Source organism: Theropithecus gelada, chromosome 16 (assembly GCF_003255815.1).
Source record: "Theropithecus gelada isolate Dixy chromosome 16, Tgel_1.0, whole genome shotgun sequence".
NCBI classification, from domain to species: Eukaryota; Metazoa; Chordata; class Mammalia; order Primates; family Cercopithecidae; genus Theropithecus; species Theropithecus gelada.
This window is the reverse complement of record NC_037684.1, coordinates 26327901-26433055: the sequence shown is the minus strand read 5'-3', so window position 1 is coordinate 26433055 and position 105155 is coordinate 26327901. Positions and strand designations below refer to the sequence as shown.

At 54.1% G+C, this 105155-nt stretch overlaps 1 protein-coding gene across 1 annotated transcript; it reads right to left on the bottom strand.

Annotated features, from left to right (window-relative positions):
• Positions 1-9824: 9824 nt before the first annotated feature.
• On the bottom strand, positions 9825-95588 carry ARHGAP23 (Rho GTPase activating protein 23). Its single transcript, XM_025361813.1, has 24 exons — positions 95512-95588; positions 63539-63700; positions 60907-60934; positions 58901-58996; positions 58648-58726; positions 58462-58516; positions 54590-55754; positions 52628-52783; positions 52292-52403; positions 52023-52080; positions 49939-50082; positions 43746-44063; positions 42129-42190; positions 41743-41873; positions 40117-40238; positions 39582-39737; positions 36097-36175; positions 32124-32197; positions 31748-31837; positions 30781-30906; positions 24326-24367; positions 23658-23754; positions 21536-21567; positions 9825-12275 (listed from the first exon to the last, which is right to left on the bottom strand). The coding sequence occupies exons 1-24, from the start codon at positions 95572-95574 to the stop codon at positions 11247-11249; spliced, it is 4476 nt and encodes a 1491-aa protein (XP_025217598.1). The 5' UTR covers positions 95575-95588; the 3' UTR covers positions 9825-11246.
• Positions 95589-105155: the final 9567 nt, after the last annotated feature.

Below are 105155 nucleotides of genomic sequence, written 5' to 3'. Positions count from 1 at the left end.
TGTAGTCCCAGCTACTTGGGAGGCTGAGGCAAGAGAATGGCGTGAACCCAGGAGGTGGAGCTTGCAGTGAGCCAAGATCGCACCACTGCACTCCAGCCTGGGCGACAGAGTGAGATTCCATCTCAAAAAAAAAAAAAAAAAAAAGAAAAGAAAATCTTTTCATGTATTTAATAGCTATTGGCATATCTTCTTTGGATAAATGTCTTCAGATCCTTTGCTCATTTTTATTTAAATTGGGTTGTCTTTTTATTGCTGAATTTTTATTGTTCTTTATATATTCTAGATATGAGTCCCTTGTGAAATATATGATTTGTAAATGTTTCTTCCACTGCGTGTGGTGGTGCATGCCTATAATCCCAGCTTAGGAGGATCACTTGAGCCCAGGAGGTTGAGGTTGCAGTAAGCCATGATCATATCACTGCATTCCAACTGGAGCCATAAAAGTGAGTCCCTGTCTCAGGAAAAAACAAAACAAAACAAAAAACAAACAAAAAAAAAACCACTTTTTTTCTTCCATCCAATGGTTGATTGTCTTTTCACTTTTCTAATAGTATCCTTTGACACACACAGTTTTTAATTTTTATGAAGTCCAATCTACCAACTTTTTTTCTGTTATAGCTTGTGCTTTTGGTGTTGCAGCTAGAAGATCCTCCCACCTCAGCCTCCCAAGTAGCTGGGACTACAGGCATACACCACCATACCTCACTAATTAAAACAATTTTTTTTGGCTGGGCATGGTGGCTCACACCTATAATCCTAGCATTTTGGGAGGCTGAGGTGGGCAGATCGCTTGAGGTCAGGAGTTTGAGACCAGCCTGGCCAACATAGTGAAACCCCGTCTCTACTAAAAATACAAAAATTAGCCAGGCGTGGTGGTGGGCGCCTGTACTTAGAAGGCTGAGGCAGAAGAATCACTCTAGCCCAGGAGGTGAAGTTTGCAAGGAACCGAGATCATGTCACTTTCCAGCCTTGGCAACAGAGCAAGACTCCATCTCAAAAAAGAAAAAAAAAAAAGAGAACAAAATTTTTGGTAGAGAGGGGGTTCCTGCTGTATTGCCCAGGGTGGTCTTGAACTCACCATCCAAAAGTGCTGGGATTACAGGCACCTGCCACCATGCCCAGATAATTTTTGTATTTTTAGTAGAGACAGTAGAGACGGGGTTTCACCATGTTGGCCAGGCTGGTCTTGAACTCCCGGGCTCAAGGGATCTGACTGCCTCAGCCCTCCAAAGTGCTGGGATTATAGGTGTAAGCCACCGGCCTGGCCTTTTTTCACATTCTTGATGATGTCCTGTGATGTACAGAAGTTTTAAATTTTTCTGTTTTTTTTCTTCCATTGTTCATGCTTTTGGTGCCAAATCTAAGAATCCATTGTCACATTCAAGGCCGTGAAAATTTGCCTTATGTTTTTTTCTAAGAGTTTTAGATTTTGTATTAAAGTCTATGATCTATTTTGAGTTAATTTTTGTAGACAGAGTGAGGTAGTAGTCCAATTTCATTCCTGTACATGTGGTTATCCAGTTGTCCCAGCACCTTTTTTTTTTTGAGACGGAGTCTCGCTCTGTCGCCCAGGCTGGAGTGCAATGGCCGGATCTCAGCTCACTGCAAGCTCCGCCTCCCGGGTTCATGCCATTCTCCTGCCTCAGCCTCCCGAGCAGCTGGGACTACAGGCGCACGCCACCTTGCCCGGCTAGTTTTTTTTTTTTTTGTATTTTTTAGTAGAGGCGGGATTTCACCGGGTTAGCCAGGATGGTCTCGATCTCCTGACCTCGTGATCCACCCGTCTCAGCCTCCCAAAGTGCTGGGATTACAGGCTTGAGCCACTGTGCCCGGCCAGCAGCACCATTTTTTTAAAGAAGATTATCATTTGCCCCATTGAATGGTCTTGGTAACATTGTCAAAAATCAAATTGACATCCAGTGTGTATCATGGATGTAAAAAATATATATTATCAGTTGATCATAAATGTTTGGGTTTATTTCTGGACTCTTAATTCTTTTCCATAGGTCTATATATCTAGCCTTATGCCAGTACCACACTGTTTAGATTACTGCAGCTTTGTAGTAAGTTTTGATATTGGGAAATGTAAGTACTTCTACTTTGTTTTAAATTTTGTTTTCACTATTTGAGGCCCCTTGGAATTTCCTATTTAGTGGATTCCTTGGAATTTCCTATTTAGTGGATTCCTTAGAATTTTCTACATACGATCTCATGTCATCTGCAAATAGAGATAGTTTTACATCTTCCTTTCCAAAGTGGATGGCTTTTATTTCTTTTTCTTGCCTAATTGCCTGGGCTAAAACTTCCAATAGAATGTTGAATAGAAGTGGTTAAGAGTGGACATCTTGTCTCTTTCCTGATCTTAGAGGGAAAGCTCTCAGTCTGTTAATTAACAGCATGAAATACAATATTAGCTGTAGTTTGTTTTTGTTTGTTTGTTTGTTTTTAGACAGGGTCTCCCTCTGTCACCCTGACTGGAGTGCAGTAGCTCAATCATGGCTCACTGCAGCCTCGATCTCCTGTGCTCAAGCAATCCTCCCACTTCAGCCTCCCAAGCAGCTGGGACTACAGGTGTGAACCACCATGCCTGGCTAGTTTTTGTATTTTTTGTAGAGACGGGCTTTCACCATGTTGCCCAGGCTGATCTCAAACTCCTGGGCTCAAGCAATCCACCCACTTCAACCTCCCAAAGTGCTAGGATTATAGGCATGAGCCACCCTGACTGGCCTAGCTACAGATTTTTCATAGGTATGTTTATCAGGTTGAGGAAGTTTCCTTCTATTCCTAGTTTGTTGAATTTTATAATCATAAAAGAGTGTTGGATTTTGTCTTGCTTTTTCAGCATCTATTGAGATGATCATGTAATTTTTATTCTTTATTCTCTCAATTTTGTGTGTTTCACCGATTGATTTTCAAATATTAAACCAACCTTGTATTCCTGGGAGATAAATCCCACTTGGTCATGGTGTATAATCCTTTTTATATATTTCTTGATTTGGTTTGCTAGTGTCTTTTTGTTGTTGTCGTTTTGAGACAGAGGCTCGCTCTGTCTACCATGCTGGAGTGCAGTGGCACGATCTTGGCTCATTGCAACCTCCGCCTCCCGGGTTCAGGCGATTCTTCTGTCCTAGCCACCAGAGTAGCTGGGATTACAGGTGTGCGCCACCACACCCAGCTAATTTTTGTATTTTTATTAGTAGTAGAGACAGGGTTTGCCATGTTGGCCAGGCTGGTCTCCAACTCCTGGCCACAAGTGATCCGCCTGCCTTGGCCTCCCAAAGTGCTGGGATTACAGGTATGAGTCATCACACCCAACCGTTTTGCTGGTAGCTTGTGGAGGACTTTTGTTTCTACAGTCACAAGGGATGTTGGTCTGTAGTTTTCTTGTGATATCTTTTTCTAGCTTTGGTATCAGGGTAATACTGGCCTCATGGTTCCTTCCTCTTTTTTTTTTTTTTAAAGAGTTTGTGAGGGATTTGTATTAATTTTTCTTTAAATATTTGGTAGAAATCACCAGTGAAGCCATCTGGGTCCAGAATTTTCTTTGTTGAAAGTTTTTGAATGACTAATTAAATCTTTTCCCACATTGTAAGTCTGTTCAGATTATTTATGAGTTCTCCTTCTTAAGTTAGTTTTTGTAATTTATGTCTTTGTAGGAATTTTTTTCATTTCTTCTATTTATTTAACTTGCTGGTGTGCAGCAGTTGTTCACAGTGTTCCCTTATTATCCCTTTACTTTTTTTTTTTTTTTTTTTTTTTGAGATAGACTCTTGCTCTGTCTTCTAGGCAGAGTGCAGTTAGGCCATCCCGGCTCATTGCAACCTCTGCCTCCCAAGTTCAAGCGATTCTCCTGCCTCAGCCTCCTGAGTAGGTGGGATTACAGGCACCCCCCACCATGCCTGGCTAATTTTTGTATTTTTAGTAGAGACGGGGTTTCACATGTTGGCCAGGCTGGTCTTGAACTCCTGACCTCAAATGATCCGCCCACCTCACCCTCCCAAAGTGCTGGAATTACAGGCGAGAGCCACCACTGGCCCACCTCTACTTTTTGTAAGTATTGATAGCTCCCTTTTCATGCCTGAGGTATTAATTTGACTCTTCTCTTTTTTTTTTTCCTTGGTCAGTCTAGCTAAACAGTTGTCAATTTGTTGATCTTTTACAAGAAAAAACTTTTGGTTTTACTGACTTTATTTTTTTCTATTTTCTATTTCATTTATGTTTACTCTTATCTTTATTATTTCCTTCCTTTGACTTGCTTTTGGTTTAGTTTGCTCTTCTTTTTCTAGTTTCTTAAGGTGGAAGTTTAGGTTATTAATTAGAAATCTTTCTTCTTTTCTAATATTGATATAGTTATAAATGTCTCTCTAAGCACTTGCTTTTGCATCCTGTAAATTATGTTATGTTGTGTGTTAGTTTCCATTCATCTCAAGATATTTTCTGATTTCCCCTGTGATTTCATCTTTGACTCACTGATTATTTAGGAGTGTTTTTAAATTTCTACATATTCCTAGCCGGGCATGGTGTCTCACACCTGTAATCCCAGCACTTTGGGAGGCCAAGGCAGACAGATCACTGGAGGTCAGGATTTCGAGACCAGCCTGGCCAACATGGTGAAACCACATCTCTATTAAAAATACAAAAATTAGCCGGGTATGGTGATACACTCCTGTAGTTCCAGCTACTCAAGAGGCTGAGGCAGGAGAATCACTTGAACCTGGGAGGCGAAGGCTGCAGTGAGCTGAGATCACACCACTGCACTCCAGCCTGGGGGACAGAGCAAGACCTGCCTCGGGAAAAGAAAAACTACATATTTGTTAATTTCCTCGGTCGTCATTTTCTAATTTAATTCCATTGCAGTTGGAGAACAGTCTTTATATAATTTCAATCCTTTTCCATTTATTGAGGCTTATTTTAAGGCCTAGTATATAGTCTATCCTGAAGAGTACATCATGCGTACTTGAGAAGAATGTGTGTCCTGCTGCTGTGTGGAGTGTTTCAATGTCTTTCAGGTCTCGGTTTACAACGTTGTTCAAGGCTTCTACTTCCTTGTTGATCTTCTGCCTCACTGTTTCATCCATTATTGAAAGTGGGGTATTGAAGTCTCCAACTACTATATTGAATGGTCTAATTCAGTTCAGTTCTCTTCAGTTTTATTAGTTTTTGCTTCATGTATTTTGGGCTCTGTTGTTAGTAGCGTATATGTTTATAATCATTTTATCTTCCTCATAAACTTGCTCTTTCATCATTACAAAAGATATTGTATCTTTAGTAACAATTTTTTTTTTTTTGAGACAGAGTCTTCTTCTGTCGCCTAGGCTCGAATGTAGTGGCGCAATCTCGGCTCACTGCAACCTCTACCTCCCAGGTTCAAGCAATTAGGAGCTCCTGTCTCAGCCTCCCGAGTAGCTGGGACTACAGTGCACGCCACCACGCCTGGCTAATTTTTGTAGTTTTAGTAGAGATGGGGTTTTACCATGTTAGTCAGGCTGGTCTTGAACTCCTGACATCAGGTGATCCACACGTCTCAGCCTCCCAAGTAGCTGGGATTACAGGCACACACCGCCACACCCAGCTAATTTTTGTATTTTTGGTGGAGGCGGAATTTTGCCATGTTGGCCAGGCTGGTCTCAAACTCCTGACCTCTGGTGATCTTCCCACCTCGGCCTCCCAAAGTGCTGAGATTACAGGCATGAGCCACTGCCCCCAGCCTGATTCTGCCTTCTTGAGTGTAAAATAAATATATTTTTTCTTTTTTTTTGATACAGTGTCTCATCTCCTGGGCTCAATGGATCATCCCACATCAGCCTCCCAAGTAGCTGGAACTACAGGCATGTGCCACCATGCCCGGCTAACTTTTAAAATTTTTTATAGAGATGGATCTCGCTAGATTGCCAAGGCTGGTCTCAAGTGATCCTCCTGCCTCAACTTCCCGAAGTCCTAGGATTACAGGCATAAGCCACAACGGCTGGCCAATATTTTCTAATATATCATCTATTTAATTCTGTTTTTGTTTTGTTTCATTTTACAATTTTTTGAGTTATTTTTAATGGTTGCCCTAGGGATTACAATTAGCATGTCAACTTACAACAATCTAGTTCACCTTAATAGTAACCTAATTTTAATAGTGTTTAAAAACTTTGCTCTAAGCCAGGCGTGGTGGCTAACACCTGTAATTCCAGTACTTTGGGAGGCTGAGGCAGGTGGATCACCCAAGGTCAGGAGTTCAAGACCAGCCTGGCCAACATGGCTAGACCCTGTCTCTACTAAAAATACAAAAATTAGCTGGGCGTGGTGGCAGGTGCCTGTAATCCCAGCTACTCAGGAGGCTGAGGCAGGAGAATCACTTGAACCTGGGAGGCGGAGGTTCGTGCCATTGTACTCCAGCCTGGGTGACAAGAGTGAAACTCCGTCTAAAAAAAAAAAAAACAAAAACAAAAAAAAAAACTTTGCTCCAATATAGCTCCATTCCATTCCTCTCCAGTCCTTCATGCCGTTATTGCCATACAAATTATACCTTTATATGTCAACACAGTTTTGTAATTATTGCTTTATGTAGTTATCTTTTAAAGACAGGGTTAAAGACAAAAAGGAAAATAATTACAACAAAAATGTTTATACTATCTTTCTTTCTTTCTTTCTTTTTTGTTGAGACAGAGTCTTGCTTTGTCGCCCAGGCTGGAATGCAGTGGCACTATCTTAGCTCACTTCAACCTCCACCTCCCAGGTTCCAGTGATTCTCCTGCCTCAGTCTCCCAAGTAGCTGGGATTACAGGTGCCCACCACCACACCCAGCTAATGTTGTATTTTTAGTAGAGACAGGGTTTCACTGTATTAGTCAAGCTGGTCTTGAACTCCTGACCTCAAGTGTCCACCTGCCTTGGCCTCCCAAAGTGCTGGGATTACACGTGTGAGCCACCGAGCCCGGCCTATACTGTGTTTCATAATGCCTATGTGGTTATCCTTATGGTGTTCTTTATTCATTTGCGTGGACTTAAATTACCATCTAGTGTACTTGCGTTTCAATCTGAAGGCTGCCTTTAGAGTATTTCTTACATGATATGTCTGCTAGTGATAAATTCTCTGTTTTTTAAAATCTAGAGCTATCAGTGGGGGTATGGCAGCTCACACCTGTAATCCTAGCACTTTGGGAGCCTGAGGCAGGAGGGTTGCCCAAGAGTTTGAGACCAGCTTGGGCAACATAGGAAGACCCTGTCTCTACAAAAGTTTAAAAATTAGCTGAGTATGGTGGCACGCACCTGCAATTCCAGCGACTTGGGAGGCTGAGGTGGGAGAATTGCTGGAGCCCAGAAGGTCCAGGCTACAGTGAACTTCAGTCGCCACTGCACTCCAGCCTGGGTGACAGAGCGAGACCCTGTCTCAAATAAATAGGCCGGTCACAGTGATTCACATCTGTAATCCCAGCACTTTGGGAGACCAAGACAGGAGGATTGCTTGAACCTAGGAGTTCAAGACCAACCTGGGCAACATAACAAGATCTCTACTAAAAAAAAAAAAATAGCCGAGTGTGGTAGCATATGCCAGTGGTCCCAGCTACACAGGAGGCTGAGGCAGGAGGCTCACTTGTGCCCAGGAGGTCGAGGCTGCAGTGAGCTGTGATCACACCATTTCACTCCAGCCTGGACAATGGAGCAAGACCCTGTCTCAACAATAAATAAATAAAATAATAAAAATAAATCTAGAGATATCTTCATTCCTCTTATTTATTTATTTATTTATTTATTTTTTTTTGTTTTTTTTTTTTTTTTTTTTTTTGAGACGGAGTCTCACGCTGTCGCCCAGGCTGGAGTGCAGTGGCACAATCTCAGCTCACTGCAACCTTCACCTACGAGGTTAAAGTGATTCTCCTGCCTCGGCCTCCCGAGTAGCTTTCCCGAGTAGCTGGGATTACAGGCATGCGCCACCACACCCGGCTAATTTTTGTATTTTTAATAGAGAAGGGATTTCACCATGTTGGCCAGGTTGGTCTCGACCTCCTAGCCTCAGGAGCTCCCTGCCTCAGCCTACCAAAGTGCTGGGATTACAGGCATGAGCTACTGTGCCAGACCTATTTCTACTTTATTTTTGAAGGAGAGCACAGGGTTTTCATCCATTCTCTCTCAAAGTCTACTACAGTCTGGAGAAGGCGGCTCAGTGGGCTTGTTACCCCATCTCTGTGTCCTTTCTCTGGTCTTAAACTTATCATGGTTCCACAGCATACTAGCTATGTGACCTTGGGCTTGGCAAGTTATGTCACTGCTGCGTGCCTCTGTTTCCTCATATATAAAATGCAGAAAACAATGGTGGTGTGCTCAAGAGTGTTGGAGGACTGATTTAAGAGGTGATGGCCGGGCGTGGTGGCTCATGCCTGTAATCCCAGCACTTCGGGAGGCTGAGGCGTGTGGATCACCTGAGGTCGGGAGTTCCAGACCAACTTGACTAACATGGAGAAATCCTGTCTCTACTAAAAATACAAAATTAGCCTGGTGTGGTGGCACATGCCCGTAATCCCAGCTACTCAGGAGGCTGAGGCATCAGAATCACTTGAACCTGGGAGGTGGAGGTTGCAGTGAACCTAGATCCAGCCTGGGCAACAAGAGCAAAACTCCGTCTCCAAAAAAAAAAACACAAAAAACAAACAAACAAACAAAAACCACAAGATGTGTAAAGCCCTTGCAGCTGGTGCAGAGCCTACAATGCTATAAGCTCATTTGCCCAACAGAAACAACTTTGGAGGGTGGGGCATAGGATTCAGTGAGCAACTGAGCTCTTCCCAGCTCCTGAGCTCCTCCCTAGATGATCTTTATATATATACAGATTTAAATATATATATATATTTAACAGAGGAGGAGGAGGGACTATACTATGTTGCCCAGGCTGGTCTTGAATTCCTGGGCTCCTGCCTTGGCCTCCCAAAGTGCTGGGATTACAGGCGTGAGCCACCACCCCAACCCTCCCTAGATTCCCTTTAACGACTGTCACTTGGCCTTCCTACAGAAGGCTGTGAGGCTTAGCAGAGGCAGCCTGTAAACTGGCTGGGGCAACTACAAAGCCACCGCCCGCACAGAAGGACGTCCAACCCATGTTGTAAGCTTACACATGTTAAGAGGACAATGGGGCTGGGTGCGGTGGCTCAAGCCTGTAATCCCAGCACTTTGGGAGGCCGAGGTGGGCGGATCACGAGGTCAGGAGATCAAGACCATCTTGGCTAACACGGTAAAACCCCATCTCTACTAAAAATACAAAAAATTAGCCGGTGTGGTGGCAGACGCCTGTAGTCCCAGCTGTTCGGGAGGCTGAGGCAGGAGAATGGCGTGAACCTGGGAGGCGGAGCTTGCAGTGAGCCGACATCGGGCCACTGCACTCCAGCCTGGGCGACAGAGCAAGACTCCGTCTCAAAAAAAAAGGGGGGACAATGGGCAAAACCCATTCTGTCCTTTTGCAATATCATCTGAGCCTGGAGTGCCTAGGACAGCTGGCCCAGGCCTCCTGTCTGTGGGGCAAGACTGCTGGAACCATTGTGAAGCTCCAGGTAGGCCTGAGAAGGTGCCTGTGCAGCTGCCTGGGCTCTGTAGGAATAGAGAGCAGGTGCCTGGAAACCTCCCACAGCAATGAGGGCCACCCACTCTTCCAACTCATATCTGTCCCTGTATCATTGACCAGTCCCCCAGGACACTTACAAAAAGGTCACCAGGAAGAAGTTTGCCTCCGCCCTGCCACCGCTTGGTCCAGTCCCCATCGCCCTCCTTCCCTGGGCCAGGTACCTCGCCTGTCTCCCAGCCCCACTCTGGCCCTCTCCCTCCAAAACAAGTGAGACGGCTGACTGGTGCCTTGAGGAAGGCCATTTATTTCCAAGATATAGACTGTACTTTTAAGACAGGACTTTTCAGAAGCAGGAAATTTTAGTTGTTGCCAGAGAGGTGTGTCAAGGACACAGTGAAAGGAGCCATGCGGACGTGGGGTGGAAGGCTTTGTCCAACACTGTTACAACACTTTTGTAAATGAGCAAAACATCTTTAAAAATCCTTATAAATTCTTTATAATATGTTACACATTTAGAGACAATATTTACAATAAAAGGATGGGGGAGGGAGGGAAAGAAATCTACTTTACAGTAAATCTTTGCATAAAACAAGAGGACTGATAGACGTGGCAGCGGGTTCACCACCTACCTGGGCTTCCCTGGAATGAGTGAGGGTGTGTGGGGGCTGGCCTGGTGATTGGAAATCTATTTACAACCTGTGGGGAGAAGAGGGCGCTGCGTCCTGTCCATCCTGCAGGAACAGCCCAGCTCAGACCCCATAAATCAGTGTGTGAGTGACAGAGACACCAGGGGTGTTGACTATGCCCCCTCCTAAGGGGAAGAAGGTGGGCTTCTATGTGCCTGGGCTGTGGAAGGAACAGGCACAGATGGAAGAAGAAAAAGAGGGGTGAGGGAGGTACCAGAAAGGGGGACCCTGGACCCCCCAAAACTGTCTGGGGAAGAGGCAGCTGCCCGTGCTTAAAGCGCTTAGGGGGTGACTCAGGCAAAAGGATGTTGGGGAGTAACCCTGGTGAGGGTTTCAGTCCTGCTTCCTTGGAGTGGCCCCAATCCCCTTCTCCAGCTCTGACAAGGGGGTGGGGCAGGATCCTGTGTGCACCAAAGGCAGGGAGCCCTGGGGGGCGAAGTGGGGACCAGGGTGAGGGTAGGGGGACAGAAGTCGCTACTGGAAACAACTTGGGACAATGACTGCACACACTCGCACACACAAACCCCTCCCTCCGTGGACATACGCATCCTACACCTCCTCCCCCCAGACAAACACACATCCCCACTTACAAGCTGAGGTGGGAGGGCAGAGGAAAGAAGCAAAAAGCCAGCATCACCCAGGATCTTTCCTTTAGTCTGAAACTTGGGGGTTCCATAGTCACACGCCATGGTCCACAAGGGTCCCCAAGTGCAGCCACAGAAAGGCTCAGAAGGACCCATCAGGCGCATGTGCGCAGGGACACAGAACCCAGCAGCTCACGCCCTCTCCGCTCCCGCTCATTACCTCTGGAACCCTCTTCCATTCACTCTGAGTCCAGTTCCAGCCTTCTCCTCTGCCCGCCCCCTGCCAGTTCCAGCACACCGACTAGGGACTCGGCCTGCTGCGCCCTCCACGCCCCCCCCCAGGGGCCACAGAAGGGGAGGTGCAGGCTGGAGGAGCCTCCTGGATCCCAAGGGGCTCTGGGGAGGGGTGGGGCCCGACCGGCGCGGGAGGTGGGGATCACAGACACTGATGCAGGCGGGAGGCGGCCGAGCGGCGCGAGGGCTGGCTCTGCAGGGCCCCCTGGTCCCCGGGCGCCGGCGGCAGCGAGGCCGCGGACGACGGGGCCCGCGCCTTGGTGGATTCCAGGCTGCTGAGTCCGGAGTCCTTGTTGTCACTGTGCACTCGCGCGCCCGCAGGCTCCGGGGGTCCCCCTCCGCCCAGCTCTTTCCACTCGTTGAAGTTGAGGTCGGTCAGCGGGCTCTGCACCACCACCGTGTGGCGGCGCCAGCTGCTCCGGCGCCTCCGGGTCTCGGGTGACAGCGGCCGCCGCAGGCGCACGGCGAGCATGTCGTCTGCCGTGCCGCGAAGCCGCAGCCGCAGCGCCTCCATGCGCGAGGGCCGCGAGGCCAGCGCCGCCGCCGGGGGCCGCAACGACTCCTGGCTGCTAGACGACGCCGAGCCGGGCGGCTCCGGGACGCGGGGACCGCCCCGGCTCGCGCCCTCGCCGTCTGGGCGGCCCCGGGCCAGGCGGCGGCGCGCCAGGGTGTCGCAGGGCATGAGGTGGTGCGAGCTGAAGGACGGCCGGCGCGTCAAGCGTCCCCCAGGCCCCGCGCCCGCCGCGCCCTCAGTGTCCGTCTCCACGTGGCTCAGCTCGCTGCGCTCGTCGTCCGCCTCGTCCCCCGCGCCTGCCCGCCGACCGCTGGCGCCCGAGCACACGCTGCGGTCCATGGTGGACAGGGTGGAGTAGCCCGAAACAATGGAGCGCGTGTCCGCGGCCGGCCGCTCCTCCGGCGCCGCCGGGGGGCTGAGGCGTCCGGGGGCCTCGGGGGCGACGGCGCCAGGCAGCGGCCCCTGCGGCCGCTCCTGAGCCCCCGGCGCTGTGGCCCCTGCCCCAGGCTTGTGCGCCTCCTGCTCCGAGTCGTCGTCGGTGCTGCTGCCCAGCCCCCGCGCCTCCCGCCGCTTCTTGCGCTTGCGGTTGACCGCCGAGATGAAGGAGATCGCCAGCATCTCCCGGGCGTACGGCTCCTTCTTGGGGGCCCACGAACCCTGTGCGGGAGACAAGTCAGGATGCGGGGGTGCGCCCGGACTCGGTGCCCTGCCGACCCCGCTCTTTTCCCTATCCGCCTCCACGCCACGGCACCCAGTCGCCACAGGGCCCAGCCAAGGCCAGCACCCACGGTTGCATCATAAAACACTCCTCCTGCAGCCCCGTGCCCCTTCTGTCCAGAGACTACCCCCGCGCCCCATCCTGCAGCCGGCTCAGCACTCCCGCTGGCCCAAATCCAGGCTCTCAGCTCTTTCCTGTGGGCTGGGCTGGTCTGCCAAAGCCCCCTTCCATTCTGTTTTCCGTATGCAGCCCTGGCTAAATCCTTTAGACATGGCTCTGGTGATGATGGTCTCTCCACAGTGAATAAAGCTTGGCAGCCTGAGTCCGTTTCACACACGCTCCTGGGGTGTCACCACCAGAGCTTCCTGCATGCTGATCCCCAGATCCCCGGCAGGGGCGCTCTCTGACCACAAGTCCCCCACCTCTCCACCTGCCGCCACCTGGAAACCTGCGTTCCCACCTGACCAGCATCTACAGGCCTCTCCAGGGTAACCAGCCCAAGTTCACCCGCTCCCCCCACCCCGCCAATCCCCAATCCCAGGTCAATCCCGCCGCCAGCTCTGCCCCTGCAAGTGGCTGAAAGATCGCGTATGGTGTCATGGTTTGGATTGGAGCCGCCCTCAAACTGATTTCCAACCCTAAGTTGGGCAACTTCATGCCGCTGTTCTCACCTGAACCAGCCCTCACTGCTACACCCTGTGGTGTTTTGGGGTCTTGGCCTTTCACACTTTCCCAGGAGGGTCCATGCTGCCGGCCATGGCCTTCTGGAAGCTGGTTTTCATCCGCCCTTCTGGCCTCTCCTCTGCCTCGTGGGAGGCTCTTCTTGCCCACCGCTTCCCCACTAAGACTCAGTGTTCCCAGGACTCTGTTCTTGGCCCCTTTGCCTTCTCTGTTTGTGTTCCCTAGAAAATACCATTCCCAAGTAGCACTGCTATCCAGACCTCCCTGTCTAACACAACACTCTCTTGAGCTCCGGGACTCTTCTTCCCATTGAGAATCCACTTCTACCTGGTGTCTGTAGGCTCTTAAAACTCACCTATCCGGAACCACAGCATCCTACCTACCCCTGCCCCAAACTGCCTCCATTCACATTCCTCACCTTAGGGCCGGTCTTTTGACCCCTCCCTCTCCCCTCCACCCACAACCAAGTCCTGGATTCTTCTGAAATGGCTCCCAAAGCCAACAACAACAACTCCAACTCCTCCTCCCCCTCCTCCTCCTCCTCCTCCCCCTCCTCCTCCTCCTCCCCCTCCTTGTCCTCCTCCGGCAGGCCCTCATTCTGCCCTCTCTTGGGCCCTCCTGCCCCTCCTAATAGGGTTTCCCCGCCTCCACCCTTGCCCCAGCCCAGGTCCCCCCTCCAGAGCCACCATTCTGAAGCAGGAATCTGATCCTCACCCAGCTTTGCTCAGAAGGTGCATGCCCCAGCACCCACCAGGATAAAGCACACGTTCCCCAGTTCAGCACATGGGGCTCTTCACAACCTAGCCCCAACTTTCCCAGCCCACTGCCCTGCCCTGCCCCCAACCCCAACACAGCCCTCACGTGGAAATACAGCACTACCAACCCTTCCTTTGATGTGACCTACACTGTTACATTGCTGCCAGCCCTTAATGTCCCCCTGCCCTATTTGCTGGATGAGCTCCTACTCACCCTACAAGGCCCAGCTCAAACATGGCTTCCTCTGTACAGCAACCTCCCAGCCCTCCCTTTGCCTGAGATGGGAGATCACTTCTCTATGTTCCTGTCATCTCACTGTGCTCCTCGCTCTTCTCACATCAGCCTCATTGAACTCTGAGCTCCTTGAGAGCAAAGGCAGTGACTTGGTTGTTTCTGCATGGCACATAACAGGTGTTCAATAAACATTAAATGAACTAACAATTGGTGAGTGGAGTACCCTTAACACAGGAAGTCTTGTAGAAGCAGATGCTGGGACTGGTTCCTATCTTGGGCTGGAATGACATGACAAGGTCACGCTGTCCTTCAGCTCCTCCTCACAGACCACCTCTTGTTTCAGCCATGGTGTAATAATGAATGGAGACCCAGATGCCTCTTGTGAGCACTGCAGCTACTGTCCTCTCTCTCACATTAATTAGTTCTGAGAAAACCAGAGCATGTCAGGGACTCAGGAGTCACAGGCATGTGGCTCCTGGGCCATGGTTGCCCACAATGCACAACTCCAGAAGGCACCCCCTGGAGTTGTGCAATGTGGTTGCACTGCTAGGATTAGCCTAGGGCATATGGTGGCCAATACTGCTTTCTTTCCTGGCCAGTGCTCTCTGAGAGACTTAAGAGGCCGCTAGGATCATCTGATCAAACTACCGTCTCATCCCAGCTGGTTCCAGAAGCAACAAGGTCAGACTGAGTTCTCTTCCAAGGAATGCAGAGGTCAGCAGATTCACAGAGAGAGCAGGGAGTTAATCCGGGATAGACTGCAGGAAAGCAGGGGGCCAGCAGGAGCAATGGAAGGAAGTGACAAGGACCTGATGTAGGTCACTATAATGAACTTTCTCCCTGTCACAGCAATCTTATGATGGTGGTGCCTGTCAACAGAGCTGTGCATGTGCTGGCAGGGGCTCCATGCAGAGCTTACAGGGTACCCTTGCACCAGGCTACAGCATTATTATTATTATTATTGTTGTTATTATTTTGAGACAGAGTCTCCCTCTGTCACCCAGGCTGGAGTGCAGGTGGCGCAATCTCGGTTCACTGCAACCTCTGCTTCCCAGGTTCAAGCAATTCTCATCACTCAGCCTCTCAAGTAGCTGGGATTACAGGCACGCACCACCACACCTGGCTAATTTTTGTATTTTTAGTAGAGATGGGGTTTCACTATGTTGGCCAGGCTGGTCTTAAACTCCTGACCTCAAGTGATCCTCCCACCTTGGCTTTCCAAAGTGCTGGGATTACAGGCATCAGCCACCGCACCCACAACCTTTTTTTATTTTGTCCAGTGTATTCATTTGGCACACACCAGGCATCTGCCAGGTGTCAGGCACATGGCTGTGGAGTGACTTACAAACCTGGCCAGTGCAGTGCTCAGAGACCCAGACAGAAATGAGCCCAGTTCCGCCAGCCAGTCATCAACTGCTTTCACTCACTGCTATGGACTACATTGTGTACCTCCCAAACTCACATGTGGAAGCCCTAACCCCAGTTTGGAGGTGGAGCCTTTGAGAGATAATTAGGTTTAGGTGAAGGTGGGACCTTTTGATGGGATTGGTGCCCTTATTAGAAGGGACACCAGAGGGCTTGGGCTCTCTCAGTCACTCGCGCTCTTTTCTCTCTGCCTTGCCTTGTAAGGACACAGTGTGAGAAGGTGGCCATCTACCGTCTACAAGACAAGACAGGCAGGGAACCCTCACCAGAAATGAGCCACACTGGCACCGTGATCTTGGACTTTTAACCTGTAGAGCTCTGAGAAAAATCAATTTCTGTTGTCTGAGGCACCTAGCTATGGCATTTTGTTACAGCAGCCTGAGCTGACTTTATACCCACCCTGCCCTCAAGCTCTGATCTCACAGCCGGGCAGGGTCACCCAGGGCAGGCCTCATCTCCTAACAGGTTCTGTCTCAGAGATAGAGGCTCTGGAGCAGGCGACTTGCTGGTTGTGAGACCTGGGGCAAGTTACAGAAGCACTTCTGGCCTCTGTTTCCTCAACTGCAAAATAAGGACAATTCTATCTCTAACTCAGGGCATTTGTGAGGATTAAATTCTGAGCACAGTAACACAGCAAATGCTCAATAAATTGTAACTACTCATATTGTTGAATACTTTAAACTTAGGAATCAGCGATGACTAAAGGCATTATTGATGATGACTGGACTGCCACCTTCTGCCAAACAAGCTAATTACCAGCAGGAATACTCTGGAGAAGGCGCTCTTAGCTGGAGTCCCTGGGTAGGCTTTAGGGGTCCATAAACTTGAACTTGCCACAGGATTTGTATAGATAGGTGTCTTTCTGGAGCAAGAGTGCATAACTTCCTTCTTTTCTTTTCTTTTTTTTTTTTTTTTTTGAGACAGAGTCTCGCTCTATTGCCCAGGCTGGGAGTGCAATGGTGCAATCTTGGCTCACTGCAACTTCTGCCTCCCCAGTTCAAGCGATTCTCCTGCCTCAGCCTTCCGAGTAGCTGGGATTACAGGCGTGCAACACCACCCCCAGCTAATTTTGCATTTTTAGTAGAGATGGGGTTTCGCCATGTTGGCCGGACTGGTCTTGAATTCCTGACCTCAAGTGATCTCCCCACCCTGGCCTCCCAAAGTGCTGGGATTACAGGCATGAGCCACCATGCTTGGCCTCCTCTGATTCTTGAAGGGGCCTGAAGTAGATGGGGAATCCCTGCATTCCAGTATCTGTTGTCAATGCAAAAATGTTCACGGTCAATTCCCCCTCAGGGTCAGGGTCATGGAGAGGTTTCTTACGGAGCAAGGGTTGGGGTCAAGGAATTTGAGGAACTTGAATAAGGCAGGGCCGGGGAAATCAGACTGAGCCTGGTCAGGAGCTAGACGTCTCCCTGTACAGTAGGATGCTCAGGGGTTATTGCAGGCCGTAAAGAAAGCTAAGCAGTAGGCAAGGGACCACCAGAGAAGACAAAAGTGGTCCCCTTCCCCAAGAACTTGGAATTAAGATGATAAGGAGAGTGGGGTGCAGTGGCTCATGCCTGTAGTCTCAGCACTTTGGGAGGCCGAGGCAGGAGGATCCATTGAAGCCAGGAATTCAAGAACAGCCTGTGCAAAGAAGCAAGACCCCATTTCCACAAAAAATACAAAAAAATTAGGCAGGAGTGGTGGTGTGTGCCTGTAGTCCCAGCTACTAAGGAGGTTGAGGCAGGAGGATCACTTGAACACAGGAGTTAGAGGCTGCAGTGAGCTGTGTTCGGGCCACTGCATTCCAGCCTGGGTGACAGACCAAGACCTGTCTCAAAAAAAAAAAAAAAAGAAAAAAAAACAAAGATGATAAGGGAGCCTTCTGAGTACTGAACAGCTCCACTCCACCCGCCATGGAGCTGAGAGACTGCCATGTGTGCCTGCCCACACTCCTACCCAGGATAGCCTAAACCATCCACACAGGGAGGCAGGATCAGAATGTGGCTGTGACTTGGGGCACCGATACCGCCTGGGTGTCCTGGACACAGCCGGGAGAGTCTAGAGACAGGGCTGTCACATCTAGAACAATGGTTTTTGATGAGCTCGGGAGCACCCTGTCTAAATCGAATCCTCCCTAGAAACCCAACGATGTGAGACAGAACCAAGAGTGGCTCAGATGGAAGCTGTGGGAGCTTGGATCCCTGCACGCTTGGTCCTCTCATACACCTGTTGGTGGTCATGACCCCATGGTGGCTCCAGGGAACACAGTTTGACCATCACTGACCTGGGTTTTAGAGTCAGGCGAAAGACACAGAGGCTGGCAGTCGTGAGAGTCCAGCACTTGCAGGGTTTGTGCCCACCCACAGAGCTCACAGCCCAGTGGGAGGCCAGGCCCTGGTGCCAGAGGCAGCCCCTTCCCTACAGCCGGGACAGGAGGCTGCAGGTTCTCAGATGCCTGGTGCCTCCTGCTTCCCTGACTCCGATTCCTGGTCTCCCCAGTAGATGAGACTGAGACCACTGCGGCACACACAACTGAACGTCCCTGTCCTGCAACAGTTATTCCTATCGCTGTACTTAATAGACCGGCAGCCTGGTCTGTGCCTTCGTTTCTTAGAGGCTTGGCCGGCTGGTCTCAGCTCAGGCTCAGGACAGAGCCAGTCCCTGTGCCAGAAAATCAAGAAACACTCAGAGCCTGAGAGCAGAGGATTAGAACTCAGACGCCAGAGCACCACCAAGGAAGGAGGCCGCCTAACCAGCTCCCCTCCCTGAGGCCCAAGAATATGCCCAAACTTCTAGTTACTTAAGTTCTGTGAGCCTTGGTTTCCCCATCTGTAAAATGGGGATGGTACAAAACTCAAGGGTCTTTCATAAAAATGAAATGAAACCAATGTTTGTGAAAAGTTCTCTGCGTACTGGCTGGCACCTAGTAGGTGCTCAGTAAATGTGCACTCCCTCCTCTTTCATCTCACACTAGTGATTGTGATGAACTCACTAGGTCACAGTGAAGTCTCCGAGTCAGTTTACAGTAAAGAAGTACTCTCTGAAAAGCACGTTCTATTGTTCAAGGCCCTATGATTGAGAAGAAGGCCTCCTGCAGGAGTTCCCAGGCTAATGCAGGAGTCAGGCAGGCCCAGACTGGGAAGCAGTAACTGGGAAGCAGTCTCCGGAGGAAGGAATTTCAAGCCAGGTGGCTTCAAGGAGGCGGTGGCTTTTGAGCTCTGGGGAGGTCAGTGTTGAGACCACTGGAGACAGGGTGGGGTCACAGGAAGCAAATGAGGACATCTTTTGGCCAGAAGGGGCTCAGAAGGGGCTCTCCGGGGAGTATGGAGAAGCCAGGCCCAAAGGGGCGGGGCATGACTGCTGGGCAAAGTGCTGGCTCTTGAGAAGGGGCCGCACCTCCTCACCCCTTCAGGAAATGTGCCTTGCTTCATGGGACCTGTCTCAGACTTCCTTCACTCTGCTCAGACTTTCCATGACACCTTCACGCCTAGCAGAGGTCCTCACCTTCCACTTCGCTGAGGAAAGAGCCATCAGCTGGGGGTGACCCCAACGACCTGCTGCCAACACTGCCTGCTAGTGTGCCCCCTGCCACCTCCCTCTCTTCCTACTACACCCAGGGATGCATCTGCTAGGAGCACAGGCTGCTGCTGCTTCATGGGCTCTGGGTCCAGCTCTTCTTCTCTCTCTCTGTCTCTCTCTGTCTCACCTGGATCATTCCCGTTGGCAAGTAAATATGTGCTTTCATCTTTTTTTGTTTGTTTTTGAGACAGGGTCTTGCTCTGTTGCCCAGGCTGGAGTGCAGTGGCATGATCATGGCTCATCACTGCAGCCTCAACCTCCTCCCAGGCTCAAATGATCCTCCTGCCTCAGCCTCCCAAGTAGCTGGGACTACAGGCATGCCCCACCATGCCTGGTTAATTTTTGCATTTTTTGTAGAGTTGAGGTCTCACTATGTTGTCCAGGCTGGTCTCGGACCCCTGGGCTCAAGGGATCCTCCTGCCTCGGCCTCCAAATGTGTTGGGATTATAGGTGTGAGCCACCATGCCTGGCTGCTTTCATCTTTTAAAGAAAGCTTCCCTCAAGCCACATATTTTCCCATTTTTGTTCTGTAAATATCTCTTCACAGTTGGACTTCTCACAAGAGTGGTCTATGCATGCTCTCTTCCCTCCCTCAGTTTATTAGCTCATTCCGTCTGGTTTCTGCCTCCACTGTGCCTCCAAACCTGCCACACAGATAGTCTATTTGTTCATTAGCTTAGTGTCTGTCTCTCACTAGAAGATAAGCTTCGTGAGGGCAGGAACCTATCTGTTTGGCTCATTATTTATATTTTCAGTACCCAGCACAGTACTGATACAGAGTAGATGTATTAGCCCTATCTTTTTCAAAAGCATTGTCAGGTTTTGGTATCAGGGTAATGCTGGCCTCATACATTAGTTGGAAAGTGTTTCTTCCTCTTCTATTTTCCTTTCTTTTTTTGAGACGGTGTCTCGCTCTGTCGCCCAGGCTGCAGTGAGGTGGCACGATCTCGGCTCACTGCAACCTCCTCTTCCCAGGTTTGAGCAATTATCCCGCCTCAGCCTCCTGAGTAGCTGGGATTACAGGTGCATGCCACCACGCCCAGCTAATTCTTTTCATGTTTTTAGTAGAGACGGGGTTTCACCATGTTGGCCAGGCTGGTCTTTAACTCTTGATCTCAAGATCCAGCCTCAGCCTCCCAAAGTACTGGGATTACAGGCGTGAACCATGGTGCCCAGGCACCCTCTTTTAGCTTCCGAAAGAGATAGTGGAGAATTGGTATTATTTCTTAAATAACTGTTTGAATAACATTTAAATAATTCAACTATTTAAATATATGAATATTTAAAATTATACTATTTTCTATACAGAATATTTTTAAATTATTAAAGTAAATTGTTTAAAAATTTTTAAAATTCCTTAAATATTTGGTAGAATTTGACAGTGAAACAATCTGGTCCTGAAGTTTTCGTTGTTGGGGGGTTTTAAATTACATATCCAATTTCCTTAGGAGGTATAGGACTATTCAGGTTATCTATTTTTTTCTTAAGTGAGTTTTGGCAGTCTGAATCTTTCAAAGAATTGGTCTATCTCATCGAAGTTATTCAATTTATGGGCAACTTTATGCCCATAAATTCAATAATATAGAGGTCTGTAGCCGGGCGCGGTGGCTCACGCCTGTAATCCCAGCACTTTGGGAGGCCAAGGCGGGCGGATCATGAGGTCAGGAGATCGAGACCATCTTGGCTAACCTGGTGAAATCCCGTCTCTACTAAAAATACAAAAAATTAGCCGGACATGATGGTGCGTGCCTGTAGTCCCAGCTACTCGGGAGGCTGAGGCAGGAGAATGGTGTGAACCAGGGAGGCGGGAGCTTGCAGTGAGCCGAGATGGTGCCACTACACTCCAGCCTGGGTGACAGAGTGAGACTCCGTCTCAAAAAATAAATAAATAAATAACTTAGGGGTCTGTAGTGATGTCCCTCTTTCATCCCTGATATTGATAATCTGTGCCATCTTTCTTTTTATTCTGTCACTCTGGCTAGAGGTTTATCAATTTCATTTTTTTTCAAAGAACCAGCTTTTGGTTTCATTGCTTTTTTCCAACTGTTTTCAATGTCATGGATTTCTGCTCCTCTCTTTATTTCCTTCTGCTTGCTTTAGGCTCTCCAAAGACCTTAAAGGATATCTGTTTTATTTATTATAGCACCCCACAGATTTACTGATATCCCCATTTTACAGATGAGGAAGCTGAGGATCAGAAAGTGGTTAAGTAACTTGCCCAGTGTCCTAAACTACTAAATGGTGGAGCCAGAACTCAAACCTAGGACTGTCTGACTCCACAGTCTGTGCTTCTAACCACTGAGCCACATTGCCAGCTAGGCACGTAACTCCCAGGCCAGGTCCTTCTACTACAGCAGATGCCTCACCAAACACTGCCAAGGTAAGCAGCTTGGCACTCAGTACCTCCCGCCTTCCCTCCCAGGGACCATCAACTTTCCCCATGGTCCAACTGCCATTCCATCAATTCCCTTGAACAAAAACCAAAGTGGGCTGGCTTGTACAGGGATCAAGCCTTCAGAATTGCCTTCACACGTACCTTGGACTTGGCTGAACTACAGGTGGTAGAATCTGTTGGTGAAAGACAGAAAAAAAAATGAAAGTTGCATCAGGGAAAAAGAAAGCTGAGTCTTATGCACACAATTCCCTCTCCTCAAAGGCTTCAGAAACCAGGGAATTCTGAAACATAAGATCTCCCCAGGCCCTAGGAGTATGATGGACCTCTGATGTCATTTTCTATGGGAGAGGGATGGAGCAGAAAATGATGTTAATTGCCACTTCCTCTAGAGGCAGGAAGTGACATCAGGCTGCCAGCCACTGGCCCCTCATTTACTGATGGCTAAGGGCAAGGGGGCATTGTCTTTGAGCCTGGTTCCTCTTCCCTTCCCCTCCCGTCCCTGTTACTCTGAAGCACTGGAGAGAAAATGCCAAATATCAGATGCAGTCCATGGAAACCACCACAGTGAAACACAGCAAATCACAGGTGCTCTGGAGAAATGGAGACCACACAGTGCACGGAGAGGTGGGTGCCCTATATCCACCCCCAAGCACATGAGAAAGAAGAGGGACTACGTGAATAATGGATAAAAGGGCAGAAATGAAGTGGGTGGGATGCAGGAGGTGGAGTGGGCTGGTGATTAGGGCCTTGATAGGTTCCACCTCCGGACCTGGGGTCACCCTGCCCTCATGGGCAGGGTCCCCAGTTACAACCAGAGTTACAAAGCAGACTAAAAGCATGGTTTCTATGGGACTTGGGTCCCACTCCCTTAATATCACTGGGGTGGAGAAGGAACCAGAAACATGTCCTGGCAGGTCCTCTCCAAGGCTAGAGAGGGAGCAGATTGGTCCAAGGGCCTCCCGGGGTCCCACAGGGTAGTGGGCAGGTGCGGTTAATCCACACTCTCTGGCAGGCAAGTTAGACGCCCCCTCTCCAGACCCCTCCCCCTGCACAAGGTGAGAAAAGCAAGATGGAGGACCACACACGACACACAGGGCGCGGGGGGGCGGCGGGTGATTAGAAGAGACACAGGGCCCCTCTCTGCCGTCCCGTCCCCATGTCTCCTGCCCCCTCCTGAGCCTGCCCCTGGTGACTAGGGAGCTCCTGTGTGCCTCTGTCAGAGACAACAGAAATGCTAAAACTAAAGGGAGGGACAACCATGGCAGGGGGAAGAGTCAGTGGCTGCAGCCACAAAGGGAGTGGCCCTCATCTGTCTCTGAGGACGTAAATCATCTGTTCTCTGCCACGAGAGGGCCGCAGGCCTTGCAAACATGACTTAGGGCCCCGGTTTCTTAAGCAGGAAGAGGCGGCCCATTGGGGTGACTGAGGCAGGAGTTACAGATAAAGAGAAGCTTCTGGGCGTGGCATCACTGGTCTCCAGAGAGCCTGGGTCCCCAACCCGGATGACCAGCAGTGGTGAGACTTGGCACAGAGAGGCCGCAGCGTCTGTGGCACTGCAGGAGGGCAGCAATCCAATGCCCAGGCGTCCAGGCAACGGGGAGGGCCCTGGGCCCAGTGAGTGCCTCCTTCCTCCTGAGAAGGCGCTTTAGGATGGGAGGGGCGTGGACTGCTGGGGTAAGTTGATAACAAGCAGGGGTAACTGGCATGTCAGCGTGGGGTCCTCACAGCCTGGGACATTCTGCCTGCCTCTGTGCCCACCCAGCCTTCTTATAATCACCCGCCACTGTTAGTGACCGAGGCCGCAACACCGCACTGTACCCTTTAAATCTCCAACAGGTCCGCTGGAGGAGGGGACGGGGAGGAGAAGAGGAAGGGGTGGGAGGAGAGCACCGGGAGAGGAGGAGGGAGAGGCAGGGGTGCGAGGAGAAAAGGAAGAAAAATTAAAAAGAGGAACATGCCCAGAAGGACACAGCCAGCCCGTGAGAAATTAAAGGCTGAGGAAAGAAACCAGTGAGAGAGGGTGAACAAAGCTCCGACCCTGCCCGGGGCGGGGCAGCTGCGCAGACAGGAGGCGGGCACGGGGCGAGCTGGACTTCCCCAGGGAGGGAGAAGGCCCCCAACAGCTCCATCTCCATGGTGGCTGGCGGGGCGGGGGGGCCGCTGGGGTGGTGCAGGGAAGCTGGGCATCTGGCCAAGCATCTGGGGCCCGCAGGAATGTAGTGTCCACCCTCCCGCCTCCCCACTCCCAGGCCCCTGCGCTCACCTGACCCCGGGTCGCCAGGGGGCACTGTCCTGCCAATGTTGGGCAGGAGGTACTCAATGTTGGGCACTGCCTGAGGCTCCTTGTCGCCCACAGGGGTCTGCGAACAGGAGGAGGGGTCAGCTGGCATGCCCTCGGATGCTGCGCTGCCGACCCCCCAGAGGGGGGTGTCCTGATGACGGAGCCCGTGTCTCCTCCATCAGACCGGGCTCACTGGGGCAGGGACCATCTCCCTCATCAGCCGAGGATGATTCCTATATGTCCCCTATTAGATAGTTCTGCACCTTCCTCAATACCTCGGAACCATGAAGGCCAGAGTGGCCCCTTCAGCTGGGGGCAGGAGCTGTGTCTCCCACACCAGACTGGAACTCCTCCAACCTATGTCCTTCCCGGTAGCCTGGAGGGCGGAACTGACTTTACTCCTGAACTGGGTTCCCTCTGAGCAAGGTCTGCATCTCCCCCAGTTAGACTGGGGACTCCTGAAGGCAAGCTTTGTGCCTCTCTATCAGACTACGGGCTCCTGAGGAGCGGGTCTGTGTTTGCTCCATCAGACTGGGGAAGCCTCAAGGACAGGCACCTTCCCCAGCTTAAGTCTCACTGCCCACCCCACCCCCAAGGACTGGGGCTTACCCCAGGCCAGCCCCCATACCAGCCTGGCCCGCATCACTTACTCTCTCTCCCTTGTCCTCTTCATCACTGAAGAACCAGTCTGACTGCAGAGAAGACAAAAGGAAGGGATGAAATCAGCGTGGGAAAGAAGAGTCTCCTCCACCTGCTCCTTCCAGAGGACCCGCTCAGGCGGCAAGGGGCGCCTCTCTCTCCACAAACCCCAGGCTGGCGGGGCTGCAAAAGAGGGCTCAGAGGGAGCTTGTCGGACCCTAAAACCTGACTCCACAGACTGTAAAAACCCTAGGGGAGAGAAAAGGTGGGACCCCAGTGTGGGAGGAAACACGGCCGGGAGTGGGAAGGGCAACCTCAGACCGGAGATAGGCTCAGGGAGAGCTTCACTTTTACTTTTCTCTGAACACTGTCCTGGGCACACCCCTGTGGTACACTCCTCACAGCGAGCCAGGGGGCAGGGAGGCACCAGTGCTCTTAGTGTTGGCCAGGTCCATGGCTGTAACAGCCAAGCATGCCCCATGCCACCTGCCACCCATGGGTGCCACACTGACAACAGGGGTGTCACATACCCAGCCCAGAAAAGGAAAATGCTAGGAGAAAGGTGCTGGAGTTTTCCTGAGGGGCAGGAGGTGAGAGCTTTCTCATAAAGGCCAAACAAGAGAGAAAATAAAGATCCCCACACTTTAATATATTTTGTAAAATTTGAGAATCTTGAAGATAAAATTCTAAGTCTTCTGGAAAAAAAAAAATCCAGATTGCTTATAAATGAACACGTATCACAGGTACTTGGAACTTTCAGCAGCAAGACACAAGAAGACAAGAAAGTAAGTTTCGATGTGTTGAAGGAACCTAGAATTTTATACCCTGCTAAATTCTCATTTAAATTTGAGTATAAAATAAAGCTATTCTTTTTTTGTTTTTGTTTTTTAACAGAATCTCACTCTGCAACCCAGGCTGGAGTGCAGTGGTGCAATCTTGGTTCACTGCAACCTCTGCCTCCTGTGTTCAAGCGATCCTCTGGCTTCAGCCTCCTGAGTAGCTGGGATTACAGGTACACGCCACCACACCTGGATAATTTTTGTATTTTTAGTAGAGATGGGGTTTCATCATGTTGGCCAGGCTGGTCTCAACTCCTGACCTCAAATGACCCGCCCACCTCCACCTCCCAAAGTGCTGGGATTACAGGCATACCACAGATTGTTTTAATCACCACTGAAGTGAACCTCCTGCTTTCTGGAGCCACCGCACCTGGCCTTGAAATAAAGGTATCCTGAGACATCAGAAAGTTTACTACACAAAGACTCTCTTAACTGAATACTTGAGCAAGTAAAGAGATGAACTTCGGCAAGCCCCAGGAAATAACTAAGGCACTTTTGGCTTTTATTTTATTTGTTTACTTTTGAGACAGGGTCTCTCGCTGTTATCCAGGCTGGAATGGTGTGGCATGATCCTAGCTCACTGTACCCTTGAACTCCTGGGCTCAAGAGATTCTCCCACCTCAGCCTCCTGAATAGCTGGGACTACAGGCATGTGCCACCTTGCACAGCTAATTAAAAAAAAAAAAAAATGTAGATTTTGTGATTACAAGCGTGAGCCACTACACCCCACCACTTTTGGCTTTTAGATGTGGTGGAAGGAAGACACAGAAACTGATAAGCATTACAAATTGACAGTGACAGGCCGGGTGCAGTGACTCACGCCTGTAATCCCAGCACTTTGGGAGGCCGAGGCGGGCAGATCACCTGAGGTCAGGAGTTTGAGACCAGCCTGGCCAACATGGTGAAATCCCATCACTACTAAAAATACAAAAAGTAGCCAGGCATGGTTGTGCGCCCCTGTAATACCAGCTACTCAGGAGGGTGAGGCGGGGTAATCGCTTGAACCAGGGAGGCAGAGGTTGCAGTGAGCTGAGGTCGCACCACTGCACTCCAGGCTGGGCAACAAGAGTGAAACTCCATCTCAAAAAAAAAAAATTAAGATAATTACCCTTTACCCGCCTCAACACCTATGCAAGAACAAGAATAGGCAATTTACAATCTCATTTATGTAGACTTAAAACACACAAAGAATATTATATACATTTAAGGATAGCCATGCATTTACAATAAGCGGAAGGCGTCCTGGAAGGACACATACTAGCCTATTAAAAGTGGGCACCGGCCGGGCGCGGTGGCTCACGCCTGTAATCCCAGCACTTTGGGAGGCCGAGGCCGGCGGATCACGAGGTCAGGAGATGGAGACCATCCTGGCTAACACGATGAAACCCTGTCTCTACTAAAAATACAAAAAATTAGCCGGGCATGGTGGCGGGCGCCTGTAGTCCCAGCTACTCAGGCGGCTGAGGCAGGAGAATGGCGTGAATCCGGGAGGCGGAGCTTGCAGTGAGCCGAGATCGCGCCACCGCACTCCAGCCCGGGCAACAGAGTGAGACTCCGTCTCAAAAAAAAAACACCAAAGAGTGGGCACCTGGGGGAGGGGAGAGCAGAGGGGAAACAAGGGGACTTGCCTGAGCATGCGCCATGAGCCTCGGTTATTATCGCTTAGATCTGACATGTGATTAACTAAAACAGCACAGGAAGGCCAGAAGGGAAACAAGAAAGAGATACAAGAGAAGACAGCGAAGGAAGATAAGAAAAATAAATGCAAGCTCTGGCAGGGCGCAGTGGCTCACACCTGTAGTCCCAGCACTTTGGGAGGCTAAGGCAGGTGCATCAGCTGAGGTCAGGAGTTCAAGACCAGCCTGGCCAACATGGTGAAACCCCAGTTCTACTAAAAATACAAAAATTAGCCCGGCGTGGTGGCGTGCGCCGGTAATCCCAGCTACTTGGGGGTGCTGAGGTGGGAGGATCACTTGAGCCCAGGAGCCAGAGGCTGCAGTGAGTGGAGACTGCGCCGTTGCACTCTAGCCTGAGCGACAGAGTGAGGCTCTGTCTCAAAAAAAAAAAAAAAGGAAAAGAAAAAGAAAAATGGAAGCTCTGGAGTCAGTCGTCTTGGTTCAAGTTCACCTTAGCCAAGTGACTTTCCCTCTGTAAGTCTATTTACTTATCTCTAAAACGGGCATGATGTGAGCACCTCCTTCTAGGCCTGAGGAGGACTGAGATGAAATACTGTATGGAAAACACTGAGTGCAGCACATTGTTAATGTATAACAGATGTGAGCTACCGTTATTCAAAAGTGCGGCTTCCAGAGACAGGCTGACCAGCGGGAGCCTGAGGATCGGCCCAAAGAAGCCAGCCTTTAACTCACGTTTGAAGATGCCCAGAAGTACTCTGCAAACCACGGCGTCTACAGGAAGCGCCCGGGTGGCCACGGCTCTCAAGAGGAATCCACACTAGTTCCTGCCACCCTGCTTCTGCACGTGCTGTTCTTTCCGCCGGGGATACCCTTTCTCCCTGCTCTGCCTGGCTAAGTTCTCATCATGGTGCTCTAAGACAGTTCAAGAACTCCCTGACTACGACCCCAGCCCTGCACCCAGGGCCAGGGTGGGTCCTTCTGTGGGGCTTCCTTGGGCATAGCCCAGAGCACAAAGAGACGCAGCTTTTACTGGTAATATTCCTTCTGAGCAGGCTCCTATTCATCCCATTCCTTCTGAGCAGGCTCCCATTCATTCCCATTCAGATCCAGCATGGGGATCTGTCTCTGGTGTGGAATAATGACCACGACAAAGAGGATGACAGTCAATTCTCACACAACACTTAGGACCTACCAGGCACCACAGCGAGTGCTTTAGCAGACATTCACGACGACGTGAAGTAAACAAACTGTCATCTCTACCTTACAGATGTGGAGACTGAAGCACAGCAGGTAAGGAACTTGTCCAAGGCCACACAGCACATAGGAGCAGGCTGGCCCCAGAGCCACCGCCATCAATCCCCCCACCCCAGGGGGCATTTGGCAATGTCTGGAGACACTTTCAATTGTGACAACTAGGGTGACATTCCCAGCATCTAGCAGGTAGAAGCCAGCGATGCTGCTCAATGTCCTATAACACACAGAACAGCCTCCCACAATAAAGACTTATCTGGACCTCAGAGGTCACTAGTGCTGAGGCTGAGAAACATTAGGTATCGCTGCCTTTGCTGAGTGAGTCCCTGAGCAAATGCCCTCGACTGATCTTTGTTTGGGTTCCACTGGACTTCGTAAACACAGGCAGGGACTGCTGGCAACTTACCCGCTGTGAGGTCGGACACCGGGGTTTGCTCTCCTCTCTGCTCTGCCACTATCTTCCTGTGTGGCCCTGGGCAAGTTGCTGTTCCTCTTTATCCCCCAGTTGCCACCCTCTTTCTGACCTGAAGACTGGTCTGGGTACCCCAAGTGACAGCAGCACTGCCCTGGCTATGGAGCCTCCAGGCTAGACAGAGGCGGCACACGTGGGTGTGCAGGCTTTCAGGGCTTGCAGAGTGGGTGGCTCATTCCCTCGACAATCATCCAGGGCTCATTATGTTCAAATGCCAAGGAGGCAGCAAAGGGAAGACCACCAGCTCAGTTAGTTCTCGGGAATGAATCTCTGAGTAGAAAAGCCCAGCCTGGCCGGGCGCGGCGGCTCACATCTATAATCCCAGCACTTTGGAAGGCCGAGATGGGAGGACCGCTTGAGTCCAGGAGTTCAAGACCAGCCCTGGCAACATAATAAGACCTCATCTCTACAAAAAAAATACAAAAATTAGCCAGGTGGTGTGGTGGTGCGCATCTCTACTCCCAGCTATCAGGAGGCTGAGACGGTGGGATCGCCTGAGCCTGGAAGTGGGCCATATTTGCACCACTGCACTCCAGCATGGGCGACAGAGTGAGACTCTGTCAAAAAACAAACAAACAAACAAACAAACAAAAACAGAAAGAGAAAAGAGAGAAAGAGAGAAAGAGAAAGAAAAGCCCAGCCTGACATAACCTCAATTAGCAATTTACTCATTCATTTATTTACTCTACAAACACTGAGTGTCCACTGTGTGCCAGGCACTAGCGTCAGTGCTAAATGAGACAAACTCCACCTTCTCCACCCTGCCCAGAGCAGGGACTCCCATCTTGGGGCTTTGGCCTCCTTCCTCCCTGAAGGCTGTAGTTCCTGACACCTCAGCTGACCTCAGGCCTCAGGCTTCCAGGAGCACAGGGCCAGACACCCACTCTTCACTGCTGCTGCCCCCAAAACACACCCTCACAGGAGGTTCCAGGGCTCCCTGGTGCCCTGGAGAGCTAAGCTTTCCCAAGTCCTCATCAGGAATCCTGATACTGTGGGGCGACCCTGGCCTCCCAGACAGCTCTGGAGTGGTGTTCCCAGTGTCCGGATGCAGCAGGCTGGGATCCTCCCTCCTGTGGCTCGGAGCCCTGAGCATGCAGTGAAGGAGGGAGATGGGCAGGCAAGACTGTTAGCATGGCTCAGCTGCACACCGCCTCATCTCCTGCCCCTGGCCCCTTCCCTCCCTCCCAGGCCAGCTCAAGGAGGGACCCGGGAGTCTGCCCTTTGGGTTGATGGGGAGAGGAAAGCACAGGCTTTGGTAAGACAGACCTGGCTTGAAATCTTGGGCTGCCACTTATTAGCTGTGTGACCATGAGCAAGTCGCTTTGCCTCTCTGAGCCTGTTTCCTCCTCTGTAAAATGAGGGTAATAGGGCCCAGCTTTCCTTCCCTAAAGTGTCTAGGGGACTTGGGGCTAAGGCTTCCCTTCCTCTGACCAGCTGCCAGTCTTATTTCCCCTGGCAGGAGGGGCTCTGTTCCCATCCTTTGTGGACTGTAACAAGAATTGGAAATGGAAAATCTATATGATTCATAATAACATCCACGTGTGCCCCAGAAGGCGGCAGTCCTGCCTTAGGGGTGGGCTCTGGAAGACCAAGGCCTCCTGCGCCCTCTGCTGGCCACTCTGGGTTCTCCTCCGCCCATGCCCAGTAACAAGAACCTACAGGAACAGGATTGTTGGCATCCAGGAAGTCATGAGAAGGGAAGTGGCCAGCCCAGTACATGCCAAGCACTGGTGCAGGATCCCGCCTCAGGCCGAGGCCCTGTACCCTATCCCATCCACCCCTCATTACCATGGACATCACCACTACCTCCCTGAAACCTCAGTGGGGCCAGCAGGGAAAGTCACTAGAGCCAGGGCCTCCTGATGTCAGGTGAGACCTTGGTCCCCATCTGTTTGTGTCTGCCAGGATGCCTCTGCAGGGGCCACCTTCTGAAGCTGCCCCTTCCGCCCTCCATCAACAGCACCTTCCCTGCCCTTCCTCCTCCTCTGCCTCTCCCAGGCATCTTGGATGCTCGGGGGCCTCTTGACTCTCCAGCTGGGGACCCAACGTCCCAGGGCAGCAGGGATTCCAGGATCCACTCCTGTCTTGCCTTGAAATGCAGCCCATGACTTTGGAGGAGTATATACCACCCTAGCAGCATGGTCTAAAGCTGCCAAGCCCTTCCTGGGGCTCGAGCAAGAGTGAGGGGCTGAGCAAGAGTGAGGGGTTCAGAGGAACATGGCCTGGGCCCCAGGGGCTGCCGGGCGACCCTCAGAACAGGGGCTTACGTGCTGGATCAGTGTCTCCACAATCTTGTAGCGGTCAGGCATGTGGGTCACCATGTCTGTCATGTTGTCCTCGGAGGTCCTCACCAGTGTCGGCCCGAAGACCAGGGCCAGGTTCCGGGGTTCCATCTGGGCAGCAGGGAAAGCAGGTCATGGTCAATATCCTGAACTCAGTCTTCCCTCACTCTGGGCCCCTGAGGCCTCTGTCCCCAACTACATCTTCACCAGTCCCCAGCTTAGAGGGTGGACACCCCCTTGTATGGGCATGGAGATGCTTGATGAGTAGAGCACAGGCCAGATTTCAGCCCCATTCATTCCCAGGCCCAGCAGCCATGAGCAGTGCTCAACCTGCACACCTATACAGGGCACCCCTGAGTGGTCAGTGCCAGCAGTGGGAGACCCTGCAGCAGGAAACATGTTGGAGGTCCCAGGGGTTATTTTAGGCCTGGGGAAAAAATCCAATCACTTCCAGGTGCCTGTAATCCCAGCTACTTGGGAAACTGAGGCAGGAGAATCGCTTGAACCCGGGAGGCGAGGGATGCCATGAGCGGAGATTGCGCCACGGCACTCCAGCCTGAGCGGCAGAGGGAGACTTCATCTCCAAACAAAAAATAATCCTATCACTCCGGAGCCTCATTTTCCCCACTGCAGAACCAGAAGGCATAAGGGGTTTGATGAGGCAAATGCAATGCAAGGGACTTGAGCTAAGTCAGAGGATGTCAGTGCATCGGATATGGGGGCCAGGGTTCCCTGCCTCTGGAAAGCTCTCAGAAACTCAGGAGATGGCTCTCTGGGGGAAAGCACTGGCCAGTATGTAGGAGCAGGGTGGGGATGGAGCAGTCATAGGAAGAGGGCGTGCCTAGAGGGGCCTGAGTTATTGGACCTGCAGGAGCTCAGCGCGTGCTCAGGGTCCCCACACAGTAAGTCCTGTGCTTGCCTCCCCTAGACTCCATGCAGGACCCCTACCCACCTTGTTTTTCTCAGAGTGGTCAGCGATGGTCTTGAGATGGCCCACAAGGAATTTGAGCGTTTCATAGTAGTGTCCTGGGAGATCCCGGATCTGAGTAGGAGAGAAGAGGGCCATGGGGACAGGCTATGACGGCCTCCCCCTGTCCCCCGTCACCACCATGCCCCAAAGAGTTCCTACTACCATGCCTCAGGGAGTCTGGAATCTACCCTCTAACCCCCCGTTCTCTTGTATGGATGGGGAAACTGAGGTCCGGAGGGGAGCAGGGCTTCTCCAAGACCACAGGGGTCGTAGGCAGCACCGGACTCCCCACCTCCTGGGAGAGACGTGCTCGGGCAGCCACCCCACCTCATGCCTGGCAGCACCTCTCTCTCCTTACCAGCTTCCGCAGTGTCCTCATCCGCTCCCGCGCGTCCTCAATGCGGTTGGCCTCGATGAAGTCGTTGTATTTGTCTAGAACACAGCGGAGACTCTTTAGAGAGGTGGTGGCAGCGCCTTCCCCTGTTCTCCGGGCCAAGGGCCCTGCTGGAAGGGCTGTGTTTTGAACTCCAGTTGGGGGCTCCACAGCCTCTTGCATATGTGAATACACCCACCACAGCTGTACCCACCACAGCTGCACTCGGGTGTGCATCTGACCTGGGGAGGCCCAGGTGTGTTCATTTGGGAGGCGATACGATCTGAGCTGCATGCTGACCCCAGAAAAGGGGTCCCTGCCCCCATCGCCAGGACATGGACACCAAGGTATAGCAGGTCAGAAGAGAAGGACACCTGGAGAGGAGGAGGGGCTTCAGACAGCCTCCACCAAGGATTCCCCCAACTCCCTTCAGAACAAGTCCACGGGGACCTTTGAAAACTGGAAGATGATAAGCCTGTTCTGAAATTCATCTGGATGAGCTAATGCACAAAGACAGCCAGGAATAGTTTTTAAAGAAAGAGTAATGTGGGAGGATCTGCCCCACCAGAGACTGAAACATCCCGAATGGCTGGCACAGCAGAAAAGGCAGAGCAATGTTAAGGCTAGAAAGGGGGGAAGCGGGCCATGTGGATATTTACTATATGATAAAGGCGGCACTTCCAATCAGGGGGAAGGATGGGGGCCTCAAAAGATGTCCCCGGGACAAATGGCTACCGTCTGGGGGGGATCATTTCTAGCTCACAATACACAAAAGCAGTCACACGGCAGAGTCAAATGTGAAAATTATAAAAGCACTGGGGAAAAAATAAAATATTTTCGTAATCCTAAGGCCATCCTAAACATGAGATGCAGAATCCATGAAGAAAAGATGAACAGCTTTGGTCATATTTTAAACAATTGTTTTCAGCCAGGCACAGTGGCTCATGTCTGTAATCCCAGCACTTTGGAAGGCCGAGGCGCATCAGCTGATCACTTGAGGTCAGGGATTAAAGACCAGCCTGGCCAATGTGGCAAAACCCCATCTTTACTAAAAATATAAAAATTAGCTGGGTGTAGTGGTAGGCGTCTGTCTACTTGGGAGGCTGAGACAGGAGAATGGCTTGAACCCGGGAGGCAGAGGTTGCCGTGAGCCGAGATCGCACCACTGCACTCCAGCCTGGGTGACAGAGTGAGATCTCAAAAAATAAATAAAATTAAATAAAAATAAAAGTAAAAATTGTTAGGCAGGGCGTGGTGGCTCACGCCTATAATCCCAGCACTTTGGGAGGTCAAGGAGGGTAGATCACCTGAGGTCAGGAGTTCGAGACCAGCCTGGCCAACATGGTGAAACCCCGTCTCTACTAAAAATACAAAAATTAGCTGGGCGTGATGGTGGGCACCTGTAATCCCAGCTCTTTGGGAGACTGAGGCAGAAGAATCGCTTGAACCCAGGAGGCAGAGGTTGCAGTGAGCTGAGATCGTACCATTGCATCCAGCCCAGGTGACAAGAGTGAAACTCCGTCTCAAAAAGAAAAGAAAAATGTGTTTTCAGTTTCCATACTGCAAAGTGAAAAGGCAAATGGCAGGCCAAAGCAAATATTTGCAAAAACTAACAAAGGGTTAATATGTGTAATACACAAAGAGCTTGTCTCCCACAATCAATCAACATGAGAAAAAGATAACCCAACAGAAAAATGGGCACACGGTCTGATCAAGCGATTGCAGAGAAAATAGAAACAGCCAGTATAGTAATGAAAAAAGATTTAATCTCCCTAGTAATGAGGGCAATGAAAATAAAAACAATAATGAGATACCATTTCCCTTATCTGATTAGCAAAAGTTTAAAATACTAGTAATATTCAAAGCTGTCTGGGTGAGGTGGCTCATGCCTATAATCCCAGCACTTTGGGAGGCCGAGGCGGGAGGATCACTTTAGACCAGGAGCTGAAGACCAGCCTGAGCAACGTAGTGAGACCCTGCCTCTACCAAAAAAAAAAGTTTTTTTAATTAGCTGAGTGTGGTGGTGCAAACCTGCAGTCCCAGCTACTCAGGAGGCTGAGATGGGAGGATCACTTGACCCCAGGAGGTTGAGGCTGCAGTGAGCCATGATTGTGCCACTGCATTCCAGTCTGGGCAACAGAGCGAGATCCTGTGTCAAACAATAGTATTTTTATTTTTACTTTATTTTATTTATTTATTTATTTTGAGATGGAGTCTTGCTCTGTCACCTAGGCTGAAGTGGAGTGGTATAATCTTGGCTCACTGCAACCTCTGCCTCCCGGGTTCAAGCAATTCTCCTGTCTCAGCCTCCCTAGTAGCTGGGACTACAGGTGCCCAACACCACACCCGGCTAATTTTTGTATTTTTAGTAGAGACGGGGTTTCAACACAGTCAGGCTGGTCTTGAACTCCTGACCTCAGGTGATCTACCCACCTCAGTCTTCCAAAGTGCTGGGATTACAGAGGTAAGCCACCGTGCCTGGCCTTTAAATAACAATAATAGTTATAATATCCAATGCTAACGGGGATGTGGAGAGACAGACTCCTACATTGTTAGTGGGAGTCTAAACCAGGGCCTCTTTCTCAGAATGCAATTGACGTTAGCTCTCAGAAAGATTCACCAGGACTTTGATCGAGCAATTATACATCTAAGAATCTCCTTGGAGAGCACAGATCCAGGCGTGCAAGGACTTATTCAAGGAAAGCCATTGCAACAGGTTGTGTAATAGCAAACATTGGAAGACAACCTAAATATCCATCAATAGAGGAGTACTTAAAGAAATTGTAGTCTATTCAAGCCATGAAATTCTATGTGACTGATTTAAAACAAGAATGAGGCAGAGCGCTCTGCACTAACACGAATGAATCTCAGAATTACAACTCACTTTTGTTAAAAACAACTCAACCAGTGGTGTGCTGGAGCCCGCTCACACTGGCTCCTGAGAGCGACCGTGTGCCTCCCTTCCCAATTCCATGTTGGTGACATCACGTTGGTGGCTCGAAATAAACCATGGTAGTGGTATTTGCACCATGGAAGCTGGAAAACGCTAGGCATTAGGGTTTTTTTCCCCCAGAGATAGATGTTAAACATCTGCCAGCACACCCCTGAACCCACCCAACTCCAAACTCCACGCATGCATGTGTGTATCTCCGCCACGCATACAAGAAGAGGGCCAGGAGAGAAACACAACAGACTGTGAATAAGCAGCTCAGCAAACGGCCAAAGCTTAGCTCTGGAGCCCGACGCCTGCAGTGGAATCCTGGCTCTGCCATTTATAACCTGTGTGACCTTGGGCAAGGCATTAAACCTCTCTGAGCCTCAGTTTCCTCATCTGTAGAAGGAAGACAATAGCACCTTCCTCATGGACTTGCTGTAGGGAGTTGTGCTTGGCACACACTAATGCTCAGAAAGTGTTAGCCACAACCTCCCGTGAAAGGGAGCAGGAGATTCACAGCGTCCTGTGCTGTTTTCTTTATTCACATCTGTACAATCTATGTTTGGTTTTTTTTTTACATGCTTTTGTGTTTTTTGTGTTTTTTTTCTTTTTTAAAAAAGCCAGTATGGTGGCTCATGCCTATAATCCCCGCATTTTGGGAGGCTGGTGCAGGCAGGCGGATTGCTTGAGCCCAGGCCTAGGAGTTCAAGCCCAGTCTGAGCAACATAGTGATAAACACCCCCATCTCTTAAAAAAAAAAAAAAAAACTTTTAAATTAGCTGGGTGAGGTGGTGTTCACCTGTTGTCCCAGCTACTCAGGTGGCTGAGGTGGGAGGATCGCTTGAGCCCAGTAACTTGAGGCTGCAATGAGCGGAGATTGCGCCACTGCACTGCAGCCTGGGCAACACAGCAACACTGTCTCCAAAAAAAGAGTAAAACCAACAAACCAAATCTAAAAGTAGGGGTCAGGGTGCGGCACAGACTGGTGTCCCCTCCCCACCCCCACTTTCACCTCCTACTCACCATCAGTGAAAAGAGGCTCGGGCAGCTTTCGGAAGAAGGACTTGAGCAGGCTGCTGATCACATTGAGGTCTTGCCAGCGCTGGGGGAGGGGTCAGATGTCAGGCCACAGGCAGGCCCAGCCCGATGCCCATGCCTTCATGATCATTCACCCCAGAGCCCAATCAAGCCCACCAGGCCCTCCCTGGGACCCACTTAGACCAAGCTTTCTACTCATCAGGGTGGTGGAAGCAGAACTGAGACCCCAGCGAGGTCCTGTGCCCACACTCACACTTGGCCCCAGCCCCTCCTTGCTCCTGCCAGCCTGTGGGCTCCAACACCTCCCCATCCACAGAAAGTCCCAGGCACTGTGGGGACACGGTGAGTGGCAGTTGCCGCCTCCACTGGGCACCGTTTAAGCATGTGTGACCCAGCAGTCATTCATGCCGGCTCCTTCCTGTCTTGGGGCCCTCTGCATGTGCTGGTTCTCTCAACCAGAACTTTCCTCCCTGCCTCCACATGACTGGCTCCTCATCCACGCCTAAAAGTCGCTCTTCAGAAAGGCCTTCTCTGACCCTCATAGCTAAAGCAGCCACCTTCACCACTGCCTTGTTACCTGCACCCCAGCCCTGACTTTGTTTCCTTCGTGGCACTTAACCCAGTTTGTCATTATCTTCTGCTTTTGTTTCCGTGTCCATGTCTGTCTCCCCGCAGGACTGTAAGCTCCAGGAGGAGCCAGGATCCCGTCTGTCTCATTTCCCACTGTGCTCCTATCACCTAGCTAGGACAGTTAACCTGGTACTTACATGGCCCTAAATCAGTAGTTCTAACAGAAGGAGGCAATTTTGTCCCCAAAACTCCCACTCCACCCCCAGAAGACATTTGACAATGTCTGGAGCCATTTTGATTTTCCCAACTGGGAGGTGCCACTTGTGTCTAGTAGATAGAGGCCAGGGATGATGCCAAATTTCCTCCAATGCACAGGGAAACCCCACACAACAAATAATTGTTCTTCCCAAAATGTCCACTGAGGTTAAGAAACCCTACTCCAAAATAAATGGTGGTTGAGTACAAGAACGAACGGCCGGGTCGTTGTCCCTTCCGTCCACCAGGGGGCACCATCACCCCACAATGCAACCAAGTCAGGCACAGCCGCCTCACTGGGAACGGCTCAGAATAACTCAGGCCCAGAAAGCCACCTAATACCCCCAACAAAGAGACACAGCACAGCAGTACACACACTCAATACAATGGATCCTTAGCTTAATGCCAGACAATCCCATAAACAATACACTTCCCGCAGGCTCACCAGGGGTTAGATTCGTCCCCCACTACACTTACTCCCAGCACCACCCACAACAAATGATGCAATGATACCCAAGACAAAACAACACACCCAGTATACCTGGCACGCCCCCATCTGGCCCTGGCTTGGACCAGCTGCCTGCCAGCATGGCCTCCTCGCCCCTGGCTGAGGCCAAGCTGACCACACACCCACACACACCCAGTGCGGCTCCTGCCCACCCAACTCCGTTACCTCCTGGCCCTCAGGTGTGGGTTCCTCTCATCTCCCAGCTGCCAAACCCAAGGCCCTGGCCAGTGCTTCTTGGCTCCTCCAGAGTGAAGTGTCTGCCCTCACCCCAGCCTCACAGGCGGCCCTCTCCTTCTGCCCCACTCAGAGCGTGGCCCCTGCTGTTCTGCTGCCCACCCTTGGTTATCCCATGCCCCAGCTGCAGCAGGACCCATGCCACTCTCTAGTCCATGCTCAGTCTAGTACCTGTTTTATGTCCTCACCCCATGCAGGGGACTTTCCACACCCCAAATCCAATGGAGCCACTCCCTGAGACGGCCCCTCCCTTCCGCCTCTCCTCACGCTGCCCTATTCTCTGGTTTCTGCCAGGGGAAGATACCACCAGCCCCAGCTCAAATATGCAGCTCTTCCTCGCCCCTCCTTCCTCCCTCTCTTGCAGCCAACTCTTAGGGTTGCTCCCAACCCCTTCCCCCAGGACCACCAAGTCCTCCTGACCCTTAGCGCTTCCATAGATCAGTGACTTCTCCCCAGGCCCCTGCCCTCTCCATTTGTATCCATCGGGCATGAGCAGCAGCATTACTCTTTCTTGAACTTTGCTCTCACGATGCCTCCCCAGCTTAAGAACCATCAAAAGCTCCCTACTGTCCATCAGATCAAGGTCGAAGCCTTCAGTGAAGCCATCAAATGCCCTCTCTCTCCCCCCGGGGCCTCACCCTCCCCACCTCCAAGCCCAGGAGGTAGATCCACTCTCTGTCCTAACCCTCAAACCCTCCCCGGCCCTCACTGGGGTTTTGGAAAATGCCATCGTCTCACACCCAACAGCCTTCCTGTCCACCTGCCCCCTCCTATTCCTTCCTCCAACACTCAAACTCTCGAGCCACCACCTGCTCCAGCCTGAGCACCCTCTCCTTCCTCATCACAGTGTGGTCCCTGATGAGAGATCATCTTTTTCTCTTGTCTGCAATTTCACACACACTTGTCTCAGCTCCTCATTCTCCAAGGACAGGAAGACTCGTGCATTCCATGAGCCTTCACGTGTGTGACTCATGGGACATCGCTGCTCACATTCATGGTTTTCCAAAATATCTTTTTTACCAGAGCCCCTTTGGGCAAATAAAATTGTACATGAAAACCCAGTACAACAGACAGGGCAAGGCAGGGTCGCTCTAGCAAGGATAGGGGTCCTGACCTGCCCCTGGCCTCCCAAGGCCCCTCTGGGGAACCCTAGGACTCTGGGGAACACTATTTGAGAATCGCCGGCCCTTCTGGACACACTTAAGTGTGATTGCAGATCCCTTCACAGGCTGGTCTCATCTCGCCTGATCAGCCACTTCTCTTTCCATGTTGCAGCCACCCAAATTGCTGGCCATTCTAGAAAACATCATAGATTCCCCTTTTTCTAAGCCGGCACTTTGTAAACCATGGTCTGTAGGCAATATCCAGCCAGAGCCTGCTTTTGGATGGCCCTTGAGCTACGAATGGTTTTTACATTGTTAAAGTATTAGGAAGAGGAGGAGGAGGAAGAGAAGGGGGAAAGGCAACAGAGCAAACTACAGCAGAAAATGTATACTCTCTGCCCCCTACAGAGAAAGCTGGTTGACTCCTGGCAAACTTTCTGCACCTACACCACTGCGCAGGCCGTTCTGCTGCCTGATGCCCTTACCTGGCTTTCACCGGCTTTTGTTTAACTCTACTCATCCTAAACAACCAGACAAAACTGCTGTCTGTGAGCCTCTGCCTCAGAGCTCCCCAGGCCATGACTGCATTTACTTGTTCAGCTTCAGCCTGGGGTGATGCCCATCCCTGGGCTGGCCAGCAGGGGCAGGTCCCATCTTGCCCATCTTGGTGTTCTGGACCAATGCCAGGCATGTCACAGGGCACAATGCATGCAACACAATAGACCACAGAACTCTCCAAGTGGAGCACCACCCACACACCATCTCGGCCCCCCTTCCACAGACCCCCCAGCTTCACCCACCTCATCCTGCAGGTTGATGTCACCAGGCCCTCGGTTGAGTTGCTCCTGCAGGCTGGACACCACTGCATTGTTGCCGGGTACTCGGTAAATGCCTGTGGACTCCAGCCCTCGTGCCTCCACAATGCGACAGCATGCAGCCACGATTAAGGGGACGCGCTGGGGACACAGCAGAGGGGTGTTAGGTGGGACAGGGGCCAGAGGAGCTGGGGAGGCCAAGATGGGGACAGTGCAAGGGCCAGAGCTGCTGCCAGGAACCCTTGGGGGGAACAAAAGGCCCTTGCTGCCTCCAGTCTGGGAATGAGAAATGACACCAAAGCCTCGCCATGGTCTGAGAAGGAGCCGGGCTCAGCCTCAGCCCTGCTGCTCCCTCCCTAGGAGGCCCGGGGCAGGCGGGGGCCTTCCCGTCTCTAGGCTGTTTTCCCAGCTGTGTTTGTACAATGAGGTGGAGAGCTGGTTCCATGTCCCTTGCTGCTGTGACCCTCTGTGCCTCGGTCTCCCCCTGCCGGGCCTGCCCTGGTGTGTGGCAGAGACCCACCTGGTTCTCCGTGGCTGGCTGGCACTCCTCCAGCCTGACCCCAAACGCCCTTGGCGCAGCCTTCTTATTTTTTTTTATGATGTTGATGCCCCAGGGGGTTTTGGGGGCTGCAGCACTGTCATCTGAAGTGGGGGAGACAGAGAGAGCCAGAATGAGCCAGGGTGCCCAGGAGGGTCACACACATTCACTGCCACATTCACACATTTGGACGTATGGGGACTCCCTCAGAGAAGCAACCAGATGTCCAGGGCTAATGGGACACTGTATGGCAAGAGAGAAGGCCTGAAACGGAGGATGCTTACCCCAAGAGGCCCAGAGCAAGGCAAGGACTTCCGTGTGGCCTCATGGGCCAAAACTATAAGGCGGAAGCAGTAGAACTTTATTTCTTTAGAGACAGGGTGTAGTGCAGTGGTATGATCATAGCTCAATGCAGCCTCAAATTCCTGGGCTCAAGCAATCTTCCCTCCTCAGCCTCCTGAGTGGCTGGGACTATAAGCTCATACCACCATACCTGGCTAATTAAAAAAAATTTTTTTTGGCTGGGCACAGTGGCTTATGCTTGTAATCCCAGCACTTTGGGAGGCTGAGGCAGGTGGATCACATGAGGCCAGGAGTTCAAGACCAGCCTGGCCAACATGGCAAAACCCTGTTTCTACTAAAAATACAAAAATTAGCCAGGCATGGTGGTGCATGCCTGTAATCCCAGCTACTGGGGGGCTGAGGCACAAGAATCGCTTGAACGCAAGAGGTGGAGGTTGCAATGAGCTGAGATCATACCACTGCACTCCAGCCTGAGTGACAGAAAGACACTCTATCTCTAAATAAATAAATAAAATAAAAATAAAATATTTTCTAGGGATAGGGTTTTGCTATGTTGCCCAGGCTGGTCTCAAACTCCTGGCCTCAAGCAATCCTCCAGCCTCAGCCTCCCAAAATGCTGGGATTATAGGTGTCAGCCACCATACCTGCTGGCCCAAGGGAACAACTTTCTTCTTTTTTTTTTTTTTGAGACAGGGTCTCACTCTGTCACCCAGGCTGGAGTGCAGTAGTGTGATCTCGGCTCACTGCAACCTCCACCTCCCAGGCTCAAGTGTTTCTCATGTCTCGGCCTCCCAAGTAGCTGGGATTACAAGTGCCCACCACCACGCTCGGGTATTTTTTTTGTATTTTTAGTAGAGTTGGGGTTTTGCCATGTTGGCCAGGCTGGTCTTGAACTCCTGACCTCAGGTGATCCACCTGCCTTGGCCTCCCAAAGTGCTGGGATTACAGGTGTGAGCCACCGTGGCCAGCCAGGTAAGAACTTTCTAACAGTCAAAGGTGAGTGAATATGGGAAAGGTTGCTCTTGGAAAGGGTAGGCCTCTTATCCCTGAAGAGACACCAGCAGAGATTAGAGGACCACCCAGCAGGGATGTCAGGGAGGGGAATCAGGCTCCAGGCCCTTCCACCCCGAGACCCTGAGAGCCCCCAGACCCTCACAGGCATGCACACCCAGACAGACATAGCGGGTAACCCTGGCACACACTCAGGCACACACAAGTAGACACAGCCCAACACACACACATGCCCTCCCCTCCCCATGCTCCCTGCCCCCACACACCACCCTGTCTCAGTGACCACCTTCCTACCCTTGCTCCCTGCGGGCAGGTCCTGAGTCCTGAGGCCACGTGCCACACTCTGCTTGAGGAACTCAGACTTGAGGCCCCCCAGGCCACGAGAGCCTTTGGGGGAGGAATCAGCTTTGGGCCCAGAGCTATGGCTGTGCAGGAAAAAGGGGGAGAGGAGAGGTCTTCATTTGGGGTGGCCAAGCAGGCCACCCACCCTGGCCTCCCGCCCCTCAGGACCTCCCTTCCACCCTAAGGCAATGCCTCCATGCCTAACTGCAGCCTGGAGACCCTGGATCCCCCTTCCCCCAGTAGAGGGCGGCCCTGGAGGTGGGCCAGGAAGACATCCTTTGCCTTCAGCCACCCACCACCCCCACGGAGGGGACTGCTCCACGAGGGCTGGGCCTCACCTCACTTTGCGGTAATCATTAAGCTTCTTGCTGATCAGAGCTTGGTTGGCACAGCCGGGGTCCTGAAGCAGGAGAGGAGAGAGTGGACCGCGTCAGTGCCCACAGCCAGCCCACCCCAGGGCTCATCCCTGGCCCTGCTTCCCCTCTCGTCCACCTGCCAGGTGGACAGCCCAGACCCTGGAGTGAGAAAGACCAGGCCCGGACTCCCCAGCACCCTCTCACCAGCTGAGGCCTTGGGGAAGCCTCTTAGCCTCTCTGAGCCTCAGTCTCCTTGGTAATAAACATGGGGGGGCTAACAGGGAAGGCTTGGGGCCGGGTGCAGAATCATGCAGCACTCGCCACTATCCTGGCAGACGCTGAGCAGGCATGGAGGAGGTCCCCCAGGAGGGGCTGCTACTGCCATAGTGATGGTGACTTGGGACCACCCTGACCACGCCTTGTTGGGGACAGTCAAGCCAGGCCCCCAGAGGAAGAGGCCCAAATTCCAGGTGCCTTCCTCCCTGCAGTGGGGAAAGCTGTTCCCGGGAGAGCAGAGTGTGGTGGATGTGTCCTCAGCAAGAGGCCATGCACTACTGCCCCCTCCCACAGCCAGAGCGGGCCCAAGCCCACTGCCCTCTTGGCAGAGATCCCAGGCCCGGGACAGCCACATGACTTTGTGTGGGTGTCTCAAGGCACTTCTGTGCAGGTTCCTGGCCAAATAAGTAAACAGGGAGGAATCCCTACTCAGGCCCCTGGAGTGCAGCTATGGCTGACCGCAAGGGGCGCCATTAAAAAAAAATTCTTCGGCTGGCGCAGTGGCTCATGCCTGTAATCCCAGCACTTTGGGAGGCTGAGGCGGGAGGATCATGAGGTCAGGAGATCAAGACCATCTTGACTAACACAGTGAAACCCCGTCTCTATTAAAAAAAATTAGCTGGGCATGGTGGCACGTGCCTGTAGTCCCAGCTACTTGGGAGGCTGAGGCAGGAGAATCATTTGAACCTGGGAGGCAGAGGTTGCAGTGAGCCGAGATCACGCCATTGCACAGCCTGGGCGACAGAGCGAGACTCCGTCTCGGGAAAAAAAAAAAAAAAAAAAAAAATCTCCCCAAATCCCTGCCGAGGCCATTGGCTCCACCCCTGCCCACCTGTGGCCAAAGGCCAAGCCCCTCGGCCTCCTCACAAGGTCAATGTGCTCATTCCCCTGCAGATAAGCCAGCAGATAGGCCAGCCCAGTGCAGTTCTGGTGCCGGGATACTCATGCCCTAACACACTCCATAGGAGGCCCCTGCCTTCCTCGCCTCCTGAGAAAAGCTGAGACTGGCCTGGAGCTGACCACTCCACGCCAGAGCCTGCTCAAGGCGATCCTAACACAGTCATAATAATCCCTGTCATCATTAGGGTCGGTCAGGATGGTGACTGCCAGTCCCCACACCCGAGGACACCAGGTCCTCCGTGAGCCCTGCCCGTGCACCCTCCTCACTCCGAAACCTAGGGGGACACAATTGCGAGGTGCACTCCTGTCAGACCCCCGTTCTAGCAGAGGGAAGTGAGGCTCAGAGCGGACATCCCAGTTCCACAGCCGGTGAGAGGCCACTCCGCCCGCCCTCTGTGGCTCCTGGGCTGGCCGGGCCCTCACCTCGCCCTCGGCCCTGCTGTTCTCCCGGATCGCTCTGATCCAGCCCAGCATGTCATCCCGGTCCTCAGCCTGAAAGAGATATTCACAGAAGTCAGCGGTGGTCAGCCGGAACACGTGCCTCCTCTTGGTCTCGCTGTAGGAGATGTCCACGAGGCAGGAGCCGATGCAGACGGGCGCCGCCTCGTCCTCACCTGCGCCGGCCGCCGCAGCCCCCGCCGCCGCCGGCCCGGGCTCCCGCCGCTCCTTGCTCAGCGAGAGCGAGCGCGCCCGCAGCGCGGCGTACACCCGCTTCCACTGGCGCAGGCCGCTGCCCGCTTTCTGCAGGGAGACACGGGGTTGGGGGAGACAGGAGTGGTGAGAGGCCAGTCCTGCCCACCGCTCTCAGAGTAGCAGACAGAGGACAGCCGGGGGATGGACCCCACACTGCCTACCAGGAGCCCCCTACTCCACCCGGCTGGACCTGGGCAGCCTCCTGCCCACAGCCCACCAATGCTTTCTCAGCCCCTCACCTGCCTGGACATCCCTACCCATCACCCGCAAGCTCCCCAGCAGACCCCAACCCTTTCCCCCTCTAAACACCAGCATCAACACTCACCGGGTGGTGGCAATGCTCAGACACCCAGCATGGCCCTCCATACCTAAAATCCTCGGGAAGCCATTCCCAGCCCATGCCCCTCCCCATGCTGCCCCCCACCCCAGCAAAGCTGCTCAGAAGCTGTCCGCATTCTCAGAGGGTTGTTCTCCCCACTTTTCTGCCGCCCACCCAAGAGTTCACTTGCCCAGAAGCTCCTCTCAGGGACATCCTGAACCGCCATGTGGCCAAAGCCAGTGGCTGCTTCTCCCCCACTTGTCTTAACCCCTCAGCAGCATCTGACACAGCTAGCCCCTCCATCCCTCTCCAGATCCTGTCTCAGCACCTGAGACCCCACGTTCCCGGCTTTCTTCCTAATCCCACTGGCTCCTTCCTAGTCTTTTCTACTTCCCCTCCCCCACCCTCTACACCTGTAGTTAAACAGCCAGAAGACTCGTCCCCAGGGGACATTTGTGTGGAGGAAGCTGCAGGGTGTGCTATGGCATCTGAGGGACGCTGCTAAACATTGCACAATACACAGGACAGCCTCCCCCAACAAGGAATTATCTGGCCCAAAATGTCAGCAGAGCTGAGGGTAACAGACCCCGCCCTAAAGAAGGCGGAGCTCCAGAACTTTGTCCTGACTCTCCTCTCCTCTCCCTGCACACCGCCCTCAAGGATGTCATCTGTGCCGTGCCTTTAAACCAGGTCCATCTGCTGATGACCACTCCCGAGCCCAGCATCTCCCCCAGCCACAGCCTGGGACCCCCACCCTGCTCAGTGTCTTCATTTGCGGATCCCATGGGCACTTTGCACAATACTTGCCAGGCCATGTGATTTCTTACCATCAAACCTCTTCTCCACCCTCTACCCCCATCTTTTCCAGCCCAGTCAATCCCCCCAGTTGCCCAGAAACCTGGGAGCTACTCTTGACTCCTCCCTTTTCCTCGCCCTTGACATCCCATCCATCAGGAAGTCACAACTGTTCTGCCTCCAAAACATCCCGTCTCTGTCTTTCCTGCCACCACCCGGTCCACACCATCAACGCCTCTTGCCTGGAGGACACACAGACCTTCCCGGTCTCCACTCTTGCTCCTGCAATAATTCTCCAGCAGCAGCTGCAGCGATCATGTTGGAATGAAAAGGAAATCACATCTCTCCGCTGCTCAGGATCCTCTCAAGAGATCCCATTGCCCTCAGAATCGAATCTAAGGTCTCCTGTGGTCTGTCCCTGCCTCTCCTCAAATTCATCTTCACACCTTTCTCACTATGTCAAGCCAGGGGGCCCTTGCAGGTGAGCGAGCCAAGCCTTTCCTTTCTCAGGGCCTCTCTGCTTGCTGTTCCTTCTGCCTAAGCCCCCCTCCCTCACTTCTATATGTGACTGCTTCCTTCTTCCCCTTCAGATCTGAGCTCCATCATCACCAACATCACCTCCTCAGCGAGGCCTTCTCTGACCATATTTTTCCCTCAGTGCAGCCCCCCCTTCTGATCAGCTTGATCCTTTCCAAGAGCTTACTGCAGCCTCAGACTATCCTGGGGACAGGGAGCTTGTCCATCCTCTCATTTCCATATCCCAGGGCCTACAGCTGCATGCAAGGGCTCATCAATATTTGCTGAATAAATGAATTAATGATCCTTGGAGCACCCTGAGGGCAGGAGATCCATCTCCCATCAGACCTAGAGCTCCTCTCCACTGGCTGGTGGCTCCACATCCAGCACAGGCCTTGGCCCTCCGAACAAACCAGGCAAGAAGACCCCGTGGCTGGCAGATGGGCACAGCCCACATCTGGCCTCCACCATCGTGTGGATCCTGAGCTGTGAGCCCTGCTCATCACAGAACTGCTGGACGGGGACAGGGATATTCAGAGTAGGAGATAGCAGAGCCCTCCAGGGAGAAAGTTAATGTGACAGTGAGGTGGTGACAAGGGTACCTCTTTGAGGCTAAACCAGCGGGATGACCTGGGACAAGTCAACCGTGCTCCCAGGCCTCAGTGTCTCCAGTTGGTAAATAAGTAAGGTAGTTGGTCACCAAGGCTGCATGCAGCTCCCATGCTGGGGCTGAGGCTGCGGGGACAAGTCACTGTCCCTTTCCCTCCTCTGTCTGACAGTCCATGTCTCTGAAAGAGGCTGGGGCTGGGAGGGAGCACGGAGAGGGTGCCCACGGCCTGGGTGGACGAAGGGCCTGAGGCTGACTTGAAGACTCTCCTCCAATGTCCAAGCCACAGCACCAAGGCAGCGAGCGACATCGGGTTTTGGCCAGCAAGGGAGTGGAGGCATGGTCCTCCAGAACTGGTCAGTGAGCAGTAAGGGGCCAGCTCCTGTCCCTGAACTGGGCTCAGGGCCCCCAGGAGCTGCGGGTCAGGCTCCCCGGCAGGGGGAGCCAGCCAAGTTCGCAAGGACCCTTCCTGTGGCTCACATGTTAGACTGGAAGGGCTGGCCCGCATGTGGCTCTCCTCGCACAGTGCGCATGGCTGGTCCCTCCCTGCCTCATGGCTCCCACACCACGTGTCGCTGCCAACTTGCTGGCTCTTTTTGGTCTCTGTCAGCCTCCCCTGCCACGCTCCCCTCGCCCCCCACCCCCACTTCTCTCAAGGCTCAGCCGGGTCTCTTGCCTTTTTCCTTCAAGCTCATGCACAGAGGCACAGGTAACTGGTCGGTGCTGACAGACAAAGGCCAGGCCTCCCTCTAGTGCCACGCCCTCAGAGCCTTTGTCTCCAGGACACCTCCACTGGGGTCTGTCCCAGGGCCCTCAGACTCACACAGCCTCAGTGGAGCCCCTTGGCTTCCTCTCCCCAAACCTGCTCCTCCAGTGTGCCATTGCCAGGGAGGGTCCCACCACCCACTACCCTCCCTCAGCCCAAGCCAGGAATCCAGGAACCTTATTGCCTCCTCCTCCTTTCGTACCTCCCAGCAGCTGGCAAGACCTGGCCCTCCTTCCCCTGGAATCTCTCTCTACAGGGTCTGCTCCACCCGGCCCCACACCACCGCCTTGGTCAGGGCCCCCAGACTCACTCACCTGGACAACGGCAATGGGATTGGCTCCTCCTGTCACAGACACAACCCCAGTCTCCAGGCATCCCCAGCCCACATTTAAAACCCTAGACAGAGCCGGGCGTGGTGGCTCACGCCTGTAATCCCAGCACTTTGGGAGGCCGAGGCAGGCAGATCACTTGAGGTCACGAGTTTGAGACCAGCCTGGCCAACATAGTGAAACCCAGTCTCTACTAAACTACAAAAATTAGCCGGGCGTGGTAGCAGGCACCTGTAGTCCTAGCTACTCAGGAGGCTGAGGCTCGAGAATTGCTTGAACCCGGGGGACGGAGGTTGCAGTGAGCCAAGATCGTACCACTGCACTCCAGCCTGGGCGACACAGTGAAACTCCATCTCAAAAATAGATAAAATAAAATAAGATAGGCCAGGCATGGTGGCTCAAGCCTGTAATCCCAGCACTTTGGGAGGCCGAGACGGGCGGATCACGAGGTCAGGAGATCGAGACCATTCTGGCTAACACGGTGAAACCCTGTCTCTACTAAAAAAATACAAAAAACTAGCCGGGCATGGTGGCAGGCACCTGTAGTCCCAGCTACTCGGGAGGCTAAGGCAGAAGAATGGCATAAACCCGGGAGGCAGAGCTTGCAGTGAGCTGAGATCCGGCCACTGCACTCCAGCTTGGGCGACAGAGTGAGACTGTCTCAAAAAAAATAAATAAAACAAAACAAAACAAAACAAAACAATAAAACCCTGGACAGGCTCTTCCTGGGTATCGAGGCCCCACACTCTGGGCAGGTGCCCAGTTCCCCAGCTCATCTTCCACCTCTCACCCTGGCTCCCAGCACACCTCTCCCACCTCTCCCCAAGACCTTCTAAGGAGACATCTTCCCTGTCAGGCCCCTCCATTGTCTCCCAGTTTTGTGGCTTCTCATCCCTTTCGTGTCTCAGTCTCTGGACACCTCCCTACCCAGGTCCACCTGCCCCTGCACCCCAGTGTCATAGCAGTCTGTGCACTTGGAACCATGATGCCACATGCATTCTCTCTGCTTGACAGGAGCGACAGGAGCCCCAGGAGGGCAGGGCTGCCCTGGCTCCCTCACCACTAACTCCCCAGAACCTCCACAGAGGCTCCCAAGCAGGGAGGCCTTAGTCATTCTCCACAGAGGAGCACCAGTCCTGCCTGGACTTCACCCTCACTTAATCCACAGCAGCCCTTGGGGTAGGATAATATTGTTCCCGTCGTACAGATCAGAAAGTGGGGGCTCAGGGAAGGTAAGTGGGGTGCCCAAAGCCATGTGCTTGATATATGGCCAGACAGGAATTCAAAGTCTGTCTGCTTCAAAGCTTATGTTCTTTCCAGGGGCCCCCAAGACCTCAGAAGGCAGGGTAGAAAATTCAAATAGCAGTAAGTGGGCCAGGTACAGTAGCTCATGCCTGTAATCCCAGCACTTTGGGAGGCCGAGACAGACGGATCATTTGAGATCAGGAGTTCGAGACCAGCCTGACCAACATGGTGAAACTCTGTCTCTACTAAAACAATACCAAAAAAAAAAAAAAAATAGCCAGGTTTGGTGGTGAGTGCCTGAAGCTGGAGGCTGAAGCTGGAGAATTGCTTGAACCTGGGATGCAGAGGTTGCTGTGAGCCGAAATCGTGCCACTGCACTCCAGCCTGGGCAACACAGCGAGACTTCATCTCAAAAAAGGAAAACAAATAGCAGTAAGCAGAAGTACAGCAGCTCCAAGTGCCGGGCACTGGGTAAACCCTTTACTTAGATCATCTCATTTAATCCTTAGCAATAGGCTTATGAGCTAGGGATTACTGTTAGCTCCACTTACAGACGAGGACACTGAGTCACGGCCAGGTGACTCACCAAGGCTCTCAGAGCAATGGGTGATGCAGTCAAGAGTCAAACCCAGGTTCATCCTAATCGCCGGGAGGGAAGGCAGTGGTCCCTCCTCCCACTTCTCCAGCCCACAGCGCAGCCTGGGCCAGGGTTTGCGCCCCCTGGTTCCAGTGGCCCTGCCCTTCTCCTCTCAGGGTCCTGCTGGTTCCCTCCCAGGCCCTCCCCATCTACTCCCCGAAGCCCCCTTCGCCTCTCACCTGGATCTCCATGGTGGCTCCTAACTGGTCTTCTTGCCTCCAGCGTGGCCCCTCCCTAACTCACTCCCAGAGAGCCAAATGGACATTTTAAAGCTGTAACTCCCTTGGCAAAAGCCCCCAAGAGTTTTGGTTGCCCTTAGGATGAACACTAAGCCCTTTGCTGGCCTGCCTGCCTTCTTCTTGGGCCTTAGCTCTCCTACGGAAATCACCCCAGCCTTGCTCCTTGTTTTCCATGAGCCCCAGTGGTCATCTTCAGGATGGCCTGTCAAGCCAGGGCCACTATGGGATGATTTCGCCAGAATTCCAAGTACGACTTTATCAGATCCATCCCACAGCAAAATCCACCTCTTTTGTTAACTTCTTTTACATAAGTTCTTCAAATCCCCCTGCCAGGAAGTTCTTCCTAGCATCTAACCTCCATCCTTCATGGCACAACCTACACTGGTTCTTTCTGGCTCCAGAGGCTGTCAGGGTAGGCCTAGGAGAAGCTGGAGGGTTCAGCTTCCACCTCATTCCTCCACCCATCTTACCTTCCCCTTTTTGGTGAGAATCTGCTTATAATACAACCAGCCTTCTCTCCTGATATCACTGAAGGTTGCATCTGAGAGGTCAGAGGTTGAGTGTCGCTTAGAAGGAGCGTCAGCATCTTCAGAGGTGCCCCAGCTATCCAAGGACTGCAGGGAGACAACAGAGGACAATTTAGGGTGGCTCCCACAATGCCAGCATCTCAGGAACCCCATGGACCACTTGCGGCCGCACAGACCTGGTATATGTCTGTGCTACACCCCGATGTGCTGTGTGACCTCTTGGGCGTTGCTTGTCCTCTCTGGACCACTTGTGTTGAGGTCATGAGAAATACATAAAGGAGAAGCCAGAAAGGAGGAAAGGCTATGACCTACCAGCAGACCACATGCCTCACCACGCTAGAGGAGCCAATCCGGAGCCTCCTGTAACTTTATAGACTTAGAAGAATTAAGGAAATGGAGGAAGTGATCATGTCAATGAGGAGTTAAATAAACAGGGGAAGTGGGAACATCAACAAAGGCTGAGTGAGTGGAGCAGGTAGTCATGTCCACAAGGAGTTAAACAGAGGAAGTGACAGTGTCAACAGGACTCCAGCCGCAGAGGGTGCAAGTCAAGCGAGAGTTAAGTAAGCAGAAGAAGTGATAAGAAATAAACTAGGTACCAACATCATCGGGGTGTTCAACCAACCAATGAGACAGAGGGCTTGACGTCAAGATGGCTTTTCCAGTCCATCTATAATAAAAAACAGCCGGGGAAAGGTGCGGCGGGCATGGTGGCTTATGCCTATAATCCCAGCACTTTGGGAGGCTGAGGCGGGCAGATCACTTGAGGTCAGGAGTTCAAGACTGGCCTGGCCAACATGGTAAAACCCCATCTCTACTACAAACACAAAAATTAGCCAGGTGTGGTGGAGCATGCCTGTAATCCCAGCTACTTGGGAGGCTGAGGCACAAGAATCGGTTGAACCCAGAAGGCAGACGTTGCAGTGAGCTGAGATAGTGCCACTGCACTCTAGCCTGGGCAATAGAGTGAGATTCCATCTAAAAAAAAAAAAAAAAATCACGCATAAAAAATATATATATGATTTTAAAAACAACAATACGTCCAGGTGTGATGGCTTATGCCCGTACTCCCAGCATTTTGGGAGATGATCACTTGAGGCTGGGCGCAGTGGCTCCCACCTGTAATCCCAGCACTTTGGGAGGCGGAGGTGGGTGGATCACCTGAGGTCAGGAGTTCGAGACCAGCCTGGCCAACATGGAGAAACCCCATCTCCACTAAAAATACAAAAATTACCCGGGCATGGTGCTACATGTCTGTAATCCCAGCTGCTCAGGAGGCTGAGGCAGGAGAATAGCTTGAACCCGGGAGATGGAGGTTGCAGTGAGCAAAGATCATGCCGTTGCACTCCAGCCTGGGCAACAGAGTGAAACTCTGTCTCAAAACAAACAAACAAACAGCTGGGGCTATCACAGGCCTGATCCTACCTCCCCAAGTGCTGAGGCTGGGAACTCCACCTGTCCACCAATCTCAACCCTGTATTCCAGCCACACCTTTCCAGTGTCCACCCCCGACCCCGTCCCATGAAGACAAGACGAGATGCAAATACTGAGTGAGGGTAGTAAAGGAAACAAATGAAGCCCCAAATATAAGCTCGGGGAGCTTCTATTCTAGCTGGGAAGCCAGGCAGGGAGGAAGGGAAACACCAATTGTACATGAGGCGTGCTGAGGAGGAAAACATAGAGTAGCGAAGGGAGGCGTGAAATGTCAGTGGAGGCTGGAATTTCAGGGAAGACCTAAAAAGCCGTGAAGACAGTGGAGAAGTGAGTCATGTGGCTATGGGGGATGGGTCTGGAAAGAGGCAGTCCAGACAGAGGCCCCTGGGTGGGGCTGCGTGGTGTCATTCAGGGATGCTAGGGCCCACAGAAGAGGGCGAGTCCCGCGGTGGACACGAGGGTGAGGGGTGCAGGGAGGAGGGGGAAGGCAGGAGCTGGAGCAGGAACCCCCATGCCAAGGCTGTGGCCCCACCTCCCCAACACCCTCTCTCCCCGCACCCTCGCTCCTGTGCACACACACACTTGCAGCTCACCCCGTCGGTGAAGAAGCTCCGGAGCATCCGCAGGCTGGGTATGCGGTTTGGCAGGCGCCTGGGAAGCGAGGGTCAAGGGTGAGGGATGTGGGCAGCAGAGCTGGGACCTCACTATCTCGTCACCCACCAAAACCCAAGGCCCAGAGGCCTTCCAGTAGGGGAGGCACACTGTCCCCTGCATAGAGGACCCCAGGGCCAAGAGCCCTGCCCCAGAGCAGCTGGCCAGGGTGGCTGTGGCCACCCCACCCCATGTCCAGACAGCGCCTCACCGCAGAACTCGGCCCTCGTCGCGGAAGGTGTTGAGCCCATCATCGCAGGACTTGGAGCGCTCCGTGGTGATGGCCAGCAGGTAGGAGGAGCGGCGGCCAGCCTTGATGCTACCTGCAAAGCCACCCGTGTCGGGCCTCAGGGTCAGTGGGGCAGCAGGTCAGGGGTTTCCCAGAGCCCTCCCTTCTGGGCAGGGGCAGGAGGTGACTCTCCCAAGGGGCCCCAGGAGGAGCAGAAACCAGAGGAAGAGGCCAGACATCAAGCAGCAGGCCCAACAGAAATCCCTGGGACTGGGCAGCGGGGGAGAGGGTGGGGCTGGGGGTGTGGGGAGTGCTCACTGCAGTCCTGCGAGTAATGGCGTCCGAGGGTGAAGGTGAAGGTCGGGGAGGATGGGCTGGTGCCCAGGACAGGGGCCGAGTTCATGGCACTGGAGACCACAGCAGAGGCAGGGACATGCTTGGCTTGGAGGTCAATGCTGGGGCTGGTGGGCTCATCTGTGCACGTGAAGGGAGAGAGGTGTGAAGGCGGCAGAGAGCGGAGCCTGCCTGCCCCACCCCAGCCTTGCCAGCCCCTGTGCCACTCGCCTCCAGGCTCAAACACATCTCAAAGGGTCCTGCTGGCAACATGCCCACTGCCAAGCGTGACTGGCCCACTGTCCAGACTGTGGCCGTGGAATCCTTCCCCTCAGGAGTGGGGCTGAGCCACCCTCCTTAGACCAGGCTCTTGAGGACAGAGCCAATATTCCCCCATCAGACTGGGAGCCTCTTGAGGGCAGGAACAGTGTCTCCACCATCAGACTGAGGGCACTCAGAAAGAATGAACTGTGTCTCCTCTCTCAGACCAAGAGCCTTCTGAGGGCAGGGGCAGTGTCTTCCCCATCAGACTGAGAGCTTCCTAAGGTAAGGGCTCCCCCATCAGTTGGGGCTCCTCAAGGGGAGAGATTACATCTCCCCCTCAGACAGAGTGTGCTCTGGAAGAAGAGACTGCCTCTCCTGGCCACAGCCTAGAGCCTTCCTTACTCACAGAAGGGGCTGTGTCTCTGCTCTACTGAAGGCTGGCTGGGGGAGCCAGGGCTGTGTCTTCCCCCCGCCCCAGGCCTCCGCCCTCTCACTGTCTGGTAGGGTGAGCTCACCTCCCATCTCCCGCCATCCCTCTCCATTACCCTGCATCTTGCTCTTTCTCCCTAGCCCCGTCTATCCTGCTCCCTCCTGGGCGTCTCATATTCAACAGTCCTGAACTTTCTCCCCCTCTCACTCCCAACACGGGGATGAGGCACCATCTCCAAGACTGGCCAGAAACCTGGGCATCACCCAGCCGCTCTACTCTCTTGCCTCTCCCTCTCCTGCATCCAGTCGAAGGCAAGGCAAGCCTTAGAGGGTTCCCAATGCTTTCAAAAGCCAACCCCAGTGACTGATGAGACCCTTGGGCTTGAAAGGGTCCTTACAACCCAGAAGGGGGGTCCTGCCTCTCACTTAAGGGTCTTTGCATATTATATTTCCTCTCCTTGAATATTCTTCCCCTGATGAACTCTTTCTCATCCTTCAAGTCTTAGCCCAAATGTCCTTTCTCCAAGATTCTCACCACAGCCCTTCTCCGAGCCCTTCTCCTTAAGCTCCCTGTCTCACCACATGCCCATCCCAACGGATTGTTCCTGCCTGTCCACCACCCTCTGCTGGACCATCCAGTCCAGGAGAACATGGAGCCACACACAGGGCCTAACACAAATATCTGGTGAGTGGATGGAGGGATGGAGGGTGGATGGAAGGGACAAAGAGGGAAAGATACAAAGGGAGGATGGAAGGAAGAGTCGAAAGAAAGAAAGATGGATGAATGGTTGGAAGAAAGGATGGAACAAATGAATGAACAAAAGAAGGTGAGAGAGAAGAAAATAAAGAAGGAAGAATAGATGGATGGATGGATGAATGGATGGATGGAACAAATGAATGAACAAAGGAGGGGGAGGGGAAGGAAAGAAGGAAGGAAGAACAGATGATGGATGGATGGATGGATGGATGGATGGATGGATGGATGGAGAGAGGAAGAAAAGAGTGTATGGAAAGATGCTGGAAGGATAAATGAATGAGAGGTAGGATAGAAGAAAGGATGACAGAGAACAGAAGGAAAGATGGAAGAATAGATGGATGGATGGATGAACAGATGAATGAATTGACAGAGAAAAAAGATGATCCCACTAGCACCCAGCCGAGTTCTGCCCATGATAGACAGGCAGATGGGGTACAGCAGGACACAGAAAGCCAACAGCCAAGTCCCCCAGGACAGCCACATGTGCCATCACTCACCAATAAAGGGGATGGAAGCCAGAGAGTCTTCAGTGGCGGCCAAAGGGGCCACCTTCCTGCCCAGGCGTTCCCCTCGCCCATTGGCCTCTGGCTCTGGGGACTCGTCACCAAATCCAAGGTTCATCTGTCTTGCGGGGGTCAGCTGAACCTTGCGGCCCGTCGGGGGCTTCTGCCTCAGGACCACCTCATCGCGGCGATCCTCCACAGGAGGCTCCAGGGCCCGGGTGCTGGGTTCCGGCCGTACAGCCCTGGGTGGCTCAGAGGCCTCTGGTGGGAACGGTGCAGGTGACTGGGCCAGGTTGAAGGTAGGCAGCCCCCCAAAGGGTGAGTCCCGGAAGGAGAGTGCATGCAGGAGGCCGGTCCGGCGCTGGAATGATGGGCTGTAGCTCCGGTAGCCGATGTACCCGAGGTCATCCAGGCCCTGCAGGCCAGGCGGGGGCGGGGCCTGGCGCCCTGGCAGGTCCCGAGTTGGGCAGACGGGGGTGCGGGCAGACGAACGCTGGGAAGCCCAGCCACACCGCTCAAAGCGGGGTGACACCAGGGCCCCCGGCCCCAGTGCCTCGGCAGAACGGGTGGCCCGGCTCAAGTAGTCATCTGAGCGAGCTCGGTGCCAGCCCTCCTGGCCCAGCTGGCTCAAGGCATCCTGGGAGGTGGAGCAGGGCCACGGGCGGGGGGCAGCCACCTCCTCCAACCGGTCCTGGGAGGCGCTGCGGGCCCGGGGGGCCATGGCTGGGCACCGTCTCTCCCCCGCCCTGCGGGGTACCTGGTTTGACAGCCAGTGTGACAAGGCCTGCTGGCACTCCAGTCTGCTGGGGGGCACCCGGCTGCCAGGCTCCGGGAAGGCACGGGGCGTCCGGGGCTCTGAGGTGAGGTGGGGGAAGGCACCAGGGCTGGGGCGGGGCTGGCTCATCCCCAAGGAAGAGTTGTCTGGGTGGGCACGGGCAGCAGGTGGCACGCAGAGCCCCGGGTCACTCCAGGCAGCAGGACTCCGGGGGTCACTGGGCAGTGCTGAGGTGGGCTCAGGCACCATAGTGGCCCTGGTGGAGGCCCGGGCCGGAGGGGCGTAGGTCTTGCGGGGGTAGCAGATGGGGGGTGGCTCTGGGATGCTGCGGGCCTCTCCAGAATACGGCTCGTTCCCTTTCAGGTAGGCATCCTGGGAGTAGGCCTGGCCGGAGACACAGACAGATGAGCGGGGCCAGACAAGTCCCACGGGGTAGGGGCATGGCAGCCCGAGGAGGTCAAGGAGCCCAGGAGGGGAATGAAGGGAGAGGACCAAGCGGTGGGGGGAACGAGGGGGCGGCACAAGTGGGTGGGGGTGGAAGGGCATGTCCAGGGAGAGAACAAAGAAGAAGCAAGAAGCCTTTGAGACACGAGCAAACTCCAGCAAAAGTGGGATTTCGCTAAGACTATGACAAGGACTGCCTTAGCCACAAACATTCCAGCATCTGTTTCCTGGGGTCCTCCCCCAGTCCTGGCCTCCACCGCCTGCCTGCGCCTTATGTCCACCAATGCCCAGAGCTCCTCGGGTGGAGCCGGGAAACCCCACAGAGACCAGTCAAGGTGGCAGATGAGAGAAGAAAGCCGGCTAGGGGTGTGTCCGGGTGGGGCAGAGTCTGGCAGAGCCCAGCTGTCCCTCCATCCCCGGGAATGGGGAGCTGGCTCCTGAGCCACAGGGGTGAGGAGGAGTTTGCCCACCTCCTGCCAGGCTTGAAGGAAGGGCCTTGAGCCACCTTCTGCCACCCCTGGGCCTGGAATTTGGCACTGGGAGCTGAGGCTGACGCTGCATTGCTAAGGAGTGACAGGGCCAGCGCCCAGGCCCAGCCAAAAAAGGAGTCAGCTCCCAGGGACAGCGGCCTTGTGGCCTGGGCCCAGCCTGGCCCCTGCTGAGGTGTCCAGGAGCCTAACTCAGGCCAAAGAACCAAAGGGTGGGAGGGTAAAACCAAACAGACACACACACCAACTACGAGGAGACACCGGAAGATACACACCCAGAGACACACTCACACACACACACAGTAAAACACAATGAAACACACACAAATAACTACACCTCCAGTCCCAGGCACAAACATCATGTGATGAGGACAAGCTAAACCACACCCCCGCACACTCAGCCCCTCCAGCTGGCACAGGGGCCAGCACACACATACCTCTCCCTCCTGCCATCCCGCCGTCTCCCCAGGCTCCCGGCATCATCACAGCGGCGGCAGCATCCCAGCCCGCCTCTGCCCGCCCCCAGCTCTGGCTAACCCCCCCAGTGACCACTGCGTCACCCTGGCCAGGGCCTCCGGTCCCCCTCTGTCTGCCCTCCCTGCGGCTCCCCCTCACCCCCACCCGGCTCTCTCTCGGCTGGCTGGCGGGAGGAGGAGGGAGGAGAGGATGGGTGTGGAGGGGCCTCGCCGCGTCGGTGGTGGCGTCAGCAGCTGCCGAGGCCCGATTGGCCTCCAGCCTTGGCTCCCAACCACAGGAATGCCTGGGCCCCACCCTCCGGCTGGCGGAGATGCGGGGACCAGTGGAGGCCCCCAGATGCTGACATCTGGGGCTGCCAGCCCACCCCAGCCTGGGCAGAAGAACTGGAGGCTGCTGCCCTTCCCACTCCTTGCCCCTGCCAGTTGGAGAGAGTGGGGGACATCCTAGGGTCCCGCCCTGTCACTTCCCCATAGCTGGCCTCGCCTCAGCCTGGGGGAGCTGTACAGGAAGGGCCTTGAGACTTGGGGTGAGCAGTCTATCTCAGAGCCCCCCTTCCTTCCTTCCTCTCCCCAGAAAGAGCAAGGGGACAATCGAGGTCAGGGGTGGAGGTTTCCAGAGGGGCATCGTGCTAGGCATGGCACTGTGATTACAGTGATTACGAGAGTGCGTCCAAAGCAGAAGCCAGCACAGGGGCTCCCAGGGCCTCCCCGGGGACAGTGACATCAGGGGCAAGTAAGCCGCCATCTGGCTGGGACCCATGAGACCAGGGAGGTGGGCACTGGGCAGAGAGGACCGCCCGGGGCTCCGGGCACAAAGAGGCAGTGTGTAAGTGTGGGCGTGTGTGTGAAAGGGCACGCTTGGGAGTGCAGGGCCTGCTTCGTGCAGTGTCTGGGCCACGCTCTCTGTGTGGCAGGCTACATGCTATCTTCTAGGTATGCTGAGGTGACGAACGTATAAATTTGGAGTCCTGTAACACGGGTGGACACATGCGCTGAGATGGGCAGGAGGATGCTGTGGTGTTTGCGGGCATACATGTTGTGAAAGTGGGGCGTGGATGTGTAGTTGTGGAGAGGTCCGAGTATGCGAGGTACTATGCTGTTTGTACTACAGGGAGCCAAGGGGCTGGTGAGTGTTTCATGTTTTAATGTTTGTGGGTGTGTGTTGTGGTGCACTTCGCTGTGTGAGGGTGAACTGTGGCAGTGGGTGCTTGTGTGGTTGTCTCTATTGTGGCACATGACTGGTGCTGTGTGTGTATTGTGGTGTGCTTCGTGCTATACAGAGGGTGGGACTGTGGGGCTGTGTTCTGTGGCTGTGTACCTGTGTGTGCTGCTTGGGTACTGCGTGGTGCAGTACTCAGGGCCAAGAGGGGAGAGGATGCAGGGAACAGGCATCTCTACTAGGAGCTGACAAGAACATGCCAGGCTGGCGAAGCCTGTTGGGCCACCCTCCTTCCAGATACCCTGGCAGGAATCCTGCCTGCCAAGGCCAGGACTCCCTCTCCCCCAGCACAGAGCAGCTCCGAATGAAGCAACAACCAGCCCCATCCCAGGGATGGGCTTGGCATCCCCAATTGGGCAATGTCGGCCTGCGCCCTCCCAATACTTCCTTCTCTGCCTCCCAGGGGAGCCGGTGCTGCCCCAGGGCTCAGGGGTCTCCTCTCAGGCTGCAGGGGCCGGACTCACCAGCTGGAGGATGTCCTCGTCCTTGGGCATGATAGATAGCTCCAGAGTGTCATCGCTACAGAGACAGGCAGGGAGTCAGGCTGGGCCAATGAACAGGGTCCAGGAAGAAGGGATTCTGGTCTCCAGGGCACCCCCAGGGCAAAGGGGCGGGGAGATAATATGGGACAAAGGGTCAGGGGCACTCACCTATTCTGGATGAGAGCTATGACCTGAGAGTAGGTCTTCCCAATGACGCTTTCCCCATTCACCTTTACCAGTCGATCTCCTGGGGACAAGGAGTGCACGACTGGTGACCAAGGGGCATCAAAGGCCCCATCTGAGAACCCCTGTACCAGGCATGGCTAACACTGGGGATAGGAGCCTCCCCAACACCTGGATCCGAGAATCAAATCCTAGCCAGAAGGCAGAAAGTAGAGCCCAGGTAACTGGGACAGCTCACCTGTGCGAAGCCCTGCCCTGTGGGCAGGGCCATCTTCCTTCACATTCTTGACAAAGATGGTGTCCATGGGCTCCAGGCGGTGCCGGGGGGAGGGTCCTGGTGGGCATCAGCCAGGTTAGCTGGGGGTGGCTGCTGAAGGTCACACCCATGCACAGCTACACACACAGGGGACACACACTCAGAGAATGATCGCACTCGCCCGGTCACAAACATGCACAGGACCACACATCCACGGGGACATTGGGCAGGCCCATGGAGGCACAGAACCCGACAGGAGGACACAGACCTGGGAGAATGAAAACCTATGGGGACACACCGTAAACACCTCCTGTGTCCTCTTTATGTGCTAAAACTACACTAAAAAGGAAGAACAGGCCAGGCGCGGTGACTCACGCCTATAATCCCAGCACTTTGGGAGGCCAAGGCGAGTGAATCACTTGAGGTCAGGAGTTCGAGACCAGCCTGGCCAATATGGTGAAACCCCGTCTCTACTAAAAATACAAAAATTAGCTGGGTGTGGTAGCACGCGTGCCTGTAATCCCAGCTACTCAGGAGGCTGAGGCAGGAGAAACACTTGAACCTGGGAGAGAGAGGTTGCAGTGAGTTGGGATTGTGCCACTGCACTCCAGTCTGGGTGACAGAGCAAGACCCTGTCTCAAAAAAAAAAAAAAAGAAAAGAAAAGAAAAAAAAAAGGCTCACGCCTGTAATCCCAGCACTTTGGGAGACTAAGACAGACAGATCATGAGGTCAGGAGTTCAAGACCAGCCTGGCCAACATGGTGAAACCCCGTCTCTACTAAAAAATACAATACAAAAATTAGCCGGGTACGGTGGTGGGCACCTGTAACCTCAGCTACTCAGGAGGTTGAGGCAGGAGAATTGCTTGAACCCGGGAGGTGGAGGTTGCAGTGAGCCCAGATCGCACCACTACACTCCAGCCTGGTTGATAGAGCAAGACTCCATCTCAAAAAACAAACAAAAAAAAAGGATAAACAAGCACAGCCCTTGTCCTTCCAGAGCTCCCTGTCCAGTGGGGGAGGCAGATTCTCACATTCACAGGTGCACACACAAGTCATGAAACAGAGGAAAGGGCACCATACAAGAGGCCATAACAGTTCTGAAGACACGTGGCAGGGTCAGATGCCCTCCTCGCAGGGATGCCCACTCCCGCAGACCCAGCAAGACACCTAATGTTCACATCCCTCACCTCCTCCTTTCCCCAGGCTCAGGGGCTCCAAAGCAGAGGTCCAAGGCCCCTAGGATGGGCACAAATTGCATTGCACCCCAACAAAGTTCCTCTGCTCCTAAGTGCTGCTAACTCTAAGCTAACAGAGAAATGGGCCTGCTCTAGGCCAGCTGGCTCCTCCCCCACCACAGCCTCTGGATGGGGATGCAGGAGTGTCCTATGGCTGCCCCAACAGAAGCCCCAGTGGCGGAGCAGGAAGGCTGCCAGAGAAGGCGCTCTGCCTTTGAATACCCTGGGAGCCTGGGTGTCTGCCAGGGGCCTCTGGGGAGCAAGGGCCACAGCAAGGGGAGTCAGGCTCACATCGTAGGCGAGAAAGACCTTGGGGCCCCCTGACTTCCACCAGGACCCTACTATCTCCACCTCCAAGGACAGCCTTTGCTCAGCATTCCCACCACCAGCCCCCAGGCCCTGTAGCCCTGCCCTGCCTTGTTCTAGGCTGGGAGCAGCTTGAGGGCAGGGGCCAGGTGCAGACACCCATCTGCTCCCCAGAGTGCCGCCCATAGTGTGCTGAGCTCAGCAAACTTCTGTTAAGGAAATGTCCAAGGGAGACAAATGTGAGAAAAGAAAGGGGGAGAACAGAGAGAGAGGAAGAGGCGCCCAGAGGGGGCCAGACCCAGGGCACAGACAGGAGCAAAGGCAGGAACAGGAGTCAAGGGAGGGGGGCACAGAAAAGGACAGGCAGACTTGGCAGGGACAAGGTGAGATAGGAGCTGGAAGATGAGTCCCCGTGCAGGTCCAGCGCCCACCAGTCCTCCCTTACCTCCTCCACGGCCTCCATTCTCTTCCTCCTGCAGGGAACAGAGGGGTGGGTGTTGGCCTCAGTCCAGCCCTCAGCAGCCAGGGTGGCCCAGCTCCAGTGGGCAGGGCCCCTTCAGGTTCCCGCCACCCCTTATCTCCTCCCAAGTAGCTCAGCAGGGGAGGGTGCAGGAGGGGTGTCCAAGGGGCACCAGGTCCCAAGCCAAGTTCCCCAGTGACATGCGACCCCACCACCCCGGGAACCCACAATCCAGCAAGTGACCCAAGACCCCTTCCCTGGGGGAGCTCCCAGCCCAGTGCGGGAGGCATCACATAGGCTCACACACACAGAAGACCCGGGCAGTCACAGATAGGCGCATGACAAGTGCAAACTACAGCTAATCGGCTCCAGGGAACGCCAAGGGGAGGCCTGATTAGAGTCCTCCTGGGGAGAGGACTCAAAGGCATCTGAGGGTGGCGGGGAGAAGGCACTGTGGATGAGGGAGGCGGGGCATGCAGATGCTGGCTGGCAGGGATAAGCGCTCACAGCACACCAAGGGCTGAATCGCTGAGTTAAAGGAGAAAGTCAACAACTGCAAGTGACAATACTCAGGCTAAAGCACTCAGGCTTACAGAACAGAAAGAGGGAGCCAATGGAAGTTCTTTTGTGGGAGAGAGTGGAGGTGAAAATGCCAGTTAGGGGAGAGGATTCTGGCACCCGGGTGCAGGGTATCAAGGGGACCCATTGGGAGGCCTCTGGGATCACCGTGGTAGGTGATGGCACTAGACTTGGGCGGGGAACAAGGAAGGAGGGCATGGAGGTCAGAGGAACAGGCTCAGCCAGCTGGATGTGGCATTTTAGAGCTGGATCGGACCTTCAGCGTCATCTCTTCTAACTCTCTCCACACATGTGTCCATTGTATAGCTCACAGGGCAAGGTGTGTTCAAGGCCACTCAGAGACTCAGTGGCAGAGCCAGGGCTGGAACCCAGGCCTCTGTGGCACCCCAGTGAGGGCAGTGAGGGTAGGGTGGGTCACAAGAAGGCTGTTGGGCTCTTCTTGGGAGCAAGCACTCTGCCCCCGTCCTCCCATGTGGGGTGCACTCCAGCTGATGCAAACTGACAGCACTGCGAGCGGGTGGCAGAGGCAGACGGATGCATTTGGACGGCTGAGCTCCCTGCAGGCTCCCAGGCGGCAGCATGAAGGACGGGAGAACACAGCCTCCTCCCGCCTCCAGGCCAAAGGCCCCTCCCAGCCCTGGGCAGGTTCTGGAAAGAAGAAGCAGCCTATCCCTGGCTGTCACCCTTCAGCAGGGTCCCCTGAGAGAAGGTGCTGGGGGCAGAAAGAGGGACATTCTGGGGAAAGAGTGAAGGAAGTACTGGGGTTTCTGGAGAACTAAGGGGCTAGTGTCCTTGGGCATGAAGGAGGGGTCTGTGCTCCCTCCACACACCATCAGCACCCACGTATGTTCTTAAGCACAGCTGTAGCCAATGAGAACAGTTATGCAGGAGCCCCAGAGCTTCCGGCATGCATGTGAGAGCTGCAAGTTACATGTACACATGACATGTATTTGCAGACACTATATGCACACATAAAGAGATACACACGTGCGTGTCCATGGCCAGCACGTGGTGCACACAGAGACATGCGAGCACACGAACACAGACAGTGAAGTCCCCTGTTTCGTTCTCTGATAGGTGGGACCAAGGGAGAGTCCCCAATAGCTAGCTGTGCAGGCAGATCCCAGCCCTAGGGAAAGTGGATAGAGGGGTTCATTGACTCCAAAATCAGTGTCTCCTCCCTGCTGGAAAAGAAGTGGGAAGGGGAGCAGAGCCCTAGTGGGGAGCTCTGGTTGCTCCCTGGGGCCCCTTCTGTCTCCTTCCCACACTTCTGCTTCGCTGTCAGGGAACCCCCCTCCCCAGCTCACAGCCTTGGATTGGGGTCAGGACCCCTGGTTCCTGGACTCGGAGAACACAACGTTTACATTAGGGCAGGAAGGACTCTGAGGGGTCAAGTTGATAAATGTCCTCAGGTTCCAGCACAAGAAATGGAGCCCAGAGATGGGGAGGCGGCCCCAAAATCACAATGAGTGAGGAGTTGTCCCAGAACTGGAACTCTGGGCTCCTGTGTCCCAGCCTGGGTCTCTTTCCAGCGCGCTGAGCTGTCGCCAGCAGGGACCAGGGGTGTGCTGGGAGGGCTTCCACAGGAGTGCTAGGCCCCTGAGAGCTCACGCTGGAGAGGAGAGAAGCAGCCTCAGCTCAGAAGCAGTCGGTAGATCAGGAGTCCCAGGAACTCCCAGACAACTGTTCGCCTGCCAGAGACAAGCATCTGCGGGTGTGAGGTAAGCATCCTGGCTGCCCACCTGCAAGGTCCTTGCCCTGCACCAGCCACCCCTCCTGGTCTCCTGAGAAGACCCAGGCCACAGTGATTAAAGTGTTTGTCCATGGTCACACAGTGCAAATCACCCAGCCAGGGCTGGCACTGCCTCCCTGCAGTCCTCCTCCCCAGGCCACGGCAGAAGGGAGTCAGGCCGGACCCCAGGAGGGACCCCTTCTCTGAGAGGGTCAAAGGACCATGAAGGGGACTGGCACAAAAGAGTCTCCCTCTCCCATGAAAGCTTCTTCAGACCAGGCCAGGGCAGTGGCGAGCCAGGCATACCTTCAGGCTGCAGTGCACAGCCGACTCGGGCGGGTACACGATGAAGTGGCGCAGAGTGAAGCCAAAGCCGTCCTGGGGACTTTTGTGCAGCAGCAGCGTCCTCGGCCCCTGCCAGGGGAAGGGGCGCCTAGGAGAGCACCCATCTCTTGGGCCCAGTGGCAGCTGTGGGAGACAGGGAGGCCAGGCTGAGCGCCCGTGTTGCTGACACTTTGGCTGTTTGCACCGCCTCCTGCAGCCCACAGGACCGGAGGGGCACCGAAAGGGGTCTTTCGCCCCAGGGTTGCCAGGCACCCTCCCTCCCCTGACCTCCTCCTCATCCCTTCCTTCCTCTCCCACCTTCATCAGCCCAATAGCTTTTTCCTTCTTTCCTTTTCACTCAGTCCCCTCATAATGTCTTTGCCTTCAGGAAAATAACTCACTAAAACAAGTTCATTCAGTTCAGTTCAGCTGAGTTCAGCAAATGTTCACTGAGCACCTACTATGTGCAGGACCCTGGATACATAGCCTTCCTGCACAGTGCCTGTTGTTGTCTTAGCTCATGCACAATCTCACACACACACATGCACACATACATGCACTCCCAGACACATACTTATGCAGACACAGCCACAGCCACAGCCACATACGCTCATGCAGATGGAACATACCACAAACATACAGACAAGCATGTGCAAATGTGCAGACACACAGATACACACAAATGAGTACACATGTGCACACTTATGTAGACACATAGATATGCACAGAGTTGCAGAGAATCAAAGTCCTGCACACACAACGCACATACAGATGCATGCACATGCATCACAGACATGCAGATACACACAGGCACAGCAGACCGGTACCCACGCATCCTTCAAGAACAGCAGCAGGAACACAGGGGGGACCAAGAACCAAGAGGGAGTGGACTGGACATCAGACACCTGAAGGGACTTCCTGAGGCTCCAGAGCCCAGTCCAGAGGCCTGGCTGGTTCACCAGAAAGGCTGGGGGTGGCTGGGCCGGTGGCTCACACCCATAATCCCAGCACTTTGGGAGGCCAAGGCGGGTGGATCACCTGAGGTCAGGAGATCGAGATCAGCCTGGCCAACAGGGTGAAATGCTGTCTCTACTAAAAATACAAAAATTAGCCAGGCATGGTGGCTGGCACCTGTAATCTCAGCTACTTAAGAGGTTGAGGCAGGAGAATAGCTTGAACCCAGGAGGCGGAAGTTGCAGTGAACTGAGATTGCACCACTGCACTCCAGCCTGGGCGACAGAGCAAGACTCCGTCTAAAAAAAAAAAAAAAAAAAAAAAGGCCAGGAGTTTCAGAGACACTAAGCCTCCTGTCAGACCTCCCAAAATTCTTGAGATTCTCCAAGACGATGTGGCAGAGGTGTCTGAAGACAAGAGTTTGGAGGGGGCACACAGGTCTGTTTCTGGGGCAAGAAGCAAAACAGATAGTGCCTGAGAGAGGGTGCCCTTTGGGAAACAGAGAGGGAAGGCGGGTGACAGGAGGGTATCAGATGGATGGTGCTCATGGAGCCCAGCTGGGGAAGATGGGAGCCACAGGGAAGCTACCTGGCTTTGAAAAGCCAAGAGGCCACCTAGAGGACTCTTAAATCCGTAACATCACATGGCCTAACCTCTATGTTGTCCCTAGTCCAAGCCCCTCAGAGGGCAAGAAGCCCCCACCACCAACACTCCTCACTCCCCTCAACTCATTAGTTCTGGAGTGAAGAATTCCCACGTCACTAGCAACATCCCCTTTTGTCCCCTTCTCATAGCTGGAGAAACATCTGCCACTCAAATGTCCTGATGCCAAGTTCATTCATGGACCATCCACCCTCCTGTCCACGCACACAGTGGAGGGAGACAGCTGCCCTCTGCTAAGGATTTCCGCATAGGGGAGAGCCTGGCTGTGGTCGAGCAGGCCTGGGGAAGAAGCTAGATCCTCCAATCTCAGAAGATTAAAGAAAAATGTGACACAGACAATAGGCAATAGGCCTGCTTCATACAGCCCCAGGGGATAGAGCCAGGTGGAGTACACAAGAGGCTGAGTGGCGCTCCAGGCAAGGGAGACAGACCATTCTAGACTATTCTAATCCTATACAGTCTGGAAAACTACCCAGATGAGGCTATGAGTGCCCCCTACCAGACAGGGGCCATGCAAAAGCTGGAAGACCCCCAGTTCAGAAGGCCTCAGCAGGGGTTCTGACATCAGGGGTAGTCCAGCATCTTCCACTTGTGGCTTTAGCCTAGCCTCTCCCACGGTGCCCTGAACCCCCATGGGGGCCTGGGGAGCCCAGAGGAGAAAATTCTCTGGGAATTCTTCTGAGGTCTGAAATCCCCCGGATTTCCCATCTCTGCTGACCTGGCAAGGAACTGATCAGGGAGCGAAGAGGGTCTGGGGGTCCCCTCACCAACTGCCCTCTCCTACCAGAAGCCCCTGCTCCTCCCCCGTGTGGGCTGCCCCCTGCCTGTCCCCCACCCAGGCTCAGAGCTGAGGCTGTTTGCAGGGCCCATTGTTTTGCTACTGTCCTGGATTAAGGTTCAAGCCACCAGCTGCCCCAGTGACGAAAAGTGACTGGGACAGGTCCCCGCACGCCCCCGCCCCTCCCCCAGCACACTTCCTGCCTGGAGCTGCCGGCTGCCTCGGGGGGATGCTCCCTGGGAGGGCCTGCATGTAATCCAGGGCAGGAGGCATGCCTTCCTCTCCAGGTCCCCTCCTCACCAATCACTACCAGCATTCCCTCCCTTATCGCTGCCTCTCCCTTTCCTCTGTTCCTTCCTTCCAGTCCCCTTCCTCCCACCTCTTCCAACTAGGCTCTTGAGAATGTCAGCTACCACACAGGCACAGCTACCACACACCTGCTTGAAGAGGAGATATCAGGACACCCAACAAGAGCCACAGCTGGCATCACCCCTGTGGGAAGTTCTTCCTTAGGTTTAACCTCAATCCTTCGTGCTATTATACATGCATGTTTCCTCTCCTCCCCTGTGACCTGGGACAGAACTGAGTCTTGTGCTCATCTTGAGGTGGGGGAGGTGATAGGTGCAAAAACAGAGAAGCAGCCATTGATAACAACTAGAAAGGTGCACAGCTCACACACACACAGCTCTGCCTCTCTGACTTAGGCACAGAGACAAGGGGACTGAGAGGGAGTTGCTCAGGGGACACAGGGACATTGCTGATTAAATTCTCCTGGACTGGATCTATTTCCAAACACTCCCACCCTCATGTCAGGAAAGAAAGAGACGTCCAAAAATATCAGCTGATGGTGACAGCAGAGCAGACGGCCTTAGGCCACAAATTAGGCAGAGGTGGACACGTGGTGGGTTGGCAGCACCAGGAACTAGAACCCAGGAGCCCTGCTCCTCCCCCCGGGAGCATAAAGAGGTCATTGCAGGGAGCAGTGTTCAGGCCGGGCATGGCGCCCACTGTGACTCACACCCTACCAGCCTGGTCCATCTCGGATATCAGAAACATGGCAGTCCCCCAGCCCAGCCCTGTCAGCCCTGAGAGCACTCACTACCCGCAGGGGCCCGTCTGCCACTTAGCCTCCTCTGCCCACTAGGAAACCCTCGTGTGCCGTGTCCAGGTCCCCTACCAGGGGTGGGTTGGGTCGTGTGCCCTGCTCCATTCAGTGGTGCCTCTGCCTGCCCCGGACTCAGGGTCCCTGCCCGCCCACACCCTCTGGGATTCCTAGAAGCCCCAGCGTCTCTTCAAACACTCTGGTCCCTTCCATCCTTCCACTGCCTGGAAACCGAGAGGGCTGAGCCCTCTGGAGGCCTCGACCAAACTGGGGGTTGTCATCCCAGAAGCCCTGGCAGAGCTCCAAGCCACAAATCCTGCCACCCTCAGCCCCGTCTCTCAAGCGCCTCACTCACTCCCCGCTCCAGGGGCATCAGTCCTGGAATGCAAGGCGCACACAGCTCAAAGGCCGCAGGGAGTTGGTGACCCAGTCCCACTCAGACCCCGACAAGTCCTGCCCCGGCCCCGGCCCCGGCCCCGGCCCCGCGGCGCTCACCCTGGCCCGGCGCGGCCCGGGCGCGCGGCGGTCGCTGTGACTGAGGCAGGGCAGCCAGAGACAGCGCGGTTCTGGGGCGCTGCAGTCCACACCGACGGCGCGCTCCCAGCGCCAGCCCCCGGCCCCCGCGCGCTCCACGCGCCACACGGCGCTGCCCACCAGCTCCGCGGCCGGCGGGGACTCCCAGGTCCGGCCACCGCCCCGGCCCCAGTACGCCTCAGGCCGGGCTTCCGGAGCCGCGTGCGCCGCGCGGGGGCCCGGGGCAGCTGCTAGGTGCCCGGTAGACGGCGTCCTCGACCAACCGGGTGGCCGGCGGGCCCCGGGGGTCCCCGCCCGCCCCCCGGAACCGCGGGCCCTGGGCCCGGGGGCCCCGAAGGGATGGACGGCCCGCGCGGACGGCGGCAGGACGGCTGGAGCGGCTCCGCGCCTCCCGTGCCTCCCGGCTGAAGGCGCCCAAGCCCCGACACGCCCGCGAGTCGCGCAGGGCTGACGCCTCCCCCTCCGGGGCGGCCCCTGTCCGCGGCCGCCCAGATCCCACACTCACACCCCACACGCCAGGGCACTACACAGTCCCCTACACGACCACACCCTCGCACCCTCACACACAGACGGCAGCCCTCGACCCAGACATGCACTCTCCCCCAGCCCGCACACCTTGCACCCTTCCAGCGCGCGCACGCACACACACACACACACGCGCGCGCGCGCATACACGCGCACATCTGCCCCATGCACCCAGAGAAACAGTCACACATGCTCCAGGTGCCCCTCACTCTGCTTCACACCCTACCCACTCTGTACAGACCCACACAACACACATCCACCCTCCCACACACACTCACCCTATGTGCATATACCCCAGAAACATACTATCCTACCCCCCCACACACACGACTCTTCCACATCGTATACACACACCTCAGACATCCGCCCAAGTGTATACGGTCCACACACTCACAGAGAGATGCATGTGCAAGCACACCAGACCCACATTTACCCACCCACACACTCCACACATACCCCACAGGGACCCCCACAACATGGCAGATGCCACGCACACACTGCACAGCTCAGGCACTCCAGGCACAGATGCCACAGCCCCTCAGGTGCTACACACACTGCCCCGCACAGAGTGACAGCCACATACCCTTAGGTGCAGGTGAAGTCCCCAATACCCCTGTGGGAAACACCCTCCTCCCCAGGACTCCCTACCCATTAGCTCTACCTAGAGGGGCACCACAAGCTGATGATCACTCAAAGCTGGCCCCTCTTCCACCCCCTGGCATGTGAGCCAGACAGGAAACGCCATGTTGTGCTAGCCCCTGCCCTGCTCGCCCTTCCTGGCTCTCCCTTTTCCCAGGCCCCATCCGGGTGGGGCTAGCAGAGGCCTTGGCTCGTGGATGTGTAACCACCATTACCATTTCTAGCCCACTTGACTGTTCACCAACAATACCACTACAGTCATTTGCTGTGGCCCGGGGCCATTACTATGGCTTCATTTGTAGGGAAGGAAACAGGTCCAAGAGCACCCAGCTTGTTAGGGCAGCATGGGGACTCCAACCCCAGGACCCCTCATCCCAACTTCTATCCTACACCCAAATCCTAGCCAGCAGCCAGGAAAGCGGGGCAGCTCCAGCCCAATCCCACTCCCGAATCTAGGAGGAGTCCAGGACGAAGCGTCATAAAGGTTGGGCCTTTTGGGGGCAACTACCAGAAGGAAGCACCAAGCAGGTGCAGCTCCCCTTCCCCCCATTCCACCATCCACTGTCCCCAGCAAGAACCTCCCAGGAGGGTGGCCCAGTGGGGAGGTAGGAAATCCAGAAAGGGGGTGGGGGGTGGGAGATGGAGGGACAGAGATGGGGAGGGGCCTGGGGGCAGAGGGAGGGGAAGGGAGGAGACAACGAAGTGTCAGAAGGTGAAGGAGCAAGGGATGGGAAGGGAGCCTGAGGGACAGAGGTGGGAGGGGAGGGGGAAGGGAGCAGAGCGGACCACGAGAGAGGTCCGGATCAAGGGAGGGAGAAGGAAGAGAGAGGAAGGGTGAGGGTGAGGCGTGTGGGGGCGGCTGCCTGTGTCAGCCAGGGAGCTGGTTTTGTTCTCCTGTTTCCTGTTTGCTGTTTGCTGGGCTCCCCCTCCGTGCAAGAGCTGGACCCACCACCCCCACCCTGGCGGAAGCCAGATGGGAAGAGTGAGGCTGCCACGAGCTGAGTCAGGAGAGCTTAGGGGGAGAGCGGGAAAGGACTGCAGCCAGGGAGAGCAGGACACGCTATCTCCATCAGCACCCTCTCCCGCCCCACTTCCATCGCTAGAAAACTAAGGATTCCGTGTTGGGACCACTCCTGCCCTGGCCTGCCCTGTGACTCTGTCATACTGTCCAAAGGCCAGACCCTCCTAGACCAGCTGGAACCACCATCAAGCTGTCCCCAGCCATGTCAGACTCTGGGGCCCCAAGCGGAGGGCAATCAGATGTCTTCAGCTCCAAGTCTGGCCTGTCCTCCCAGCAAGCAGCCAGTAAGTCCTTCCAGCTGCCTAACTTGCGTTCCTCTTGCTGCTAGTCCAGTCCCTGGTTCTAAGGAAATGGAGTGACTCTCCCCTGTCATCCCCCATGGAGCCGCTGATGGCCAACAGGTACTGCTGTGTGCCCAGATCAAGAATCCACCTCCGCAGAATTCAAAACCGCTGAGGGTTCTGGGGCAGCAGGGAGGAGAGAAGTGGAGACGCAACATGGGTTTTCTGTATTCAGATTGCAGAGACCCTGGAAGGGATCAACCATATACAATGTCCATTTCCTGCCCTCTAACCTGGCAGGGCAGCAAGGCGCAACCAAGGAGGTAACAGATTCCTCCAACACAAACCACACACCTTTCCTTCCCCACCCCCACCACCTCCACACCCAGCTGCCTCTGTGGGGACTTCAGGGCGAGAGTACACCCAGTGGGGCCTCAAAGGTTGTATGAAGCTTGAATAAATGATCCTCCAGGCCTGGGGAGCCTCTCTGCTCCCTCCCCCATTTCCTCTGGGAAAGGAATGTGGGGTGGGCCCCAGAGGGTGGTGGGGGAGGGGGCCCAGGGCTGGGAAATACCAGGCGTAGCTGAGATTCTATTCCAAGCCTTCCTGCCTAGCGTGAGTCCTCCCCCCACGCCCTGCCCAGCTTCCTCCCCCTGCATCAGAAATTACCCTGCTGAGCTGCCCCTCCCATCCCCCTCTAGTTTGACCAGCTTGCAAAATCCATTCAACCTCATCTTCCTGAGGGTCCCTGGTGAGGGGCTTGAAGGCTGCATCCCCAAAGGGAGGGCATCCAGTCTTCACTCCTTCCAAGAGATCATTGTCTTTTGCTATTTGAAAGCACTTTCACTTGTTCTCATTTGACACTTACCCTAAGAATCAAATAACCAGAGATTTTTTTTTGACATCCGTTTTTCAGTTACAGAAACTGAGGCTTGGTCAGGCGTGGTGAGTCACGCCTGCAATCTCAGCACTGGGAGGCCAAGGTGGGCAGATCGCTTGAGCCCAGGAGTTTGAGATCAGCCTGAGCAACGTGGTGAAACCCGATCTCTACAAAAAACACAGAAATTAGCCAGGTGTGGTGGCACGTGTCTGTAGTTTCAGCTACTCAGGAGGCTTAGGTGGGAGGATCACCTGAGCCTGGGAGGTGGAGGTTGCAATGAGCAGAGATCACACCATTGCACTCCAGCCAGGGAGACAGAGTGAGACCCTGTCCCTAAATAAATAAATAAGAATAAAATTTTTTTTAAAACTGAGGCTCAAAGAGAACAAGTGACTAGTTCAAGGACTCATTTTTACTAAGCTGGGACCGGATCCCAGGGTTCTAACCACTTACCAGATCTTTTTCCATTACGCTCTTGTTTAACCACATCTTGAGTACCTGCTGTGCGCCAGGAGCTGAGACACCTTGGAGCGTCATGAGTATTGTCCCAGCTAATAAAACCTTTAGGGATCCCCAAGTTCTAGACTGGCCAAAGCTGGCTGCCTTCACCCCCACCAAGGGAGACCCCCACAAACCAAGGGAGCCCTGCTTTCAGGTGCATGAGGCCTCTTCTCTCTGGGAGGTGACAGTTTTTTGAGGGTGGGGCCAGACACCTCCTAGGCTATCCCTCACAGGAGAGGGTGGTCTGGACTGGAGGAGTAGAAGCAACCAGGCACTGGGGAAGGGGAGGAGAGTGTCCTGAGTCCCAGGGGTCAGAGATAGGAACAAGAAGGAAACTGACGTGTTGCAGGGCGTGTGGTTCAGGAAGTGAGAGAGGGGCTCAGGGTCGATTCTGCCTGCTTTTCCTTCCTCCGGCTTGCTCAGCGCTCTTCCCAGAATGTGGGCCCCAAACTGCCAGGTGACAAACAATGACCCCACCCCAAGATAGTCATCCAGCATGTTTGAAGTTCCATCTGGTCCTGTACCCAGTCGCACACCAACGAACGCAGACCCATGACCACTCCACAACCTCGCATACAGACGGGGCAAATCCCACCGCAGATCCGTGCATCCCAGGCATGCAGGCAATGCGATACCGACACATGCCCGAGTCACCCACGCCCGGGCCTCTGAACCCTGCTCCAGTCTCCTCAGTCAAGGGCGGCTGCCCCCTCGGGCCTCTTCCACCCTTTTGCCCTATTCAGATGCCTGGTTCCCAGCATTGCTTGGGTAGACTCCCGCCTGACAAGCCCCAGCAGGCCAAGTTGATGAGCCGGCCAAGCAAGCCTATGTCTCCCCAGCGCCCTCCATGTGCACATAACCCCCATCACCGGGAACCTGGGCACCCCGCACTGGTGCTATGTCTGGCCCACGGGTAGGGGGTGGTTCCCAGGGTCTCCCCAGACCCAGTGCTCTTCCCCTCTAGGGCCACCCTTGCCCGGGGCTGGGATGGACTGTGCTCCCTCTCCCTCAAACTAGGCCAGAGCCACAGAAGCCTGGGAAGGAAGATGAGGAAGCACTTGTCACTCCAGACATCCCATCACCATCAGGAAGGTGGGCTGAGATAATCCAAAAATCACAAAATCCTCAAATTCTGGCTGGGCATGATGACTCATGCCTATAATCCCAGCACTCTGGGAGGCCAAGGCAGGAGAATCGCTTGAGCCCAGGAGTTCAAGACCAGATTGGGCAACACGGCGAACCCCGTCTCTACAAAAAACATAAAAATTAGCCAGGTGTGGTAGTGCATGCCTGTGGTCTCAACTACTGGGGAGGCTGAGGTGGGGAGGATCACCTGAGCCCAGGGAGGTCAAGGCTGCAATGTGAGACCCGGTCTCAAAAAAAAAAAAAAAAAAAAAAAAGGCTGGGCAACTTGGCAAGACCCCATCTCTACAAAAAATTTAAAAATTAATTGGGGATGGTGGCGTGCACTTCTGGTCCCAGCTACTCAGGAGGCTAAGGTGGGAAGATCACTTGAGCCCACGAAGTCAAGGATGTAGTGAGCTGTGTTCACGCCACTGCACTCCAGCCTGGGTGACAGAGCAAGACCCTGTCTCAAAAAAAAAAAAAAAAAAAATCCCCAAGTTCTTTCAGTGGCAGCACAGCTCAGGGGCTGACACACGGGATCTGGAATCCTCTGGAAGCTGAGTCAGAGCCCCATCTCTACCACTTTCTAGCTGTGAGACTTTGGGCAAGTTACTTAACCTCCTTAAGTCTTGGTTCCTCATCAATAAAATGGGAATGACATGAATTTCCACCTCAAAGGCTGTTGGGAGGATTAAGTAAATTAAAGGAAGTCTTAGCACAGGCTCAGAGCACATAGTAGGGATTTAATAAATGCAGGCTGTTTTGACGGCTTTTTGGATAGTCATCACAGTCATACTCACATTCAGACATGCAGCCAGCCATGTATACACAAAGACATGGTGACACATGCAGACACTCACAGACCCAGGCAAACTCATCCTTCCCGGCATCACCCCTACCTCCCACTGCCAGCCCCAGGTTCCTACAGGCTCCTGACGTGCCCCAGTTCCTCCCAAGCAAGGAGGATTCAGTAAGATCTCCCACTTCCTTGGCTGAACTTTGGCAAGCCCAGAGCACTACCTTGTGGGCCCTCTGGGAGTAGGGAAGGAATGGGTAACATGAGACCCCAGGATGGGGCCCCTCCCAGCAGGCAAGGAGCATGGCAAAAGTGCCAGGCTGGCAGGGTCTCCAGTGCCACAGGAGGGCCAGTTCACCCCTCAGGGACAACAGAGGAAGGGGAGACTAAAGAGGAGCCTCTTTCCTCTTGGTGGGAAATGAGCACTTACAGAAAAGGGTGCGTCTAGAGCCAGCCACAAAGTAAACACCAGGGCCATTGCCCAGGCAACAGCAGGCTGGCATGGGACAAGGCTTACCACAATCCCTCTGTACCCCCTGATTTACCCACTCAGCAGCCCCCTGCCTGTCTCTGGGGTCTCCATTCTGGTTTCTGGGCCTGTCTGCAGACTCCCCAAAGGGAATAAGCTGTGCCTCCTCCATCAGACTGTGTGCTTCTTGAAAACAAGGGATTTTTGCCCCACATCAGTCTAGGGTCTCCCAAAAGATATGGCCTGTGGCTTTCCCCTCAGATAGGAGGATGCTCAAGGGCCTGGCCTGAGTCTCCCTCTTAGACTGAGAGCTCCCCAAGGACAATGGCTGTTGGGTTTTCAGAGTGGATTTGCCCTCCTAGAGAGCTTTGTGCATAGTGGGCTCTCAAAAATTACTTCTTTTTTTTTTAGACGGTGTCTCTGTTGCCCAGGCTGGAGTGAAGTGGTGAGATCTTGGCTCACTGCAACCTTCACCTCCTGGGTTCAAGCGATTCTCCTGCCTCAGCCTCCAGAGTAGCTGGGATTACAGGAACGCGCCACCACGCCCAGCTAAATTTTGTATTTTTGGTAGAGATGGGGTTTCACCATGTTGGCCAGGCTGATCTCGAACTCCTGACCTCAAGTGATCCACCCACCTCGGCTTCCCAAAGTGCTGGGATTACAGGCGTGAGCCACCGTGCCCAGCTCAAAAATTATTTATTAATGGTTAGGATGTGGAGAAATTGGATTGCTGTGGGAATGTAAAATGGTGTGGCTGTGGCCAGGCACAGTGGCTCGTACCTGTAATCCCAGTGTTTGGGAGGCCAGGAGTGCAAGATCAGCTTGGGAAACATATTGAAACCCCATCTTTATAAAAGACGCAAAATTGGCCAAGCGTGATGGTACACACTTGTAGTCCCAGCTACTTGGAAGGCTGAGGTGGGAGGATCCCTTGAACCCAGGAGTTGGAGGCTGCAGTGAGCTGTGATCACACTACTGCTCTTCAGCCTGGGCCACAGAGCAAGACTCCCTCTCTAAAAAAGTAATAAAAATAAAATAAAATTTAAAAATAAATAAATAAAATGGTGAAGTTGCTATGGAAATCAGGATGGCAGTTTCTCAAAAAATTAAACATAGACAGGAGGCTGAGGCAGGAGAGTCGCTTGAACCAGGGAGGCAGAGGTTGCAGCGAGCCAAGATCGTGCCATTGCACTCCAGCCTGGGCAACAAAAGGGAAACTCCATCTCAAAAAATAAAAAATAAAAAAATTAAACACAGAATTACCATATGATCCAGTAATTCCATTTCTGGGTATATATCCAAAACAACTGAAAACAGGGATGAGGGGATGTTTGTACACTCGTGTTCACAGCAGTGTTATTCACAACAGCCAAGAAATGGAAGCAACCCAAGTGTCCATCTACGGATGAACGGACAAACAAAATGAGGTATATCCACACAATGAAATCGTCTGTATTATTGTATTACATAGAATACATACATTACATGAACAATACATAATTGTATTATTTAGCCTTTTAAAATAAGTGAAGGCTGGGCAGGGTGGCTCACACCTGTAATCCCAGAACTTTGGGAGGCTGAGGCAGGAGGATTGCTTGAACCCAGGAGTTCAAGACCAGCCCAGGCAACATAGCGAAACCCCATCTCTACAAAAAAAAAAAAAAGCCATGTGTGGGGGCACACACGTGTAGTCCCAGCTACTTGGGAGGATGGCTTGAGCACAGCAGATGGAGGTTACAATGCACTGAAATTGCGCCACTACACCTCAGTCTTGGGGAGCCAGACCGTGTCTCAAATTTAAAAAAAAAAAAAGAAAATTTGACACATGCTACAATGTGGATGAACCTTAAAGAGATTATGCTAAGTGAAATGAGCCAGACACAAAAGGACTAATACTGGCTGGGCTTGGTGGCTCACGTCTGTAATCCCAGCACCTGTATTCCCAGCACTTTGGGAGGCTGAGGTGAGAGAATCACTTGAGGTCACGAGTTCAGGGCCAGCCTGGACAACATGGTGAAACCCTGTCTCTACAAAAAAAAAAAAAAAAAAAAAGGTAGCAGAAAGTGGTAGCATGCACCTATAGTCCCAGCTACTCAGGAAGCTGAGATGGGAGGTCTCAGCTTGAGCCCAGGGGGTCAAGGCTGCAGTGAGCCATGATCATACCAGTGCACTCCAGCCTGGGTGACAAAGCAAGACCCTGTATCAAAAAAAAAAAAGGAATGAATGAATAAATATTATATTATTCCACTTACGGTGATAGTGGAATATCACCATTTATGGTGATAGCACAATAATATGGATGTACTTAATGCCACTTTACAGTTAAAAATTGTTAAAATTATACATTTTGTTGTATATATATATATTTTGAGATGGAGTTTCACTCTTGTTGCTCAGGCTGGAGTGTGGAGTGCAATGGTGTGCTCTTGGCTCACTGCAACCTCCGCCTCGCAGGTTCAAGCAATTCTCCTACCTCAGCCTCCTGAGTAGCTGGGACTCCAGGCGCGAGCCACCATTCCCGGCAATTTTTTTTTTTTTTTGTATTTTTAGAAGAGACGGGGTTTCACTGTGTTAGCCAGGATGGTCTCAATCTCCTGATCTCATGATCTGCCCACCTCGGCCTCCCAAAGTGCTGGGATTACAGGCATGAGCCATAGCGCCTGGCTGTATTATATATTTTATATATATCTATATCTATATCTATATATATCTATATATATATATAGATATTTTTTTTTCTTGAGACAGATTCTCGCTCTGTTGCCCAGGCTGGAGTGCTATGGCGTGATCTCGCTCTGCCATAGCACTCCAGAGATCTGCAAGCTCTGCCTCTGGGTTCACGCCATTCTCCTGCCTCAGCCTCCCGAGTAGCTGAGACTACAGGTGCCCGCCACCACGCCCAGTCAATTTTTTGTATATTTTAGTAGAGACGGGGTTTCACTGTGTTAGCCACAATGGTCTTGATTTCCTGACCTTGTGAGCTGTCCATCTCAGCCTCTCAAAGTGCTGGGATTACAGGAGTGAGCCACTGCACCTGGCCATTTTATAATTTTTTTAAAAAGGCCAAGTCAGAAATCAAACACACAAAAAAATAAAACATAAGGCCAGCCACAGTGGCTCAGGCCTGTAATCCCAGCATTTTGGAAGGCCAAGGCGGTTGGATCACCTGAGGTCAGAAGTTTGAGACCAGCCTGGCCAACATGGTGAAACCTCGTCTCTACTAAAAATACAAAAATTAGCCGGGCGTGGTGTCAGGTGCCTGTAGTCCCAGCTACTCTGGAGGCTGAGGCTGGAGAATCACTTGAACCCAGGAGGTGGAGGTTGCAGTGAGCCGAGATCGCACCATTGCACTCCAGCCTGGAAGACAAGAGCAAAATTCCATCTCAAAAAAAAAAAAAAAAGTTGAAAGATGAAACAAATGAACAGGCTCTCCTTGGTGCCCAGGAGAAGGCTCTGCCCACAGAGGTTGCTCAGGAGCTGGACACCTCCTGCCTGGAAGACCTTTCCCTGCCATTCCTCGTCACTACACCTCCTCAGAGTCTCTACTGTCATCTTTGGAGCCCTAGAGGTTCCTGAACAGGGGAAAAGCCCAGCCTGAACCTGGTACGCATCAGGTCCTTGGCGTTGATGGGGGCCTGCCATCCACGGAGGTTGCCATCCCCAGTCATGCACAAACTCTTCCAAGGCTGCCAGCAGGACCTTGGAAGTGTTTTCTTGTCAGAAACCTGACTCAGTGTGGGAGTCCTCAAACCCACCAAGCACACACATGCCCGTTCCAACGCGCCACACGCTCACACCCCCCTGTAGCATACACACAAGGGCATGCCCACAGAGACACCGCCGGGTCCTCGCAGGCACTCCTGGAAATGAGCCCGCACACTGGCACACTGAAGGATGATTATCTCGGCTGCCGGATAGGCAGGTCCCGTGGGCAGCAGAGCCCCCTGCTGGCCCAGTGCTGGCATGCCTCGTCTCCTTGACAACCCAGAGCGAGCAGAGGGGTCCTCATTCCCTCAACCTCGCTCCCCAGGCCCCTCAGCTCCAACCAGCCTTGGGATGTTCCCCTCCCCATCTCCTACAGAGGAGAAAAATCCCCTGCAGAAAGACAGGGCAACTGTGGAATCTCAGGGTCTCCCTTCGGTCAAGGAGAGCGGCCAGAGCCCCTTTTCAGACTAGACTGGAGCAGTCATTCCTAGAGGCAGGGAAGGCCTGCAATGGCTCTTCTCTAAGGCCAGCAGATCCACCCCCTGGTCTCACACTGGACAGCACACTTCAGAGGAGACTAGGGGAGAGCTCTAGGTGTGACTCCGCCTGCCCCCGCCCCCCAGGAGTGCTTCCTGTTGTCTGACAGCCTGGGCAGAGGTAACAGGTGCACACATTGGTTTCCTTCAGGCAAGAGATGGGTCCCAGTCAAGCTGAGACCATGTCCCCTCCCAGGGCAGGTCTCAGCAGATTCCGAAAGTCTCCCGGAGCACATGGGGCTCCCTGCAGGGAGAGGCTCTCAGCCCCACCCCTGAAACCACCCACCCCCTCACCCCAGCCCTGCCCATCCCTCCTGGGTTACCCCTACCTTCCCCTTCACACATGTGGCCCTGCCTATGAACTGAACCACTCCCTAATCCAGTCTGTGATGCCCAGAGGCAGCTGGACAGGTGGCAGGGACAGTGGCTCTGCAGGGACAAACAGCCTCCCCTGGGTCGCTGCCATGAGGGAGCCCCCTGGGCTGGGCTCTCTGGTCAGAAGAGGACAGATGGCATCATCCTCGCTCCAGATCCTCCTCCCATCTCCCCCTGCCAGTCTGCCTGGCCCCACATTCGGGGACAGGATAACAGCCACACAGTCATGAGTGCTTGTTGAGTGCTTACTGTACTCCAGGCATGCTGCTGTTAAATGCACTAACTCATTTAACAGCAGAACCACCTCTGGAAATAAAGGTGGCACACAGCACCCACCACCTGGAACTCCTGGCTCTCCACTGGGTCGGGTGCTAGGCAGGGAATGCTGGGGTGACCTGCAGGGGCACTGAGGCGTGGGGACAGGGAGGCTGGTGAGAAAGTGACCACTGTCCCGGCATCAAGAAGGCTAACACAGAGTAAAGACCACACTTGCCATTGGTACTGGCCCTGACCCTTTTCTGGCTGTGTGACCTCAAGATCATTACTCAAGGTCACTCAGTTTTCCTTATTTCTTCAGCTATAAAATAAGACAGGGATAGCAGCCTGACAAAGTGGCTGAGAACCAAGAATTAGGTGTTATGGCCCCAGCCCTCCATCCCCGCATTGGAGCAGACTCTGCTTCCTAGATGTCTCCGGAGTCTGCTCACTTCATCACACCATTGCCCTGCTCTAAGTGGCGGTCACCTCTCTGGTATCTGACAGTCCAGATTGATTATTTTAATATTATGACCACCAGGCCTTGTGGGATGCGCCTTGGTCCCCACACCCACCACGCCCTCTTCCTCTATGCTCTGGCCACCCTGGCCTCCTTCCAGCTCCTGTAAAGACCAGGCACCTTTCCAGCCACAGGTCCTTTGCACATGCTGCTTCTGGAATGCAACCCATGCCCTGATTCACTCCTACCCACCCTGTTGCTCTTAGCAAAAATGTCACCTCCCCAGGCACACCTCCTCTGGCCCCAGACCAGGTCAGTTACCTGTGCACCCTCTTGTCAGTGTCTGTTTATTTATGAGCTTATTTTGACCAACATCTCCCCACAGGGCTGTGGGTCCTGGAAGGTAAGGGCCATGTCTGCTTCGCTGGTGGTCAGATCCCTGGCTCCTGGCCCAGGGTGGGTGCTCTGCACACTGTTTCTGAATGTTGAGGAATGAATGAGCCTTTCCTCAGAGAGTTAGGGGTAACCAGAACCCTGTCCCCAGGAGGGGTCTAGTAGAGGCAGGGACTGCTTCAGATCTTTGTCTTTTTATATCCCCACCCCTTCCTCAGAGGGAACCAGATCCAGAAGTCGGGGGTGCCGGAATAAGGAAGAAAGGGGGGCCGGGCGCGGTGGCTCATGCCTGTAATCACAGAACTTGGGGAGACAGAGGCAGGAGGATCCCTCGAGCCCAGGAGTTTGAGACCAGCCTGGTCAACATGGTAAGACCCTATCTCCACAAAAATAAAAATAAAAATTAGCCAGGCACCATGGGGCACGCCTGTAGTCCCAGCTACTTGGGAGGCTGAGGTGGGAGGATTGCTTGAGCCAAGAGTTCAAGGCTGCAGTGAGCCATGATTGTGCCACTGTACTCCAGCCTGGGCAATGGAGCCAGATCCAAGCTCAAAAAAAAGGAGTGGGGGAGAAAGGGGTGGGGAGAAAAGGGGGAGCTGCTTCAATCCTCTTTGCAGCTCTATGCCCACACCCCAGCTGGCCACACTCCAGCCACGAGCCCTCCTCGTGGGTTCTGCAATGTGCCAAACCCTTGTCCTGAGACTCAGGGCCTGCTCCCTGCATCCAAGTTCCCCTCTCCCTGGACTATAATACAGTGCCTGCCTGCCCCCTCCCCATCCCCTTTTTCCCTTGACTCAACCCTTACCCTCCAGGTCTTGACTTTCTGAAATGCTTGTCTAACTTAGCAAGCTAAGGAATCTGTCATGGTGCCACAGCTAATGTCAGCTCGGGATTGAAAATACGGGCAGAGCCCAGACTCAGCCACCTCATTATGCACCTCATTACCACCGGTTTCTCCCTCCAGACCCCGGCCTCTCTGGGGCCTCAGTTTCCCTATGTGGGCTCTTCCATGACAAGGGACTTGGACATCTGTAGATTTCAGGAAGATTGGTTGAGAGGAGGGAGGAGGGGAAGGGGAAAAAAGAGAAGAGGGGAGGGAGGGGAAGACAACAGAGGGGCCTCGGGCCAGCCAGACATGAGAAACGTCAAGTATGTGAAGTACGCCAGCCCTGAGCTATGAATAGTGCAGCAGGCTGGCAGCCCAGGTGGGCCTTTCTGCCCCTCCCATGGGAGCTCTGCACAGGGGGCCTGAAATGGGGAATGGGGCATGAGCTGAGGAGGCACACTTGGGGACAGAGCAAGGGGTGTTGTCACGCAAATGAGATGCAAATACACAGCAGCAGGCAGGTCTGATTGGTGGATCCCTGTGGGGCTGGAAGCATAGGCTGAATGGTCACTCAGCAAAAGGCAGTGAGTGCCCAGCCTGCAGCACAACCCAGGGCCTCTGCCCATCCGCACTGCAGCCCTGGCAGCTGCATTTCCCAGGCTTGGAGGTCCCTTCTGGTCACCAGTGGCCAAAATCCCACTGATGCTGTGTAGCCTCTGGAGGCCTCTAAAGGTTGTGGTAAGGCTCTGCCTGCCCCAGACACCATCCCTGACCACCCCGGAACCAGGTCAGCCTCTCCTCCTTGGAGCTCCCAGGTCTGACAGACAGCTGGGCACCTGGAAATTACAACATCCCCAGTCCCGGCCTCTAGATCCCTCTCCTCATCAGTGATCCCGGCGGGACACACACTGGGCTTAGGAGCTGGAGGCCCAGTTCATGGCCCCCGTCTGGCCCCTTGTGTGCCCCCAAAGAAAGCAGTCACCTTCAGAGCCGATTCCTCTTTCTTTCATTCTAGGACTGTTCACTGGGTACCACCAATGGCCTGGCACTGGGCTGGGGGGGGCAGTGACACAAGGGAAGATGAGTCAGAGGCCAGGTTTCGGGTCCCAACTGCATGACCTTGGTCAAGTCCTTTCCCTCTCCATGCCTCAGTCTCCTCAGCTGTAAACTGGGTCCTGGAGAGGACTCAACGTTGAGTGTCTGGCATGTAGAAGTTGCTTAACAAATCAGTTCCGTAGTCCGAGGATTTTCAAAAATTAACAAAAGCAGTCCCTGATTTTATAAAACCAAAGAGACAGACATGCAACAAATGAAGGTGCTGTAGGGCATAGTGTCTAAAAGTTCCTAAGCAGAACCTGGGCACAGTGGCTCATGCCTGTAATCCCAGCACTTTAGGAGGCCGAGGTCGGAGGAGCACTTGAAGCCAGGGGTTAGGGACGAGCTTGGCCAACATGGTGAAACCTTTTCTCTACCAAAAACACAAAAAGTGGCCAGATGCAGTGGCGTGTGCCTATAGTCCCAGGTACTCAAGAGGCTGAGGCAGGAGAATCGCTTGAACCCGGGAGGAAGAGGTTGCAGTGAGCAGAGATCATGGCACCGCACTCCAGCCTGGGCGACAGAGCAAGACTCGGTCTCAAAAAAAAAAAGTTCCTAAGCAGGATTCAGAGGAAGCTGGTTTGAATCCTGACTCAGGCCCACTTCCTATCTGTATGTCACTGGACAAGTTACCAACCTCCCGGAGCTTCTGTTTCCACAGATATTAAATAGAGATAATCCATCGCCCGTGGGATTGTTGTACAGATTAAAGAGACGGTGTGTGCAAAGTGCTCAGCACAGCAGTGTCTGGCCCTGAGGGCTGCAATACATGTTTGCTATAACCAATACTCCCATTGTTATTATTATTGGTGGACAATGCAGTGCCCAGTGCTGTGGGAACACTCAGTTCATCAGTCAGCAGCGTTCTAACAGGGCCTGGCCTAGAAGCTGGATATAGAGCAGTGAACGAGACAAAGTCCCTATCCTCGCGGGGCACAAGGTCTAGCGCGCAGAGGAGGAAGTCACCATATATTTGAGTGGTGGAGGGAGGTTTTACAGAAGATATTTGAATTGGGCATTGAAAGAGGAACAGGAGTTGGAGAAATGGAAAAGGCAGAGAAGGCCCTTCTAGACAAGGGAAAGAGACGGCACAGCAAGTTTCTGGAAAGGGGGAGAGGGTGACATATTCCCATTCTTTCTTTTTTTTTTTAGACAGAGTCTCACTCTGTCGCCCAGGCTGGAGTGCTGTGGTGCAATCTCGGCTCACTGCAACCTCCGCCTCCCAGGTTCAAGCGATTCTCCTGCTTCAGCCTCCCAAGTAGCTGGGATTTACAGGCACCTGCCACTACGCCCAGGTAATTTTTGTATTTTTATTTTTATATTTATTTATTTATTTATTTTGACACGGAGTTTCGCTCTTGTTGCCCAGGCTGGGGTGCAAAAGTGCGATCTCGGCTCACTGCAACCTCTGCCTCCCAGGTTCAAGCGATTCTCCTGCCTCAGCCTTCCTGAGTAGCTGGGATTACAGCTACTGTGGTGCTATGAGCCACCACTCCCGGCTAATTTTGTATGTTTAGTAGAGACCGAGTTTCTTCATGTTGGTCAGGCTGGTCTCGAACTCCCGACCTCAGATGATCCACCAGTCTCAGCCTCCCAAAGTGCTGGGATTACAGGCGTGAGCCACCGTGCCCAGCCAACATATTCCACTCTTATCCTGCCCTTCCAACTGTACCTCCAGTTTCATCTCCCATCTTCTTTCACCTGGTCTGCTGCCTCCACTGCCCCAGACCCTGGTGTGGCTCCGAAGTAGCTATGGGAGCAAGTCAGGATCCTAGCATGGCATGAGGGATATGCCCTGATGGGGGAGGGAAGGGGCGGGATCTGGTCTCATTGGCCTTGCTGACCTGACCTCCTCCCTGTACTCTGAGCCTTGTACTCATCAATCTCTTAAGAGGCCAGGCTGGTTCATGCCTCCTTGCCTGAGGTAATGTTGGGTCCCTCTGCCTGGTATGCCCTTCTCTCCCTTCTCCTCCATCCCTTTCTTGTCCCAGCAAACATTTTTTTTTTTCTTTGAGACGGAGTCTCACTCTGTCTCCAGGCTGGAGTGCGGTGGCGCAATCTTGGCTCACTGCAACCTTCACCTCCCGGGTTTAAGTGATTCTCCTGACTCAGCCCCCCGAGTAGCTGGGACTACAGGCACATGCCACCACGCCCAGCTAATTTTTGTATTTTTAGTAGAGATGGGGTTTCACCATGTTGGCCAGGATGGTCTTGATCTCTTGACCTCGTGATTTGCCTGCCTTGGCCTCTCAAAGTGCTGGGATTACAGGCGTGAGCCACTGCGCCCAGCCCCAGCAAATATCTTTCAAGCTTTAGTAAGCCTCATCTCCCCACAGTGAAGCCTTCCCCTGAGAGCTGGAGCATCTTTGGAGGAGGCAGGGGCTCAGCCATGTTCATTGACAGAACCCTGGGGTCCCCCACACCACTCACGAGCAAACCCAGACTCCACACTGAATCACAGAAGACACAGAGAAGCAGAACTTAATCTACATCTCTCTGCACCCACCACCCATTACATCTGTCCTCCCCACCCCTTCGTTATGCCAACCTTTGCTTGGATTTCAGGGCTCAGCTGTGGGGAAGAGGGTCTACCTTCCCTGGGTGAGGGGTGTCCTCCCAGCTCTTTGTTGTCAGAGAATATAGCAGTCACAACAATGACAGACCTAGGATTCTGAAAGACCCAGCTTTAATTTTTTTGGGGGGGTGAGGGTGGATAGGGTCTTGCTCTGTTACCCAGGCTGGAGTACAGCGGTTCTATTATAGCTCACTGTAGCCTCGAACTCCTGAGCTCAAGCAATCTTCCCAACTCAGCCTCCCAAGTAGCTGGGACTACAGGTGTGCACCACCATACCTGGCTAATTTTTTAGAGACAGGGTCTTGCTATGTTGCCAATGTTGGTCTCAAATTCTTGACCTCTGGCTCATGCCTGTAATCCCAACACTTTGGGAAACCAAGGCAGGAGGATCACTTGAGCTCAGGAGTTTAAGACCAGCCTAGGCAACATACGGAGACCCCCACCGCTACAAAAAAATTAGCCAAGCATGGTAGCGTGTGCCTGATTGTGCCACTGCACTTCAGCCTGGGTGACAGAGCAAAACCCTCTCTCTCAAAAAAAAAAAAAAAAAAAAAAAAAATCCTAGCTTCAAGCAATCCTCCTGTCGAAGCCTCCCAAGTCTCTGCCATTACAGGTGTGAGCCACCGTGCCTGGCCCAGCTTGAAATTTGATGCTTGGTGACCTTGAGTGAAGTTATTTGCCCACTCCAGGTCTCAGTTGTTGCATCTGTAATTATACATCCCCCTTATGATGGCACTTGAAAAATTGATCAAAAAGGATTTCACGGCCGGGCGCGGTGGCTCAAGCCTGTAATCCTAGCACTTTGGGAGGCCGAGACGGGCGGATCACGAGGTCAGAAGATCGAGACCATCCTGGCTAACACGGTGAAACCCCGTCTCTACTAAAAAAAATACAAAAAACTAGCCGGGCAAGGTGGCGGGCGCCTGTAGTCCCAGCTACTCGGGAGGCTGAGGCAGGAGAATGGCGTAAACCCGGGAGGCGGAGCTTGCAATGAGCTGAGATCCGGCCACTGCACTCCAGCCCGGGCGACAGAGCCAGACTCCGTCTCAAAAAAAAAAAAAAAGGATTTCACTATAGAATCCTCAGGTTAATGATAGATTTGGAAACAGGAGATGAAAGAAAGGAGATTAATCATATCACCAACTGGTTTTTAACCAATCCCTATGGCAATTCTACCCAGCTTCTGGCCTCCAGCTTTAAACTCCTGTTAACGCCTTTGTGACCACATTCACTCTCCAATGATTACCATGGTGAAGACACTAGCTTGTGTAGGCTGCAGGTCCGTCTCCCCAGTCAGACTGGGCCATTTTTACATTAATATTTTTGGCAGGGGGCCCCTGAGGGGTGTTCGGTACTGGTAGATCGGGTGGATGCAAATCTTAGAACTCATGGTCATACAATCTTTGTGGAGACTTTTTGTCTGGCTTTTGGGCGGTAGGAAAAGCAGACAAGGAGGCCCTTGAGGGCAGGGTTGTGTCTCATTCATCCAGGTCCCAAGAGAAAGCCTGGAACGCAGAGAGCAAGCAAGCACCAATCACCACTGACAGCGGGTTCCATTTGGCTCCAGCCCAATGCCGGACTTTCCCGAGCCCTGGGCCTCCCATGCTGGGGTCAGGTCGTTCTCCTGCCCCAGGCTGAAATTAGGGAGATAGCAGGAGGGGCGCTCTCTGCAAGCCAGGCCTGGGAATATCCTCAGCATCCCCAGACCACACTCCGTCTCTCAGATAAGGCTTTCCCTAGCACTGGGGGTACCTAGGCCTCTAGGCCACTGGAGAAGACAAAAGTCCCAGTGCGGAAGGAAGAGGAGCTGTTTCTCTCTCACTTTGGCAACCCCGGCCTGGTTGTGTGGTCCCCATTTTCTGCCTCCTACCCTCCCCTCTTGCAAACATCCCCGCTGCCCGCTGCACCATCTCCTGGGCTCTGGACCCAACCTCAGTTGTCCCCCTCGCCTTCCTTGAAACATCTAGGTGCTGTGTGGGAGGAGCACAGTGCCAAGGCTTCATTAGAGCTAATGAAGTTCAGCTCTGCGATGCCACTGCAAGATACAGTGCGCAGACAGCCTCCATCGCAGCCTGGGGCCTCCGCCCCCTCCTCTGCCTCTCTTGGGGAGGAGCCCAGGGCCACACCGCCAGAAGAGGAAAGGAAGATTTATAAGAATCTTCCCAGGCCAGGCGCGGTGGCTCATGCCTGTAATCCCAACACTCTGGGAGGCTGAGGCAGGCAGATCACCTGAGGTCAGGAGTTCAAGACCAGCCTGACCAACATGGCGAAAGCCCATCTCTACTAAAAGTGGGTGCCTGTCATCCCAACTACTCAGGAGGCAGAGGCAGGAGAATCGCTTGAACCTGGGAGAGGTTGCAGTGAGCCGAGATCGTGCCATTGCACTGCAATCTGGGTGACAGAGCGAGACTCTGTCTCAAAAACAACAACAACAAAAATCTTCCCTAGTACAGAGAGTGCCTGGAGGCCAAAGAGAGATCGGGTTCCGGGGCAAGAAGTAGAAACAGCATCAGAGCGGGGGTAAGATTCTCCCTTGGGCCGAGAAAGGCTCCCCTGTGCATTGCTCAGTCCAAAAGCCTGGGGTCCCTCTTTCTACTTGGATCTTGGGAACTCACCAGCAGGAGTCATTCCTTCCTCACCTTTTTTTCATGGAATCACCGCAGGTCAGACCTGAAGGAACTCTGGGCACTTCTCTACAACCCTCTTATGACAACTCAACAACCCGAGGCCCCTTCCTCCTCCCACCTGGCATGCATCCTCTCAAGCGATCCTCCTGCCTCAGCCTCCCGAGTAGCTGGGACTACAGGCGTGAGCCACCATAGTCCCTACAGTCCTAACCGCACAGGGCTGGCTTCCTTCCACTCTTGCTGGTCCTTTCTTCTGTGCTCTATCCCCTTGGACTGTCCTTTCTTTAGGCCTCAGTTTCCCTATGAGGCAAATGGAGAGACAGGGAAGGAGGGTGGCCTCTGATATTCCTCCAGCTGAAACAAAGGAAGACGTCCCCTCTCTGGATAGCTTTCCTCCTCCTTCCGTCCCTTTTCGGGAACAATACAGAGTTCCTCCACCTTGAGCATAAGGGAGACTCTACGGAGGACCCTCTCCCTCCAGCCTTTGGGGACTCTCAGGATCAGGAAAAGCTCTAGATTGCCCAGGTCCCCACCTCTCCCTCCTCCCAAGAGCTCTGAGTCTGGCGCCCACACCCGATTCTTTCCAAGCTCTCACACTTTTGGGAAAATCAGAAAGGAAGAAGCAGCTGTTGATGCAGGAAAACAGAGCCAGACAGAAGTCAGATTGGAGACAGAAACACTCTCGGGCCAAAATGAACTCGGCCCCTCCCTAGGTGGACCCCAACTTGGGGCTAAGGCCCCTTGAGTGGTTATCCTCCCACATGGCTCCCATGCGGTCCCGCAGCCCACCACATTCCTCCGGCCCACACACCTCCCACCAGCTTCCCCACCCCGAGAGGCCAAGGCAGGTCTGTTTCTGTCCCTCAGGCCTCAGCCTGTGGGTCTCAGTCATCCCCATGTCCCGCCCCACGCTGTCTCTCCTCCCAGGGATTCAGGCCGAGCTTTGAAAGGGTCACTGCAAAGAGGACCTGCCTGCCGAGGGCCTAGCCAGACCTAGGGCCAACTCCTCGGCCAGATTCCCGGTGGCTGGGGACAAAGGCCCCACTGTTCCCCGACCCCCGGACGCCCCCAAATGCACTGGGCATAAGAAGTCTTTCTTTCCCCAGTTCCGCTCCTTACGGGCCCGGGCTCCTTGCCACCGGGAGTAGCCCTGGCTCCTCCTCCAGGAGAAGCTGGGGGGTTGGCGGGACAGGGAATTACCAGTTTCCCCACCGCCACCACCATACACACAAACCCCTTGGGCACCCAGAATGATGAAACCCAGCTGGGTGCGGTGGCTCAAGCTGGTAATCCCAGCACTTCGGGAGGCTGAGGCAGGCGGATCACCTGAGGTCAGGAGTTCGAGACCAGCCTGGCCAACATGCCGAAACCTTGTCTCTACAAAAATAAAAACATTAGCCAGGCATGGTGGTGCACCTGTAATCCCAGCTACTCAGGAGGCTGAGGCACGAGGATGATGACCAAACCCTGGGGCCAACTTTAGGACCAGTGTCCCAGGACCCTCTCTGTTCCTTAGCCACCAAGCCCTTCCTGGGCCTAGAATACAATCCCACCTTTTCCCACCTATCAGAACCATACCCACCCTTCCAGTCCTCCTCCAGGCAGCCTCTCAGGACTACCTATCCTCTGAGGAGCCTCACAGTCCCAGCCATAGCAGCCAACCCCTGACGTTCCCAGAGGCTGAGGACATCTCTGCCCGCTCTCCCCAGTGCCTCACAGTAGGAAGTAGGATTCACCTGCTCCTCTAATTTCCTATCATATAGTGCTGATGCCAAAGCAGGGCCCGGAAAGTTTCCTGTGCCAAGGCTTTCCTGAATTCTCTCTAGTGCATATCATTCTCCAGCCTGTGCTTGCCTGGACCTCATTGCACCTCCAGTGATGGGGGCCTCATTACCTCCAGAGGCAGATCACTTTCTCTTTAGATTACTCTGACCATAAAGGTCAGTACTTTTTACTGAGCCAAAAGTGCATTGTTCTCCTTTCTATCCATTGATTGTTTTTTTAACAATAGTTGCTACCAATAATTGAGATGACTAAATCTCAGCCACTTTACCAATATTACCTCATTTAGCCCTCTCCATAATTTTGAGGGATTATTTCAGGGATAAGAAAACCAGCCAGGTGTGGTGGCTCACACCTGTAATCCCTACACTTTGGGAGGCCAACGTGCAGGGATTGCTTGAGTCCAGGAGTTTGAGACCAGTCTGGGCAACATGGCAAAACCCTGTCTCTATAAAAAATACAAAAATAGAAAACTTAGCTGGGCATGGTGGCATGCACCTGTAGTCTCAACTACTCAGGAGGCTGAGGAGGGAGGCTCACTTGATCCCAGGAGTTCAAGGCTGTAGTGCACCAAGCTCACACCACTGCACTCCAGCCTGAGCAACAGAATGAGACCCTGCCTCAAAAGAATAAAAGAAAACTGAGGCTAAAACAATGAAGCAACTTGACCAAAGGCACACAGTGAACAAGGAGTACATCTAAAATTTGGATCTCAGCAGGCTGAAGGCAGGCAAAGCCCATACACTCTACCTGAGGATGCTCCTGCCTCCCAACGAACTGAGGGTCATGCCAGGCTCAGGCCTCATAGCTCCAATGATTGGCCTGTCTAGATTAAATGGTGGACCATATCTCCCTCGGGGTCCTCTTTTTTTCTAGCCAGCTCCTCTCCTTTTTCAGTAGATGAGGTGTGGCCTGCAGATAGTGACTAACTAGTTCTTTTTAATTTTTTTTTTTGAAACGGAGTCTCGCTCTGTTGCCCAGGCTGGAGTGCAGTGGCGCGATTTCAGCTCACTGCAACCTCCACCTCCTGGGTTCACGACATTCTCCTGCCTCAGCCTCCCAAGTAGCTGGGACCACAGGCGCCCGCCACCACACCTGGCTGATTTTTTGTATTTTTAGTAGAGATGGGGTTTCGCTATGTCAGCCAGGATGGTCTCGATCTCCTGACCTCGTGATCTGCCCGCCTCGGCCTCCCAAAGTGCGGGGATTACAGGTATGAGCCACCGCGCCCAGTCTCCTGACTAGTCTTAATTCAAACCAACAAATGGGGAGCAGAGGGGTCAGAGGGCAAGAGGTCATCTGCCTAGGTGCACAGGGCTTTGAGGAGGTTTCAGATGTCCCTGGGCCTAAGGTTTAGGAATGGAGGGAGGTGGCCAGAAATCCAACACCCCCTTCTCGCTCTTCTTTGTTTTGTTTTGTTTTGTTTTGTTTTTTGAGACAGGGTCTCATTATGTTGCCCAGGCTGGAGTGCAGTGGTGCAGTCACGGCTCACTGCAGACTCGAACCCTCCAGCTCAAGTGATTTTCCCACCTCCACTACCTGAGTAGCTGGGACTACATGCTCAGCTATGGTTTTTTGTTTTTGTTTTTGTTTTTTTTTTTAGACTACATTTTGCTCTTGTCATTCAGTCTGGAGTGCAATGGCACGATCTTGGCCCACTGCAATCTCCCTCTCCCGGGTTCAAGCGATTGTCCTGCCTCAGCCTCCCAAGTAGGTGGGACTACAGGTGTGTGACACTTCGCCCAGCCAATTTTGTACTTTTAGTAGAGACAGTGTTTCACCATGTTGGCCAGGCTGGTCTCAAACTCCTGACCTCAGGTGATTCACCCGCCTTGGCCTCCCAAAGTGCTGGGATTATAGGTGTCAGCCACTGCTCCTGGCCCCAGTTAATTTTTTAAAATGTTCTGTAGGTATTGGGTCTCCCTATGTCGCCCAGGCTGGTCTCAAACTCCTGAGTCCAAGCAATCCTCCTACCTTGGCTTCCCAAAGTGCTGGGATTACAGGTGTGAGCCTCTGTGCCCGGCACCAACACCCTTTCTGTGAGAGATAGAGAATTGATAGTTAGGACAGGCCCTGCCCCAAACCAGGCTCTGTCTAACCCTCTAACTTCAAAAGGACAGAATCTTCCACCACAAAGTGATGCATTGAGCTGAACATCTCAGGGCCAGAGAGGTGAAAAATAAACAGGCCTCTTGATTCCAACCTGTAGTTTTTTTTTTTTTTTTTTTGAGACGGAGTCTCGCGCTGTGTCGCCCAGGCTGGAGTGCAGTGGCGCGATCTCGGCTCACTGCAAGCTCCGCCCCCCAGGTTCAGGCCATTCTCCTGCCTCAGCCTCCGAGCAGCTGGGACTACAGGCGCCCGCCACCACGCCCGGCTAGTTTTTTGTACCTTTAGTAGAGACGGGGTTTCACCATGTTAGCCAGGATGGTCTCGATCTCCTGACCTCGTGATCCGCCCGCCTCGGCCTCCCAAAGTGCTGGGATTACAGGCTTGAGCCACCGCGCCCGGCCCAACCTGTAGTTTTTTTCCCACGTACTCTTTCTTCAGCACCGACCCCTCAGAACTCTGAGGGAACAAGAGAGGGAGGGACAGCCAAAGAGAAGCCGAAGACTGGGGAAGCCCCTGGTGACCCCTGCCATGCTTCGGTGTGGGCGAGTGGACCTTCCCTTCCTCTCTAGGTTTGGCTCAGGCACTGTTGTGAGAAAACAAAGTGCGATATACCTACAAGCCACCTTCCCAAGGCCCTAGCACCCCCACTTCCAAAGGGATAGGCTATAGAAGTCTGTGGTTTTTCCATACACACTGTCCCATTAGTCATGAATTAATTCTTTTTTTTTTTTTCAATCTTTTTACTTCATGGCCAATGTAATAGCATTATTCGTGAATTCAGTCATTTGGTCTACAAACATTATCTGAGGACTTGCTATATGCCAGGCTCTGTGGACACCGAGACAAACATGACACCTCTGGGGCCCCTTGGAATGGGGTTAAGAACATGGCCAACTCTTCAGCTCTGCCACTTACTTGCTGGGTGGCCTTTGGAAGCTATGGTATCTCTTTGTGTCAGTTTCTTTTTTTTTTTTCTTTTTCTTTCTTTTTTTTTTTTTTTTGAGGGGTTTCACTCTTGTCACCCAGGCTGGAGTGCAATGGCGTGATCTCGGCTCACTGCAACCTCTGCCTGCCCGGTTCAGGCAATTCTCCTATCTCAGCCTCCCAAGTAGCTGGAAGTACAGGCGCACGCCCGGCTAATTTTTTGTGTTTTTAGTAGAGACGGGGTTTCACCATGTTGGCCAGGTTGGTCTTGAACTCTTGACCTCAGGTGATCTGCCCACCTCAGCCTCCTAAAGTGCTGGGATTACAGGTGTGAGCCACCGTACCCAGCCTGTGTCAGTTTCTTAATCTGTCAAGTGGGGTGATGGTAATATACCAACATAGAGGTAAGCACTATGGAAGGAGTTGCTATTATTATTTTTCTTGGCCTCAAATAACTCCTGTCTGGTGGGGTAGATGGATATGAGATGGACCATCACAGTGTCAGGGGTAGAGCTGAGCATGGGGCGCCCTGGGAGGCCACAGGCGGGGCTGTTCCCTGGTTTGCACTTCACAAACATTTATGGAGAACTGCTCTGTGCCAGGCTCTGTGCTGGCCACTGGGGACACAGAGATGAACAGGACACATTGTCCACTCATCCCCGCTCCTCCCTGCCCTCCCCTCTCCCTCTTGGAGCCCAGTCCAAGAACCCTGCACTGAGGGGGGCCACGAAGGACAGAACCAACCACAGAGGGAAAGGCATGGCCTGGGAGCTGGGAGTCAGAAGATGGGTCCTTGTCTGCCAAGGCTGAGGGACCTTGGGCACTCCCCAGTCTGTTTCCCCACTGTAGCCTAAGAGAGTTGGACATGATGACCCCTTTGGTCCTCACCCACTCTGACAGGTGGTAGATACACCCCACCCCAAAAGGGCTTTAAAATCTCCCCAAAGTCCAGCCCCAAGGCCATCTCAGCCTGACGTCCCACTGAGGCAGTCGGGGAGGAGATGCCTGCCTGGCGCAGACTGGTACTGCCCTGCTGACAAACTGGCACAATTTCACAAGAAACAGGGGGGCCTGGATCTAAAGGCGGGTTCTTTGAAGGGGGTGCGGGGTGCTAGGGGAAAGGCAGCACCAGCTCCCACAGGCCCTATTCATGTCTCTCTCCCGAGACGGTGAGAGCAGGATCATTAAAACCGGGCTTTGTCCAAATCCCTGACCAAGCCAATATCTCACCTTTGAACCCCTGCAGCCAACAGAGCAGGGCTTGATGCCCCTTTGGAAGGAAAACACCAGTGAACTGAGCCCTGGCCGAATGCTATAGGCCGGCATGGGGCAGGGTGGGAAAGATTGGAGGAGTAAAGAAATAGAACAGAAGACAAGCAACCAAGCTGTAATCCAGCCAGAAGCTGACCTTGATCTTGGGCTGTGTACAAAATGGATACAGATTTGGGGTGGGAGTGACAGCGGGACACAGCAGGTCCTGAGAAGCCAGATAGTGAGGGTGAGAGCAAGACCCTGGAGCCAGACTGCCATGTTCCTACCCTGACTCCACAGGGCACTGGGGGTGTGATTTGGGCTGCAATATTAGCTGTCTGTGCCTCAGTGTCCTCAACTGTAAAATGGGGATAATAATGGTATCTACCTCTTAGTGGTATTGTGAGGATCAAATGAGGGAGTTTTTATAAATCCTGGCCAGGAGTTTTTGCTGTCTGTGTATTAACTATGAGCTACACTGTGAAAGCAGCTCCCCTTCCTTAAAAACACATTTTTTGTTTCCAGGCACCAATGCTCATTTGAATATATTTGCTGGCATATTTGATATCTCCAATATTGGAATCCAACTTACAAGAATCCACCTGACCCACTATACTGCTGGAAACTTCCCTGCATGGCTAGCCTGGGATGCTGCGGGTCACAAGCCCCTGCCTAGAAGTTCTCCTGAGTATCTAACTGCAGTCCCTCACATTGTAACTTCTTCCACACTGCTGCTTTGTAGTCTCTCTTTTAACCTTGCACATCAAGAAGTCCTGAGTATCCCTGCAATGAAGGATGAAGCAATCTACTACCCACTCCTGCACTGCTCTGCTCAGAACCAGCACCCTCCCTCACTCCCACTCCCATCCATGCCAAGAACGCTGCACTTCTTCCCCATGAGCCCAAGGTCAGCCCGAGGAGAGGGGCACAAGCACGGGGCCTCTTCCCCCCATCCAGTCCTTCTCTGCTTGGGTTGGGATCCACGCAAGCCTGACCCATTGCTGTAGTCAGACACCTTCCTAATAGCTTTACTCCCCAAGCTTCATCTTGTGCCCTGACTACCTTCAAGTGTCCTGGGTTCTTGCCTGGGCACTCTCACTACGTAGGCTCAGACCCTCTCTGTGAAATGGGACACCAACACCTACCCTGCCCACTCCCATTCTTCCTGTTTATTATTATTGAGGACTTTGAATCCAGCATTGAATGTAGAGGATTTACTGCTCCCACGGTTCCCAAGAAGAGGTCAGGGCCTCAGGTGCAGGATCTTGGAATTCCCAGCCACCTTGGGGTGGACCCAACCACACTGTGGGCAAGTGGAAGACACTGGGGCTGGGGACCTTTGGGCTGCCTTTGGAGGTGAAATGACTGGTTATATAATCGAGATTCAAATCGCATGCCAATGAGTACATGGCAGTGAGAGCCGTCACTTTGGGGAATGGGGTCTGTTGCCCTGGCAGAGGGGAGAACCACATGGGATCAAAAGCCACTCACCCCCAGCTAGGCTGCAGGGTTGGGGTGGAGACAGAGAGGGGTGCAGGGGATAGAGATGAAGTATGTGTTGTTGGTGGGAGACTGAATCCAAGGGACTCATGCTTAATGACCTCCACCCCCACCCCCCCGTCCATCCTGAATTTCAAGTTCATAATTAGGAAACACACTTTGGCTGAAGGGAGTCCGGGAGAGATGCAGATTGAGGGAGAACTGAACACGTCCAGCAACCAAGGAACACACCAGTCTCCGAAAGAGTTGCAAGCAGCAGATCCCACCTTCAACACTGCCTGGAAAGCTGGGGAGGAGAGTCCCCAAGTCTTTCAGCCCTGTCTAAAGAGGAACAGGCCTCAGCCCAGGCCTTGACCTCAACCTGGACCTCAGGGAATTTCTTTTCCGAGCTCAGGGAAACTGTTGACCTGACAGTGTTCAACCCTTCAACTTAGGAGAGGGAGGCCTGCTGGGGTGCTGCTGCAGGGCGGGCAGCCAGGCTCAGAGGTAAGGGAATGATCCTAATGGGGGATGGGGCCGGGAGGCCCCTGCTGGCCCCTCCCCAGACTCAGCAGCTGGCAGATGAAAGAACCCAAGCAGAGCAGCCCAGCGCTGAGTAATGCCCCTGGCACCCCGCGCTTTGACCCACCCACAGCCGGTCGGAGAGTGCAAAGGGGAGGGCAGCCGCGCCGGCAGAGCCGGGGGTCCCAGGCCTGTGTCTATAACTTCCCCAGGACCCAGGAGGGCGGCGGAACCGTGCCTGGCAACCCGTCCCGCAGTCCGACCCGGCAGGGGGCGAGTGTGGCGCGGGGAGGGGGTGTCCGGACGCCTTGGGGGAGGACGTCCCGCTACGGGAACCCCCTCCCCCACTCCCTCTCCCTCCAGCTGTGCCGGGCCTCGCCAACGGAAAACGAAAACTCGGGCAGAGGAAACGGCGGCAGGCGCCCCGCCTGACAAACCCGGACAAAAGCCGCGGGCCTCCCGCCCCCGCTGCCCAGCCGCTGGGGGCCTGGCACCGCCACCCGGGTCTGTGCCCCTTGCCCTGGCAGCCCCGTGCCCGTCCCGGCCCCTTGCCTACCTTCCTCCTTCCCGCCCCTCTATCCCGGACAGCTCTTGCTCGGGCCCCTTCCCGGGCCTGCCACCAGCTGAAGCTCCCCGCAGCGGTGCCCGCGGTGCCCGCTCCCACCGTGCGCCCCAGGCTGTGCAGGGCGAGCGGGGTCGCAGCGACCCCGGCCTGGCCGCCCGCTCCCCAGCAGCTACCGGCCCCGCCCACTTCCCTGGCCCAGCGTCCTCACCTGTGGGGGCCGGGGCTCCGGGCGGGGCGGGATCCCGACCAGGCAGAAGGCGACTCCATTCATCGGGTGGCAGCGGCGGCTCTGTGGCCAGGGCACTGCTGGGGGCGCCGGCAGGGACCCGGGAGGGGCGGGGCCGGGGGCGGGGCCCAGCGCGGTGTGGCTCCCCCCCCGGGGTCCGCCCCCTCGCCCCTCCCCCTTCCCACCACCCACCCCGCGCTCCCTTCGGGGTGAGCCGGTGGCCTCGCTCAAGGGCCACAGACCGGCAACTGGGCTGAGGCAGGGACGAGGGCTGCCTGAGAGTTGAACGTCAGAACCCAGCCTGGGGAGACAGGCGGTCTCCGGGAGACGCCTTCCCGGCCTCCAAGGGACCGGCCCAGATAGAGGGCCATCCAGGCCCAGGAAAGAGGACAAGGGCACCGAACCCAGAACTAGCACAGGGACAGGGAGGGAGGGAGAGGGAAGCAAAGAGAAACAGCCAGCCAGAGATGGTCAGAAACAGAGATCCAGAGACCCAGAAAGAATGAGAAAGGGAGAGACAAGATAGAGACAGCGCAGAGAGAGGCAGAAAAGGTGAGAAACAAAGATGAGGAGACCCAGGATCAGAAAGAGGGGGAGACAGAAAAAGGCTTAGAGGCCTTCTTCCCTTTAAAGACCCCTAGACATTGAGACACGAGGGCAGATTTAGTGCAGGGGGCGGGGAGATGGGGTGCCCCTCAGTGTAGGGTAAGCCCCTTCCAGCCAGAGTCTCAGCCCAGGATCCCAAAGAGGCAGGGGAGTCGAGGATAGAAGAGAGGCCGGCAGGTGCCTCAGACCTTCTGACCCCCACCCAGCCTGTCTCGGGGCTCAGGCCATGGGGCCAGCCGACAGTCCTGCTCTGCAGTGAACAGCAGTGATAGCAGAGGCTCCCAGTCACCAGCACCCCACAGCCACCCTTCCTGGCTTTACTCTGACCTCAGCCTAAAGAGATGCTCTGGTCCTCAGCCAGCTTCTTTCATTGTCCCCCAGAAGGACCCCCTCCAGCCCAACCCCTGACAGTCCAGGGAGGGACAGTCCTTCTGTCTGTCTGTCTGTCTTTCTTTCTTTCTTTCTTTCTTTTTTTTTTTTTTTTTTTTTTTTGAGGCAGGGTCTCACTCTGTCACCCAGGCTGGCATACAGTGGCAAGATCTAGGCTCACTGAAACCTCTGCCTCCCAGGTTCAAACGATCCTCCTGCCTCAGCCTCCCCGAGTAGCTGGGACTACCGGCCCATGCCACACCACCAGCTAACTTTTGTATTTTGGTAGAGATAGGGTTTCACCAGGATGGCCAGGCTGGTCTCGAACTCCTGACCTCCAGTGATATCCGCCTGCCTCAGCCTCCCAAAGTGCTGGGATTATAGGTGTGAGCCACCACACCTGGCCTTGTCCTTCATTTCTAGAAAATAGCTAGAAAATTCTTTCTACTATCTAACTCCCATTCTTCCTGCTTCTTACTTCCTACAGCTTATGCTTACCTCTTTCCCATGCCTTTTGCAGTTGAAGTGGCTTCCATATTCCTTTCCCCAGATTATGTAGAAAAGAAGGCAGAGGATAAAATAGGACTTGGAAAGAAGAGGCAGTGAAAGCGGGAAGGCCAGCTCTGCCTGCTGGAGTTACCACCTTCCTTGGACAAAGAGATCCCTGAGAGCCAAGCGGCCCCAACCCCCACCCTTTTACCCTTGATCAGGGTTGGGAACTCAGGTCTTAGAGGGGTTGGGGTGCCCCAGACAACAATTAGGCCATCCCTACTCCTGTGAACCTGAGGAATGAGATTCTGACTGGATTTTAGATCATATGCTTCATTTAATGTATTTTAAATCCCCTGGTGGTCAAGAGAAAGGGATTCTGTTTCATAATAATGGAGGGGCAGTTAAATGACTCCTCTCCCTTCCTCATCCCTTTTCATCAAGGTCATGTGCAGCCAGAATTAGCCTCCACTTCTGGAAAGTCCTTCCTGCTGTCTAACTGTAATCTGTCATACTCCCTGGATTTTCTTGCTTAACTTTCAACCAGGTCCCTGTTCCTGCCTCTTTCTGTCCTGTAGCTCCAGTGGTCCAACACTTGTTGCCACCTTGGCTCAGAGGTCCTTTCCTCCCAGGATAAAGAGTTCCCTCTGTGAGGGGGAAGGGTTGGCATCTGAAATCAGACTGAACTGAGGCCATGGGGGAGGAGGGAGGGTGGTGGCCCTGGGGTGCCCCTGGCTCACTTTTTCCAGAGCCTGATGCCCTCAGACCCTGCAGGAGGGGGTGAGAGGAAATGAGCTCACACTGACCGGCAGGCCAGGCGAATTCCTCCCTCCACAATGCACTGCAGAGCCTCCCCCACCGGCTCCCACTTCCCAGAAAGTGCGGCTCTCTCCCCACCCTGCTGCCCTTCCCACCTCTTCCTGCACCTTGACCTGCACCCCCACCCTGTCCCAGCCCACCCCATCCATCTTCTCTAGCTGCTCTTCCTCCTCACCTTCCTCTCCATTCCGGCTCCCCTTCCTCTCTCCACACTCCAGGTCTCACTTCATGCATCCTGCCATCCGCCCCAGCACCCACCGTATTCCTGTACCCTCTTTTTTGGGGTTTGGAGCCATAGAGCCCAACATGGGGAGAGTCTCCCTCATTGAGGACCCTCCTTATACTCCCCCTCTTTCCAAATTCCTTCCCCAGCCCAATCACCATCCTTCATTCACAAAGGTCTACTATGTGAGGGGGTAGAGGAGACGAGGGGGTGGGGTAGTTGACCCTGGGAATACAGAGGTGAGGCCTAGATCCTTCCCTTGAGGGGCCTGGGTCTTCTCCAATTGTGACTCTAAAGAACCGCCAGCACAGGAGCACATTCCACATTCGGCTGGAGAAGCAGAGGAGGCTTCCCCAGGAGGTGCCTTGAGCTTCTTGGGCTTCGTGGATGGGGCAGGGGAGGGTGGGAGTAGGGAAAAAGGCCCTCCAGGGAGAGGGATGCTTAGGGTGAACCAGGGAGGCAGGAGAGAGCAGGCTCCGGCATCGGCATTGTGGCTGGGGCCAAGTGGAGGGTGCCTGTGGGCAGGAAGCATGGAGGGATGAGGAAGGAAACACAGGCGGGGGTGTGATGGTGAAGGGGCTGCCCAGAGGTGCTTCCAGGCTAGCCTGGTTTGGGGCAGGGAGCTGAAGCAGCGATTTTGCCATGGCCACCATGGCACGTAAGGGGAACAGGAACGGAGGGCGGCAGGCAAGGGGATTCTGGGAGAAATATACCAAGGCAAGGGGCAGGAGCCACAAACAACAGAGGCTCTGGGACTTGGTGAGCAGGAGGAAGGAAATGGAAGAGTCCAGGGCAAGGCCAAGGCTTGGAATATCAGGTTGTCTAGGGTGTTCACAGAGAGAGGGGACAAGCCAGGCACGAAGTCCTTTGTATGTGTGATCCCAGTTAAGCCTCACAAAGGCCTGTGAAACAGATCTCAATCCTCATTCTATGGATAAGGAAAATGAGGCCCAGAGAACTCAAGTATCTTACCCAAGGCCACACAGGATTTGAACCCAGGCATTTGGGCTTCAGGATCCACACACTTAACCAGCAGGCTATGAGGCTGGTGGAATTGTGACAGGCTGCTTAAACCCTGAGTCCTATCTTCTGGAAGACAGGCTTGAGTTAGAGACTCTGGTAGTCCCTGAGACCAGGGGTGTGGTTCAGATTCTCCAGGGAGAGTGAAGAGTGGGAGGAACCCTGGCCTAGGAGTAGGCAGAGAAGGAGGAGGTAACAAGGACTGGGAGGAAGCAGGCAACCAGAGAAGGCGGCACTGTGCGGGGCAGAGACAGCAGCCTCGGGGGCCAGTGGGTGTGGGGGTCAGACTATGCAGGGAGGAGGAGCCCCAGGGAGGAGGGAGTGGAATCTGCCCACTGAGCATTAACAGGAAGGGACAGGCGGGCGGCACAGCTGGGTGCGGACAAGGCAGGTGTCTGTTTGGGTGGGGAAGACGTCAGCAGGCTGTTGGGTTGAGGAGCAGGTGCTAAGGAGAGAGAGCTGGAGGGGACGCAAGGAGGGCATGATGAGCGGACTGGAGGAAAAAGTATCTGGAGGCTGGGGCTCCAGAGGAGGAACCCGGGTTTATGATGTCCTCAAAAGAGCACCGAATCAAGAGTCTGAAGACCTGGGTTCAAGTTCGTGCTGCACCCTCCCCGCCCCCGGTAGCTGTATGACTTTTGAGAACAAGTACATTCTCAGAACCTCAGTTTCACTCTCTGTAAGATGAAAACAATAAGGCCTTCTCGGTCTGCCTCTGATTTGAGGCTCACATTTGACAAAGAATCTGAAAAACTCGGTGAGCTGAAAAGGAAAAACCATAATGTATGAAAGGTGGGTTATGGGGCACGGGCACCTACACCTGGCCCCAGTTCAGGCCCTTCCACCAAAGGGGAAAGGGCATCCCCTGGTGGAGAAGGACGGCAGGGCAGGGCTAGAGGGGACAGCAGTTCTTGCACTTTCATGGCTTCAACCCCCCAGGTCCTCTACTTGTCCCCTACAGGCAACATCCCCACCCCAGTTTGTATCTCCAAAGGGAGAGGGGCCTCATTTAATCAAGTCAAAAGATATTTATTGGCCAGGCGCAGAGGCTCACATCTGTAATCCCAGCACTTTGGCAGGCCGAGGAGGGCAGATCACTTGAGGTCAAGAGTTCAAGACCAGCCTGGCCAACATGGTGAAATCCCATCTCTACCAAAAATACAAAAACTTAGTTGGGTGTGGTGGTGTGTGCCTGTAATCCCAGCTACTCAGGAGGCTGAGGCAGGAGAATCGCTTGAACTGGGGAGATGGAGGTTACAGTGAGCTGAGATCATGCCACTGCACTCCAGCCTGGGCGATAGAGCGAGACTCTGTTTCAAAAAAAACAAAAAGCAAAAACAAAAAATTAGCTGGGCATGGTGGCACGTGCCTGTAGTCTCAGCTACTTGGGAGGCTGAAGCAGGAGAATCACTTGAACCCTGGAGGCAGAGGCTGCGGTGAGCCGGGATCATGCCGCTGCAGTCCAGCCTGGGTGACAGAGCAGGATATCCTCTCAAAAAAAAAAAAAAAAAAATTATTGAGCACCTAGTCCATGCAAACTGCTGTGTTGGGTGGTGGGGAGGGAACCGTCCCCATATTCCATGGAGGGCAACAAACACAGCAAAGGGTGCCTGGTATGGTGCTGAGGTGGTGGTGCAAGCACAATGTTGAGCAAAACAAGAAGGAGCCTCCACTGACTAGGGGAGGAAGAAGGGGTCTTGGGAGGCAGGCAGGGTTTGTCCTAGACCTCAAAGCCCTTACTAGCAAATGTCAGAGAAAGGAGGGAGAGGGTGGGGCACAGGCGCTGGCCCCAGCCCCAGACATCCCATAGAATGAACCTCATTGAGCATCTTTAATGATGGAGGGTAGGGCAATGGTCCACTCAAGATGATGCCATTTCCCACTCATCCCTGGTGTCAGGTCCCCCGGGAATCCTGTGAGAAGAATCCCACCTGAACACCCCTCGGGGAGGGAGGCTGAAGACTCGTGGCCAGGCTGGGGCCAAAGAGCTCTGGTAATCTGCCAAGCAGCTGGGGCCTACGCAGGAAACCTCTGGACAGCTGGCTACGGTGGGAGCAAGAGGCTGCGGTTTCTCTGGGCTGGCAGCAGGGTAAGCAATCCACGCCCAGCGAGGCCCCATGTCAGGGCAGGAGGTGGCCGACAGAAAATCTACCCCTGCCACTCTGAACTGGCCATCTTTAGGGAAACCAGGTTTGGGAAACCCAGCCCAGCAGGCTCTTCACTGTGTAACACCCCATCAGGGAAGGCCAGTGGCATGGACCATGTGTATAAGTGAGTGTGCGCAAGGCTCAAAGATGCCTTACAAAAACCATGCTGTTGCTCAGCAGGGGCTTGCAAACACCAAGACAGAGAGGAAAGGAATTAAAATACGTTGAGCACCCACTATGTGCCAAGCTCTTTATAAACATTATTTCATGTAGTCCCCATGACAACACTAAGGTGGGGATTATCGGCCCCGCTATGTAAATGAGGAAACAGGCCCAGAGAAGCTAAGTAGCTTGTCCAAGATCCCCCAGCTGGGATTCAGGATTCCAGCCGAAGTCTGATGTTGCTCTTTCTATCAAATGATCCCTCTGGGAAGGGTCAGGCCAGGGAGTTCATTCCAGCTCAGGATGCTAAATTCTGCAGTTCTACATAGGGCTTTTCAATTCTTCCTGCTTCTGCTCCAGGCTCCCAGGCCCTGCCTAGCCCCACCTGGTCCCTACACATCACTGCACATGGGACCCACCCTCCTCCCTATCTCCATTTTGCCCTTCTGGAAGGGAGGAAGGAAAGGAGCAAAGAGGAAAGAAGGGGAACATAGAGGAAGGGAAGAGAGAGGAAGCGAAGGGGAAGGGATTAGAGAGGAGGCTCCCACCTCCCTGTCGAAGCTCTGGAAATCCCCCTGCAGCTGCTCCCCTCTCCTCTGTCTGGCCCTGAGCCAGCCCTGGGCGGGAGTGTTGGGAGTCAGATGAGGAGAAAAGAGGGGCGGGACTGACCACAGTGAGGCAAGCCCCTCAGTCCTGGCACTCACCCCACCCAGCAGTTCCAGCCCCCGTGAGAGATTCCAGGCATGCTCCCCTTTAAGGAAGCCCTCCATGCCAAAATCCACACATACCAAACAGACACATCGGCGGCTCACACACTATAAAAGGATTCTTTGCTTTACAAGAGGGCTCAGCACATGGGAAACTTAAAATAGGAGCTTCCCCTGGTGCAATGAAAGAAGCTCTGATTTCAGACGCACTCCACACACACCATGCTTCCGGCGCATCCAGAAAGCTGGGCGTTAACCACATCAGCCTAGGCACCTCGGAGAGTGTGCCGATCATCAAAGTCCATGTCTGTGGGCAGGGACCTCACAGTCCAGGGGACACGCTGAGCTGCTGTGCTTGGCAGAGGTGTCCTAGGACTAGAAAGGACCAAGAAGCCACCACTCGGCATAGCTGGCAGATTTCACAGCAGCCCAGAGAGGATGAATGTCTAAGGCTTCCCAGTGATTCTGTAATGGAGCCAAGGGCAGAAGCCCAATGTCCTGACTCCCCTTGATGCTTCTCCTTCCAGGGGAGGCGACAGGGGAGCAGGCTGTGGTCTGTCCTCTGGGAAAGGGGAAGTGGCTGATTCCCAGAACAGTTCCAGAGGGCTGATGAAGGCCAGTGATGGGCAGATGGGCTATTTGGAGGAACAACTCAGGCTGAGCTGCAGGCCTGGTGAGATGCATTTAGGATTCTCTAGACAGGAAGTAGTAGTGGCCCCTAGCCCTGCCCCTCCTTTTAAAAAAAATCCAGGTGAGATTCACATAACGTAAAATTAGCCATTTTACAGTGAGCAATTCAGTGGCATTTACTACTCTTCCCTCCCTCCCCGCCCTACCACTATTTTTGTGTTCAGTCAGTTATGACAATAGCAGCCAGGCCTGGTGCTCTGGGGAGCTGCCATTGGCCATTTAAATTAATGCCCAAGATGCCAAACAGGCCTGGAAACTGGACCAGCCACAGCCCCGCCCCAGACTCACGCCCAGCCCAGGGAGGATGCCCAGAGCACTTTATGCCTCCCACTGCCCCTCTCCAGCCCCCCAAAACTTAGGGTCACCCCTTCCACAGACTCTATCTCCCCCTGACTCCTCACCCTCCACTCCTCCTCACCCCTCTCCTCACCACCATCACAGGCCACCCACGGGTCCTCTGCCAGAGTGACAGGGGGCCTGTGCTCAGCCTGGAGGGGAGGGTCTCAGAGCCAGGGCCCCCAGCCACTGCTTTAAGCAGAACAGCCCCAAAAAGCCTGGGCCAGGAAAAGAGGGGAGTTAGGGCGGCTGAGCACTGAAAGGCATACCCCAGACAGAAAACCCATCCCACCTCTCCAGACCCCACCCGAGACCTCACCCCAAGTGGGGGTTGGGAAGGGAGTAAGGCAACCCCTGGAGCAGCCCCCTCACTCTGCCCCCCATCAGGCTGCTGGCCTGTCTTAGATCAGGGGGCTGCAAGTCAGGATAGAGCCCCTTGCTCACCAAAGGGGACTGGCCCGGCTTGTCTGGGATTTGCTGAGCTCCGTGAGGGAATGAGAACTCTGACCAGAGCGGGTCTTCATCCCCGCCCGCTGAGCCCAGCCCACACTCAGTGTAGTCTGATGGAGCCTGTGTGAAAGGAAGGCATCACCCACCTCCTAAAACCTGGCTGGGGCTGCAACTCTGCCTTTGGGGTGCATTTGGAGAAAACCTCCTAGCCCACCCCATCTTTTCACTGACATGAAATGGTGGCAGCAGCTGCTGCAGCTGCTGCGACTGGGAAAGGGGGGGAGCTGGGATGGAAGAAACCCCTTGATGTGTAGGGGGAGGGGACCAGTGTATCTTGAGGTCCCACCAGGAGGGACTGGGGGTCAACGAACCAGTAGTCATATGGCACAGAGCCCACCCACTCCTTCGTTCTGCAGAGCCTGTAGCCTTCTTGGGCTTGGGTTCAGGGAGCGGGGGCTGTACCCTTACCAAGTGGGGATGGGGGTTTCTCAGTGTGGGTGATCTCTTTCTGGAAAGGGGGTGGGGAGAGAGGTGTCCTCTGCACACGCCTCCCTGGGTGTCAGTGATAGGGGAGTACTAGTGTGTGTTTGTGTGTGTGTGAGAGAGAGAGAGAGAGCTCTGTGTCACATCAGTCCCATCCCTCCCCCAGAGCCCCCGCCCCGACCGGAGCTCCATTGCCCCAACCCCTCCCTCGGTGGCGGCCCCTGGCGCTCGACGAGCCCACCTCGCCGGGTCACAACGCCCGCAGCTCTCCCTCCGCTCTCGGCAGCGCACCCACGCCCAGCGCCCGCTCACCTGCTCCATGCTGGGCCCTGCTATGCCGTCCTTGCCGCGCCGGCCCCGGGGGGCGCAGGCGGAGGCGGCCCCTCCATGCGCCCTGTCCGGGCAGCTGCACCCGGCGACCGCCAAGAGCAAGGAGCGCCTGGTGTCAGCGCCCGAGCCCCCTCCCCGCCCCGCCCCGCCGGCCCCGCCCCTCAGCCCGCCCCCTCCCCTCCTCACCCCGCCCGGGCCGTGGCAGCACCGCGCACCGGCAAGCACACGCGCTCACACGCAACTGCACAATCGCACGCACGCACACACTCGAACACACACACAACGCGCACCCGACCAGAGCACATCCCGGGCTCGCCCGCTCCTGCACCCCCTGTTCTGCCAGTCCTGGGGGCGCTGCTAGGGGAGAGAAGACCCTTGCAAGGGAAGCCCCTTTCCTCATTCCTGAGGCTCATCGGAGTCAGAAGGACCCCACCTCATGCTACAGGGGCCAGAGAGGGGCTTGCCCGCGGTCTCACCGCACCTTGGCAACAGAGCTGATCCCATGGCCCAGACCAGGCTGACGACCCGGCTGACGACCCGCTGCAGGGGGTGACTGACAGCAGGCCCGAGACACCCAGAGCACTGGGATGCAGGGAGACTGTGCCACCCCCACCTCGAGATCGCTGTGGGAACAGGGAGCTGTTGCCAACACCCAGCCTACAGCTGAAGGTGTTCTGAGGCCCTTGTCTGAGTGTGGGAAAAAGAGGTGGGGATTCCTGTTGCCCACCCAGTGAGCCGTGTTCCTGGCACTTGCCAAGCAGGAGGAGGGGGCTGATCTGTTGATCCACTCCCAGA

Bases quoted from the DNA above. Each gene is read 5' to 3' on its own strand.
- ARHGAP23 (XM_025361813.1), bottom strand. From the start codon at position 95,574: ATGAATGGAGTCGCCTTCTGCCTGGTCGGGATCCCGCCCCGCCCGGAG. The intron at 52,404-52,627 runs GTGAGCACTCCC...GTGGCTTTGCAG, and splicing joins CCATTACTCGCAGGACTGCA to GTAGCATCAAGGCTGGCCGC. The intron at 39,738-40,116 runs GTGGGTCTCTGC...CTGTGTCCCCAG, and splicing joins AGCCAGCCACGGAGAACCAG to CGCGTCCCCTTAATCGTGGC.